This window comes from Anopheles marshallii, chromosome 2 (genome assembly GCF_943734725.1).
Source record: "Anopheles marshallii chromosome 2, idAnoMarsDA_429_01, whole genome shotgun sequence".
NCBI classification, from domain to species: Eukaryota; Metazoa; Arthropoda; class Insecta; order Diptera; family Culicidae; genus Anopheles; species Anopheles marshallii.
In genome coordinates, this window is record NC_071326.1 from 48,466,544 (window position 1) to 48,605,709 (window position 139,166).

The following is a 139,166-nucleotide window of genomic DNA, read 5'->3' on the forward strand; positions in this document are numbered from 1 at the left end:
TGCAAAGTAATACTCACCGTTAAGCGTTCAACGGAAATCTTTGGTCGGGCAGCATGATATAAAATGAAAACCACGTTCAATCCTACCCCGAACAAGATGCCCATCTCTAGCGGGAGTGCCAAACAAGCGATGAATGTTCCCAGTCCAGGAATTAAGTCACTCTCTGCAAATACGGTGCAGATTCACATATAGCTTTGCCCGACAACAACTTACCAAATAATATACTCACTTTTGGTTCTCCACATGGGTTTGACTACCTTTACCTCCACCATAAATACAACTGCCGCAATGATAACGGCTGCCAACGACGCCTTCGGAATGTACGAAAAGTATGGCGTGAAGAAGAGCAATGACAACACCACTAGTGCCATAGTGTAAATGTTGCCCATCGGTGTACGCACACCGGAGGCATTGTTGACCGCACTACGACTCAGCGAACCCGTTCCAGGGAATCCTTGCACGAAAGAGTTCGCTATGTTGGCGAGACCAATGGCAATCAGCTCCTGGGTCGCATCTACAGGCTTTCCGTTTGCTGTGAAAGGTACAAGAAAGGCGCATGAAATCGCCACCACGTACTGAGCTACACAAAGCCTGGCAAGCACACTTACAGAACGCTTTGCAGATCGCGATGTTCTCCATCAGCGCAATTAATGGAACAACAATCAGCCCCGAACCAAGGCTGGAAACCATGTCCATGAACGATTCTTCCTGGCCGCTCATGGTTTCGTTACCCGTAAGCGAAAACGGAGGAGCCTTCAACGATGGCAAACCCGGCGGGATGTCCCCGATCAGCTTAAACGGTGCGGCTGCGGACGATTGGAACGTATAGCCAATGGCACCGCACACCACTACGAGCAGCGCGTTTCTGGAGGTTCCAACCAACCACATTATCTTGTTAATAATCCGATGGTTTTTGGACTTTAGCTCGTCATCTGCGGGTCCAATTTTAAGGCCGGCTATAATCTACACAAAAGTCATGTACTAGATGAGTGGATATCGCGGTAAACAAATGCACACGAACCAATACTTACTCTCATGATCAGCAGCACTGCAATGCAGGTGAGCCCTAGGAACGTGTCCCAAACCTGCACGTTGTGAATGTCGTTGAAAATGTTGCGCCAGATTTCGATGAACGTCGTCCCTTTAGCCGTAATACCGAGCACATCCTTCACCTGGGACGTGACGATAATCAACGACACCGCCGAGGTAAATCCGGACGAAACCGGACCGGACACAAAGTCGACCAGAAATCCGAGCCCAAGAATTCCCATCATAAGTTCAACCACGCCCGAAAGGAAGCAGAGCAGTATGGCTTTGCCCACGTTCCCACCGGCCGTTTGGAAGGTAAGCAGCGAGGCAATGGCGGTCGGACCCATCGGCACATCCTTACAGCTACCGAACACAATGTACACGATACAGCCGAGGAACGATCCGTAAAGTCCGTACTGTACGATAGCAAAAAGAAAGCAGAGGTAAAAAGAGTGATAAGACATTCGAACGTTCCTTATATCGGTAGTGCCATCTGGTGGTGCTTCACGCAACCCATACCTACCGCTGCGGGAACCCCAGCAATACCGGCGTAGGCAAGCGCTTGTGGTATTACCGTCAGGCCGACGGTTATTCCCGCCACTAAATCCCCGACCGCATCCGTGGAGTTATACCTGCAAAGCACGTGGAGAAACAATTGACATAAATAACCAGTTTGTTTTACGACCGCTGGACGCAAGCCCCGGTTTGTTCACGGGATTCACGAAAAGTTTACTTACTGTGGCAGCCACCGTAGGATGGGCAACCGTTTTTTAATCATCTTCTCGGAGAACGCACTTTTAGCCTTACGCTGAAGCCATAGATTAAGTTGTCCCGTTTGATCATCGCCCGTAATCTTTTTTCCCGTATCGGAAACTGTGACGTCGTGGAACAGGAAAGCACGCAATGTAAATTAAACTTATCTGCCACTGTTTGCAGGCAACTTACGAATGAATTCGTTCGAACCACGTAAACCCCCGTGCGGTTCGCCATTGTGCGTCGATATGTCGATCGTTGAGCAGCTGAGCGCTTCGTTGTCGTACGAACCGTCGTTCGGAGCACTGATCGTATGGATCTGGGTCTTCATCCTTACCAGCCGACAGTCGGAGCTGTTGTCACCTGCAACGTAAATCGAAATCGTTGTAGCTAATCGGCATGGAGCAAAGTACGTACGCGCGCCGCGAGCTACCGACGAATGAAACGTTTGCCGACAGGCGGAGCGACTTTTATTGCAGCGCCATACGGGCCCGGCACGGTTACAAATACGCAAACACGATTGCGGAGGATACGAATTCGTTAGGCAAATTTCCGCTACACGTACGCTTTGCTAACCATCTGGGGTGATTTTTAAGGCTTTTCCAAATCCCACTTCCACAATCGATCTTCCACCTCGATCACAACAACACTGCCCTGTTTATTTTTTACTGCAACAATAGGTGTTTTTTTGTCGTTTGATTGTTCACACCTGGATTTTGGGTGCGGAATTTTACAATCCAAGTGTCACCATTTCGCTACCCTCTCAAGGTAACAAGGATTCACTGATAGGACCATCACGTTTTTCCTCGCGCAAACAACAACAGTAATGTAACTGTTTGCTCTGCTTTGAATTTGCTGTTAATCTTCGTCATTCAATCAAACGCGGTACGATGGATGTGTTTTGGCACCCGGAGTACAGCTTGCTTCGAATGAAGATTTCAACAAGCCATTACGCTTACAGCGGTGGATAAAGTGGCAAAATGTGAATAGTAACGCACCGTTATGCGTTATCGGGACCAACAAACGACTTCACGCACAGTTGACTTCACTAATTTCAGGGGGGGGATAATACTAATTTGTGACCATTGTTACTGACACTTAGCAACCTACCGTGAAACATGCTAACACGTTAACAAAACAAGTTTTTCACACCCGCCGCGGGCACACTGCGGTCCGTTTTGGGTTCGGGTGGATTAAGAATGACGCACGTACAACGGAAATTTCACACCCGCTTTGGAAAAGCGGGGAGTTCAATTTCGATCCGAAATTCGCGATGATGCGGCAGCAATAATTGGCTGGTTCGGTGAAGTAAAAATTACATAGATTTTCAATTTAATCGCTGCCAAAGTAACGGCCGGTGGATGGTACGCACAGCTGACGTAAATACGCGACACGTTCACACACGTGATTCATTTAGTGCTGTTCTCGCGCTCTCGATTTCTGCCCTTCCGCAAAGGCAGTGAAAACGGTTGTGAATGTTAAGATCGCCCGGTTGGCAGCTTAAATCCCGGGCGGCCATTTTTTTCCACGCTCAAAATCCCGCTGAATCACGTCATACTCTAGAGCAGGGTTCTCCAGACTACGGCCAGCGGGCCACATGCGGCCCTACGAGAACCTCCAGTGCGGCCCGCGACGCTATCGCTATTGTTACCATTTTAATGAAAATCTCCAATTTAGGAAACGTTGTAATATTTTTTAACTGTTCAAATATTAATTACTGTAATAGTTTTTATTTATTCAACAAGAATGGCCAGGCCGTATTGCTTAATTACTGTAATAGTTAGACGCATTTAATACTAAAAAATGTGAAAAAATCACCTCGAGCGCAACGTCTGTGAAAATTACCCGCAAGATACAGGGTTTTGCAACAGATACAATATGACGAGCGTAACTTAATGAATCGCGTAAGTTTATAGGAAAAACGGAGAGATTGATAGTGAAGCACAACACATTTTATTGAATCGCAAACGCTGAATATGGAGTCACGGACACAATTTCTTCTTCTTTTTCTTTATCGGCACAACAACCTCAAGGCTCTACAAGCCATTTTGGGCTTTCTGTGACTTTATTAACCCGTACCTGCATAGTCAGTCCCTGCGTACGGGAAAATTTACAATTTTAGTGCTTCGGGGGCACAATTTAGTGAATGCCAAATTCGACCGGGCTGTTTACGTACCTGCGGGATTCAAGAGTTGAGATATTATATACAAAATTAATGTAGGAAATCTTAAATGAACGATGTACAGAATATCGAATAAAAATTATGTTTAATGATTAATACTTGTGATTAATTCCCAGCTTCATTTTGTAGTTCAACTCTTTAATCCGCTTGTACGTAAACAGGCTGACCGATTTGGCATTCACTAAATTGTGCACGCGATTCCATATCCAACTTTTGCGGTTCAGTAAACTTGTAATGTTGTTTTTAAATATCTAACTTCGGGTCTATCTTATTTGTTTATGCGATTCGGTAAGTTGGATTCGCCATATCGTATCTCATGTAAAACCCTGTAATGTGTAAGTGGGCCCCACGCTATCATAGTTTCAATCAATGCTGCTCACGAGCCGTAGTTTGGAGACCCCTGCTCTAGGGCATACCTACACCAATACTAAAACCCTGCGTTTGTAAGGCTGCTTTTTGCACGCCTTTAATATGTCTTCAACACGAACTTGAACTTCAGTTGGAGCGGTACTTTATTGGTGTCAATTAGCAAAAATCTTCAAATTTGATCATAATAAACATCTTGAAAATATCTACTTTAGGCGCTTTAAGCAAAGAAAAACGGCTAAAACGAATATTTGCACAAAAATTTTGCACTGCTGCCACATTAATCTAATAGAAATTGAGAAAATAAAATTCACTACACAAACATGAAGCGGAAAATTCCGCCGGCCTCTCATCGTTGTGATCGTTTCGTGAGATAGTTGATAAGGCTAACCTTCTATTATCAATTGCCCCAGACAAGCATGAAGCATATCTTGCGTTGAAAGCCTTCTACCATTACGGACGATCACATACTGTTAATCCAATCGCGGTGATTTTGTTTCCCACGGATGAAACTGCCAAGCGATCTTTTTTTGATCGCCTTGCATTGCCTGATGCGAATCAGTGGAACCACACGATTATTCTCTATCGATTGTAGTTGCACGATAACTACACGATATTTATCACATTTTTCATAATTCTCATCAGTGTGTGACCTTCGAAATGTCTGCTTTAAAGCTTGCTCAGCAACAAAAACAAAACAATGACCGGTTTCGAACGTAATTGATCGTGTTTAATTCCTGCACAAACACGAAACCAAAACAAATGGTTTTTTTTACAAATTGGATGAAGACTACACTGTATTCGTGCCGTAATCATTGGGGTGGCCGATAAAATCGAAACCAAACAATGCTTTCTAACTCGCACCAGGCGGCTCCATTGCTATGACGTCGAAAAAGTGCGTATTTTTCGCGAATGTCCTCAATGGTGCCTGATTTGTGATCGCCTACCACTACACTCGACATCACATTTGGGCTTGGGTAGGCACCTTTGCAGTTGATCATCATCGAAAGGACATTTGTAAGCTCTGCTGTTTGGCCTTGAGTCACTTCCATCTCAGCAAACCATTGTCACCACACTGCACCAATCGAACATGTCCCATCAACGTCCACCCGCGCGACATACATCCAGCTTTATGACTTTATCTTTTGTTGTGCAGTGAATGAGCGTGCCTGGCCACGCACGTTGAAGTGACGTTTCGCGTACACTTTCTTGCCTCTTCATTGATCTTCCGATCGCGGGGTTTATCCGAAAACTGTCGGAAACATCCAGTTCGTTCCAGTTTCTACCCGTCCGTACCCGGGCCTTCGTTACGATGACACGCGAGTCAAACATACATTTTTCATTCTGCCCGCACGATGACCCTTCGCCGAAACAGAACCGGTTTCCCTAACCACCACCCTACATGAGACCGCAACTTCCTGGTTGCTCTTGACCGTTAAGCTTGTTCGCTATGAGAGCAGCAGAAAAAGTGGAGAGAAAAAAGATAACAACAGCGACACCCTTTTCGGATGAACTTCGCATCGGCTACACATTGGTCCCAAAGATGCACGCAACCTGCGTTAGCGAGCAGGCACATTTGTTGTCGCGTGCACATTAGCAAACTGGCCAACCATTTGATACACATTTTATGCAAATCGAATACGAACCGGACACGCTTCCATCATTCGATCATGATCGTGACCGGACCTAACCGAACCCGTGCAGTGGATGTACGAGGGGCGGGAAAAGGGATTAGCCAGGCAGGGTGGACGTGGCTGGATAATGTTGACGCGCTGTCGCAAGCCGTGGAAACTCCCGCCGACCAGCCAACACGGTCCAGCCCATAAATCAATACTACGCCACAATAATGGAGTACCGATCGTGTTTGCACTTTACAGACAATAAAGGCAAGCGTCTGGCAGCAGGCGGGTGGCGAAAGAATGATTTGCATATCGCTGCCCTTCCGCTTCCCATCTCGTGTGCGTCTCGCCGCCCACATTGCGTTATACACGTGGGAACAACTCTATTTCTTGCATCTGCCGCAAACCGATATGGTCCCGCACGACCACGGGGCACGAAACGTTCAGAGGAAATTCTGCAGTGGACGGGTGCGAAAATCTCTCAAGGGTAAGAATGTCCGGGAATGACCACTCCTTCGAGTTACAACACTTCCATCAATCCAGGGCACGGTTGGTGAGTTTCATTGTTACGGGTGGGTGGCCCCATTCATTCCGGATCAAATTGATTATTTATGGTTGCTTACTGGACACACACTAGGAACTCTTATTTTTATTTAATCTCAACCTCATGACCAGTTCTAGGGCAAGGTAAACGCGTCAATTCCCACAGGGCCTGGATAAAGCGGAAGCCGACCGAAAGGATGATTGCACGTGCATTCACTTCCCTTTGGTTGTGAGTGACACACGTGTCAGCTAGAAATACGATTTTCGACTCTTCTAGAGGAATCACTGTTAATGCTTCACTCTCTCGAAAGAGTCGACTCTCGACTTCGATGCAATTAGAGAGTCTATTTTAACGCTAATAAACTCGAGAGTACAAACAGTGATGGATATAAAGAGTCGACTCTTGGTCTAACAATTATTCTGATAAAAGTTCTGATGAATAATGAAAGTCTTCGTTTCTGCCAATACAATTCCAGAGTCTATTCTAACACTAATAAACTCGATTCTCCCATCTTGTGATGTTATTAGCTGTACTGTTTTCGCTAATATGTAGAGAACGACACGAAACGAGAATATATATAGCAACAAAGAAAGTGACTTGCGCAGCTGATATTCTCGCCTGAAAATATTATCTCATAAAGTGAACGCGAAGGTATCAGAACAGCTACTGTCGTTCTTCTTTACTAGCGGAGAATAGTAGAGAATCGTTGGCATCACTCGACTCTCTGAAGAGTCGCAAATAGAAAATATGAAGAATCGATTGGTTCGTTCTTTTGAAAGAATTACTCTCCAGTCCCAGCTATGTTCTGCATGCCATTGTGAAACCCGACCTCAGGCCAACAAAAATACAGAGATATTTTTAACCAAAACTACTATCAAATGACCTTCTAACTAGGAAGTAACAGTATTTTTCAGTAACAGTATTCAAATCAAGCCAAGCTGCAGAAACCCAACAGTAACGGCTTGCATACCCTAATGCGATTCCAATGCTATAAACTTTTAACGGCCCCCAAGCGATATACCACGTAAGATCTCACAGTTCCAGTTTTTTTTTTTTGTTTGTCTATTTCGAAATTATACCAGCTACATTCATAACAAACGATCCCCAAAAGTTGTTTGCAAAAATCTTGACCGTTATACCGGTCCGATGCGTCGCCGGACACTCTCCCGTCAAGGTTCTTCCGGGCGACGCTGGTATGCTATAATCGTTCAACCGTGTCAACCGGAAGCCCAATAACGGCGCAGAAAAAATTGCGAACTTTTCCGCTACGGATTGTTTATCTTAGTATGCGTTCTTTTTATTGTGTTTGCTTCTTTTTACATGTCTGAGCCCATTTGCATCACATGTCACCGAGACGTTCCGTCCGTAGTGTCAAGATAAAAAAGGCTACCAGGCGATGGGCGATGCTACAGCGTTTGTGGAAATGATCGCTTTTGCCAGTTCCGTTACAACGCTAAAGGAAACACGACTGAGTCGATGATGTATGGAGCATAAGGTGATGTAGTAGCCGCTTTGCGTACGCTTCCAACTTAGCGCTGAAGCCATTGTACACGCGAAGGTTAGCGTCGGGGCGATTTACGCACAGCCCAGAATGGTAAAAAAAAAACGTGGCTGCCACGCAATGCATCAGTTAATCGTGAACTGCCTCGTGGAGCACACGGGATGCGCTTGCTGGCATCACTGTATGCGAGTTGGTTTGTTGTTCATATTCGCAGCGTTTTGTTTTGATTTTGAACCATTGGCTTGACATTGTTAAAGCAGCTCAGCTATGCGCCTGATGGGGTAGTTTTCAACGCCAGCCAACAATCCGACCTGATGCTGACCTTTGTAACGTCTGTCGGCAATGCAACACACTGACACTCCGATGTTGATTTCGCTCAACAACGCACCGCTGTCCGGTGGTGGCGTTAGGGGGATGCTTTATGGCTGCTTCGCCTTTTGGCAATCGAACTCCCCGCAGCGTACACCGGCGCCCGGTTCAGTTGATGAATATAATTATGCTTAATGTGTGAATACAGCGTATCAAGCCCGAGCCCGTCTGCGTTTGGAAGTGCTTTGCCATGCGTCTGCATGTAAGGATTCTTGTGCGGCCTAATGGTGAGCCTGCAACCAACCGGTCGGGCACGCTCATCGAATCGTTCAATTAAAAATACGTCCATAAGAACGGCTAACCGTGATGCAATCCGCGAGCTTTAACACATTTTGATACACACCATTTGCAATCGCACCGGATTGATGCCAATTATTGGGAGGTATAAATTGTTTATGCACCAGTTGTTGGAAAATCGATCTTGCTTGGAATGCATCTGCGAAGTTGAAGGCTTGCCGGGCTGCCATTCACCACTGACCAAACAGGGGGTAGCAAAAAAAAAAAAAAGCGCACTACTAACTACCAATGATGTAGATCGTAAGGAAATGACGTCTGTCTAAATTGGGACGCACTGAGCGCCGTGGACGACGACCATGCTGCCGTAGCCATATTACACCGACTTCCACGCCGATCATGTAACTGATCACGATAACGTACACGCTTATACAACGATCACCTTTCAGTGTGCGTGTACAGTTTTAGCGTTAGATCTCGGGATATCGTAAGAAGCATGATCTGGTGCCAAACACTTACAAAACGGAACATCCAAACTCGCAGATTAACTCTCTCAGTATGGCGCATCTTGTTATGAGTAGAAAAACCCCCATTCGGCTAGTCACTGAACCTGACCATGGAGCTTAAGCGAACAGGTTTATTTGTTCAACGTCAGCGGTCCATCGCACACGTACCACTAGTTACAACTAGTTCCAGCTGGTACATGTCCAGTGTCTGGTCAAAAATTTACATAGAGAAAACTCCCATAGTGATAAACACTAGAATTACCAGACCAGTTTTGTTGGCTGAGATACTTTCTTCTGAATACGGTGGAGCGCCGATTATCCGGGTGCCATTAAAATGGGTATCTGATTATCCGTGCAGCTCGGAAATGATTCTAAATTCTAAAACAAATTTGACATATTCCGGACCACAACATTTGCGGAAAAATTGAAAGACCCAATTTTATATAATAAAATCAGCACATATTCTTAAAGAAAACAACTTTTTTTTTTGCAACAGTAAAATACACAGGAAAAATAAATTGTACTCTAAAAAATCCCTATATATGATGCATTGTACGCTAATTTTATCATAAAAGGAGACGAGCCTATTATACGGTTTATCCGATTATTCGGAGTCCCGATTGGGTAATCGGGGCTCGACTCTTTTCTTTCTCGAGTATAATTTATTTTTAGTCTTGTCTCGAGCCTTTTCTCGAGTTACGCGAATAATGCGTACCAGAGAAATTCGCGTAATTAAAATTCCCCTTATAATATCGTTTATATTTAGTATTCAGTGGTCGATTTCTACTTCTTACGAAGCACATTATATATTGAAATCTTTACGATTACTTCCACAATTAGAATAAATTTTTACCAAAATTAATGTTTTTATTATTAAAATGTAACATATTTTGCAAAAAATTTAAAATTTGACAAATAAAAAAAATATTTTCACGTACAAAATTACACGAACTGTGAAAAATTTTGCGATTTGCGTATCTCGAATGCGCGTAACTCGTGAAATGACTGTACATCAATTTTTGTGATTAAACTATTCTACCGTAGTGGATGCATAATTTTTATACCACTAACTCGAGAAATATGAAAACATAACCGATCTCTTGTTTATAAAGTTATTAATGATGAAAAAACGCCGAACTTTCCTGATTAGTTGCAACGATTTCACTTCGGTTCCCTGGGATTATATTCCCTCACCAAATTATGCTTGACGGTCGTCTGTTTCACTTCATTGCTTTTGATTCATTTAACCCACAAACATCCAATAGAAAACATAAACGAGGATTATCACGAACAAACTTATGACACATGCGAAACGGTCGCCGCATGCTTCCCAGCTGATTAAGATTAGTGGGCGGTGATGGTGACACGTGTTTTGAGCTGTGGAAACCCGTTCTCATTAAGCACCGCATGGTTCACACTTCCTTCCGTCCGGAAGCCAGTCGTGCATTGCACCGCCGACCGCTTCGGCTTACCATACGGTAACGGTAATTAATTATCAGATACCGGATAATAGACGGTTTCGCTGGTCGGACGCAGGCATCGTCTCCATCAATACTAATGATTGTGTCGTTTGGAGTTTAATTTTGAATTCATTTTATGAAGCTTCGGAACGAGTGCGTCTGAATCCATTGCGATCACGCTACTTTGTTGTAATGTGCATGCATCTTTTAGTTGAAAAATAGATATTACAAGATTCTGAATTGCAAAACAAACCCCCGGGAAGCTTTGGCGAATTCCGAGCTTACAGTGTTGTTTAAAAGCTCAATTATTAGCAAACGGTTTAACATTCTTCATTCGAAGGAAAACAATCATGCAGCCATTAGCAGCTGTACAATAGAACCGATTGTTTATGTATGCTGTGTGCAATGAGTTTTTGTTTGTTTGTTTGCTGCCGTAACTTTCCCGTGCCAGCTGTGCAGTTCCTGAGTCCAGTGACGGGTTTCACGTTCCTGTCACAAGGCATCTGGACTGGCGGTGCAATAATCGTACGTATGGCAGCGATAAATCCAATGGCAAACAACAATGCAAACAGTATTGCAAAGCTGTTTCAAACATTCCAACTGCATGAGTCATCAAACAATTCTATGAAAAATGTGGAAAATTAGGTAAGTGTCGTGTGGTGAGGTGGTACCATGCTGTTCACCTTCAACTAGATTTGTTCAGTTCATTTGTCCAAAGCAAGATAATTCGCAGTATATCTTGCATCTTACTCGGTACGATCAATGCCCCCGGGTGCGGTTCGCACCAGATCATCAGGTGCCCACTTCGAATGAGCGATAATCCTGCTTTTATAGCATTTTTAACGTTTCTGCTTTGAGTGGTAAAACATTAAAGTTAATAAAGTACCGACTCACAGAACACCCCCAGTTTGGGCTCAAATTCCAACTTAGACCAGAATTGAACGGGGTTATTTTTATTCAACAAGGACGGCCAGGCCGTATTGCTTACAATTAAAGGGTAGCTTAATTTTGAACAGGATTACCCTTATGTACAGAATTTGATTATTAGGATATAGATGTAATGCAAGCTACAAATAACGTTAGGCAACTTACTAGCCCACTCAACACTGTCAAAGGTTATATATAACGCCAGCCAAACCAAGTAAGCCCAGTTTTAGCAACGCCATTCAAACTTCCTTCAATGTTATTTACACCTAAATTAAATACTAATAGTGGAGTTATTTCCCCAAAACTACCGGGGAAAAAAGATTGTACTGGAATACCGTCAACTGCCCAACCTGACATTACGCGAGAAACTAGTTTGAAGGGAATTTCCCACTGACCGCAAACTTGGCGTAAAGTTGGTTTTAGCAAAACCACTCTGGTGAGTTTATTTTTCGCTTCACTAGCCACAAACGTACAGAACCCGCAGTACCCGCAACCTGTTAACACGTGGATTCCCCAATTTTAAACGGTCCGCTGGAACCGGTACACTGCTAGCAAACCCAATGCGGTTATTTGTTTGCTAATGACATTTGAATGGTTATTCTTATCCAATTCGATCGTAATCGGATTGTGCGTTTATTAATAAAAAATTATAATCTTCTCCTTTCAAAAAGGTTCAATCGCAAACATCGCAGACGCAGAAAATGGATTTTTTCTGCACTTCAACGTAGAACCTTCCGAAAATAACTTGAAATATTTGAGATATCGCACGGGCAGAAACGGTGTTGTAGAAACGGTTGTGTATTGGACGGTTTTACGCGATAGAACCGGTCCAAAATCCCATCAAGACCAATGTCTCGTAGGCAAGGACTAACTTGTCAGCTACGTAGTTCAGTAAGTCTAGTAAGCCAGAAATGGCAGACATGACCAAGTAGTAGGTCCTTACGCAGCAAGGACCCAAGAAGCAGACTTGATATACAGTCAATACCCGAGTTACGCGGTGCTCGACTTACGCGGATTCGGAGATTAGCGGATTTTATAAATTTGACATTTCACAGAGTTTTGTATGCAGAATATTTAAAGTAATCTAAAAAATGCGGTACATGTCATTATCATACAAATAATTACTTTACAACATTTTATCGTAATTCTTGAAATAAACGTATAAATTTCAATTTTGAATGTGTTTCGTAACGTGGGAATACATATTTGATCCTTTAATACGACATTTTAACGATATGTTAGAAGAAACTCTACGATCTACGATCTACGATCCGATATTCGCGGATTCTGGAACGCATTAACCGCGTATTTCGAGTAGTGACTGGACAGGTGCGTTCAATTGATGCCGAAGAGACTTTAATAATCATACAGGCAACACGATCATCTAGGACTGACAAGAATTACCTGATAAAACCAGTCTTGTCATTAATCTTAAATCGTACTAAATGTAGGTCCAAAATTAGACAAAAAAATACCATTTCCTTGATAGATCACGAACGTGATCGTTTCATTCATAGCAAAAACGGTTGCGTGTAAATTATCATTTAATGTAGGAGTTGATCGTTGTTTGTATGTTTGTTTACACTTCCATTTACCGGTAGGAACCGGTAAAGACTGGCTTCACGTTTCAAAACAGCAATCAAAAACAGCGGCAAAAGCGACACAACAACAAAAAAAACTCCTAACAATAAAACAAGATAAACTGCCTTTCAAATGCATCGAATGTGTGTGAATCGCCCACCATCTTCGTCATGTTTGAAAGGTGTGTGTGCGTGCGTTTGTGTGTGTATGGAGTGGAAATTTGCGTAGCCATTAACGGTTGGGCCATCAAATCATGCCCATCAGGCCACCACGTTACCGACCGGCCTGGTAACGCTTTAACGATGCGGTACCGTAGCCGATGGTCAACGAACCGTACAGGCCGTAAAATGCCGGCAACGCAACGAAGTCTAGCCCAAAAGAGTTTGGGAACAAAAACAGCACGTGACGAAAGGGAATCCTCCTTTACAATCTGCCAACCGAAGCCGTCGTGTTAGTTCGCGAACTTTCAGTTTTACAATCTGTCTCGGTCAGATTTGGGGTTTTCTTTTGCGCCTTACCCATGTTTGGTGACTCAGCCCAAAAAATCGACCGCAACGAGACAACGAGGGTACGACAAGCGTGATTCTTGTACTAACTTCAAAAGCACTGCATCACACTCTTGTTTGTTAAACGTCTACCGTACCCAAAATTGGTCGTTAAATGGCGTCATTAAAATATAATAATGGCGCAACAATAAAATGACCATCACACGAGAACGGGCCCGTATTCGATCATTGAACGGGAACGTATCGGTTGCACTTCGGCAAAATGCAACCCCGCTGACCCTCATATGGTGGGCCGATACGGCCCTTACCTTGTACTCGGTGTAGCCTCGCCGCTAGCTAAGCCAGAGCCGGTGTATTTAGCGGCGCATCTGACGGCTGGCGGTGAGTAGAAATTGTTTGGGAAAGTAATTACGGCGCGCCAAGACGTCGAAGGTCAAGCGTGTAATAACAGCTGGCCAGGTGGATAGGTGGCCGCAGCTACCGGTCGCAACACCCATCCTTCGAAACATCTCCGCCCCGAAGAGATCACGGTTGGAAATCGCACCAGGGAGAAATGAACGGTTGCGCCACACGTGACCCCCGGCCCACGGATTCGCGCGCACATTCGAAAGTTGTGCAAAAGCTGCTGACACATTGATTGAATGAAGAAAAAAAAAATCATCTTTCCTTTCATGAAGGGTTTCTCCTACCACCTGAAACACCCTGATCATGCACGTTTGCATTGGTGTAGTCATTCAATTCTATTGTTTTCGTTTTCTCTGCCTCTCACAATCCGCGAGCACTAAGAATGCGAGAATCACACTTCAAGATGCAGTTTTTGTTCCCCCGTATGCCACAGTAGTATGCAGAAGGCTAGGTGCTCGCTATCTTGTCCTCACTCACTCGCAACCTTGTCCTGGCTCCCTGAAATCGTTCCGCTTCCCACCAACGCACAAATCCCCCATCAGGGACACTGCAAACAAAACCATCCATGCAATGTTCGATCATATCCGATCGGAAAACACACTGGTTTGGCCAGGAAGTAACGAAATTCCAAATACCAGCATGATTAGCAGGGCTCCAACGTACAGAAATGCAACGTCAGGGTTCCGATCGGACCAAACGCGGCTGAGTTGTAACGTGATGGATGGTATCATTAAACAAAAACCACAACACATCGTGTAATCTAACCCATCATTTTATACGCCGCCGTGTCTGGCACGCTGCCTCTGCTTCGTTCTGGTTTTTTATTTCTATTTTTCCATGCCAATCAAACAATCCAACCACTAACCAGTTTGTTGCAACTGGATTTTTCGTTCGTCCAAACCAGCTAGGTGTGGGGGAATCCCTTCGCAACCGGGCCGGGAATTATGATGATGTCGTCAGGCACGTTGGATGCAAATGATTGGCCATGTGTGGGTTGGATTATTGAATCACAATTTAATGGAAAACTATAATTAGCATCTGCGGTTGCGGCAATGTTTCAGATTTTATTCAATTCGTTTTGTATTCTTATATAAGTCATAAATATTTAAAAATGCCCATTGAACCCTGATAATTGATACATTCCATAATCTATTCACACGCTGAACATTTGTGAAAGAGTGTTGAAGACTATAAAAATTGAATGAAATTTAACATTAACACATTCTAACGGGAACTACAACCTAATGATGCAATTCGAAGTGGGCAACCAAAGTGTACTATAATACTATTAACACACAAACACCTTGCAATGGTTCCTCTGTGTCAATTATTGACGCCAACGCCATTATTGATGGCGAAGAGAAAACCTTGAATCTAGAGATTTGTACCACAAGTTCATGGTCTCATTGTTCAACGTTTTTTTTTTTTTTTGCAACGCTAGCTTCAAGCTGTTCATTTGTTTATTATGTTTTGTTTGGCGCTTGCAGGGTTTAACAAGCAACTATGCCATGCATACTTCGCCAGTCTTGAAACATATTTCGTTTCCAATTAAGTGTTTCCTCCCGTACAAAACATACAAAACATACTGCGATACAGCCCGAAATCCCAGTGAAAAAACTGAAGCAATCGTCGCGAAAATCATATCGAGCCAGCGGATTTACATTTTGAGCCGCTAGATTCCCAACACTGGTGAATCTGGTTCAGATTTATGAATGTGAAAGAATCTTTGAACAAAAAAATATCTATTTTAAAATCCCTATTGCAAAGATTCATGAGTTCTCAAAGATACCTCGCCCTCCCCCCTTCATCAGTTACCAAAAATGTCGAAGGCCTTAAGGGTCCCGATCCGTCACTGCTCTGTGGATTTATTAATATTTTGGGTGTCGATTCCTGACTTAAATGACTCTTCACTGAAGATTTTTGTAAATGAATGTTCTCAAAAGATTCGTGCTGTTATTTCTTTTTAAAGAAATATTACAATGTGATTTTTTATCGGATTACCGATAAGTGAAGCAGATTGACAATTTTATTTTAATTATGATTCAATAGAAGGAATAAATAATTTATCAATCATTTATAAGATGCGTGGTTTAGCGCTAATGCTGCTTTAGTTTTCGTAATCATTCCCGTAACCAGATCAATCTCTACGATAAATATGTCTATGATTCATATTCTGCTCACATTGTGTCCTCCTAATCGGCCTATAAAGCGAATATTCAAGAATAAATCCGGAATTTAACCAATGTCGTAAATTTTGCATTTCAAGGTGCGGTTTACATTCGACACTACACCATCCCATTCACGATGACACAGATTTTAAATCCAATGCTTCCCGCGCTGGATCGTTAAGCAATCGAACGCTGCTTTTAACGCAAAATCTTCGTTGTGATTCGTAAGTCGATCGCAACAAACGGTGTAGCCAAATTCGTTGCTAAATGTGTGATTTGCAAGCAAAAAAAAAAGGTACCTCCTACGACTACCGACTCCGGTCCGGGATTAAGGGTACATTTCCGCAGACCGGGGAACGTCGTCCGTTTTTAGCTAGAAAGCCTTAACGGGAAAAAGCCCAAAGCACACCAGCCGTGACGCTGAACGCATTTGATTCACGCAACCAACGACAAGCATTAGTAATGACGGACGATTTACGATAGTACAATTTGCCACAACTATCCAAATTCCATTCTGCCACACACCGGATGGAACGGCCAGTAGTCGGTGCTGGTAAAAAAAAACATACAGTGGAACAAATAGGTGATCCAGCAGTCTTTCGAAAATAAACAAATCAAACAAAAACAAACGAACGTGTGTGCCGTGGCCTACATCACCCACTCAGGAAACGCGTTTTCTTCTGTTTCGGTACAATGTTTATCACCGCATGTTGTGTATAAACCGTGATAACCGTGCGTGCCCACACGCGGAACGCACCTTTTCACTTTCCGACACCTAACACGCACCTAACGCTCCCGTAAATTTACACTTTCAACCGAAGAATGAATGTTGCTCGCTCTTCCGTCCGGTAAATACAGATGGCAACAATTCGGCAATGCTTACTGTCAAACGATCGATGCTAATGTGTTGTGTGGGTGTGCGGGTGTGTATAGGATCTTTTCTTATCAGACAAACGCATACATCTACGCGTACTTTCTACACTCACTTCGCGGGAAATCAGGTTGCCAGGATTCCGAATCAAGCAAAAATGTTGCCTTTTGCACAAAAAGTTATGCACACGTGTTATGCAGGAACAGCAAATTTGTCTCTCAGCTACCACCACTGCTGAAGGCCACCATAAACTATCAGCAGTCGAAACACTGCACTGTTCCACGGCAAAAAGCGAGGAAATCAACGAAAAGCACAACAACAAACCACCAGCTGTAGGCCTTCGCAGTTCACAACACTTCTGGTACTAGTCAACCGGTCGGCCGGTGTGAAAGCGCGTTGCGTGCGGCACTATCGCGATCTTATAAACAACTGAACGGCTCAGCCAGTGCGCGCCCGATCGTCGTCCAGGTGTGTACTGCGTTTTCGCCTATGAATTTTCCAACCTTGCACTACCGCTGCAGGCCTCCGTTTGAGGCACCGAGGCGACTGCTTACGGCGATAAACCTTCACCGAACGATCGCGGACGCACGATCGGTTGGCGTTCGTGGCGCTGCACCTGACACTAACATCAGTACAAAATGGGCTTTCCTTCCGAAATGTATACCTCTGTTACAAGATTACATGATCTTACTAGGTTAAATTTTCATTGATTTTCATTTTTTCACCGGTTATGAAATGAACTTAAAATATGTGCTTTCGCATCCGACCCGTGTTTGCGTTCGTTTTTGTACTATTGAGACAAAAACCTTTAAAAAGGTTTTGCTTGAAAAATTCCCTTCCTTGAGGATACTCATGAATTATTTGTTTTTTGTTACAAAATTATAGGGTTAGAAAAAAATACGAATTATATGTATTGTTACATTAAAATATGCAATACGAAGCATTTCTGAGAAGTAAAATAGTGTATGCAAATTTGTCCACTTGTGTTTCTTCCTTCACTTCACTTCCTTCTGCAGGTCAGCAATTTCGGTAGTCAGCAGTTTCTGACGAATTTCGAACGATCGTTCGAGGTGGCGCGTGCGACACAGTTGTCGCCAAAAAACAAAACCATAACGATCAAATTCATTTGGAATTTCCGTGTACCGGAAGTTTGGTAGACCTTCCGATGCGTGTGTGCTTGTTTGAGACATGGCGAAACCTATCGGCGAATTATGCGAAACGCAGACATTCCTCTGGCGCCACGTGCAGGATGACAACGGGTGAAGTGAACGGAAGTAGCAGCGCTACGTGGCTGTTGGTGAACAAATTAAATCAACTCATAGCTCACACGACGCTGTCAGAGATGGTAAAATGCACGTGCTGCTCAACTGTGCCTTGACTAAGCAAATAGTGTTAATTTTCAACTGATATTGCAATGTAAGCCAGCAGAAAAGGCGTTTGTTTTCGTCCCGGGTACAGATATCACCCGACAAGAATTTTAACGATCGATCGATTCATCTTTGATCAGATCACGCACCACGCTTGCATCCGAAAGTAATTAGATCACGTTAGAATGGAAAGGTGTTTAATTACATTCAGCTTTGCACAGGTGGTAATGGTAACTGGGCAACGATGGGTTTTGATGGCAAATGCGGTAGAGAACGTTGGGTTCCATTTCCGGATTTTGGAAATAATAATCAACTGAAATTGCCCGATAGCAATGACTTCGAACACAACTTTTAATAAAATTCTATTGATGTGGATGTGCTAATTGCACGATAATATTCACAACAGTCCCATTGAATGTGTTATTACACGATATTATAGGAGATGTAACACTTTCGGATCAACATATCGTATGAACAGCGAATCACCGTATCGGACAAGAACAACAACCACATTGTGAAGCTTCAACCAAGAGTTGTGTTAAGAATTCCCACCAACAGATGGCAGTAAACTTTTAACCATTCCACGTATGTTGGTTTTGAGGGAGGCTACGAACAGCAAACAAATGCAAGGGACTCGATCTCACCATTCAAATATCTCAACTAAAAATTGTTTTGTTACAGGGCCAAATTGATTTAGATTGAAGATCCAATGAATGGCTCCTCGTGCCTTATTTGTTCCACCTGCAATGATGCTCAGAAGCTCTTGACCGTTTTATTCGAAAGGTTTTGCGAAATTGTGTGATAATGGATCATATCACAACGTTCCTATCGACAAGTGCTATTATTTCCAGTATCAAATGGTTTTGTGCTGCTGCGCGCAACTGTCAAAATGGCTTGTCACTAATTCACAACAAAAACGGCCAAGCACCAACCTTCTTTTCAGCCACTTGTTATTGTTACACAATTCTGACAACTGTGTTCACGCTGTAATTGTAGTGAAATAGCGCATAAAACAGATAGGTAAGTGATTTAATATTTGTACTCAACAATCCTGTTGTCTTTCATAGCTTTCTCCTTCTTTCAGACAAAATGTCGAAAGCAGCAGGGCGGTTAAAAACTATGAAGAAAACGTTCGACAAAATCAATCATACCAGCAAGCTGCGAACAAACATCCCTGCCGGAATGGCAGTCGCCGGTCCGCCCCTTGGGCCTATGCTGGGTCAGCGAGGTATTAACATAGCTGCATTTTGCAAAGATTTCAACGAACGGACAAAGGACATTAAAGAAGGAATTCCTCTACCGTGCCGTGTTGCGGTCACGTCTGACCGGGCGTATGAGCTGACGATACATTCACCTCCTGCGACGTTCCTGTTGAAACAAGCCGCCGGAATTCAACGTGGTGCGATGAACCCAGGGAAAGAAATTGCTGGAAAGATCACGCGCAAGCATTTGTACGAAATCGCGAAGATCAAACTACAAGATCCGCCAAACGCTCTCCTCACGATGGAGCATATGTGCAAAGCTCTTGTAGGGATTGCTCGTACGTGTGGAATCGAAATAGTTAACGAGCTAGATCCCACGGAGTACAAAGAATTTCTCGAGAATCGAAGACAAGTTGTAGAAGATCAGCGCAAGGAACTTCAAGAAAAACGAGAAGCGCGCATGTTACGTGTTGGATAGACGGATCACTTTATGTTTATTAAACAGTAGAATAAACGGTACTACGTAGAGAAATCTAGCTTTTTTCTATCCTTGGCAGAAACTTTCTTTCTCCTTTTATCAATATGTTTAGCAAGGCTTCCATCATCTTTAAGCTTATCGTACTGCTCAACCAAGGCACGTGCCTGCTTGGTGCTCTTGCGTTCATAAAACGGTCGTTTGCCTTCCTGCACGGCAAGACGAGCCTGTTGTTTCTCATGCAACTTGTTTTTATCAAGCGCTTTTTGTTTCGCATACTCCCGTATCTGGTTCTCTGTTCGCTGAATCAAAAACTTCAACCCTTCCGTTTCTTCCTGATCGGTCGCACCTTCCAGTTTTTTCTTCAATTTCATTAACTCGCTGGAACGCAGATCGTTTATGAAGCTGTAATTGTTGCGAAACTGGCGACCACTGAAATATCCTTGGCGAGGATCGAAACGTGGATCCCGTGGTCGTGAAACGGAAGTATTTTTCCCTACTTTACCCATTCCCAAGGCTGGAACCTTCCTTTTCGCCGACACCTCCTCTGGACCACTGTCGTCGTCAGATTCAGCGTCTGATGTATGCTTAGACCTTTTCGCTGGTTTTGGCTTCAACGTTGGATTTTGTTTTCTTTCCTTAGTTTTGCCAAATATGGCTTCGTTGTACACACGCGAACCAAGCTTCTTCTGCAACAGCAACAAATCTTCAAAAGGCATTTCTTTATATTCATCATCTGCAAGTTTTGGCTGGAAAACGAAAAACAATCGCATTATTTGCTCAAACTTCAAAGAAGTCACAATTAGTGATGAATTACCACATCATCGTCGCTGCTATTTGCCTCGTCAGAAGAAGACTCTGTGCCTTCATCTTCCACGGAATATTTACTATCAGAATTGCTTTCAGATGAATCCATTACTTTTTAGAGGAAACACTCGTTTACTTCACAAACAATTCCCTTTATCTTTTTTCTCCTTTTACGAAAAACGTGTTGTCAACATTACCTGACGTTTACTTGACACTTGGATAAAATCCTAATATTAAGGACAATTTACACTGGTTTCAAAGTTTCTCCAATTTTACACCAGCTTACTAAGCTGAGCTTAGCAGCGAGCACATATTTTACACACACTGAATTATTAAAATTGCCCCAAAATTTAATGATTTTTGAAGCCGACATATCATTAACCCAATTGAAAGGCTGTGACATACCTGAAAACATACCTGAACACGCCTACATGCGGTAGATGTTCTTGTACCACAATCTCGCTGCTATTCCGTTGGCTGCTGCTCCTGTGTAACTGACACTATAGCTAAAATGACAGTTCTTATGAAACCCCTGTACACCAACAGCAACAACAAACGGCATTCTTTGTTTCGGTCACGGGCGTGAATTGTATCATCGTTCTCCCTTGTGTGTCTATCTGTAGAAGGCACACGCGGAACCATCTGCAAGGGATGACTTCTTGTAGTGATTTATTTTCCAAAGCCAACTAGTAGTGCTTATTCGTAGCTCCAAAGGTTAGTCCCTTCAGGTGTGTAGCCATTACCGTCGTAATTTCGTTTCCAGCTTCGATAGATGGTTGTGCTGTAGCACCCGTGCGTATGTTATGTGCGTCAGTGCGTGTGTGTAGTGTTGTTTTGTGGATTGCGTTCCGAATATTGTGCGCCAACTGTTTTACTCGACCCGGGATACGGTTGCCTGCTGTACAAAATTAGTATCTTATCGTTATGGTGAGCAGTGCTTACGTACAAGTTAGCGTAGAAGTTCACAGTGTGTTGTGTAGTGGCACGAAAGTTAAGTAAGTTTGCCCACACTTACATGGGTATCGTGCAGATGAGTTTGTGTCCTGATTTCTTCAACATTATCTGCCTCCGCTATAGATCTAGTGTCATTCGTTACCTTCTTTCGTCTATCAAGTAGAAGCGCGCCACGGAAATATAAGCAAAACCAATCCGTGGCACATACTCGTTCGTGTGACCGATGGTTCGAAATAAATACACATTAACCACCGCTGGCAAGTCGCCCAGTAAGAAATCTCGCACCGGTAGCATCAGCAAGCAACACGACGCCAGCGACGACGGCGAGACCGGCAATCTGGACAGCGGAAGTGCAAGCGGAGGTCCTGTAGGAGGCGGAACCGATTCGAGCGCCAAACGATGTGACGGCAGTTCGGTGCATAAGCAAAACCTTTACATCATTTCGTTTCCCGTTATCTTTGTGTTCAACGTTCTGCGTTCGCTATTGTATCAGTTGTTTATCGTTTTTCGTTACGTTTACAACTTTACTACCAAAGTTGTGTACAAACCGGTGAAGAAGGAGTGTGGTCTTGAAATCGTCATAAATACCGATCACACCCACCATCATCACCACCATCACCGTCACAGTAGCCACAGCATCCACGGTTCTGCTTCGCAGCAACAGCAGCTTCAGCAGCTTCAGCAACAGCAGCAGCAACAACAACATCAGTACAGTCTGCTACAGCAAGAACAACAACAAGGCGTAACAGATTCAAACCTGCAAGCAGGACACCCATTGCAATCGTCGCAAAGTGGCGTATTGGTCCACAGTGAAGGTCGCGAAATGTCAATCCAGCGATCGGCAAGCGGAAGTCAAGTTGGTCCCGGAGATCCGTTGTTGGCTAAGCAGAAGCACCATCATCGCCGAGCTTTCGAATACATTTCAAAGGCGCTTAAAATTGATGAAGACAATGAAGGTGAGCAACCAGACAATAGTACATTCGTCATTAGAATAAGTGTATGATTTATTTTGTTTTATATTTTTAAGCTGTAAATGTTAAGTTTGTTGCTTCCAGTTACGGTTCAATTAAGTTCACTTTAACTTCAATGTTCAAAGCAATGCTGAAAATGAGCAACAAATGTAAAAATTGGTGTCCTTCAAACGCTCCACAAATGGCAATAATCAAGCAGTATCCTTTCTTTGCCCTTATGTGGATTTGCTTGGCAAATATTTACCGTTTTGTCGCAGTTTGAGGTTGTCAATGTTTTACCATTTATTTTTACCATTTCGCTGCAAATGTCATCCGAGTCATCAAAAGCAATGGTCCAGTTTTTGCAACTATATATTTTAGCATTCGGGTCTGTAAGTTATGTCTGGTTTTATAGCTTCATTCCCTGAAGCGAAACTGTCTTTGTCGTGCGACGAACGTTACCGTAAACTTGGTAGGAAAAGAAACACCTCCTATTGGTCATCAAACCTGAAGGAATGACGGAAAAATTTTTCTTTGAGCCTTGAAGAGTGTGATTAATCTTATGTTCCCTGCGCTCGACAAGGACTAGGTAGCTTTTAGAATCCTGTTTTTTTTTCAAGAGCTATGGAAACTTTTCCTCCCTAGAAGAAAGTTGGAATGATGCCTTTTGTCGTCTGGCACACCGAACAAAGTAGTGCTCCCGTTCCTGGATTACAGAAGGAGCGCAATGGAAGGAGAAGAAAGTTTCAATTCAACTTGCAAGGCACGTAGACACCGGGAAAAATGTGTCTTCTACGTCTCTCTGCACCTTGAACTTCTTTGGCTAGTTTTCATTGCACTTTTCGGTGCAGATTAAACAGCACAGCGCAACACAAACATCATTGCATGCAACTGGGGTTGGAGCTCTAGCACTGTGTGTTATGGCTTCGTGAACAACGCTGCACAACTTTTGCTTCCATTATTGTTAGCTAAAATGCGAGCTGGTAAGTAATTGAATGTCTTACTTTTGCTTGCCATCCGGCACATAATTTTGAGTGTCCATTGCGAAAAATTATAAAAAGGTGACGGTATAAATGATCAGACTGGTGGCATGTAAGGTAATATTAATGTGGACGGTAAATGTTACACGAATTACCTTTTGGTTGTTTGCCGAGGTCGTTCACTTTAGACCTTGTATGGCGTCATTTTCTATGTTGATTGTTCTTTAACCCTGAGACGATGACTCAACGTTACGACTGGTCACCAAATCTCCCTCACCTTTTAGCAAAATTCTTATTAAGGACTACAATACATCACCTCTAACCATATCATTTGCGAGCAAATCATTCTGTAGAAGGAGAAATTGGCCGCACGATGCACGAGAGCACGATTGACGTATCCTTGTACTTTTCTTGTTTTTTCTTCTAGTACTGTTTAACCATTATGCGATAGTTACACGCAATAGGCGTTTTTTTTGTTTTGCACTTGTTCACAGAAATGCATGTCAAAGTCACTGGACACCCAACACGCGTTATAACCAAGGAGAGGTCTATCGGAACACGGGCGCACCGGATTGTATCCTTGCCCTATCCCAATATTAACGTACCGGATCCGCCATTCTGTTTTACGGTGGTAAAGGGTTCAATTTAAATGGCACAAATAGAAGGAAAAACAAGTAGGACATAAAAAAATCAATACATCCAGACGAATACCGATGAAAAATTAATCTTGTTACTTGAGGTGGTGGCGTGACACGATGAGTTATTGCCGTTGCGTTTGAGAATTTATTTGAAAATAATGATTTTATGTTGCATTTTGTATTGGGTTAATGTAAAAAAAGTCATATCGTATCAATTTTATTATTTTTGTACAGACAGTCCCCCAGATACGCGGAACCGGAGATACGCGGTTTTAGGAAATCTGACAGCTGAGTTAATTTACAGCACAAAATCTTAGCAAAAAGGCGAAAAATAGGTCGAAAATACCTTCCTTTGTCATATAAAAACTTTTTTTTTAAACATATTTAAATGTTTTCGAAAAATCGTCTGATTTGATAAATAAATTAAGCGCAGAGAAGGAAGCCAACTCTGTAATTTAGAAGTATAAACGATGCTACTGCCGGATTCGACTTCACGGAAATTCCAGAAAATTCGGAAATTCGAGATACGCGGATTTTTTTCCGGGTTATAGCGGTCCGCTATAATAGCGTATATCGGGGACTGCCAATACTTGGTCGCAACTGTCATGTAAGACCTTGCTGCGGAGATGCAATCGGCAAGTGATCTGCCGCACGACATTCGCTGTATTATACTGAATGCTGGCTCGAAACTCTATGAGGAAGACATCAAACGACAAATCTTAAATTGTTACAAAACCTCAATTTTTCAATTTCCAAAATTTGTTAATGCCATATTTAAAAAATGCTAAAGATATCATTCCCTCTGCCATATAAATCAATTAAAATGTAAATAGTCGATCGACAGAGTGCCCGTTTCAATTGAATCAGAAATTCCCTTTTACTGAGTTTTATCGAATAAAATAAATTTTCGATTACCACCACAGCGTGCCTTGTTGGGAATCACCGATATAAATAAACCATGTCGGAACAGTGGATTGAAACAGATTCTAAACAAAAAAAGGAATTTTCTCACGTGGATAGGCTGGAATAGGAAGAGTTCATTGCACCTTCTGTTTGCTTCTATAGGCCGTGCTTTACGCTTCAACGGGTGGAAGTTTGCACCTCAACATTCACACCCTACGTGCCACATTGTACTACCCGCGGAAGTAACATATTGCAACAACGATTGGATAAAGAATATTATAGACATGAACGTTCATCAAACCTCCCCCCGTGTGCAGGTGTTGTTCAATCGTATTGTAATCAGATAAACTACCGGTTGAGTGCACCGTAAATGCAACGTTGCACCACAGGCAGTGTAGAGAAACAAGGCGAACGAATAAATTCTAGTGCTTCACGTTGTATTGCTGGTCAATCTGCGCGTTGATCAAATTTTAAATCGATACCCTTTTATATTCCGGTTCCGGGCGATTCGCTTAACAGCTCATCACTTCAGATGCTATATCCGTTTTCCGACGGTTTAGTATCCTTGTCGTGTGGGGCTCCTATTATGTGTTACCGTAAAGTCTTTACGGTATGGTTTCCGGTACGGTATGGTATATCTTGTTTAACTAAAAAAACCTCATAACCGCACCACCTGAAGTGGCTGGAAAGAAATGAGCCACACAAACGGTTAAACGCACCACACGCGCCTAACCTCAATAACGCCTTTTACCATTATGGGGCTCCAGGCGGTCCAAGGCATTTGTCGGTATTATAATCGATACAGTTTCAAACCTCTATTGCCACTGTCCGGCAAGCAGCACCAACAACGTTGCGACAAAACGTGGTACCACTTTGCGAAAAAAAAAGTGACAGAAAGTGTGAGAAGAACGAAATTATCGTACCAAATGGTAACACGCGGTTGAAAGACTGGCCAGCGCGAAAAGGATGGGGACCGGTAGCACACACCAATGGGTGACATATCGTAACGGCAAGATGAACGAAGGATTTGATTTTTTATTAAAATTCGCACTGCTGTTATGTTGCATCATGTAAACTGACCTTTAAACAAAGAAAAAAAACTGTTTTTTATCAACCGGGTGGTTTAAATCTAGAACATTTAGGTTGTCATATCAAAAAACAAACTCATAAATTACCTTGCTTCAACTCCACTGCAACGGTGGCATTAACTTCCCCCCCCCCCTCCCCCCCTCCCCCCCCCCCCAATACAAGAACTATCAACGAAAGGTTTTACATGCTAATCGATTTGCCAAAGCCCACGTCTTGTAAGTTTTATCAATTTCTGTGCAAACAAAACTCATGCGGGTGGTTTCATGCTCAACCCTGCCTGTGTACACGCGTACATATGTTTTCGTGTTTCTATGGTGGCCCGTTTTCACCTGAACCAAAGCATCAGGAATGAACTAAGTGAGGAAAAAACCTCCAAGAGCACGATGTTCGTTGTCCTGTGTGTGCCGTAGACGTGCATTGAATGCAAAATGTTCAGCCCCTCGATGGAAAATATTTTCCCTGACAGCCCATGTATGCTAGAATGGTAGAAAGTGCTCCTTATGCTCTTCATGTAGTGGTACAGCGCAAAGCGCTGACCGCTTCCTGGCAGTCTCTCTTACACCTGTGCCGTACATGAGCAGTCCTTCAAGCAGCTGTGGGGATAAGAGTGTGGTGACATCCATCGAAGGGCAAAGAACCGTCGCGACAGGTTTAATGGGGCTTGTGTATAAAAATGGAGCTTTCAATCGCCATGTTCCGTTCGTGTTCTCACACACAATAGTTCACAATAATTATACATGCCTAGCCACGCAACATGAGTTTTGCACGATCCCTTCGTGGTTTCGATTCCGGGCAGCTACAATTTCACCTGTACGTCCGCAACAACCCGTGCGGTTGCCCTGTTTTAATACTCCATCCCGATAAGTGTGACAAGGTTAGCAAGGATGTCCTATTAGCTCAAGTGCAACCCATGCGTGTACAAAAGGCAAAAAGGGTCTGCACAGTGGTGCTAGCAGATAAATATAGTATCTTCACCGTATTAATCAAAGTTCCACCGTTTTGGCACAATGGCAATGATCTTTTCGTCATTCGCACCAATAAAGCAATAAACCTTCGCATTTATGCCATTTTGTCTGTCCATTTTGTAGATTGTTTGATTGTATAATAACTTATTGAAACATACATACAGTACTGGACAAAACAAATCATACGCGCACGATAAAAATCCTTTTTGGGTGGTATTTTCTTTGTTTCTTAGATTAATGCATTGTTTAATACTAAAAAATTATATTATTTCCATAATGTTGAAATTATCATAAATATTATTATTTAAGAGAAAAATAATAAAAATATCATTATATGCTTACAAGAAGTAATTGCAATATAAATTTGGTTTTTGGACAAAATAAATTGATCCCAACTAACTTCACTTCTTCACATTATTGCTCGATTAAAGAGCAAAAGCTTTTCTTAAGATTATTTTGATGTAAGTATAACAATGGAGGAATTATTAAGCATGGAAGGAGAAGGAATAGTAAAAGCGTATGAAATATTTTGTCCAGTACTGTAACATGTTTTATCAACTAGAACAATGTTCTCATCATATCTAGCCTGTTGGCAAGTCTAGCAAAAGCAAGCTTGCTGTATCATGTTCGATCAAGAATGAAGCGCCAACTGCTCAATTGCGTTGGTGTGGACGCAACAACTTGAATCCAGCCCCAGACATCAACTTTCCATTTTGAGAAGTATCGTTCGCTTCTCGACTGTTTCTCCTATCCACCAGTGGCATTGACTCATGCGTATGTTTACTTGCAATTTACATTATTTTTAACGGCCAATTTGCCACCATCCTATCCGCAGCGGTGCGAACTGTACAAACTTGATTTCTTTTATGTTCGCTTGCCCGATTCGTTCCCATTAACTTGAATGTCGCAAAAATCATCTAAAGCTCTTTTGCCCCAGGCTACCCCTAATTCAACATATCAGCTGGAGGTGAGCATGATTTCGATTCTGCGCATAATTCAGCCATCCTTGTCCGTATCTGCCCCCCTATGGTCCTGCGTACAGTATCCGTGCTGGTTATGAGGCAAACATGAAAGCAAACAAAAAACCAAGAAAGTAACGTCCAGCTGGATGACGACCACCCCCGAGCATACGGCCGTGGAAGCTTCAGGAAGGTTTAATTGTTTGATTATCATTATTGCGCAAGTAAACACTACATGATGCTGCTAAAAATTTGCAAAATTCATACACTCTGTGACACACCAAACTGGAATGTTTTACACGATACATGCACGTTGGTCATGGGGACCTATCGGAACATGCTTGCATGCAATGTTTAATATCCGGAACAAATGAATTTGAATTCAATTTAGCATGCCGAAGAGTTTAATGGATGTGCCCACGCTTAAGCAAACAAAATTCTTCCCAATGTTTTTTTTTTTTTGTATATCTTCGGCACTGCTGCACTGCAATATGCCCGGCCCAGGGCATTCTCAAACTGGCGATACTGATCAATCAATAAATTTTCGATCCAACAGTAGGTAGGTTGCCGGAATGACCGGCTCTTTTCGACCAGCACGGCTGGGTACGTTATGCACAGGCAGAATACCGCAATAGGTTAAACACTGTGCCCCGTTACACATTTCTTCGTCCGCGTGCACGCCAACCACACGTTCCCCCTTGTTGTGGCGAGTAGCGGCGGGACTTACAATGCGGCATTAAAAGAATCCTTGTTGGATGTCCAATTCGCTTCGTAGGTGGTGTAACGCTGCTGGTTGCGAATGGAATCGTGGACTGGTTGGAGAGTTTTTTTTTTATTGTATCATTTCTTTCTGGTCTGGTCTTACGGATCTGCCTGCACCAAGGTTTGCAGCATAAGAGGGTGCGGGAAAGTTTTTCAAATGCTGAGGATGGCTGCATGATGTTTCGAGGTTGAAGCATATTCTACCAAAAATTGCAGAATACAGGGTTGCGAATCATATTAGGAAAGATTTCAACCGTTTGCACCGGAACTTCGCACTTCATTGGGGGATATTTTCAGTCGATTAAGAGAAATTTTGCAATCATAAAGGAGAAATGTGCAAACATACAGGGGAATTTTGCCAAAAACGCTCTGAAGAGCAATCTGTCACTTGTTATCATTCGTTTTTGGTTGCATTGTCATCGGTTTGTTTCAATTTCGGCCAGTTTTTACTGCATCAATTTGTCTTCCAGTCAGTGAAATAATTGTTAGTTAGTTAAACGGCATCGCCCATGCAAATTATTGAAGAACTACTTTGATAGTTCATAACACAGAGAGAATAGCAATTTCTAAGGTCTTGGTGACAGCTCTTCCACTTGCTTTTGTAAGATAACAGGCCAGGTGAAACAAAGTTCTTTGTAACTGATACTGTAGAACATCTTCAGAACCAAGGTACACGAACCCGATTTGAGTAATCGGTCATAAATTTGCAAACAGTCATAAATAAGCTCGGATTTTCCATGTAAGTCTTACGTTTTTTCCTGTTGGTGATTTTTGTTTAAGGTTTGGTGTTTAGCAATGCAGAATCCTTTACCTTGCTTACCTTCAAACATTAAACAAAAAAATCATCATTTTTCGAATTCGAATGCAGGTGGAGTTTCTAGTGTAAAAAAGAAGACTGTGGGAATCTATTCGTCAATAGTCTTCTAGTCTTGTGATTTTGTCGCCGAAATTTAAAGAAACTGAAGACAATGCTACCAAAAACGAATGATAACAATTGACAAAATGCTCTTCAGAGCGTTTTTGGCAAAATTCCACTATATGTTTGCACATGTCCCCTTTATTTCATCGGCTGAACAGATCCCCCAATGAATGGCAAAATTCCCCCAAACGGTTCAAATCTTCCCGTATAAGATTCGAAAAGCTGTAATACAGGATGTTTGGAATCGCGTTATGGAGGTATAATAGCTATGCAAATATATTTTATGTCCACTATTAAATGGAAAAGTTAATCGACATTAAGATTTATCACCTTTACTAGACGTACCACCTTTGCACTAAAAATTCTTAAACGGAATTATTGGAAAGGTGAATATGGCCGATGAGACACGGTCGATGGTATGGCGGTTTAAAACTCACTCTATCCTGAGGCTTTCTCGCAGCAATGGTGGTGACTTGTATTCGCTAGGGAATGTACCGTTTAGATCCGCTTCCAACAAAACTGCACCAAGTGCCAACTCCATCCGCAAGCCGACGGTGCTGTCGCTCACAACGACGTGCCGACAAATTGTCAGCACCTTTTCTCCATTATCTCTATCCTTGGGCGGGCAGCATCCTTTCGCTCATGCATGCATGATGGATGTGTGGCCATGTGCAGGTATGATGGTAAAACATTTTCGCCACTCTTCAAAGCTCTTTACACGTTGACGTAAAAATACACTTGACACATTTCTGGTGTTGAAGAACGGCATGTTACCTGGCATGGTGTTATGTGTATCCCTGTATGCAATCAATCTTAGTTACTATCAACGGAGATAGTAATGTTTATAGAATTAGTCTGTTGCTAAACTAACTTAATGTATTTGCAATTAGTGTTGGGCAAAGTAACTCTATTTGCATGAGCTGAGTGAACCGTTCGCGCTCTGCAAGGGGAGCTGTGAGCGCGTGGGTCAAACCCAAACGAACGCGTTAGCGCGTTAAGTCTATCGCTGAAACAAACTCGTTAATATTTGTACAAATAAGCGGGTTGAACGTCAAACTAAATCTTTTTTTAAATGTAATAAGCTTTGCAATGCTAGCGAAATCTAGCGAAAAGAGCGAAATCATCGCCACATCATCTGAATCCGTGTGATGCTCTATGGAAATCGCCTTGCACGGGTTTGACACGGCGTTGAAAGGATTAAAGCTATAAATGATATAATAAATGTTGTCACCTAAAATCGTTGGCCATCTTATTGCTTCGACTGTATATTGTGTCTCCAAATCTACTTAACCAAGAGCAGTGAAAAACCAAGCAGAAACTGGTGTGCATTTCATACACGAGTGTTACAGTTTAGGATCAGTTATTAGTTAATTGAAGCTGCTTTTCCATATTGTTTGCAAGTGATGTTGATCCTTACTAAATCGATGGCATCCGATCAAAAAGATCACTTCGATCTTGAGGATATTTCATTACATACTATTGATCTTTAGCAATAATACAGTGTTTTTACCCTTTTAGCGCTGTTTTTGGAACCAATTATTTCATTAATTCAACAGAAAACAAATATAAAATTAACATTCTAATTCCTTCGAGTGCGGCAGGGGGTCCCTCTATGAATGAAGATTTGACTATGACTGAAGATCATTTGACGAGTAATTTAACGTTCATGTCTACGTATGTAAATAATTAAGAAACAAATAAGTAAATAAACAAATAGATATTTAAAAATTGCCCAAGGATGAAACTGGCCCTGAAACCTGAAACCTGAAACAACATCCATTTGATTAATACCCGAATACCTGAAACAACATCCATTTGATAAAATTTAACCTCAAAAACGGCACCTTTCCGTCGAGTGTGGGTTATCCTTCGCCGGAGGACAGTATTCGCAACCACGAACCATTTTTGCATTCGATTTTGGCCTGCTTTCTGCTCGTAATGCAAATTTAATAGTGTATCGATACTCGTCTCTGGATGGTTCTGGATGCAGTTGGTGCATGTGGGTGTTATATGTCAAAACAGCCGGTTCGGTGGTTTCTTCCAAAAACATACCGCATGTTCTGGTGGCTCGTTGTGGCTTTCTTGTGTTCGTTTCACTTGCATTTTAGAAGATGCCGGAAGAACAGGAACGACATAATTGAAAATAAAGTGGTTGTGAAATGTTTTACCACATTGCGGATCGTTGGTGCAAATATAGAACAATCACCTACCACGAGCAACAGTTGAAACTGTAAAGGCTTTGTTTTATGCTGAAACTTAATTGAAGCTTTTGTCAAATTTATATACAAACCAACGTTATGATAATCCTCACTTAATCTTCAATTCGTTGTTCTTGTAGATCAAAAGGAACTGGCCATCGAACTGTACCGGAAAGGCATTCTCGAGTTGGAGCGTGGCATTGCCGTAGAATGCTGGGGTGGACGTGGTGAGGTTTGGGAGCGAGCACAGCGGCTGCACGATAAAATGCAAACCAACCTCTCAATGGCACGCGACCGTTTGCAGTTCCTGGGTATGTATGCAACATTATGCAGTGAAGCTTCCACCAAAGCTACCACACTCGTTCCATGTACAATAGACTGTGAACTGTTGCATTTCCTACCTTATGTGCTATGTGATGTAGATCTTCCCATTATTGCGCACCATTAGTGTAAGCTGGATCTTTTATTTGAATTGCTAAAGCGTGTTGCGTTTATTTGCATGAATTGGTTTGTGTCCGTTTTTTTTTTGTTTCTACCTTTTGCTGTTGGTTTCTGCATGCATTGGTTTTAAGTTATCAATCCGGCTATTTCTCTTATTTTATCCTTCCCATTCCTCCTCTCCTGCCAGAACTTATGTTGGAAGCCAAACGACTTGAGTTGACCGAAAGCAAACAAAACGAGCAAAATTGCAAGCACCACCACTCCCCTGTACGCCGTCAAAACACGTTCACACTTAGTACGGAAGATGAAAGATGGGACAGTACCGTACTCCATTATCCATCCTCCATATCCACCGCACCCAGTGGACCATCACCAGCGTCCACGTTGTCCTCGTCGCCCTCGAAAAACGTTACCGGCAGGGAGCAAACACACGAACGAAAATTTAAACTGCCAATGTTTGTACCATATAGCCTGAATGTGACCGGCAGTCCCAAAAAGCCCACCGTGCGGGAAGCTTCTTATCGCGACCAAAAATCAAAGCCATACAATGCGGAGAACAAGATCGTATCGTTTAATGAAAATAGTGCCACTTTGCTTCATCCCTCCTCTCCTACTGCGGTAACGTCGAAAGGGACGTCAAGGACGACGGCGACACCGTCGACGATTGTGCCTTCACATACATTGACCACTAAACAAACCACCAACGAAGGTAAGCGCCACCACACCACCAACACAAAGGCAAAGCCAATTGAAGAGACAATGCATGCACCACCCGCACCAATCATCTGTGGGTTGTGTTAGGTGCTAGAAATCGGTAGCTTACTCGTGCGCCATTCAGATACAACGGAAAAAAGCATTTTATACATACGTTCGGAGGATAACGAGGCTGAACATCAAGATTCACTAGAGCATATTAATTTCGCAACTTCAACGACGATAACAACGGCAGCAGCGCAATGCCGATAAACAAGCACTCTTAGCGATGTGTTGGGCATCATTATCATAAAGTGCCGTTCGGGCACTCAGGCATTTCATTTCAAGAAGTCGTTACACGATCCTACAAGAACAAAGCAGATACAAAAAGGGTCTACTTTATTTTTTCTCTATCTACCTTCCCATTAAAAATATGTTTTTAATAAATAGTTTTAATAAGATCATTCAAACACTTGTTTAAGTTAATAATTAGCTAAGATTATTCAAATACTGCGTACTTCGCGACATGTGTTTCCAACACTAAGTGCATGTTGGAAACACATGACGCACAATTTTATTCCTTTTTTTTAATTTCCATGGTTTTTATATATTAGTCGCATGACATATTTATTGAGTGGTTGCATTGTATGCTAATTTAAAACCAAACAGTAGAAATCCTTTCCTCAATGTCATCCTGAATACAACGTAATAATTTCCTAAACCGCACACAGTGCAAACGGATATTTTGATTTCCGTTTTGTAATTACACACCTTACCAACATCCTGCTGTTTGTCCCCCGTTGGATTAGTAGCATTTTAACGCACCGCCAGACCCCCCACCTCCACCCCTTGGCAGGCTTTTATCTGATACCTTGTTCCTCATCAACTTATCACATCGTTATGTCTTTTTTTCTTTCCTTCCATCACTATGCTGGACTGTGCTGTCGCTTTGAATTTTCGTCACCCCGTCTTTATGGACGGCAGCATCCGGCCGGAAATTAACCGTCGGCTACAAGCGTCCCGGTAATCTGGGAGTGATGAATAAATCGCAAACCCTGCCACGCAGCATGGGCGGCTCCCGTACGACCCCGACCGGCGGCGGTGTGGGTAGTATTGCTTGTGGTCTGGGGAATGGAGCAACCTACGGTAGCAACACCGCTGGCGGTGGTGCAGGCATGCCAAAAATTGTGCCAAAACCGGCAGCAACGCCCCCTGCCATCAGGCGCCAGTTTTCGGTACGTACACGGGGACTGAACACGGTGTTGTCTAGCTTAAAACGTTCCTGCTTTGAATATCCTTTTCTCTCTACTATTACAGATACCTGGAAGCTCGCCAGTACGGAAAGCAAGCAACGGTTATGGCAGCAAGAATACGCCACCTCCACGTTCCAAAACTCCACTCGCCGGTCAGCAACAACCCCAACAGCAACCACAAATTTCCGTCAAGGGCGTTGAACCGAAGCTTGTACAAATCATCATGGACGAGATTGTGGAGGGCGGTGCTAAGGTTCAGTGGCAAGATATTGCGGGCCAGGAGGTAGCGAAACAAGCACTGCAGGAGATGGTTATTCTGCCCTCGGTGCGGCCAGAACTCTTCACTGGGCTGCGTACGCCTGCCAAAGGGCTACTGCTGTTCGGACCCCCGGGCAACGGGAAAACGTTACTTGCTCGAGCCGTCGCCACCGAATGCTCCGCTACGTTCTTCAGCATCTCGGCCGCAACCCTAACGAGCAAGTACGTTGGCGATGGTGAAAAGCTTGTTCGTGCACTGTTTGCCGTAGCACGTGAACTACAGCCGTCGATTATCTTTATCGACGAGGTCGACTCGGTACTGTCGGAGCGTAGCAGCAACGAGCATGAGGCTACGCGCCGGCTAAAGACCGAATTTTTGGTACAGTTCGACGGTCTGCCCGCCAACTCAGAGGCGGACAAAATAGTAGTAATGGCCGCGACCAATCGTCCCCAAGAGCTAGATGAGGCTGCTCTGCGTCGGTTTCCGAAGCGCGTGTACGTTACACTTCCCGATCGCGACACACGTGATCTGTTGCTCAGACGATTGCTGCAGAAGCAAGGCAGTCCGCTAAGTGATGCCGATTTGGCACATTTAGCACAGCTTACCGACGGTTACTCAGGATCGGATTTGACAGCACTGGCACGAGATGCTGCTCTGGAACCAATTCGAGGTATTATTAGCATCGGAACAATAGGGCAAACAGCAACATTACCGCAAAACATTACATTCTATTTCACTTACTTTGTAGAGCTTAACGTGGAGGAGGTTAAAAATATGGATCCTACCAAGCTACGCAGCATCCGGGAGAGTGATTTCCATAACTCGCTCAAACGCATTCGACGTTCCGTGGCACCGCAAAGTTTAGCTGCGTATGAGAAGTGGTTACAGGACTTTGGTGATGTTACACTCTAAAACGCAGTACAACAACATAAAAAAAAAACAGATCACCTCGCTGCTGCTATCATCACCGACCAGTCGTATGCACAAATCGTTGCAAATATCTGTGCAACTGCATCGCTTAGGGCAACACGAAAAGATTCGCAGATGAGGAGCAAGTCGCAACCAACCGCAACAACGGCTTTTAGATTTCTTTCTTCTACAAAACGACACCTAGGCTGGTCCATTGTTTCAGACACGTGATTGAAGCGGACCTTTACTTCACATATAGTGCTACTCGTATGATGGAAAGATAGGTCCGAATTAAAAGCCGATTTCGTTGTTATTGTTGTGTTCTATTCTTTGGTTGTGAATAGTCGAAATAATAAGCAAAACAGCAGACTATTAGACATAACGTGTGTATTATATAAAAGCTATTTTCGCTTCATAGAAATTTCGTTATCCAGATGCATTGGACCATGTTGCTTAACGCATAGTTTAGTTATTCGAATGTACAATTCTGTCTATATATGGTTAAGGATAAACGTTACATTCAACCAACAAACACTGGACAGCTGCTCGGAATGCGCAAAAATCGGAATTTATCATGAGTTTTTTTCGTTGCTGCTAGAAAAATATCATTGAGGGAGGGAGTACGTATCAACGAGAGAGAGAGAGATAGGCATGCTTAATTTATGTCGTCAACAACGCTATAAGAATTGTACGGACTTTGTAACTCCCGATACGTACCAGCCGGATGCCATAAGCTCTTGCAAATTCATAGCATTCGACAAGCGCATATGCCGTAGAAAAAAATGCCATTGTGAAAATGTGGAAAAGGGAAAAATATAAAATAAAAGACGTAAAATAGAAAAAAAGCATCCTTACTTATCGCATAATAGTATGATGTTGTGTATGTATATGTGGAAATAGTCTCTTTTGGTACGAACGGCAATGTTGAGCGGAATATGTGATTCCGTGAATAAGTTTTTTAATTTTTTTATTTGGCTAATCCAGCATTATCACCGTAAATCATTAGTCTACTACATGCTTTGAAAGTAAGAATGAGGCTATATCAGTGAAAGTGTGTATTTGCGTTTGCCTTTCGATAGTACCGATTTTTTTTGCGGTATTTGTTTACCGTTTGTGAGATACCCTACAGCGTATGTAGTGCGAACCAATTGATTGTATTTGCTGTGCACAAAATTAGAAGAAAACTTTTTATTTTTGTTTTAGATTCAACCTATTCTGTTGCGTTTCGATGGCTTGACAATGGACGTGCGGTTTGATTAACATAAAAAAGAAGCATTTTTTACACTACGTTTTAATGTGAAACAGTTGCCTTGAAATTCAACCGAATCCCAAATATTCGGTAAAATCAAAACAAACAACAAATAACGAAACAAAATCAAACCAATCGCATTTCACTCATAAAATCTATTTCAACAATGGATTAGCGGAGATCATGACGAGTATTAATCATTACAACTGCATCAACTTTCGACCGCTAGAGCTTCCGTAAGACATAGCTGAAACATAATAATTACCCAGAAAGAATCATTGAATAAAAAACGCCATACACGCCAAAGCAAATGCCTCAAGCAATCACGTAAAATTGTCGATATTAGCTACATAACCGGCAAGGAGTACAGGAACGTCTTAACCCAAAACAAAAACCAATGATGAGATGCGAATTTTAACATAAAACATTGCTACTCATCTACACACACTTTCAATACATAAGATAGATGTGGATGGACTAAGAGATAAACGAAGTATTTGTACAAAACCCAAACTAAACATCACGCATGCACACCGTTGCACGCTGGAGAAGCATGTTATGGCAAAAATGGCTTTTAGTTTAATGGTTAATCTCCCCCCCCCCCCCCCCCCCCCCCCCCCTTGGCTGGCATATTCAACTCATTCATGATTAGGTTGTAGGCGAGAGTATTGGAAGTTCGTGGGTATTTTTGTTTCATTTCTATTAAAAAAATATCGGCTCATTCCATCCAATAGACGTATCCGGATAATAAAACGTAGCGCTTAATGTAGACTTTTCGCGTGAATTTTGTTACCTTCTGCCTCTACGCATTGCTAGTTAATATGGTAGGCTCGGAAGCAAAATGTTTCTGATGAGCATCCATCACGCAACAAAACGAAGACGATCGGAACATTTTTCTTAGCAAATCATTCGAATAACAGTTCTGCTCTAGTAGCAACTCATTTTAGCAATTTAGCTTTACAGAAAGAGAAACCGAAATGAGTTAGGATGCGAAAATTGATGAACCTTTGATAAAAACACACACAAAGGTAGCACACTTACAAATTTACTCAACACTGATTAGATTTCATAAGAGCGAAACAAAAGAAGAAACATGAACGATGGAGAATCAAATCACACCGTCAGCAAATAAAAATAATCCGTAACAATTAAACAATGTTGTGTTTTTTTTTTCGTTCAGCCATGTTCTTTCCTTGTTATGCAAATAAAAATTTTCACTTTTATTGTTTTTATCCATTTTCTTCCTGATTCATCTTTCTCCCCGTCAGTTTATTACTTCTTTCTCTGTTCACTAGCTCTCTCATTTCTTATTTCATTTTTAAAATAACTATATAATTGATTCGTCCGTCGTCGTTTTTTTTTTGTTGTTTTTGTTTAAGTTTTCAATTTTGTTTTGCATTTTTGTATATCACACATTTCTCTCATTTGCGCAAACCTTCCATACTTATATTCTATGAGCCTTAACCTATGTTTTTTACCTAACTCTATTTTTTCTCTAATCGCCTTAGCCTTTCTTGTCTTGCTTTCTTTCCCCTAGTGCAAGGGGACTTTCTTCCCACAAGTGCCTCTAAAGACGGTAACAGGCTCAGACGTTAACAGTAGTAGTTTTGTGTGTTTTCGTTGTACCTGTCCCATCGCTACATCAGCATGCAACGCTAGTCCCTGTGTCGTAACACTTTACCATCTCTCTTTTCCCAGCAAAGACCTAAAACCACTAGCACCTTCCAACGGACATGCCAGGGTTCGCTTTCTATTCATTTACCACGCTTGATCGTGACAGAAGATAATTTTTTACACTCTTTGCTATCTTCACTTTTTTCATGTCTTTTTTTTTCTTCCATCCATCTGTGCTATCTTACTTTTCTATAGTTTACCACTTACAGTTAAGTTACACTATAGTTTTTTTCTTAAATAATAATTCACTCATTCTCAATCTCGTTGCTTTCGGTTGCATTGTGAGAGTTCTGCAATTTGCTTTGCACAATTTGTTTGTTGCTGCAATTCGAATGTACTCTTTTTGCTATTGTGTTGCTTATGTTTTGCGCAGTTCCCGTTTCTCACACAAATTACTTCTAGTTCATTACGGAAAATAGTAATTCTTAAATAATTGGCTTCTCTTCTTCTATGCGCGTTCCTCAAATGTTACAATGCTCAACCCATTTTCACCCACCTTAACCTTAGTTTTGTTGTGTGATAGTAACTTACTCACTAAGACAGCGCTTAAAGGCTAGCTTTCTTAAAGAACTATCTTCCCGCCTTCCCGATACCTTATTTATCAAAACACACCGGCCTTGCAATAGCACGTTTCTGATCTAGGTCTAGCGTACTCTTTGCCGTTATACATCCAGCACGCGGGCTCCTTTCGATGATGTCGTTTTGTGTATTCTTTAACCGAAAGTTAGATCGGCTGGACGCTGTGAAACAACAGCTGTTCACAAACCTAAGCCATGCTGTGATTTTAAATTATGCAACGGTTTCTCCCAAAAATGTCTAACTGTATTCCTCGAACAGGATGGCTCCACCGTAGCACACATCTTTTTTGCTCCGTTTAATTAAACTGCCACTAACGAGATACATCAGGAGGCAGTTTATAATAAGCCTGCTAGCCCTACAGCACACGAGCCTTTCAGTCGAGAGAATTACCATGTCTACTTAGGACAAAGGAAACACTGTATTAAAAAAAGGATGTTTTCGAGAGAAATAAAAACCCTAACTGCTATTCTCCGTTCTCCGTTGTTTTAGCGTTCAATTTCATATGAATTTTATTTCTCTAATAACACATTCCCTCAGGCCTTACTAAAGACAAAAATAAAACGACTTATATTCTTGTACACTGGAGCATTTGGCCACTGCTGCTTTTACATTCAGGTTTTATTTCTTTGTGTTGTTGTTTTTTTATCGTTTTAAACTCACACACGCACGCACACACAGCATACACACACATGCACTTATGCACAACCACGCAAACACCCAGGATCCCTTTTATTTGCACACAATTGTTCTCCCCATGAGTGCCCCATGGTATGGATGGAAGATTGTGGATCTTCTTTTCCTGGTCTGTTTTATTTCGTTTTTTGCAGCCATTCGATTCGCGAACTCTCCGCTTCCGGATGCTTTCATAGTTCACGCGATGTACAAACATTCAAGCCCGTCCTATCATACATATTCGCTTTAAGTTTCAGTTTTCGCAAGTCTTTTTTTACCAACAATCGAAACAAAACGAACGATTCGAACGAGTGAGAGATGAGTCGGTCACCGTTGAATCTTTTTATCCAGACATATTGCTCTCGTTTTGCGGAGCTATTCGTCGTTAGTTTTCCTCGTTCCGGGACAACCAAACAGTTTAGACAAAAGGTAACATAAGAAACAAACCGAAAACCTCATAACGTTCCTTTCCTGAGATGCTACTGTGCGGGAGGAAATGTTGTACAAATTGGTATTTGGCGCCCATTCTTAATTAGCCACAATTAGTTTCTTCTCGAACATTCCTTATTGAACTATCGCACCCTATATGCTATCTGCCTATACGTACATACCAGTTGCAATTAATTCATTCACCGTGTTTTAATAGTAGCTGTTTTTCTTTGCTTTCTTTGCTCCTGCGAACGGCCATATTTATCGCACACATTTATATTACTAAAATTTGAATCAAACCTCTACTGCAATCTGTCTCTTTCAACTCACTCTGTCTTCAATTCACCAAATATTCTCTAACAGAATCTATGCGTACGAGTTCTTCTCGTCGATGAATCATGCACAGCTTTGTTTTATCTAATAACTTACACTCGACGCGCGCATAAACTTACGTACAATAGTAATTTCATTTGTTATCCTTGCGTGTACTAACCAACTTAGCGATGTTTTTCATTCTGTCCTCAATCTTTCAATTTATCTAACCTTTCCCATGTGCTCTTTACTAGCGAAGGAGATATTTTTCTCTTTTAGTTGTGCGTTAATTGGTATAATAAATATATCACCACCATTCTGCTCTTGGATATTTTCGATTCCATCTTACACATTACGAGAAACATGCCAAATTCTTTATGCATCCTTTTACCAGCTCTGTGAATTGTTATAGCGGCAACACATCACAAACACCCGTAACATCATCATCGTCATCGCCTTGGCCCGAGTGGTTTTGCATCAGTTTTACGCGCCAAAATCTTCCAAAACCATCGCTACTCTTTCGTGTGTATTGGTACACAGATCGCACAATGTTCTTTTTTTTCCGATTCACATGCAAACATGGATGTGTCCTCATTTGTTACCTTTCGTTTCTCGTCATAGTGCTGCTCTAGGTGCAAATGGTAGTGCATTTCGTTCATATTTAATGTCTTATCCCTCTTTCTGTATATGAATATGTCGTCCAACATTACCATCGCGTTGTTGTTGCCAGTGCCGGAAACAAAATAAAGAGTATGAAGATAAAAATATCTTTACACGATTTAATTCGGTACCGTTTTAAAGAGCATTTAAACATCCTTCCGTACAATAGCAACAAGTTATAGTTCCCCTTGCTCCTTAGGTGCGTTTGTGCCTGTTCCGAAAACATGTCCATTGATAGGAATTTTTTGAAAATCAAATGGGTTGATGCGCTACGAAATAACAAAATTTAAACAGGGGGAGAAGTTGTTATCCTTTTCCATAGCACACGGTATTGAATCGTAGTTCCTTTCGTATGCAAAAAAGGAGCGAGACGAAGAAATCTGGTCTTAAGCCGCGCCTTTTTTTTCTTGATCAAAAACGAGTCGAAAAAGCGAAACATACAAAAAGTAAAAGAAATGATCCCTGTTTTTTCTTATTTTCAAGTGTAAACAACCCTCTTCAAAACGTTCATTACCCAAACACTCTGTAATCCATCTCTTTTTCTAATAACTGGTTTTCCTTCCGCATGTTTAGCTGAACAGGAACATTTTGTTTCACTAAGAGTTTTAACATTATATCCAATCAATCAGTCTTCTGCGGATGATCTGTCACGAAACTGATAAAAAAACTAACCAAATATCGTTGAAGACATGCACATTGTTAAATGTACAAGTGAAACAATGGATAAACGGATGCAGCAACAAAACCAAACACATGTTATCTATACAGAGACCAGAAATGTGTGTTTCGCTTTCAGGTTCTGTTCGAGTTCACAAATAAACGCCAGCTTGCACTACAGTGCGACAGGGAGTAAAGAAAAAGAGGTTGACCAATTTTTATGCATTACATGAATGTTTTCTACCTCAGAACATAATGTATATTCTGTTAATAACCGCTTATAAATCGTGCCGCATGGCGAGAAAAGTTTATAGCACAATAAACCTTGCCCTCGCTAAGGAAAAAAAAACAACTTATCATCAGAAAGAAATTGATTGTTTTTTTACCCTTACTTTTATGCACAATTATTTCTGCACCTTTATACGGGTGAGTCTTCTTTTAGTGGACTATGTCCGTCACTTGCACCATTTGTTGTACATAAGCTGCTGGCACGCACAGTATCGTCTTTTTGTTGTACACTCATAGCACTATCGCCAACACCTGCTATGCTTTCATTTGTTTCTGTGCTCGTTATCTTTACATGCTCTGTTAAGCGAATTTTCGCGGGCTTTGTCACCGATGGATCGTATTCATCGTCAGTAAAGTTTAGCTTGTGTTTTAGCAAAGTTCGGCTGGTATATAGTCGGGAGGTAACGCTAGAATTCTCTTCGTCATTATTTGTACAAACATCTGCGGTCGCGTCTTCTGGAATGAGAGAACATGAAGCATGCTCAATGTTCATTGTGGCTGTTATTTCCATACTCCTGTCTGCTACTGTAGTTGCAGCAAATCCAGCATTTGTAATAATGCTAGCGTGCGGAAGATCACCATCACTGTTTCCACTGTTGCTGATATAGGGTTCATTGCTTAGAGTTTTTGTAATCATCGGCATCAACATTGTTGACATTGGCGATATAACACCACCACCGACCTTCGACGATGATGAGGACGGAGATAGATCATCGGCAGTGGACCGATGGGAAAAGTTAATCATACCAATGGTATCGCTATGGTTACTACTATTACTACTACTACTGGTGGACGATGTCGATAGTAACATTACTGAGGATACTGGTGAGGCTAGAGTTGCGATCGCACTGGTCGCCCCAACGGTAGCAGCTAATGTGCACACTGTCATGTCCGTTCCGTCGTCATTGGAAGGAACTAAGATTGATGGAATGCTGCTCGTGGCAGTAGTACAGGTTTCGATGGTCGTTACCGTACAAGTTCTTATTGCTGCCGATGATTGCTTAGTTGCGGATGGAACTATACTCTCACGGATATTCGTTTGCGTTTTGCTCAACTGTTGCTTTTTCGTCCTAAAGGCGTGTATTGGCAGGAATGATGTCATTGGAGCTGCGCTCGCTAATGTCGACGTCTGGTAGTGATGTTGATGACGATATGGACGCTGCTGTTGGGCAGCAGTTGCTGCCGCTGCAGCGATAGCCACTGCTATCGCATTCGCCGTTGTCATATGATGAGTAGAAGACTGTTGCGACTGGTATGTCGTGGGATTTAACGGAAGACGTTGATGACGATTACTGCCACCTAAAAGCATAGCGCCACCTCCATCGCTTACACCGTTCGAATGAGCAACCATTAGCTGGGACGATGAAACCACCGTTGCCGAGGGCTGCCGTTGAATAGCTTTGTTGTTCAGTGTAGCTGCGGCCGCGGCAACCATTGCTGCAACAGTCGATGTGTTTTTGGTGGAATTATTGTTCCCAAGCAGTAGAGACGCTCCCACGCTGTTTGATGCAGCAGCAGACGAGGCGGACAGGTTGTCAATCGAATTCGTAGGTAACAAAGCTCCTGACCCAACACCAGGAACAGGAAGATTTGGCATTAAGCAAAAATTGTTTTTGTTGTTATTGCCCGTTATTGCTGAAGGAGGCGGCGATACAATGTTTAAGAGACTGTTGTTAAAACTTTTCATATTACTGATACTAGCGTGATTCTTAGTGCTGTTGTTATTGGTGCTTGGTTTTATGCCGGTGTTGACGTTGTTGCTGGTAGTGTAGTTTTTCAATAGTTCTCATTGCGTTTGGAACTGTGGCATCGTTGCATACATCACGGGCTGCTGTGATGATGCTGCAGCCGCGGCAGCAGCAGCTGCTGCTGCACCGTTCGTTGCTACCGTTGGGACTGCTTGCATGCCCCATGATGCTGCCATGTTGGGTTGCATCATACGATAACCTACAACAAAAAGAAAAACGTGTTAACTCAACAATCTATGTAAATTAAAGCCTATCAGCTGTTTGTTTCTGTTACTCAAATAAATTTAAAAAATGTGCATACAAAAAGTTTAATTTGAAGCAATTATCTGTTCTTCCTTTACGCAATCGTATTGGATAATAAACCCTTAACTATATATCTCTACTACACTTATAAAGACTCTTAGCACTTGAATACTGTGTAAGTACTCACTGTACCGGTACACGTATAAATGATAATCTAGCAACCAGCTTAGGGCAGTACTTTAACAGTACAACAATGCTTTTCGTCGCAGTTTTTAATCAATTGTTCTACACAATAACAATTTTAGGAGTATTTATTCTTCTTTATCGGATCACCAACCTAAAGAGGTCTAAAGCCCTGCCATTTCTGGCTTTTTGTGACTTTATTTACCCGTAGCTGGATAGTCACTACCATTATACCACCGGTATTTTAGGAGAATAGTTTGTTAAAAACAATCTGTTGGTGATAATTGCACTTGTATCCGAGCTTTGGTCAATAATCTTAAATTCACAATATTAAGCATTGTTTACTTACCTGCAGTTCCAGTTTGTTGGGGAGCTGCTGGTGCGTATGCTGTTGGGTACGTATAATACCCCTGTTGCATGTATTGTGTCTGTATTTGTGGGTATCCTCCCTAAAATCAAACAACAAAGTTGCATGTTTGCAGTAATTTAAACAAAATCGGTTTACCGACTTATAGTATATGTTACTTACTGGGAACCAGTATGCCATTTGACCGTATGCGGCCGCAGAATAAGGATACTGGGCTCCTGCTGCAGCCGCCGCTGCCGTGGCCTGAGTGAGCTGCGGGTTGGCACTGTGCTGCTGAGCAACAGCGGCAGCAGCTGCCGCAGCGGCCGCAGCATTAGACTGCATCGGCTGCAATGGGCTGACGATGCCGTTCATATTCATTCCAATCATACCGGAGGCAGCAGCCGCAGCCGCAATCGCGGACGCATTCATTCCGTTGCTATTCACGTCACCACCATTCTCCTTACCCCAGTAACATTTGACTGGAAATCCCTGCACCTCACTGTTGTGTGTACCTTCGATGGCACGCGCTGCTGACTCTTTGTTCGCAAAGCGAATAAACGCGAAACCTTTGTCTTTGAACACTCGAGTGTCGTTAATGTGGCCAAATTGGATGAAATGCTTATGAATCAGATCGTCCGTGATCGCATTTTGCGGGAACCCTCCGCAATAGACGGTCGTATTGGTTGGGCTGGTATTGTTGTAGATTTCCTCAAACCCTGGCGTTTTTCCACTTTTAATTCCTGTTGAAGTGTTAAAAGAATTAATGTGGAGCAAAAACTTGCATGCATTAATAAAAATCACTGTTTATACAATGATGTTATTGTCAACGAAAAGAATTACCTTTAGAGTTTTCTCTAGGTGCCGGTGGCTTCCGAGTCGACCAGTTCGTTCTGATGGAGCGCGATCCAAGCCACTGGCCGTTCATCATCGCGATAGCGTTTTCCGCCTCGGCTTTTTTCACAAACGAAACGAATGCGTACCCCCTCGACTTGAGCGTTTGTGGGTCCCGCACAATGCGGCAATTCGAAATTTCTCCAAAAGGCGCGAATGCCTCGCGCAGCGTTTCGGTGTCAATTTCCGGGCTGAGATCGCCCACGAAAATGTGATGATGTTGGCTCGTATCCGTTTTCGGCTGATTACCGGCGCTCGTTGCCCAATTAACCCGTATTTCCTTCTTCAGGAACATTCGTTTGTTCATGGCAGCCAATGCTGTCTGGGCCGACTGATGATTATCGTACTCGATGAAAGCGAAAGGATCGATCGTTCCTTCGCGTATAATTTTACAACTCTTAACTGTGCCCATCTGACTGAAAAGTGTGCATAGCAGCTCCTCCGTTACCGTGGTGTCGAGGCTGCCCACGTACAGCGTCTTCGGGTACGAATCTTCTGTCATTTTGCTAGCTTTCTATACAGCGTCCACACAGCCCACTTTGATATCTATTAAAATTAATCTGTAAATCTACAGTCGTGTTCACAGTCTCCGTTATTTTCAGTTTGTTTAACTTTTTTTTTATAAATTTACAGATTTTGCCCTGAATTCGTTTTTGCCTGGTCTGTCCAACGAAACTAAGCACTCAATGTGGTTTTTTATCGGCGTAGTTTGCTGCCTACTTCGAACCACTAATACCATGCACGATAAGTCCTAAACAGGTCGTTTGTTCTCCTTCCACGCACTAAAACACAAACACACACGCGCGATTACGTGTATGCGAGCAAGCGCGCGTAGTTTGTGGCTGACTCTGCAGCCTGCTGGGATACCTCTGCCAATTCTATGGGGATGAGAGCGTCAGGAGAGACTAAAGATTTCACAAAACACACCTTTTCCTATCGCGGCGTAATTTTTTTAGTGCACACATACGCTGCTTGGTTTCATTCGCTGACAATTTACACTGCCTCTTTTTTGCCGGCCAGTCCACACTGCGGCTTTTCTCGCGGAAGTTCTACCTTCTGAACGCCAGTGCGAATGACTAGGTCATCCAATATCACTTGATTTTATGAATACACGCTCCTTCAGCACACCACAGACATCCTTTACGTGAGTCCTTACAGCCTAGCGGCCAATTCACGGTTATACCTATTATTTCGCGAAATATTCCCGCTTAGCTAGCACTTTGAAAACGTTATACCAGATTTACTTTTTTGTAGAACCCTAGAAGAAAATCTAGAATCAAGAAGAATATACAAAACGTATTTAACGCCATCAAATCTGTATCATTGCGATTGTCACCTCATCCATCCGAAATCTCTCACACACGCACACATCTGTTGTATACGCCGCTTTCGCTATTCTTTACCACTTTCTGTCCTATACTTTTCTCTTACCTCTCTCACACACACACACACACACTACGGCAAAAGCTTTTACCTTCAACATTCAATCTGCACCGCACTCTTCAGCACGGCGCTCGTTCAAACAACCACAACACCACACCACCACTACCACACCATAGGCACACTCTGTTGAGCACAAAGCCCCGAATGCTCCCTATTTTCACCTCAAATCAAATTTATATCATTTTACTACAAAGAGTTCGTTAGGCGTGCAAATGTTTTATCACGGATGTAGTTTGCAATGCTCATTAATTCACAATTTACAAGAATTTAACCGATCCACTAGAATGAACCTAGGGTATATTGGATCAGCTTTCGCCCGGTTCAAGCTGCAGCTACTACCAATTGACCAACCACCACCGTCGGCTCCTTTCTTTTTTCCAGCACACCAAAGAACAAACACGTACCACCGCCAAAAACTTTTGAATTGCAGCTCCAGCTCCACCTTTGGGGCAAGCTATTCGTACGCTTTTGTTGTGTACTTCGTCAGCGGTTCTAGTTCCACTTTCCCGTAGCCAAATACACAGCTTCTTTCTGTACGGCGGATAAAATGAAATATTCACTTTAACCGGACGGTCCGTTCTCGTTTTCTCCTAGTCTTCTTGCTTCTACACTTTGCATCGCTTCTTCTTGTTATAAAATTTGGTTTCATACGCTTATGTTGGCAACATTGCTGAGCCCAGTGAAAAAGAAAAGCATATTCTGCGATACGACAATAATGAAATTCGTAAGCTATAATTTCGCCAAATGTTTGGTTAATATACGTAAAATATCGCCTATTTAACCTATTCAATGATTCAATTTCATTATGCTAAGGACTCTGCTACGATTCAAAAGGTTTGATTCGCAAATAACAAAATTAACTAAGTTCAAGAAATACATGACAGGCTATACACGAAAGAGATTTTCCCAAATGCACAGTGGAACCAAATCATTTTCTCCCTTTAACATTTTTAAATGTTTTCATAAAAGATGAGAGAATAATTACAATTACGTAATTCTTTTTTACAGTTTATCTTAGAAAAGTTAAACATGTTCAAATGTTCATTTTATTTCCATTTTTTTCCTTTTATTTTATTTTCGTATTCCTGCAATGATTATTCCGTTTCTTGGACAATGCGAAACAAGAAAAAAACCATACGTCAATAAGACGTAAGACGGCTTGAGTATACGGGAAAACGATACAACATGAACGGGAAAGATATATCGTCTGCAACAAACGTTTCGTGAAACGTTTTATGCGTAATGAAGTCAGTCATCGTCATCGTTCAATCTCGATAAAAAAACAGCTGCTCTCAGTCTTTGGTTGTTTACACTGCTAATATAGCAAAAATAATATGTGTAAAAACATAACCAACATCTCGCCATAACTTGGAAATTCGCGTAACTCGACACTCAACAAAACTATGCCCAGAACACAGGCTCGAGAAAGTCGGTGTTGTTGTGTATCTAGAATCTGTTTTTGTGTTCGGTTGACAAATAGGAAAAAGAAAGTTAGCAATTGGTCAGGCGCTTGGTTTCCTATAAGCGGATAACTTTCCCAAAAACAAAAAAAAACGAATAGCGGCCTACAACAGTGCAGTAGTGAATGGGATAACAATTGATATGTGAATTGTAAACAAACATTAGTATAGCGGAACCATAACTGTATTGGCGTACTCGTTTCCGTCTCGCATGTAAGTAAGGACTGTAGTAACATGTTCTTACAATCGTTGCCTTAAACACCAGCTCTTACATACTTCGGAACCGATCTGGCGAGGACGATTGTTTGGATGGAACAATAAGGCCTGTTAATTAAAACAAGTCCCTCCACTTACGACTATCTCCATCGATCGGGAAAGCGACCGTAGAGCTGTTTGCTGCCTATGGCTGCTTCTGCTGACGCTCAAAGTAATTGCCGTCGTACGGCCATCATCACGTCCATCGTCATCGATCCAGGAGTTCGAAAAAGAGGCACTCATTGCCAAAGAAGGAAACGCTGGAGTAAAACTTCATCCGGAGCGCGATAGGGTAGCGTACAGAACACCATCAGTGGCATCATTATGGATGGACCGAAGGAAGCGGACGATGAAGACCGGGTACATCCGCGGGTCATTATTCATATCGATATGGACTATTTTTATGCTCAAGTAGAGGAAGTACTGAATCCCTCCCTTAAGGATAAGCCGTTCGCAGTAAAGCAACGTTTTTGTGTAGTAACCTCGAACTACATCGCACGGCAGCAGGGCATCAAGAAGCTGCAGCCTGTGAAGGAAGCTCTTGCCATGTGCCCAGAGTTGGTGTTGATCAATGGGGAAGATATTACCAAGTATAAGGAAATGTCGGTACGTATAAACGAAATCATGCATCGGTTTACGACACACGTCGAAAAACTCGGGCTGGATGAGAATTACCTGGACGTAACGGAATTAATTGCCGAGCGGCTCGAACAACTGGAAGCGACGGGTGGTAGCGCAGAGCATTCGCATCTTAACTATGTCGAGGGACTCATCCATCCTCCGCCGGATAGAAGCGAATGCGCCGAGGTGGCGCCATTTCGGGAAACTGATCGGGATCTTTTCCGGCGATGTTGCCACTGTGGCTGTGATCGAAGACTTATACTGGCAACACACCTAGCGAAAGAGATACGTGACAGCATATACAAGGAGCTGGGGCTGCGCTGTTGTGCCGGAATTGCGCATAATAAGCTGTTGGCAAAGCTGGTTGGTGCAGTTAACAAACAGAACAAGCAAACGGTTCTGCTTCCCACAAAAGGGAGCATATTCGTTGCATCGCTTGGTTCGGTTCGTAGTCTTACCGGGATAGGAGAAAAAACAGCCCAAACTTTGGCAGACTGCTGTGGTATAAGCACCGTCACAGATCTGCAATACGTTGAGTTGGGCAAGCTTACTAAACACCTGGGCTACGAACAGGCAGTAAGATTGAAGCAAATTGCGTTCGGTCGAGACGATACAGCCGTGAAGCAAACGGGTAAACCGAAATCAGTCGGTCTAGAAGATTCGTGCCCATCCATATCGGTGCGGGCGGATGCGGAAGAAAAGTTTCGCCATCTGCTCGTGCGGCTGGTGAAAAACATCGCTGAAGATGGTCGGGTGCCGATCGCTATAAAGGTAACCGTTCGCAAGTATGATGTAGCGAAGCGAACCACACACCGCGAATCGAAACAAGACAAACTGCTTCCCTCGATGTTTCGACATGCTAACGGGCGGCTGATATTGGCGGACGGTGCACAAGATAAAATTCTCGGCATCGTCATGAGAGTATTCGAGCGGATGGTTGATCTGCGCCAACCGTTCAACATCACGCTACTGGGGCTGTCATTCTTCAAGTTTCAAGAGCGGCGGATCGGTAGCAAATCGATCGCTAATTTTCTAATAAAAAAGTCCGACATCGAGGTCCAGTCCATAACCAATCTTAGCAACGAGTCGATCACGCTCAGCGATATCAGCTTTTGCTCGAACAAGTCATCGCTTTCGGCAATGGACTGTGAACCATGCTGTTCCTCGGATGCAGGCTCGATCGCGTCTCAATCCGGATCGGAATCAGACGTGGAACCATCGCCAAAAAAGTCTCGTCGAGTTGTGTTGTGCTGTGTCCCAGGTACACAGGAACGACGATACGGGAACAACAGTGAACCGGACGAAACCACACTAAGCAAGCTGCGAGTAGCCGATCTACGATTGAATTCCAAAGAGTATGATCAGGACCATCCTTCCACGGCTGTGTCGCCCGGTTCCCCGATGGATGTTTCCACACAAACCGGACCATCGAAAATGTCGTCATTCTTCCGAGAGCGTATAGCCACAACGTCCGATCAACTCCCAAGCCGATCCACACCGGTGTGCATTAGATCGTACGACAACATGGCAGGCGGTAGCAGTAAAATGGAAGTTACTGTTTCACCTTCGTCGAACGACATTCCCCGCCGCGACCGTGTCGGAAGCGGAAGGGACCAAACGCAGAGTAAAAATCATAGCAAAAGTACAAACCTCCTGCCGCCCAACGTGGACCCGGAAGTGTTTCATGCGCTGCCGGATGACGTTCAACAGGAGCTACTTAGTAACTGGCGTAGGGCGAATGGCGGTACGGTAGCCAGCAGTAGTGCAGGATTAGGCCCTAGTAAAGCAAACTCCAACCCAGGCAGTGCGAGCTCAAGCAGTACTCACAACAATTCCACCACTAACAATAGTAGTAGTAATAACAATAATAGTACTCCAGCAAATGCTGCCGCATCCGGTAAGGGTAGCACTAAAAATACTTTACATCGCTACTTCGTTAAAAACACGTAGCATACGTTATCTCCAGCATCTTCAGAGTATTTCATATTTTCGCTTACGTTTTTTTTTTATACACTCCAACGTCCCGAACAGCATATGTGGCAGCTTTTCTGGGGTCAGATGTTTTTTTTTCGTGCAGCCCATGCAGTTGATTTTCGGCAATGCGCTCTCTATTTCCTTTCACACTAAAAGCACGGAAGTGCTAAGTTTTAGATCCTCTCTAACGAATAGTAGTGAAGAATTATTGTTAATTTCGTGTTCGTTTTCTGTTTTGCGTGATGATTTTTGGAACAAGCTTTGAAATTTTAGGATTTGTTTTACTGTTGAGTTTTGTATACCTCCTCGTGCATTTTTGTCCTCTTTGTCTTACGGCAACAAGAAACCCGCGATAAAACACTAGCTGGTTTATAAATTCTATATTAATGTTCAGTTTCTTCTATGGCTCTGAACAGGTCCAACAGCGTCTTGTACATACTTACTAAAACCACAAACATTTCACCGTCTGATAGCCGGTAGGTTAACGCAGCGGTTGCTTTTTTCGTCATCAATCATTTACAAAAATCATTCCCGCCTGAGAGAAAGAGAGTGAGGAAGAAGAAAAAGCATCAACATGTTTAATAGTAAACAAAAAAGCTATAACAATTTGTTAAACAAAATTTCCTGCTGAATCTATCTTCTTTTCATCCGAAAAACTATGCGCCCAACTTCTTACCGTTGCCTCAATACTGTACTGCATCGGGCACAGATGGGGAAAGTCTTATCGTCCTGCTTCGAAACTAGATATCTACGACAGCGCTGACATAGCGGGTTGTCCGATTTTTCGACGGTTACTGCAAATCGATTTTCACTGGTGGCTGCTTTACGGAGCGCTACAGAACCGACCTGTAGCAATTCACATAGTTCTGTCGTGGTTTCACGTTTATTTAAGCTTGGATGCAGCATCGATAGGAGGGCAAGATCGGTATCGTTACATTCTACCACGACTTCCAGTAACCAGGTGTTCACGTTCAGTTGTGCCTGCTGATAAACAACATGACGCAGATCGAGAGCACACTCAACTGCGTGCACGGACTCTGAAGCAGCAGGCAGAGCAACATTGGTCGTGTTTAGCTTTGCTTTGTAGAAATGATCTTTCTCTGTAACAAACAAAATGAAATGTTAATCACTTTAATCAGAACTACTATAGAAGTGAGGGTATTTTCAGTTTACCATAAAATGTCCAACTTTCTTCTACCAGAAATGGAACGATCGGCCATAGTACTTTGGATAGAACCCGGTAAGTATAATCGAGAATCGCTTTCAGACTATTGTGTTCTTCTGCTGTGCCACAGTACAGTCGATCCTTAATCACATGCAGATATAACCCAGACAGTGTAGAATGACAGAAGTTGAGAATTATTGCTGTCGATTTGTTATGCTGGTACGCATCGTACAATTCAAACACGTTTCGATGAAAAACTTGCAATTGTTGTAAATAGAAATGGTCTACGTGATGCAGCATTTCCTGCTGTACGGTTTCTTGTATCCTTCCATACGCACCATCCGGTGCTACTACTCCGAGCAAAAATTTCAATATACCCCGCAGCTTTTGTATATTCTCGGCAGACGTGCCAAGCAGCTTGTGGCTTACAGGAATGGACGTATTTTGAGTGGCGTGTGCACAAACCCACCAGCGCAATGCATCGCAACCGTACTGCTGGGCAATTTGCTTCGGACAAATTACATTGCCAAGTGATTTGGACATTTTCATACCATTTTCATCTACAGCGAATCCGTGAACAAAAATGGCTTTGTACGGAGCTTTCCCACGAGCGGCCACGCTGGTAAGCAGAGATGATTGGAACCAACCGGTGAACTGATCTACACCTTCGAGATATAAGTCTGCAACACGATCTTGGCCTAACACTGACAACCACGATACCCCGGAATCGAACCATATATCAAGAATGTCCGTCCCTTTTTCTAACCTGTCGTGGCTTGTACCGATTTGTGCCAGAAGTTCCATCGGCACCAGCTCTTCCACAGAAGCAGTCCACCAGAAATCTATCGTAGACTCTTTTTTCAGACGATCTTCAATAAGAGCAAGCAACGATTTGCTTACAATCGGTTCCTTTGTTACGGTATCATATAACACTGGAATCGGTACGCCCCATGCACGCTGACGCGAAATACACCAATATGGTCGTTTTCTAAGCTGTCCTTCAATCACTTTTTTGCTTACTTCCGAGGAAGTGGGAGGATAGATTTCGACCATATTAATCTCTTCCAAAGCCCGTTGCTTCAGTCGATTTGTATCGATGAACCACTGATCGCTGGCACGTAACATAACCGGTTGCTTTGTGCGCCAATCGATAGGGTAAGAGTGTACAATAGTGCTCAGTTTCAAGATTGCATCTGTTAACGCCTCTGTCACCAATTTGTTTCCCTCGGTAAGAGCATATTTCCCCTGCAGAAACTTAGGTGCACGTTTATTGTAGCAACCACTTTCGTCGATGAGATTCTCAATGGTTATTTGTTTCTCAAGGCATACTAGAAAATCTTCAGGTCCATGAGCTGGAGCAGTGTGTACCAGACCGGTTCCTTTTTCCGCTTTGACATGCGATGCTGGTAAAAATGGCAATATTCTCTGCTGGTGCAATGGATGATGGTATTTCAAAGATTGCAGCTCTGTCCCCGGTATGGTTTGAAGCACCGAAAGTGAAATTTCCAACTGTGCACCTAAGTAATCTATCAAGTCTTTTCCAACTAGCAATATCTCACCAGCTGACGATTGCACTAAGCTGTAGTCCAGCGCTGGATTGTAGCACACTGCCTGATTGGCTGGTAAAGTCCAGGGAGTGGTAGTCCATACCACAGCGTACACTTGTTTACCTGCAAGTCGGTGCTGCTCTATGGTAGGACAACTAGCACAATCATTTTCTAAAGCTAGTTTTAAGTACAACGATGGGCTTTGATGTGTCTCATCGTACTCTAGTTCTGCCTCTGCTAAAGCTGACTGTGATGAGGGAGACCAGTAGACGGGTTTTAAATCGCGATAAATAAGCTTTGCTTCGTACAACTCGTTAAACAACCGCAGTTGTGCGCTAATATAAGATGGATCCAGCGATCGATAGTATCCGTGATCGGCATTCCAGGCCCCCGTCACGCCCCAGGATTCGAATCCATTTTTCTGTTTTGCGATTGTTTCCAAAGCAAATCTGCGTGCAGTATTACGAATTTCATAGGCCGTTTTGTGACCTTTGTCCGCAACTTTACGCTTCTTGCGATTGAATGATTCCATTGCTTTCAATTCTATTGGCAATCCATGACAATCCCAACCCGGGATATAGTGCACTCGTGTACCGCTGATAATTTTATGCTTTAGTATAAGATCCTTCAAGATTTTGTTCACCGCATGACCCATGTGCAGATCGCCGTTGGCGTATGGTGGTCCATCGTGCAGGATGAATTCGTTCTCCGCGGGCAGAGCGGCCCGATTCCAGCTGTACAGTTCACTCAAACAGTTCTGAAATGCAAATGCTACCATCAGTGCATTACAACTTATTTCATAATCTTCCGTGCAAACACTTTGTTGCTAACGTAAGCATACTACCTTGCGCAGCTGTTCCTCAACTTCGGCTCGTTTTTCCACACTCAATCGGGCCGGAAACTTCGTTCTCGGTAAATTGATAGTGCTGGTATATTTGACCTCTGTTTTTGGGACACTTTTCGTGGTAAAATAACGTACCGTCGCTCCCCATCTAATAACCGAACCGTACCTCATTGGCAACATTTTGCACACTCGGAATTGTGCTGAATACGCTATGCAGTGGAGTGATTATGCCCCTCACTTCTAATGTCATCAAATGCATCTGTCAGTACGAAATGTGCGTGCTGTTAGCGACAACGAATCTCGGAATCAAAACATAAGCGGCATTTTGTACACAGAGAACACACTGTTCAATCGAACTAAAAATGTCGAAAGAGTCTGACACCGGGAACGGTAAGCTGAAAGTTCTCGCGCTGCATGGTTACCGCCAAAATGCGGACACATTTAAAGCCAAGCTAGGATCGTTTCGCAAGTTCTTGAACAAGTATGTCGAGTTTGTGTTTATATCAGCACCTCACACTGCAGCACCCCTTGAAGCCGGGGGCGAACTCGATCCAAACCAACGGAGCTGGTGGTTCAACAAGGAAGACCGAACATTTAAGGGCACTAATCAAGGTGGGCCGGCATACGGTTTTGATGAAAGCTTGAGGCATGTGGAGAAGACCTGGCAAACGGAGGGTTGCCAGGGATTGTTGGGCTTTTCGCAAGGTGCCTGCTTTGTCGGATTACTCTGTGATTTGAGTGCAAGAGGGATGACAACTATGAAACCACAATTCGCAGTTCTTGCGTCCGGCTTTCGATCCGGAAGTTTAGTGCATTTGAACTATTACGAAAACAAGATACAGGTTCCGTCACTTCAAATTTTCGGAGAGACTGATGAAATCATCACAAAAGGTAATAACAGTTCCATAAGAATCGAAGGCAGGCTACTTAGCTATGTTTTAACACGATCATGTATTCTTGCAGATATGAGTGAATCTTTAGCGGAAACCTTCCTTGACCCTGAAGTCGTAACTCATGCGGGAGGGCACTACTTTCCTGCGCAAGCAGCACTGAAGGAAACTTATGTGGAATTTTTCCGCGACCAATTGCAACAACACCTTGAAGCCAAAGAACTGCTGAACGCAACGGAAGCGAACAGTTTCCACATTGAGGAACGTGCAGAAATGGAAGTACCGCATGAACACAGCGAAAGCGATTCGGATTCCGATTAATAAAACACCACACGAACTGAATTAAAAGTTTGACTCCAGTAAGTTGCATAGAATTCTCCCTAACTTCTTCATTTCATTTCCATAATTTAATTACTCAAAACCATACGAATAAAATTACCCAAAAAAGGAAATAAGGTGAAGATATACTATCCCTGTGTGTGTATAGCATTTCCGTGGCAGCCGGACCCGAAAGAAGTGATACATTAGAAGACGTCTTTAATAGCACGTATTAACGCATCCGCGATTGCAATAAATCATAAAATCTCAGTGTGATTGGTTAACAACAGTGTATTGCAGATTTTTCGTTCTTTGTTAGTAGAGGGCACGACGAAAGAATACAACCGTGCGGCTCTTTGTCTGCAATGGACAAGATCACAATTGGTTTTAACTATGGGGCAAAACACGTCTTTCGTAACCTGATAGCTGGCCAATTTCGATCGACGATCTCCAATTGCGTAGACATGTCTTAAGGGGTCTATGGGTTAGCCTTAGATTGGTAAATGTTGCTATAAGAATCGAGTAATTTCATGTGCGGGGATGCCACAGATTTCTTCTGGTGTGTAAGTAATGAATGTAAACGTAAATGTGTTACAGCGAGAACAAGAGCTGATTTGCGCATTAAGAAGCACTGTGCGGGTTTAGCGGTCACAAAGCTGTAGTTTATAGGTATTAGATATTGGTGCGGGAAAGAGAGAAAGACATAGTAATAATGAACGAAATAAAAAACCCAATCTCTAGCTTTGGCCTCTTAGGCGAGTTGATCTTGGCCATTTGCGGTGTCCTGGTTTTTCATCACATCGGGTAGATCTGGAGGCAACGAATAGGGTGTCAGCTCAAGCGATTCGAAATCGCCACTTTCGCGTATTGCTAAACCAAGCTGGGCGGGACATTGCGCTTTCGCTGTTACTACTGTGATCCCACAATCCTGCAATGTTTTATCGTCATCCATTAGCATGTTGTCTTTGTTATATAGTCGTTGATCACGGGGAGGCACTTTGAGTATTCCTTCAATCATTTTCTTGAGCTCGTACACCGGCGTCGTCTCTTTGGCATCGGTGAAAATCGTCGTCTTCTTCCTCCGGATCATCATAAATACATCCTGCAAGGCAAGAAAAGCTACTGTTACTGGTGGTATTACTTTCGATTGATAATCCCTCGCTTCTAACGTTTTACGATAAGCAATAGAGGGGTGTTGTAGGTATGCACGCGGAGCGTATGTTAGTTAAGTGTTAAAGGGGGAAATCTCCCTCGGATGACATGGCGCCGGTATATATACACAAGTCCGCGATAGAAAACGGTGACGAACGGATCGTCCAAAGTTCATCGATTTGCCCCTTTGGTAAAGCTCCATCATGCGTTTGCTGCTTACGCGATCTTATCAGTGACGGAGCTTCTTGCTGGAAGGGAACCGTGTTTGATTCCCGTTTTCGAAGATTGCTCCTGTTTGATTCACTTGGTCAAATTATATACCTTCAGACTACTTAAATCATTTCCGAGTCGGTGGAACGTGAAGACGCGAGTGCAGCATGAATAGTCAAAAATTAAAAACGCCGTCGGCTGTGACACTTACCATTTTGTCAAAGCAATTCACCACTGCTGTTGCGCTGATCCTGCGACGATTGTCCCTCTCTCTGTCTCTGTCTTGCACACTATGTCCTTTGATGCACAAACCTCTGCACACCACTTTAACGTAGGAGTTCCCTTTAGGAAAACTTGTGTTTCTCTATAAACTGGCCAACAAGTATTTTCATCAACTACGTCCTTCGTCACACTGCCTCGGTGCCAAAGACTTACTGCCTGTTACTGCACCTGCCGTTTGCTGATTAGCGCCCAAAAAATCAATCCTGAAACAAAACGTCATACACATGAATAATCATTATTCGGCAGTTAAATGAAACGCGTAGAATCTTTGTTATTCAACTATCTATAGACAATACGCGGTCTTACTGTATTAAATGCCTACAATTTCTAGTGCAAACCTTTGGAAAATAGATATAATTTACCAGCTCCGCTCCGACTGAATCGTCTGGTGCTTCTTTTATTTTTCTTTTCTCTCTCTCTCCCGATCTCGCTCTGCGCCTGTTGTCAGTTTGACAAATCGGCAATCACATTGCATATACAGGTAGTACTTGCATTACGCATTATTTTGTTTCTTTTTTCACATTGAATGTATTATTTTCTTACCATATGTAGTGTAATGATTCTTGAAGTTTCCTAAATAGGCGTAACTTCATTAGTTGCACCATTTGTTAACAGAGCCATTACCATTTTTCAAACGGTTTAATTCGTTTTTAGGTTTAGTTTGTGCATATGAAAAACTTAAACTTTGAAAAGCTGTTGCGCAGTAGAAGGAGTTCAATACTAAAAAATAAGAGCAGTTTTTATTTTAAAAAAATGTACATTTCCCACAAGCTCCTATGAATGGTACTGATTGGTGCTGCCGTCTGTAAATTCACATAGAGCTCGCTCGTTGTTCAATGAGACGTCAAACAATTTCGTTTTCGTCTTCTCTTTCGTTCTCGCGCTTTTAGCTCTACACGAGATGAATGGAGGGAGCGAATAAGAAACGGAAGATCATTCGTCTGAGGTAAACGTTTCATGAAACGTTTGTTCAGTTCTTATCCGTCAGGCATTTCCAACCTCGAGTTCTGCGTAAGTGGTTGGCTGGTAAAGTTCGTATTCAAGATAATTGTGGTGTAAATTTGGGGTTGAATCGCACATTCGAACTAAAATTACAAACGTGCTCAGCGCCCACAGAAATATTTCGGTTTAAACTAGCCCTAGCGCCGTTTTGTTGTAGAAAACGCAGAGCACTTATTGATTTTTTGTTGTCTTTGCTGTCGCTATCGGCCATTCATTCGTCGGGATTTTTTTGAGAAGTTTTTGTGTATAGTTTATCGCTAGTAATAACAAAACCTTTTCGGTCGGTGCAAATATATATCGCGTAATACATTTTCTAGAAATTCGTTTCACAAAATACATGTTGAAAGCGTAAAACTGAACCGAACAGGTCACATGACCCACGGTTCCGAATCTGCTGGCGCTTATTGCGTTTGTGAGATAAACGTCCGAAGCCTTCGCTGATCAGCTGACCTTTTTATAGTGGTGCAGCAAGGAATGTAGCGAGGTATGAAATAATTCTGATTATTTTACCATTTCAGCAGAACATCCCCGGAAGCCAGCAGAAAAAGGGAATCGACACAGCCCGTCACGAGAGAACGAGATAGAAAATGTCGAATCTAAAGAAAATCAGCGATGAGGACCGCGAGTCCAAATTCGGATACGTTTTCGCCGTATCTGGTCCTGGTGAGTTTAAGTTTATATACCTACGGAAATTAAGGTGCTGCATCTGCACATTTTCCATAAACCGATAGAAGAATTACATTTTTCGTAGTTCCCTGTGGAAGGACTGAAGAAATTTTCCTCTCTTCATCTGTCATTGGAAGATGTCGCTGGTGGCTAGCAGTCACATGACGTGTGAAATGGTATTGTGCTTGTGTTGATTACATTGCTTCCATTGTGTGCGTGTTACGAATCGGTTCATGTGATCTGTTTGAGTTGGACGTATAGAATTCGGTTGTTTATTCATGTTTTGCAAAATAATTGTAAAACAAATGATGAATCGGGAATTACATGAAAGCTTGTGACTTCTTCCATGTGTTCGCGGTTTTTTGATATCACATGGTATTAAAATTATTATGTAACTTTGCTTATTTGTGGCTTTTGAAACTGGTCAGATGATGAAGGTGGGAGGTGTATTTGAACGCCATGTGATGTGATGAACACCTAGTCTTGCGTCCCGATACAATATAAATTTTTGTAGTAAAAGAAGATGTTTATCTACATACACAGTCAAATAATTGTTGGAAGTATGACGAATATTGATGTGTATTGTGTATTGCTTGTATATTTCATAATATTGACCATTGACCAATGCTGTTATGCAGTGTTTCGATGATGTATGATTTGATGAATATATTTTTCCCTGTTTCAGTCGTGACGGCGGAACGTATGTCCGGTTCCGCTATGTACGAGCTGGTGCGTGTCGGATACTACGAGCTGGTCGGTGAGATTATTCGTCTGGAAGGTGACATGGCAACCATCCAGGTATACGAGGAAACGTCCGGTGTAACTGTCGGCGATCCTGTGCTGCGTACCGGCAAGCCATTATCTGTGGAGCTTGGTCCAGGTATATCGTTAACGAAGTCAATAAGTTGAACATAGCAATCATTCTAATGACACCAAATTCCCACAGGTATCATGGGTAGCATCTTTGACGGTATTCAGCGTCCGTTGAAGGATATCAATGAAATGACGAGCTCGATCTACATTCCGAAGGGTATCAACGTACCGTGCTTGTCCCGTACGCAGAGCTGGAGTTTCAATCCGCTTAACGTGAAGGCTGGCTCTCACATTACCGGCGGTGACCTGTACGGTATTGTGCACGAGAACACACTCGTCAAGCACAAGCTGTTGGTGCCACCGCGCGCCAAGGGTACCGTCAAGTACATTGCCCCGTCCGGCAACTATACCGTTGATGATGTGATCCTCGAGACCGAATTCGATGGTGAAATCAACAAATTCACCATGTTGCAGGTGTGGCCTGTGCGTCAGCCGCGTCCAGTGACGGAAAAGCTGCCAGCCAACCATCCGCTGCTAACCGGACAGCGTGTGCTGGATTCATTGTTCCCTTGCGTCCAGGGCGGTACGACCGCTATTCCCGGTGCTTTCGGTTGCGGAAAAACTGTCATCTCACAGTCGCTGTCGAAGTACTCCAACTCGGACGTTATCGTGTACGTCGGTTGCGGTGAGCGTGGTAACGAGATGTCTGAGGTATTGCGAGATTTCCCCGAGCTTTCGGTTGAGATTGATGGCGTGACAGAGTCGATCATGAAGCGTACTGCGCTGGTAGCCAACACCTCCAACATGCCTGTCGCGGCCCGTGAAGCTTCCATCTATACCGGTATCACGCTGTCGGAGTACTTCCGTGATATGGGTTACAACGTCTCTATGATGGCCGATTCCACCTCTCGTTGGGCTGAGGCTTTGCGAGAAATTTCGGGTCGTCTTGCTGAGATGCCGGCCGATTCCGGTTATCCCGCCTACCTTGGTGCTCGTTTGGCTTCCTTCTACGAGCGTGCCGGTCGCGTCAAGTGTCTTGGCAATCCGGAGCGCGAAGGTTCCGTTTCGATTGTCGGTGCCGTATCACCACCCGGTGGTGATTTCTCCGATCCCGTCACCTCTGCCACACTGGGTATTGTACAAGTGTTCTGGGGTTTGGACAAGAAATTGGCCCAGCGTAAGCACTTCCCATCGATTAACTGGTTGATTTCCTACAGGTAAGCAAGAGTAACGTAATCACCATGCACACTAGCACGTGTAATTATAATTTTTTGTTTTCCTCCTCCTTCTCCTTCAACCAGCAAGTACATGCGCGCTTTGGAAGATTTCTACGATAAAAACTTCCCAGAGTTTGTACCAATGCGTACCAAGGTGAAGGAGATTCTGCAGGAGGAAGAAGATCTGTCCGAAATTGTGCAGCTGGTCGGTAAGGCGTCGTTGGCCGAAACCGATAAGATCACTCTCGAGGTCGCCAAGTTGTTGAAGGACGATTTCCTACAACAGAATTCGTACTCTGCTTACGATCGCTTCTGTCCGTTCTATAAGACCGTTGGTATGCTGAAGAACATGATCGGATTCTACGATATGGCACGCCATGCAGTGGAGACGACTGCACAGTCAGAAAACAAAATCACATGGAACGTCATTCGTGACTCGATGGGCAACATTCTGTATCAGCTATCGTCGATGAAGTTCAAGGTAGGACGCAAGTAATGTGACAACCGTGTAAAAGTTTTTAAAAATTTCTCAACTCTCTGTGCCCTTTTGTAGGACCCAGTAAAAGACGGCGAACCAAAAATCAAGGCCGATTTCGACCAGCTGTACGAAGACATGCAGCAGGCATTCCGCAATCTAGAAGATTAAATGGTATACCTCCACGTGTAAGAGCGGAGCAGAGTGTGCCAGCCGTCGGATAAAGATGTACTATTATGATAAGTTTCCTTTACCGTGTTGCCAGCCACGACGAGCATCCTTTGGGGAGAGGACCGCTGTGGTGGCTGTGTGACGACTAGTAAAATGCAACACATGAGACGTTATACATACATAAATGGCATACATGCTACGACTTATGTACACAAGCACAGATCCATGCAACAAGTATTCCACAGCGATAAATGTAGAGATAAATCCTTAGATCAGATGCGGGCACGCGCAAGAAAACATTTTAAAAATAACATCAAACGGGGATAATTGCAAGCGTGTGCCCTCATCGTTGCCCGAGGGTGTCGTAGGAGTGAATTTTAATTTGTTTCTAACAACTTGTATCTTGTTAAAAATCGCGGAACAAATGCAATCCTGAAGTTCATCCAACATCGTCCACTTAAAAGATATTGTCATCGACTACATCTATTCTCTCTAGTTCTGTTGATTGCTAAGTGCAAAACAGTGTTCGCAAAAACGTGGTCAATAGTGCGATTCTATGCGAATGCACATAAAAAGGGGTATGCAATCAGTCAACATGTGGCATAACTTAACGCTAGCAGAACTGGAGAGAGTAGAGAAACAGCAGGAAAATGATCGAGGGATGCAATGTCGTAAAACGTACAATAAGGAGAGCCGGCTTATTTGTTATGATACTATATATATTATATATTTTTTTGTTGTTGCTCAGATAAATTTCCTGTAGAAAAAGCGAACCATGTAGCGGTGGATTAGTCGCTAAAAACAAGTATATATAAATATAAATGAATAGTCCTTCTAAGTATATTTGAAACAAAGATAATCCTTTACAATCGGAGTATGTAAATGGAATGTTGGAGTTGTAACAGCTCGCTTTCATGTGGTTCGGACTATGTGGAAAAGTGTGAACAATTGGAGAAAAAACTTAAACAAAGATCAAACGTTCGAAAATTACACATGCAGAGGTATTTTATTTTTTCATAATTTAAATTTCTTAATGCTTTGATCGCACGAGAATCGACGTAAGACGTTTCATTTAGTCTATTTCAACTGCTATTGCCGTTTATATTTTATTCATATTTGATCTTATATTATTTCTATACACATAGTGTCGTTAATGTTCCCTTTTTTGCCCATAGATCATGTGAACGCTAAGGGATGCGCTGATTATCTTTCATTTTACTTATATTATGTTTCTTATCATCATATACCACATGCATCCGTTGCAGTATGAATCAGTTGTTTGTTTTATCGTTAAAGATTTACTGTTGTCTAATTATGTGTGTTTTTAATCACTGCTTATCACTGGTATGAACAGTGGGTTTTGAAGAGAACGTTTGCTAGGGCTTTGTTAAATCAATTTTCCCAGCGGCTATTTTGCAACAGATAAGTTTAGCTCAAAATGAACTGTTCCACTCGAAGCACACCTGGGAGTACGAACAAACGCAACTATTTGTTTGGTGCATGGTGTTGTGTGTTTTCTTTTTCGCTCTTGTAAATGTCTTTATAAATACGGTAGATCGTCCAGAAAGGATCACCGAATACAAAACACAATGTAGACGTGCGGTATGCAATGTACCCGCTAACCCATTCGGAAGATGAATAATAACGTAATAAAGCGAAACGGTCGGAAATTTGCATTCCAAGAAGAAAAGTGTTACTTGCCTGTTATTGTGTAAATATTTTTGGTCATCCTTTTTTGTCATCATTACACTTATCGTTAAGCAAATGTGGTCAATTTATGGGTGTCCAACGGGGTTGAGGTGTAAAATGATAAAACCGTACAGCGTTGCGTAAACAAATTAGTTTAAATTTATTCATTTTAACAACACTAGCGTATCCAACGTATATGTACAGACTGCATCTATATTCACAAGCACTGAGCAGTAGTCAGCATTCATTGTTCGAGCAAATTGACTACATTAAAGTAGAGATTATTTTTAGCTATGTCTATTGGCCGTTTGCCTTGTAAGTTGCGTATGCTTCGATCAGCATCGGCCTCCAGCAACATTTGGACCAGCTGCAAATTGTTCTGTTCCACTGCGTAGTGAAGTGGTGTATCTCCTCGACTATCCTTCAGGTCTACGATGTCCGTAACCGTACAACGGCTCAGCAGCATCCGCACGATACGTAATCTGCGTTCGCGTGTTGCCAAATGCAGCGCCGTCGCACCGGACTTGAGCCGAATGGTAGGATTGACCTTGTGCTCCAGCAACACACGAACCATTTCCACGTTTCCGTGCACTGCAGCTACGTGCAAGGCGGTGTAGCCTTCTCCATTGACGGCATTCAGATCGACACGTACCTTGTCAGGTACCGATACCCCCGTAGGCGGTTTTGCCGACAGTCCGAAAGGTTTTCTAAAAAGATTGTAAAATTCGGACGATCGCCTTACACACCGGTTACAAGTGCACAGTGGGTGACACAGCTTGTCATCCGTGGGATAGCCATTCAGTTGAGCTGGGTGGTTGCGATGGTTTCGTTCCGATGGGTTCCGGGACGAATCTTCTTCCAGTCCCAGATAGACACAGGCCAGCTTTGTGTCCTGGGCAGCAATTGCTTCCAGCGCCTTTTCGACCCGTTTCATCTCCTCTATCGTACGCTGTTCGCGGATCTCTTCCGGTGCATTGTCGTTAGAGTAGTTGAAATCTTCTGCGAAATAGATTGTAGTCTGAGGTATTGGAGCAAACTTTGTGTTCGACTGGCCACGACCGTTCGCATTGCGGCGTTGATCGTGCAGTGCATCGACGAGCAGTTTCGTAATGCGGACGTTGTGCGCGTTGCGCACCGGAGTGGCGCCCAGCTTGTTCATAACATCGACCCGCGCCGCGTACTCTAGCAACGTTTCGACGATATCTAAAAAGCCCCACTTTGCTGCATAATGTAGCGGCGTGTGCCCCAGCTCGGTGGCCGCGTTCACATCGACGTAGATGCGCATATGCTCGGAAAAGTACAGCAACGCCTTGACGCATCCGCTGTGGCCATTTAGGCACGCTAAATGGAGGGATGTGTGTGCATCGTTGCTGGTACTGTTAATGTTTATTCCGGCATGAAGCAGCAGTAACAGCAGATTCTGATGACCGTTCGCTGCGGCGTAGTGCAGCGCGGTCCAGTTCTTCGCGTCGACTGCATTCACGTTCGGCTGGAGGGACAGTATGAGCGTCAGGAGCTTCGCATTACCAAGAATAGCCGCGAGATGTATCGCGGCCTGACCGTGCTGATTTTGGTCGTCGATCGAGGGCAGATAGTAATATCCGGCCTCGGTTGGAACGTTCCACAGCAGTGCCTGATTGTTGGTGACATCCTGCAGTAGCTCCACAACCCTTGCTTCGTCGTCGTTACGCATCAGCGTGAGCAGATAGTTGAGAAAGTCGTCCGCATTACGGAATTCCATGTCGGACGTAACGGAGCCGGCGTCTGTCTGAATCGACCTGGGCTCGAGATTAATGCCAAGCCGCTGCGTGCGGGTAATGCTACCGCAGCTAATGTACACGATAGCCGCTTCCAGGGTCGCAATCAGAAACCCGTGCTCGCCCGTCTCGATGCGCTGCTCCCGGAACACGTTGTTGAACTGAAACTCCTTCAGAAACGTTATCGTCATTATCCAGTGCGTCAGTCCCGATTTTAGAATGAGAAAAATGAACAACGGCACCAAATGGTCCGTGGTGAGCGTGTACCGTTTGCCTAATCCTCCCTTGACCAGTACTTCCATCACCTTCTGCAAACAACCGATCTTGTCTATCACTGTACGCGCGTCTTCGATCTTGACCAGTTCCTTTTTTGCCAGCGGGATCAGTTCACCGTACCGTTGCGCTACCTCAAACTCCGTACAGTGCACATCGCCCAAGTTGCGCAGCGTCTTGTTAAACGCTTCCGCCTGCTCCGATCGGCACACGTCGATCACGTTCTTTACGTGATCGTACAGCTTGTCCATCACGTACGTCTCGATGGCAACTTTAACGTTACCGCGCAGCAGCATATCCCGCTGGCAGCGATCTTTCAGCTTACGGTTCTGCAGTATCAAATCAAGACACTCGACGTAGATCATTTTCACCGCGGCTTTCTGCTCGTCGAACTGCCACTTTGGGAAGTCACCGTTCGCACGGACAAACTGCTGCACCTTCCCATCCATGCGGCCGAATATATCCTTCTTCTTGGCGGCTGTCCGGATGAACTCGACCGACTCGGTGAGACTGCCGATGCCGAGGAAACGTCCAAGCGAAAAGTCATCCTCCGCGTACACACCGTACTTCTTCATGTCGTGCAGCGGTCGCTCGATGCACCACACTTTGTACTTCAGCCCTTCCCGGTAGAAAATTTCCTCAAACAGAATGCGCACACGTACATCGCCGAATGTGAGCGCCCGCTCGTCCAGCTTCAGTTGCAGGAAGTTCAGGTTGAAGAAGTGCGTCTCCGGTAGCTCCTCGTTCGGGACCAGTATGTGCGCGAGCGCAAACTCCTGATCGACAAGGCACTGTTCGCTGAAGGAACCGAACCGGGGTACGCAAACTATCCATCCCTCGACGGTGGCCGTCTCCAGGATGCTGTAATGATCGTTCAACAGCCGCTGGTAGTAACCGTTGGCCGAAATGTCTTCGTCGTAGTTCTGCAAATCCATCGTAGTTGAAATCATTTACGCTGAATCCCCGAACGTTGCTCAAGACATTCACTCTGTTCGCGCTACGAATGTACGGATTGGTGAAACCGTTTCACCCGTGGTTTCACTCTCTGCCCACACGCGCACGGTTATACGCAATTACTCGAAACGACCCCGAGCAAATGGTGTTACTCGTTGGAAAACCACACTGTCCGTATCATCAGTTCTGATGCCTGAAAGCATATTCCACTGTTGCAACATGGCATCCAAACACTACGACTGTGGACGGTGGACGGTATATTCCGAAAGCCACAGATAAGGTCAGTAGTTTTTCACGTCAAGCACTCCGATGAACCGAAAGCAGCTTGTAAGGTATCCCTTAAACCTAACACGGCTCAAATATATCGAGGCTGATTGATCTTTCCGTATTGTCACAACCTGGATTCTTCGCCAACACTTTCCATTCTCTTGTTTTTTTTTATTGTTACAGCCACAAACTCACTAGCGTTGATACACGGGCAGACAGTACAGTAACCAAACTCTTGGGATGGTCTTCGTATAACCTTCGCTGTAAAACTGTGAAACGAAAATGCGGCAGCGTAGAGCAACTGGTTCACCGTCTCGAGTTTACACCCTCACACCCTCCCACCACGGGAATTCGTTTCACCGCCGTGCCGTCGCTGTGGTCGTCACCAACTTCGGGGCCGCTGTGGGGCTTCACTTGCAGCGACTTATAAAACCGTGTCCAAACATCGACGACAACACCAGAAGTGAACACGCACGGTTCAGCGCACAACCCACTCTGTGGCCATTCGCAGCGAACCGCAGCAAAACCGCTTGGCGACTGCTGGCACTGTACACAGTACAGACCCCGTGCGATGCTTTGTCCACCACCGTAAGTACCGACTATAGTTTGTTTGTTTTTTGTTACGGTCGTCTGAAAGTTGAATAATTTCTTGAGTAAGATCATGAATGTGGCTGCTGATTATGAATCACGGAATGCCCGATCGCCCGTATGTATTTCATTACTAAAAGAAATAAGAGGAAAAGAGAAAAAAGAGACAGAGAGCGAAATCACGAAATACAATAAGGTAAGAGAGAGAAAGAAATTGAGCCTCACACAATCCATTTCCAGTGTTTCCTAAAGAACAGTGATCTTCACACCAACACCCCCAGCACGGAACGACGTTTCAGATATATACAACAAGACGAATACAGATAATCTCCACACGATTTCGCAGTACACGACAGTCTTTTTGGTCGTTCATAGATAATCAGTGGAGTCAGTGGAACTCAGTCAGTGGAACGCAATTAAATAGTTTCAACATTGAATTTATTCATTTTCTTATCACCCAATATTCAATTGTATTAGTTCATAGGTTTCCTGCTTATCCAAGCGTTTACTATATATTTTGAATGTTTGTCAATTCTATTTATTTATTTGTTGCGAAAAACGTTAAGGTTTTTATTCCGGAAGAGTTTCCTCTACCTTACGGTGGGAGGTGTTAGCTCCGTATGAAAGAACATGTCCTGATTTTTTTTTGTTAACTTAAAAATAATATATACTATATAATCAACTATTCATAACTAAATTATTATAAAGTAAATTTCATATGTGTGAATATATACAAAGGGTAAGAACTGCGTAGTGGATAATGGGATATATCAGGAAAAGTGGAAGGTGTAGAGAGCGAATAAACTATTCGTCAAAGGTTTTGAATGACCTGTGCCGGAGATGCCAGACATGATACACGTAGACGTTCAAGGTCTTGCCTGATTCTGTCTGCGATTAGCGTATAGAATAAACGGTAAGCTTATTAATCCTTTAGATAGAAGATAGTATGAAAGATTCATGTTCAGCCACCAAAGCATGCATATATTTTCTTTTTTATAGTTTTAAGGGACTTTCAATTCTAGAGGAATTCTCTCGTCTCTGGCCTATCTATTTTTCTGCTCAAAAACGAATTGCCATCTCTGCTTAAATGCACTAATAAATGCAAAAAAATCCAAAGAGAGTGAAAAATTGAAATTGCATCGCAGGAATTGTATCGTGTGAACGTACTTACAGAAACTGAATTTCTCCTTGTTTGCATACGCAGAAGGTTACAGCGGCGCTTGATATATGGGTTATGGCATAATTCATACACTTTTCCCTACTAAACAGCTTTTTCGGACCACCCACACGGCGGAGCCCTTGGCGGCCGCCTACTCCTTCCACCGTCATATCGGCCACTGTCCCTTCTACATGTTTATGTTCAACTCTTCAATACGAAATATAAACGATATTTTTAAGACAATTTTTATACGAGAAATATACGAGGATATACGGGAAAACTAGAGAAAAAAAAACTCCTATGCTATACTATACGTCATTTTTATAGAAAATTGAGAATGCTTTGAGTAGCGCTGACCATTAGTAGTGAACGTATTCAATGTGCGTTAGTGCAATCGATGCAACGATGAGCATTGCGTGCGCGATAAGCGACTGAATTCACGGTCGTGTCAAGGGTGTCTTCTACAAACGTTCTACTCGGAGAAGTTTAATGCATTTTATCTATTCTGTATGTCCAATTTTTGGAAGCAATTTTTCAAACGAAAGCGAGAAGCTTGATTGTATGCTTATCGCTCATCACATTGTTAATTAATCTTGCTGGGTTTGGTTTGATGTTTGTTCAAGCCAGTTGATTAGGTTGAGTTGACTTCGTATCTCCTTCGCCAGAACGCCCTAATTAATTGACGTCATAATGAGCAACCATATGTGACATTTTGTTTGAAGCGTTTAATTTTACTCTGTTGGTTGCGCTATTTACCACTTTTCTCATTTAATGGATAGTTTTATCCTAAAATATGCTCCAAGGTTACATAGTGTTATTGTTTACGGTTCGCCAGCTTCGGTATTACATTCTATTCCACCATCACGTTCATTCAATTAAGCGCATGTACGGAGTTGATTGTTTAATGCTTGCGTACTATCACTAATACAACCGTCTACTAAAGCGACCAAACACTTCGCTAGGCAGTAGCACGGCGAATCTAGCTGACGCATTTTCATATTAATTTGGTGCGCAACTAAACGCCCGAAGTGTGCACTAAGACGACGATCTAAATTTATGGAATGCATCGAATGAAATAGGAAGGTTTTGATGGAGAGTTTGACATGTTTGTAGTAAGTTTTAAATTAATTTTTAAAATTAATTCATTGAAAGAGTACGAAATATGCGCCTGATTTCTTATCGAAATCGGTGCACCAAAATGATGTTCGGCTCATTTTGAAACATTTGCTTTCGCTTGTTTCCAAATATTCATTGCAGTTGAATATGGATCATCACGACGGAAAAAAATAAATCGTTGCGGAGATTATTTAATTTCAGCAATAATCATCCCAATCCAGTATTAGCATAATGATCATAGATAATGATAAAAATTAAAAACCATGGCTTATGATCGTATCATGATCGCTAGCCACCATCAACGAGTTAAACAGAGGTGAGTTTCATGTTATGGCTCAATGTTTTAAATTCTGTAGAAACTGTAGAAAGGGTATCTTTTCATATTTGGATGGGTTCGCTTGTAAACCGCTCGAGCTTGTCCAGGAAGCAATGGTTGGTTCGTGGGTTTCGCTGCTTTTCACAATGTACCGCTACTGGCACTGCAGTATCCGCAAGCGGGTTGTTTGTTTGTGGCCTTTTTGCAGCATAGTACAGAAATGGCATAGTGCGCGACTTCCGAAAACATTCTCGTGCAGCAGGTCTGATGTCCAACCGAGCTGTACGGCGGGTCACTTGCTAATCGTTTGTCTGAAGATCACCATCAATTGTCCATCATGCTACTGGCGGTAGCACTGCTTTTATCGGTAAGCCACAATTCTGACTAGTGAACCAGAACCAGATCATTAAACAAAAAGTCGGCAACTTATTGTTTGAAGCTTTCTCTCGAACCGGTCGTCTAATCAGTTCGAAAGGATGTTAGGGCCAAAGTGTCATCAACACACGTGTAGGATTATTCTCGCTAGATTGCCAGAATGTCAATGTGATAGACGGAACTGTTCGATTGCATAACGAAGCGCGTGATAATTCAGTCCAGAATCGTGTCATAATCAAGTGCTTCTTTTCCTTCCCTTGTCTTGCCGGTGCCCAATTATTTTTTTTTTCCGCGTGCGCAGACTTTGGTGGCGCGATTGGACGGGAGGTTTTTGGAAATCGGCAAACAACCACCCGGAACCGTTGCGATTGTGCCGAATGATGACGATGGCGAAAGTGTGCTGCTCGCTCCATTATTTGATGATCTGCAAGAACTCGACCGCGAAAAAGGCAAGTGAAACTGCACGGACGCCAAAGTCCGTGAAGCAGTGATAATGTCTAATCTTGGGATTTTCTTCTCATTTGCCTCGGCTCCGTTTTGCCACGACAACGATTGATGATACGCAGCTAGTGAGATGATTTCGGTAAAGCTGTTAAACCAGTACCACGCGAAAACGTTCGATGTCGCGGATCAGCTGAACGGTAACGACATGATGCTCGATGATGCCCGTCCGTTATCAACGGAACTGGACCATGAAGCGGTGAACCATTTACAAGCACATGGCAATCACTTCGGGGGACCTTTTGTACATTCATCTCCAATGGATATGAATGTGATCGACATGAAGGAAAACGGTATAGAGCAAGATTTTGCCCCAACAGAAACGATCCTTGACGAGCGTTTGCTGGAAGGTTGGATACCTTCCGACAGCAACGTGGTACCATCGAGTGCGAACCATTTGCCACCGAGTAGCACCGTTGCTGCACGTGAAAATAAGGCCAATTTGATGGCGGCTACTACTGCTACTACCACTACCATGACAACTACTAGCACAACCACAAGAATGACCACCGTGCGTAAAGTACAGCGCAAAACACGCCGGTTACAGTCGGTCAGCAGTTCGAGTAGTCCGCGTCCACCAAGTAGTACACAGCGTGCACCTCCGAGCGGAGTGATGGCAGCAACGACAACTACGTCCACAAGCCAACGGCCACCAGTTCCCAAGATAGACATTAAAAAGCTAAATCTGGATCATCTTGAAAATGACCTGCTATCCTTTTCCACACTGGTCCCTCCGCAGGCTTTGGCGCTCGCGTCCGTTTCCTCGTCCGCTCGCTTGCTTCCGAGAAGTATAAAACCCGAGGAAGCAGTTCCCACTTGCGGCTGTCAGCACAAGAAGCGATCGCTCTCGAAGAATCTGTACTCATCCGAGGATCCTGTGGACGATTATGACTACTACGATGACTACGACTATAATGAGGTGCAGAAGCGGCCCAGATCGCTTGCTGATCGGCCAATGCTATTCCCGGCCATGTCACGCCTGCTAGCTGTTGGTTCCAGCGAAGTGCAGGAGAGTAGCATTGAACGTGCGGAAAAAGTCCATGGCACACTGGAAAGGCTAATGGGCATCGTGACCATCTTTTCGCATGTTGATGATTTTATTCAGCGGAAAACGAAACAATCGATACGACGGTTGGCTCGTCTGTACGAAAGCGAGGAGTCGGATTAGGGTTGCGGACCAACAACGATAGATTGTTTGCTGGTGATTATCCGTTTATACGACATGGTTACCTGATGTGAAACTGTGGCGATTGGCAAGAAGGTTTGTTAATGTAATAATCTTGTAAATATAATTATCTAGATGCGTTTCAAAGTTCGTTCGCTGAAATAAAAGCACGCTGTCAACATACGCTGTTACGTGTGCTGGCATAGCACCGATATGATTCTTCACGTTTAATGTTACAAAGTGTTTGACTACGTTTAAGACTTATTTGCTTCATTCCATCATTGCGCTGTAAACTTGAAACCGTTCGTACAATGTACGTACGCAGCACGGCAACGACGTATGTGAAGCAGCAATTTACACATTTATGCGCCATTGTTCAGCTGATGCTTCACTTTGACACCGGAACAGCTGCGTCAGGGTAGAATTTCAAAAAGACATGACTAACACACTTTAAATTCCACCAGCGTCATCTTCCACCGGTAGAGATAGTGAGCACGATAACGCCCAGGGCGATAATCGTCGATACCTGAAGTGTATCTTTTGACCTAGCCAAATGAGCTAGTCAAATGAGCTGACCGGTTTTGTTCCGATGGCACACTAACCGGAAGACCATTTGTTTGGAGCAGAGCGGAACATGAACAACTGTGTTAGCTGAGTGATAACTCACGTTTGATAGCTTATCGCATGTCGGTGAGGGCTATGATTATGTTTCGGAAGAGAAGTAGCTTCAGTTCGGATCGGGTGCCGAATTTCAATACGCATCAAGTAATACATAATGCGTCAGAGTCGTGAGTGGTCGGGGAGATGCATTGCTCTAGTACAATTTCAACAATTGGATTGCTAAAGTTTCTTTTCTTTTGGCACCCTTTTCAGCATCGGCGTCAAAGAATGAATCTTGTTTTTAGCGTTAACGAAAGCGATGCGTTTCAACCTTGCCCACAAGTGATTACACGATCAGCCATATCAGCTGTTCTGCATATCACACATAGGTATCCGGCTCATGGAAACCCATCAGCCGTGAGGTACGATTGCCAACATGAAAACGCTTGGAAAACATGTAGAATAGGTTGTTTTTTTTTTTAATGTTTTATTTAACAATTTGTACCTTGCCTGAATTGAACCGTAACTGCGCTTTATTGCTTCTGCTTCAACTCGTTCGCTGTCTTGGTGAAGATTTCGAACGTAGAATCGTACAACATTTTCAATGCCTTCTGCATCTCCTCGGATTGCACGCGCGTGTCAGCCTTCAGTTTTTCGACCGTCTTCTGCGCTTCCGCCACTAGGGACTCTACGTTGGTCTGCACCTGCTGCTGATACTCCTTTGCCTTTTGTGCAACCTCCGGGTTCTGTTCCGACAAAGTGGCTGTAGTTTGGTCCAGCTTGACTTTCAGATCCTTCACGATCGGTTCGAAGATGTCCGAGTGCTTTTTCACCTCCTCGTCTAGCACACCCTGTACTGACCGGAGCCGTTCCACGTACTGGTTGGTGTTTTGTTGGATCGTCTGGACTACCTCTTCGTTCGATTGGAATCCAAGCGACTTCAAGACGTTTTGTTGGGTTTCTTGGAACGCAACTTCAATCTTGTCCTTGATGCCCATGATGGTTTGGAAGAAGTTGGGTTCCTCAGCGGGGGCCGCTTGGACGTCACGGCGAACGAAGGCGAAGCTTCCCTGTTAGGATGAAATGATACGCTTAGCGACGTTATACGCGTACACCGTACAGCTATCTGTGACCGGTGCATACAGTATACACACCTGAATTACACACAGGGTCAGAATGATGCACACAAGCTTAGCCATTTTTGCACAGTATTGTTTGTGACGTCTGACGAAGGATCACTGGTCGAGCGAGGGTTGCGTTTGAGCAGAGCAGATCCTAACTAGCAACTGAAGCAACGAACCGCGTAGTTGAACGATTTTATACGCCCCACCACACACTGTCGATTTTGTGCCGCTGTGGGTGTTTACTCTCCGTGTATGCGTATTTGTTGACCGTTCGGTGCGCTTCGAACACACGGAAACGGAAAGCAGCATGGAAAGATTCTCGACATTATCATTTGTCTATTGATTTCTCCCTGCAAAGGTACGTTCCAAAGTGCATCGCTTAGGAGTGAATTGTTTGGGTAGTCATTCTGCAACAACACATATACTAACACGAAAAAAAAAAAAACAAAACAAAGATTCAGTTGGATGCTAGACATCACATACTGTGCTGTAAATAACATTTCTATTCGTTAAATTTATGTTTCACCAAATGCAACACGAAAACACTGCAAGTTGAGCTAAAGCACGAAAGCGCAACCCCACCTTATCGCTTTATTTGTACTTCCAATTATCACAAAAAAGGCTCGGGCTTAATAATCTTAAGCTAGAGGTATGATGTTTGGTGTTAGTTGAATGAAAGAATCGGCTCAATGTATATGTGTGTCTCAGATTCTATGTTTGCCTAAAAATCTGCTAGTGTCGCTCCGGTTTATTATGCTAAACCCATCTGTACAGTGCGATATATTGAAACGTACGGTAATTTATATTCGAGTCATGCAAGCGTTGAGTAAATGAATCAATTACTCTCGTGTACCAGGAGGCTTGGCACTCTAAGTCAACAGTGACAATAAAAAATACAAGGTCTACTAATTAAAAAAAAACTACTATGTTTAACAAACACATTAAAAACTCAACCGTTAGGTAGTTTTATAAAGTTTCTAATTTGCATAGAAGAATGATAGATTTCCAATATTACATTCATTATAATCATTTCGATTTTTCAAATATTTATGGTGATATTTTTTGAAGTTATAACAACATTTCAATAACCCATTAACAGTAATAAAGCTTGGCCGTTTTTCAAGATAAAAAAATAGTAGAACTTAGCTTACTCTACAACTCTGTTCCATCCACCCCTACTAGCCAGTGGTGTCAAACTCAAAACAGCTTGCATGATAGCATTGCATACTATATTGCGGCATTCAATGTTGTTGTTTAAAATATTAAAGAGACTTTGAAACATGAGAGTTTCTTTCGTCTCTGAACTGCGGCATTCAATGAAACATGTAGGGAATTTTAATCGATTGCGATGTTATGCTGGGTAGTGATTATATCCTGCCAAAGGCTCACTACAAATAGTACTAATTTAAACTAATAGGCTAAATTTGTTTTAACTAATAGTCTAAATTTAATTGAATATGCCATTTTTTTTAAAACTTTAAAAAATTTAAATTTAAATGGTGGTAAAAAATTTAAATAAAAAAACGGTTAATTTTTTTGTCAAATTATCAAAAAGTAGCGTAGCACTCCAACATTTACTATATGTTTAAAAAAAAGTAAAGTAAAAGCAGAACGAATGTCACGACAATTTTGACGATCTGATGGAATATCGTGATTTTAATGAAGCTCCAAATAATGACATTGAACAAGGGATAGTTCAACCTAAAATAAGACTAGTGAAATCATTATATGGCGGAATATTAATAGAAATACGAATACAACTATAATCTGTATAAACTAAATAACTACTTCCAAACATTTTTCCAAACTTTATTTTTGCTAAACATCTATTGCATTAGAACGGTACGCAGTTACTGCTCATAGTCAAAGCATTTCTCTTATTTTATTTTACTTTGTTCTTTTAGTAGAGTTGATGTTGTGATGCTAACATCGATACATTCTGATGCGGTGTTCTTCAATTAACCACTTCCTTCACTTTCTGCTGGATCGTCTCACCGAGCTCACTTGTTTTCGTCTTCAATAACTCGCCCATTTCACCAAGTTTGCTGAAGAATGTCTGAAATGTTGTAAAGTAAAAAACAAAGGACAATAATTTGGATGAAGTTTATTATTATTATTATTATTATTACTAATAATATGTATGATGTTTGCCTCCTGGCCTCCTTACAATCATTATAATCTACACTAACCCTAAACTTTTAAAAATTAAAATAGTGAGGGTATTACGAATACGAAGGCTGTACCATCACTTACATCAACATTTTCCTTGGTGAATGTATCGGAGATTGTCTTTTTAATGGAGGCTACTCCCTCCTCCACGGCGTCACGACGTAGACGAGCGGCAAGGGTGAACTGTTGTGGTGATTTGAAAGAAAATAACATGTAAATTAGTTTTACAAAAAGGCGATAAGCAATTTATTTGATATAATTAATGAGATCTACGGCCCAACGCCGTACTATCAACCACATATGGCCTAAAGAGTATACAATATTCATAAGGAATAACCTCCTTGACTCATGCCGGGCTTTAAGAGCAATTGATGGTGTACAAAGTACCTGCGATCCGTTATAATAAATTAAATATTGAGTTCCCAATGATGGGAGATTGACAAAAAAGGTTAACAAAAGCAGAGTACTGTCACAACTGTTCAGAGATTACGTGTCTCGATCAAGCTTATTTTTTTTATTGACTACAATTACATTGCATAAAACACGTGATCACAGATTTGAAAACCAACACGATTATTTGCACAACAGTGCCATATAGATAGTTTGATTGCAATATGCGCCTTATTAAATCACCTGAATGATGCAGAAGATCACAAGAAACAGCAGTCCTAGCTTGGCCATGTTGCACGGAAGTGTGTTTTAGATGTTTATTGTCACACGCACAAAAATTCACCAATTTCAAATAGAAATGAACGAATAAAACCTTCACCGAGCAGCAACTGTGCTTGCGTTCCGACACAGGCGAGCTAATAATCACGAATGTTAAAAGTCGTCGCACTTGAACTGATATTTTATTTACTTGACGATGTTGCGGGCTGTGAGTGTATAGATGATGATGGTGGAGACGATCGTAGGCATTATTTACTGGTCAGAGCTACGATGTGCGGCTGTGTCGATGCGAGTGTGCATGTATTTCCCGCTATTTGGTCCGAATCCATTCTCGCTTATCAGTCTACCAAGCACATCTACACATCGATAGAACCTCCGTAAACAAGCAACACGATCGCGGTTGGAGCGGTGTACGAAGGTACTTCCGATTGATAGGCTACGACGTCAGATGAATTAAGCGGAATTTTGATTAAAGGAGAAATTTAAACATTCTTATGGCAAAAAACGAGCAGCGAATTGCAATTGCTGATAAATTAAATCATTCATTGTTCAAAAAAGACTTTCAACTAGCGTTGGGCAAAAAAGTCGATCAGTTGATTGAAATAGTAGTTCAGTGTGTAGGGTAATGTGTTCATTGCCCGCATTAACAGTCATTCTAGTACAATTTATCCTCCGCCTTGCTCGATCTACTGCCCACCCTGCAGAGAGTGTCCGGTGGCGTTCGTGTATAAGGTATAGCTTTATTTCAATTGGAATTCAATGTCAACTACAGCACATTGTCGGTTCGCATTGCCCCTCGATCCGGTTTGTAGGTACCTTTTTGTATGCCCATTTCCCAGCGTGTGTTGTTTCGTCCCATCAGCAAAATTGATCCATTAGGCCGGTTGCTCGTCTTCCTCGTCGTCATATGTCGATCGAACGCTTTCCCGCTGTTCCCGGGCACGTTGCACTTTCTGGCGCGCTTGTGTTTCGAGCACTTGCAGCACGCCCAGAACCATATCGTAAAACCGCTTAGAACTTGTTATCCGTCGTAGCGAATGGCCCTTTCGCGGGTAAAATTCTTCCTCCTCATCGCCAAACTGATCGACAGGCGACGGAGCTCCCACAGTTACTGCTTCGCCCGATTCCAGCGACAGTGCCAGCAACGGTTTTTCCTCCCGCCCACCGAATAATGCACTCCCAAACAATGGTGGTAGCTATGAATGAAAAGAAAGAAAAAAAAAGACCACAATAAAAAAAATGGACATTCGAGTTGGACAGTGTCGCGATTCGACATCATGCCACCAATATCAAATTACGTAAAAAAAGCAAACCCCAATCGCCGAATGAACGCGATGAGCAATGACCATGACTATTGACTTAATGCGTATTAGACATGAACCCGAACCGCGCGAACTCAACGACACACACCAAAAGCGAAGCAAAAGTTAACGGCTTCAACACACATTCTACGCCAAGCTGGGCGGAGATAATGTGTTGCAATCGGTACGAATTTTGTAACTTTTTCGATGGCCTATTCAAGCATGTAAAGCTGTGACAACCTTCAGTTTAGCGGTAAGCCGAAGTTTAGCTGTTCGTAAACAAACCGGAGATGGTCCGCGAGATACGTTATCCTCATGCTGTACCGGAAGCGTTTGGGATTGCTCTTGCCGCCTTGACCGTTTCTTGGGAACAATCTGTATGCTGTCTAGAATGCGGAGCACTATCTCTAGCAAGGGTGATTTTTTCGCACTGCTAGATGCTGCAGTCGTGCTCCCGAACGTTTTGGTAGCCGCAACAGGCGCTCTTTTCACTGCACGGTACTTAACGTGTGAACATCAGAATTGGATAGTAGTAAGTCTGTTCCTGTACTCGTAAACTTCAAACCAATACTTACGCATTGCACTAATTCGAGATGTAAAACCGCACAGCAAAATACGATCACTAAGCGCAGATCCATTTCAAACTACCGGCGAACAATATTGATAGCAGATCGAACAGCAGGTCACTCGCAACGACACAATACCCTTTACCAAGGGACTGATGTTTGGCTGTCCAACGGGTGGTTCTAACTAACCACTCGGTGTGTGCACTGTGCTAACATTTGCAGAAAACTCCCACAAATGACCCTCCGCATGCAAAACACGGTGTGCAGCCGACTGCTAGTACATGGCGTCGGATTCGTGAAAGTCACCGTGCAATCATGCGAATAGTCTACAATGTACCGTTTTGCAAGAAACATCTTTTGGTTGCAAATTGATCGACAGCATATGATTAAATTTGGACAAAATACGGTCATGGGTAGACAATCATTGGATAAGGGTGTATATGTTTACGTACGTACTTTAACACATTTATCATGTTCGCAGTACACTAAAGTACGTTGCACATATGCACTATTTCAATGCATCACACTAGAACAGGGGTCTCAAAACTTTTCAACCCGCGGGCCGTATTGGTTGAAACAATGATAGCGGGGGTTCCACATACATATTACAGGGTTTAACATTACACGTACAAGCGGATTCAATAGTTGAACTACAAAATGAAATTGAAGGTTAATCATAAGTATTTATCATCATTAAACATAATTTTTAATCGATATTTTGCACATCCTTTGTTTAAGATTTCATACATTGATTTTGTATATTATATCTCAACTCTTGAACCCGGCAGGTACTTAAACAGTCCAACCGGATTCAAAATTCACTAAATTGTGCCCGCGACTCCATATTCTGCTTTTGCGATTCAGTAAAATGTGTTTCACTATCAATCTCCCCATTTATCTTGTAAGCTTACGCGGTTCATTAAGTTGGGTTCGTCATATTTTATCTATTGTAAAACCCTGTTTCTTCCGGGTAATTTAGAGAGATGTTGAGCTCAAGATGTTTTAATTTTTTTCGAAATTTCTAGTATTAAATTTTATTAACTATTACAATAATAAATATTTGAACAGTTAAAAAATATTACAACTTTTTTAAATTACACGTCACGGGCTGCACTGAAGACTCCGCATGCGACCCGCGGGCCTTAGTTTGGAGACCCGTACACTAGAGAATAATTTTGGCTGAAACTGTAGGTTCCAGGTTCCCCTTTTCTACGCTTCCACTTCTGGTGTACATTTTTAAATGTTTATGTGGCATTTTCCACTCGTCATCTTTTTCGGAGCTTCGGCCGTACGTGAGCTGTGAGCGCTTAAATAGTGAAAGTCACGTAAAATAGTACCTACTGCATGTTGTCCCAACAACATGAAATAACACTGTTTTGTCCAAACGCCGCAGTGGCCCGTAGTCGGCCTGACCTTCTGCTTTGATGTTTATGTGCTTTTGATGAAGGACTATGTACCGTAACAGAACAACAGTCGGCTTCACCACCATGAACAATTAAACTCGGTGCAGAGGCAGTCTTCTTCCAGTGCCAGACCGAACGATGAACGGACTCGTGGAAGTTGTTGTATTTGTTTCCGTGCTAGTTGCAGGACCGCTAATGCGGAAGGTATGTATGCGTATGTTGTATTCAGTTGGGATTAGGTGAAAAGATGGTTAAATACTAAATTTCCTCATAACAGGTAGATGGTGAAGACAATTTCTTTGAGCATGCGGAATCATCACAACACGTTATGCACATACGGAAGCTCTCCGATAGTGACAAATTGAGGATCGAATTGGAACCGGTATGGTTTCATTTGGAGTCGACCGAAAAACACTCCCCAAGTGAAAGCCAGCAAGTCAAACGGCAGGCAGACTTGAGACGCCCCTTTCAAGTGTATTCCAACAGGGAAGAATTCTCACGCAATCAGCAAAGAAGGGATTCGCGTTCAGACGACTCTACCAACGATAATGCGGACTCCTTCCTGAAAGATTTCTGGCAGGTCGATCGACCCAACAAATTTCCTACGCGCGAGATAACAAAACAGTCCACTTCAATAGAGCAACAGCTGGAAAACACCAACTTGCCGAGTTGCTTTCGAAAGTACTTGCACGAAATGTATGATCGCAACAGCAAAAGCGTCCGCCAGTTGATGCGCTGTTTGGCACAGCAGTCGGATGAGAGTTGTCTGGCCGACGCTGACCGTACACAGTACTTTCAGTCACCGTATTTCGACAGTGAAGAGGACGGCTATTACACCAAGGATAAGCGCGTACGAAGGATGCCCGAACGGAAGTTGGAACGGAAGCGAAAATACAATGAACCGTACGAAATGTCGCAGGAAGACCCGTCGGTGGAAGAGTTAAAGTTTGAGCAGCTGTTTATCCGCTCGGACAGCGACACTGGTGGACAGATTTTTGAACCACTTAAAGAGAACAACGCTTCACAGAGTGATGACAGTGACGAAAGCTCTTCATCAAGCGATACCCGCAAATGCAATGCTGACACTAAGTCGCGAGACTCTGAGTCGCATGAATCGGAACAACGTTTGTATACGCATAATGGCCGGTTGCGGCCGGTTGCATACCGGAGATTGCCCCAAAAGTATAACACACGCAGCCGAAAGCAATCAAACTCGGACGAATCGGGACAACACAGTAGCGGGGAGGAAAATGGGGAATCTTATGAGCAATATTGAGGTAAATAAAATACGAGATGATTTGAAAGCATTTGTACCTTGTGTTGTATAATAGAATTGTCAAATTAATAAATTTATTATTTTTTTATTTAATACAATTATAACGGTTCTTTACCATGTTAGATCTTGTATTATTATAAAACTTATCTTTATTACAAATACTTAGTTACAAGACTAATGAATAACATTCCTTAGTGCGATACACAACTTGACGGCTAGGCTGCTAGGTGAGAACAACGTACATTCTCCCTGACCCTGGAACGCATCACTAGTTGACCGATCCTTGCCCCGTAGGAGCGGCACTCACTTCTTCGGGTCAAGGGATAGGCAACTCCGATTACGTATACAACAAGTCGTATTATCTGGTTTATTATTTAGTTACTTATTTATTTAGTTACAGGGAAGTATATTGAATAAGAGTAGCTTGTCATAGAGGATACTAGCGAATACGTTCTCAATTGGCTCATTACAATATAACCATGTTTTGTTAGTTACTTTATATTTTCATAAGCATTTATCATGAATTGTCAAGTTCTAAGCTGTCGAGGCTGTCTGTGTCGTTGAGTCGGTAATAAGTATTCCAGAATGTCCTCTAGCGTTTATTCTCCTGTTGGTAGTAGTGCTATTCTGGTCCGTCAGGATAGTTGTTAGATGATCAGTGGCTGTCAGCTAGCAGTGTATATACAAACAAGAAAATATGAACAGAATTATATTATTTAGAGAATTTAACCTATAATACACTAAAATCTATAACTCCTAAGCAGTACCACATGGGAGAATGTTTCTACGTTCTTTTCCGTAACCGGTTCCTTCGATGATCCGCATTCGGATCCGTTTTCTGTTCAATTTTTCTTCCGATCACGCGCAGACCTTTGGACGCAATCCGATTCAATTTTGGTGGCTTATATTCACCTTCGATCGGTTCAATGTCATACTTTTGCAAACCATCACCTTGATCGATCACGGTACGCGTACCATACTTTAAGGGTAGGGTAAAGTTTTTCTTGTGCTTTTGCTGATAAATGTCATAAAAAAGCACGGTCAAATTACCGATTACATCGTTCGTTGTCGGACTGTACTCCTCCCTTGGAAGGGCATCTAAATGTTTCTTGATCTGCTCATACGTTATTGGATTCGAGGCGTCACCAACGTACACCGCAGGCTCAATTTCAATTTTCGACATCCTGGGAGCAGCTACTGTCTCGCTTGCTTCCGCTTTGACAGGAGTGGCTTGATTCGATGGCATGCAATGACAAACGAATCCTCCATGCCGATCAGTACCAAAGCCTAAATCATACTCTTTACGCTTCGATCGAGGTGCGTTTGGTAGTCGTCGTAAAAATCTATTTCTGGTCCGGAAGTTCGACCTCTCGGGCAAGTGTGTATGATAAAAGAATTCCCGTGGGTTAGTCTCACAGAGACTAAAGGTAAATTTGTCATCTCTCAATGGGTCCAAAATACTGCGCCTTAGCCTCGAAATTTCATTATGTCGACCACTATCGTTCGCAAACGTTTCAGATGCTGAGCTATTGAAATGGTTAGCGTTTGCCTTATTTAGCACATACCGTCTGTTATGGCAGTCGCACTGACATGCTGTAATGTAAAAAAAAACGTTCACAATTATATTATTCCGATTCGAGTTCGCTGAAATGGTACAAGTCCTAGCTTACCACGAACGGGATGATCCGCATATGCCTGTAGCTTCACCTTCGAACACCGGTGCTTCTTTTTCGGTTCCAACACCTCAAAATCGTAAGTTTCATAGCTATCATCTTCACAGCAGCACGGTTTGTCAACGTCATAATGATAATGGTAGGATCTAAGCGGGAACAGGAATTGAAAGTAAAATCACTTGCTTGCTTCGCTTGGTTCACTCGTTTCGCAGATATTCTTCACGTTTTACAACTTACTTTCTGCAACCGCGCTCTGGCAGCACCTCAACTGCTGCATCTAGCCGATCGTAGGTTTCTTTATGGCAATCCGTAAACTTTTCCACATCGTAGTGGTAGTTGCGAAGTTTCCGACAATCTGGATCTTTTGGGGCTTCCACGTCAAAGTGATGTCTACAGCCAGGACACTCGTTGCAGCACTTTTCATGTGGATATCCATCCCTACTGTGGCAGGATCTTCGTGGCAGGGCGCTACCCAGCTGTACCACGATACAGATCAACACAATCAGACTAAGCGCGATCCAAGGGAAGAACTTCATCTTTTCACTCGGCAAGAGCACTGGAAGCTGACCAACTGTTACTGGAATGCTTTATAACCTTTCCTCACCCAAAACCCAATGCACATTTCGGGAAACAAAGTCTAGATAAAGATTGGGTCATTTTTCAACAAACAGCAAACATACCCTTTCTGTGGGTATAGCATTTGCCTGTAGTAGAACGGTTATGGGGCATGAGTTACGTAAAATGCCTCCGGAAAGGTCACGTAGGGAAACTGTTGAGCTTATACCATTACTGCTGAGTGGCATTACACCACACCACAATACAATGGAGCACACCAGTCGGTCTGTTTATTCGTTGTGCTCAGCATGTTTTAACACGTTTTTCCCCGTAGAAAGGATTATGTCCCGATAAGCATTTCTGTATATACGTAGTGTAGTGGAATTATACACTAGACGCGTTCGCGCCGGTTCAACATACTGACGATATTAACAAATGCTTGAGGAAGATAAACGTTTTGCATGGCGTGAGCACAATTGTATACGAAGATGTTACGTGTGTTTTTTAGTTCAGCATCTAACTAAGCAAAAACAAAGTTGTTACTAAGCAAATGTCTATTTTATAATGTTTTCTTCAACATTTTAACATTTTCCTTCTATGATTCATACAGGCAAAACATCTTTTTTTTTTGTTTTCATATCGACAAAACATCGAATATAGTTTTAAAAAAAAATTCTTTCTTGGCTCAAACATGCGTTATGGGCTTTGGCATGCCTTACCATATGGATGGCTGAATTATTTACAGTCGTATAGTCGTAAATACGCGTGCGGGCATGATTTGTTTAAGATTTGAACCAAGACCGACCTCATTGTTGGCTCGTGCTTTAACGAATACATTGTGTTATCAGCGCTTACTTTTAAATCCAAAACCAAAAACGGAGTCCTATCAAAATCTTTTCCATCGGCAATACAAAATTTGCACACAAAATTCAAATTTTTACGGGCATCCTACGGGACGTTAAAAAACGGCAAACAAATGTATAGGCACTTCGACTAAACGGGGGGTTAGGAGAGAGGCCTTGCAAGAAACCTTAAACCGCTTCCGTTCGTGCAACGAACGGTGACCAAAGTAATGCGAATTGTAACAACTTGATAATAGAACAATTCGAGACAGGCTCTTCAACCTCAGCATTACCAATGTACATAGTCCGCACCTTCGAAGCACCGATGACGAAAAAGACAGCTTCTATACGCAGTACGACCGCTATCCACAACACGACGTCAATATTGTCAATGTGAGACAGGAGGAGACTTATAAAACTACTAGAGTTTTTAAACAAACTTATAAACGATAAAAGTTTCAGGACCTCCATCAAGCATACGAAAATCTGCAGTACCTTCTACCCGCACGTACTTTATTCCGGTTATACCTCGTGATCACCACCAGTGGCGGATCAATCCACTTGGAGGCCCTGGGCGGAATGATAGTTGTGGCCCGTATTTAAAAAAAAAAGTTTCCGGAGGGGGGCCTTATTAAATTAAAAAAAAAATACTGACCGGAGGGAAAGATGATCGAAAAGGGGAAGTGCTGCGAGGCTTCGATATCCGATGTAAGGTTTTCACCCGTTCTCTTCGCGGATGAAATTGATATTGATCGGACGTATATACGGCGATGTGCGAAGCGTACAATCGACTAAAGCACGATGCCACAAGGATTGGATAGCATCAAAGACGAAGTACTTGATTGCTGGAGGCTCTGACTATGACGGTATCTGCCTGGGGAGCAGGGTATTAGGTGACGGCACCGATCTAGAGGTAGTAGAGGACTTTTGGTGCAATCGTAACTTCGGAAATCAACCGAAGCAGTCGAAGCAGGGAATTCCGAAAGCTCATTGTTATGGGCATTTGGCTTACTATGGGCTCTACAAGCTCCTACGATCCAAACTGCGCTCGAAATATAGTACATATCGCACTCTGCTACGTCTGGTAGTCTTTTATGGCCATAAGTCTTGAACGATTTTGGCGAAGGACGCCAACGCTCTTATCATTAAACGATGGGTTGCGGAATATTTGTGTTGGTATTGGAAGAACATCAAGCAGAAACACCAGCCGTGCAACATACAAACCAGTTGATAGGAATTAATAATACTGACGCGAAAGAAGTAAATGTAAGCAATCTTTTATTTTCTTGCTACTATGTACAAACATGTACGCAACGACGATGAGCAAAACCTAGGTCTATACTAGTATATCACAACTGAGACCACCTTCATTCATGGTAGCGTACTATACCACAAGCGCAGGCTCTGGATCATCGGATGAGCGAGTTTTGCGGAAATACTTTTTCGCAAATGGACAATCATATTCCTCGCTCTCGGGCTCGTAGCTTTCCATATGCGAGGGGCAGTCACATGTCTTCTTCTGTTTCGAACACTTCGAGCAGTGCTTCGTTGGCTGTTCAGGAGAAAAATCCTCTTCCGTGCTTTCATCTTCTTCAGTGCTGGATCGATCCTGACAACGATCGCACACCGGTGCATCCTGCTTTACTACGTTGAACTTTGGTTCCTTATTTTCAACCTTGCCATAACAGATGTCGAAATAGTTCTGATGCTTCGGATTACACGGTGCTCCCTCTTCTTCTTCCGACGAACAAATGCGACAGTTAAAACGCTTACGCTTGTGTGGCTTGAGTTCCAGCACATGCATGTTGGCTTTGTACATCCGTTCCTCCGGGATACCTTCGTGCTTGGGTACGGGTGCAGGCTTCGCAGGCTGATGATGCATATACAAACCGGCTTCAGGAACATTGTTCATTTTTGCGTACTCCTGCGCCAGCTGATAACTTATTAAATCGGCAGGATATTTACTGTATACAAATATATACATCATTTAAACAAAAACATTTAGATTTGACCCAAGGTGTTTAAGATATTATTCACTGTTTTGATTACCGTTTCGGTTGGTCTGGATGTTGTTCAAAGCCGCATTCACATGATCTGGACTTTGCAAACTTAGGCTCAACATGATCCGGAGCTAATGGTCGAATGCGATATTCCTGCTCACACGAACAAACATCCGGCTTCGGTTTAAACTCAAGTGGCTTAGTGACATTGCATTTTTTCTTCTTATAAAACGGGAACGGTTGGGGTTGTGGACCACGGACAATTTTCAATTGACATTCGCATTCGTTGCGATTACACTTGTTGCACTTTGCTTCGACCGTAGCCAATGCAACTAGGACAAACACTAGCGCCAAAACGATCCTCATGATATTGCTAAATGAGTAAACTACCTTCTATCACAAAACTGTGCTGAACTTGACCGTCAAAACGACTGACGGAAACAACAGGCTAAGGGGACATTTTATACCTTTGTCCAATCGTTGCCCTGTTGTCACTGTCTCGAACTATGAACGTGGTGGCGGTCGATTGTTATGCCGCCAGAGACTATCCAAGGTCACATGCCGGTGCACTTGCTGGTGGTATATACTGTCACCTGGCAGAAAGCACAGACGACGTGCCTCGGCATGATTCCAACGGCTACCCTATGGTACTGCTGCCGTTACATCAAATGTCGTATATTTGGCTTCCAGTCAACAGCAAAGTAAAATGTTTATAGTTGATGTTTTCAAGCACGAAGTTACAGCGAACTATTCGTAGGTTATACATACATACCGGAACAAGTTTTCATTCTGTTACCACTTTAATCAATTTAACCTAAACGCAACGACTAAAAACGTTCATTTGAATGCGTTTTTTTTTTCAGGTCAGGTCAGCAACATTAAATCTCAATCAACGTTGTCTAAAATAGAACTTTTTTAATTATATTTTTTTCCAAAAACATCCATGAAAGGAAATGAAGAATTTAAAGGGTCTAATAGATCAACCAAAAAGCATACAGTACCGGCCAAGCCTTCGTATAAACTATAAGCCCGGTCGGGTGCAAGTAGCTGTTCTGCAAATAGAGTCGAATTTAAAAATTCGGCAAATTTTGCAGCACGATACAAATAGCATTTTTCTCCCGTCAAACGATACATTAACAAGAAAGCATAACCGTTCCCTGCCACTCCATGGCAAATTCCTGGTCCTTTACGGAGTAAACCTTGGCGCCAGATTGTGTCAGAGCATCTTCGGCAGCATTGTAGATACTTTTCTTCCTTGAATGTAAGAAATGCTTTAGCGAAAAGATAAATCGCTCCAGCACAGCCATGACACCAGTGTACAAGCATTCTATTCGAATCAAGTCGTGTTGGAAAGTTCCCATTGTTGCTTTGCAGTGTTAGTATGTAATCGATAGTGCTTTTTATATCCGAAAGGTCAGATGTTGGAACGCAAAATTTACCATTAGCATCTCGTTCGAACCAAGGCGATTCGAGGAGAGCGTGCAAAATCGCACAAATTCCATGGGCAGCACCCAGATATGTTTTTTCGTTATATTCATACATTAACGGCGCTGCAATTTGTAGCGCGGCTGCTATGCGCCGTCCACGGTTCATTAAAACTTGAGCGATTGTGGTAATCATCTCGTTTTTGATCGGTTTCGATGCAATTGTCTGGTTTAACCAGTATGCCCCATGCAAGAAACCCGCCCTGCCAACCAGAACTTCATCCGCATCGTATCCGGAGGTACTGGAGCAAGCTGGGTATCCTTTTAAAAACATTTTCACATCGTTTTCCATGTCTGTTATGTTTTTTAGATCATGAGAAATCACTGCAGACACGGCCGCGATCCCAGAATCTCCACAAAGAAAAGCCACGTATTCTTTGCTGGATTGTTTTTTCCTCAAAGTTTGCCGTTTAGCTTCGCCGATGTATTTCGTTGCAAGTTCCAAACAAGGATACATATCTCTAGTTTCGCTCGATAAACTCAGTTTCCAGAACATGAAAGCAATACCTACAATGATTGTGAGAAGTTTTATTACTGCTAACATTTCTTCGAGGCCTTCTAATTTTACCTGCAATGCCAACATAGATATCCTTGCGCATCTTTATGTTCGTGTGACTCTGAATTATTCCCACGTAATTTTTAATAAGCTCAACTATACTAGCACGTGGTACCAACTGATGTTGATCTGCGCCATGCACTTTTTCATCGTAGTCAGCATGAGGATTAGAAAAAAATCGATCAGACATTTTAACGCAGCTCAAGTTCCAGGGAAATACCCGTAAAATACGAAATTTTGAGATGACGCGAATTGCAAACAATTGTAAACAATCGGAAGGTAAACAAACCATTTTGACAGTACTAAACTGGCAACACTTCCACATTTGACAGTTTCATTGCTGAATGACGGATATAAATATTTACATTCCACCACATTCATCTTGCAAAAAGTATTTTACGTAGGTCTAACATTGGCATTGCGCTGTGAAATTTGTGAAACATTCCGAGCTGAAAGTATTCCATCGGTGGAAGCACAATGTCTTGGTTTCAAGATCTAGCTGGCAAAGCAGAAAACATACTTACGAAAATAGATCAGAATGCCGCGACTGTACTACAAACCCAACCAGGGTCTGGTGATGTGGAAGGTGTTCCATTACTGGAGGTCAGTGTCATGACAAACGAAGTTGCTTCGCAGCAAGTATCCAAAACGAGGCTTGTGCCGAAAAGTTCATTGGTCAACAAAAAGTTGCCCAAAGGAATGATACGTTCCGGTTCTAATGCGTCGTATGAAAAAAACCAAGAACCAGAAGCTGAAACACAATCCCTGAAATCCGAAAAGCAAAACATTTCCGGATCCTCGTCCAGGCGTAGTTCGCTGAACTCAAAGAAGGAGGGAACCGTCATTGATATGAGTGAGCTAGTAGCTAAGAAATTAACCTACACTGAGCGTGAACAGAATTATTCGATCGAAAGGGAGTTAGCTGCGATCAAAATTGTTCTCGCGGAAATTAAGGCCGAACGCGATGAATTGAAAAGCGAGCTTGATACGGCACTATCTCAACAACTGATCAATGGAGAAACAGAAAGCAAACTATTGGAGCTTGAGGTGCTGTGTCAGAATTTAACGGAAGAGAAAAACATTTTAGCTGGCAAGCTGCTCAGCATTGAGGAAGCAAACGGTAAATACGTCAAATCCATTTCCGAGCTTGAATCAACGATTGCGAAACACATACAGTGCGAGCAGGAACTAAATGGGAAGTTAGAGACGGCGAAACTGGAAACAGAGAATGCTATGGCCGAATTGCAACAATATCGTATTCGTGCCCATGCAACGTTACAATTGAAAGAGAAAACTATTGAACAGTTAAAGGAACAAATGCATAGTGGAAGCGCTGATGGTAGTATCAGCACAAACGATGTAAAATTTAGTAACGCGGAACAGATATTTCAGATTGAACTGGAGCAAACAAGGCAAGAGAAAGCAAACCTTTTGGAGGAACTAAACAATCTTAACGAACGCATGAAGCAACGTGAAGCACAGTGGATGAGCAATGAAGAAAAGTTACGGGCAACTGTACAAGGATTAGAACAGAATGTTCAGCGGTTTCAGCAACAAGTTTCATTCGAGACGGATAAATTTAAATTGCTAGAGGATGATTTCGCAACAAAGCAGAAAGAACTAGTATCCGCCAGGGAAGAGCTAATAAAGCAACGGACAAGCTTCACATTACGGTTACATGAAAGGTATGTTCATCAAGAGGTTTCCTTGTGTGAAGAATTAGTAACTTTATTGTGTTATTTCAGGGAATCGGAGAACAACAAGCTTCGGAAGAAAATACACACTCGACCAGTTAGTCCACTAAATGATCACGAAGATCGACTAGCTTCACTGACACAATCATTAGTTCAAAAGCAAACAGCATTAGAGACGGTTACGGCTGAAAGGAATGCTCTTCGTATACAACTGGAAAAATTGGAAGTATGTCTCTATCATATTACGATACAAACATAAGTTAAAACAAATCTACTTGACTTCCTTCTAGAACCAGTACCGAAGCACTGCATCTCAAGTGAGGCAACAGCGTGCGGTTTATTTAAACAGTAATGTGACTGATGATGGTAAATATTGTTTAACGAGACCCTAGCCTTACAATGCGCAAAATAAATATTTCAAACTGTTTTTTCGTTTTTCAGCCAAATCACAGGTTCCAAACTTCATGTTAGAAACACCTTTTGATAATAACGTGGCGCGAAGGATGAAGCGGGCATATTCCTCGCTCGATTCCATTGGCATACGGTTGGGTGTGTTTCTGCGCCGTTACCCATTGATTCGTATACTTGTGATAGTCTACGTCGCTGTTCTGCATTTGTGGGTCATGTTCGTGCTTTTGTCCTCTACGCCTACGTAGGATTAGTGTGTAATCGTATCTGTGTATTTTAAGAGTAAAATTGAAATACATTTATATTCAAGTTGCATCGAATACAGCCTAATTTGCCAGTAGTATAGAAATTTTTGTTGCGAAGTAAATGTTGAAAACCTGCATTCTGCATATTCTTTTGAAATTTTGTTTGCTGTGGTGTAATTGGTTACACCACAGGTTTGTACCCGACGTGTGGTGTAAACATCAGCAGTCAAATGTCATTCGTCGCTCCCGAAACGTAAACAACAACAAATCGTGTAATTGCGATCAATTTCTGGTGAAAATTGGGGATGGATTTCGATAGCCCTGATTGTGTGGAAAAGGATTTTCCTGGCTTGTATGCCTCAGATGCGAGCGGAAAAAGCAAAAAAGATGATAAAGATTGTGCGTATCCTGCTTGTGTGAAGTGTTGTGTCCGCAAGTGTGGGAGCTGTAGGAAAAGCTAATAGTTTGGCTTATTTGTTTCTTCTATCTACATTCAACAGTTAGTGACGCTGATCCGGAAAAGGTCAGCAAAAAGGAGCTGCTAATAGGCCGCAGAAAGGATAAGAAGGAAAAGAAAACGGCTTACGCCACCCTGGAGGGAGAAAGCTCACCGGAAGAGGAGCTCGAAACAAAGTAAGCCTGTAGCCACCTCGCAGGCTGTGCTGGCAGTGCATGTGCATTCGTCACAATTGCGCCGCTCAGTCGCACTTGCATTCAGTGCTGAAAAACCTGTGTCCTATTGGTATGTACCGTGAGCATGTGGAGTAAATCAATATTTTTCTTTGGCAGGAGTCCTTCGAAGACTAAAAAGTCCAAAACATTCAAGTTCCCATCAAAGAGCAAAGAAAAGAGAGAAAAATCGCGTGAGAAGGACAAGGAAAAGCCCGACACATTGAAGCAGGAGGAAAGCACCAAGGCACCGGAGAAAAGCGAAAAAGAAAAGGAAAAGAAAAAAGATAAGGATAAAAAGGAAAAGGATAAAAAGGATAAATCGAAAGACAAAAAGGACAAAAAGCTGAAACAGGGAAGTGCCAGCGAGGAGGTACTGGAGCTGGGCGATGCGCAGCCCATCTTTGGCGTGTCACTTGGTTTGGCAACCGAACGTAGTCGTTGTCACGACGGTGTGAATCTGCCGCTGGTTGTACGCGATTGTATCGATTATCTGCAGGAACATGGTCTACAGAGTGAACAGATCTATAAGGTGGAGGCTGTCAAAACAAAGCTACAGCAGCTGAAACGCACCTACAACAACCGTGAAGGATCGTGCATCGGTGAAATGGACGTACCGATTGCCTGCGGACTGCTGAAGATGTTTTTGCGCGAGCTTCCGGAACCGATACTTACCACGGATTTGTCCTCTCGATTTGAAGAAGTCGCTTCACACTCGCAAGTCTCGCAGCAGGAGCAGGAACTCGTCTGCCTGGTCGAACAGTTACCGAGCTGCAATAGAACGCTTCTTTCGTGGATGTTTATACATGTGGATGCTGTGACACAGAATGAGGATTTTACAAAAATGAATGCGCAGAACATAGCGATGCTGCTCAGCCCGACCTTTCAAATGTCGCACCGCTTGTTCGTAGCGATACTGTGCCATTGCAGCACTCTGTTCGCTGACACAAGCTTACATAAGTAAGTATCAAGCAAGATAGTTGCTCTCGTCTGACTGCCAGTGCGTCGCTAGATAAAAGGTGTATCTTTGTAACATAGTTCAAACAATTCAAGATAAGCAGAAATTACAGTGCGTTTCACTTGCAGCGAGCGTTAGCAAGCGAAACTCTTCTTCAGAAACTCTATCCCATTAGTTTAGCCAAGAACGTGTTACTTTCTAACATGTTTAAAAAAACTAGAGTAAAACTGCTTTCAAGCTTCTTTCTAAAGTACGATACGTTACTTTTATATCGAGTAAACAGTGCGTTCTAATAAACATTCTAACCTCTTGCAGATATGTTCCCCCGTTGACGGCATCAAGCCCAAATTTACCAGAAACGCCAGATGAAATATCGGTGGAGCTAAGGAAACAAGAAAGTCTACTAGCTCAAATTCATGCCGAAATGAATGCTGGATTTGTTACGAAGAAGCGCGAAGAGCAACTTTGGGAAGTACAGCGTATTATTACACAACTGAAGGTAGGCGTTTGTTTCGAAGCGTTCTGCTATGGTCGTATGGTAAACACCTGTGCCAACAAATAACCAATTCTTACTCACTGTCTCACCTCTATTGCAGCGTAAATTGCGATCATTTGAAAAAAAGTCTGATTGCGTACAGAAGAGTCTCGACGATACGGTCGATGGAGATATTTCAATTGATTTAAATTTACAAAAATCGAAACTTTCGTGTTCGGATGATGAATCTTCCATTAAAACTGTAACGGCTATTTCAACCGAGTCGGCAACAAATACGGAAGCCAAAAACACACCACAAGAAACATCGGACGAAACAGGACCACCAGAACGGAAAGCTTCCATCACGGAATCTCCTGATACGGCCATGGTTAAACCGGATGGTTTAGGTGTGCCTCAATCGGCGTCGGAAGCAACCGCAGTAAGTGACAAGGTCACCGTCACCGATAATGGGTTCTTGCTGCTGCCGCAGAACCATCCGGAATATCTTACACTCATACGGTTGCAACTTGAAAACCAAGAGCTGGTAAACTGGAAAGCCCAGTTGCAGGCTCGAATTCAATCGGAGAGGGACGAGATAGTGCAAATGAAGAAACTGCTCGTAGTAGATGGTAGCATGACCTCGTCCGTCGGTGTCGATACATCGATAATGGCCAGCGAAGAGCATGAGAAACTGATGGCTCATTACATGAAGGAAAATACCCTGCTCGAACAGAAGCGTCAGATGCTGGCAAAGGAAATATTCGAAGAAAATAAGAATCTGATACAGATGCAAGTAGAGTTGGCTTTAAATCGGTACAGAATATAAGAAAGGCCTGATAAATCCTGGCCTGGGAAGAATAAGTTTTATTAGCTCTTTCTGTATTAATATAAAAAAATTAACTAAATTGCTAATTAAAATGCAATAAAATGCATCTAGCAAACAATTGTTTGGTAATGGAAAATGTGTGTGACATGTTTGGAACATTCAGTGTATGCATTATACCAAACAGCATTGCTACAGATCAATCAAATAGTAGGTGTGTTATTCAGTGTATTGTTTTCAAACCGACGAAGGCAATTAGTAATGCAATTTTTAAATGCCTGAACTAATCGTAAATAAAATTCACTAGTTGGAAATAAAAACAAAACGCATTGATGCTCGTCCAATTTGTTTGCACGCTGTTCTACGATAGTGAGTGCATTGGTGGCGTAGGAATCTGCCGTTTTGCAAGGTGCAAAATGGTGTGAGTGTATGTGAAGTTTAAATCATCATCCATACCATATTACCATCGGAGTAGCACGCATGCATGTGCCTTCTCCTGATTTCGGGAGAGTGGCCAACGGTATCGCTTACGAATGATGTAGATGCATGGTGCATTGGGAAGGGAAAAATATGCGCGCGCACAAAATAAAAATTGTGCTTCAAGTGGATGTGTGAACGAGAGATAAATAAAAACCTTCGAGAGTGATATTTCGGTAGAAAATGTATATTTTTTCACTCTAATTTCTTTGACGAAAACATACAGTGCATGTAACGAAAATTGCAGCGATAGCGAGTTGCAACATCATGGTATTATTGTAAATGAATATAATACTAGGTAAAAACGGTATAGATTATTTATGTTTTGAAGAAAACTTTACGTAGATTTAAAATTATTTACACTATTTGTGTATGTAGATGTGATTTGTGAATAAAAAAAACTACATGTGTGTATACTTCTTATCCAAAATAGATAAAAAAACACAAATGCCCACCAAGGATGCTTATGTTAAATATTTTAAATGAGTTAATTCACGAACGTTAGGTGTGATGTGGATGTTGTTGGAGGAATTACGGGAAATCAGCGGAAAACGCATTAGTTTTTTTTTTTTTCGAATGCATGAGGGTGAATTTCGAACACACAACAAACATCGTACAAGGATATTGTGTCGAACAAATCGTGCGTACCTTAGCACTTTTCGTCCCTTTTCAGAAGCAAACCCCTGAATCTTTGGATCGGTTGCATCTTTCTGCAAAATGCATTGAAATGCATGAGGATCACGCCAGGCGTCAAATGCCAAAAGGATGATGCACAAAGAGAACAAGATTCAAATATCCTTTTGCCGAAGGCGGTCGTCGAGTCGAGTGTGTCTACCGGAAAGGACGAAAGAAAAGGGAAAACCGAGCGCACACAGCTACAAAACCGCATATACCCGAACGGTGGGTGGAAAACAAACACGCAGTGGAACTGGCAAATCGGAAAGAGAAAACGTGCTCGCTTCTCTGCGCTGCTTCGCCGCTGTCATGCATTGATCGTTGTCGTCGTCGCACTCTGGTAGCGCGGGTGCGTTTGTGTTTCTCTCCATCTGCCAGGACGAACGCAGGGACAGTGCCGTTTGATGTCTCCGTCCCGTTTGCGCCAACGCGTGTTCGTGCTTCATTGCCATGTGTCCGGCGCGCGCTTCTGGGCCGTATAGCGCGTGTAGAGTTGAACGGGGATGGGGGGGTCTCTTATGCGGGGATGGCTGATGTTGGTTGCGAACTCGGTCGTTCGAGACCGTCTTTGGTTCAGTCTGTAAAAAAGTCGCGTCCGAAGCGGTAGCCTCCGGAACGGCGCGTGTAGCCCGGCTACCCAGGAACACAACACGCACACGCACACAGACACACGAGACGGGGTTTTTTGTTTGGAGTAAAATAAGCAACAACAACAACAACAAAAAAGTAACCAGAAATCGTTTCTGCAAGTTTTCAATGCGCGCGTGATCCGCTGTGCCCGGACGATAGTCGGACACGATAGATGTGACGAAATGATTAGTTAGGTGTTTTATCGTTGGTGAAGTTTGCCGTAAGTTTGTTGCTCGTTTGGCCATAGTTTCAGCTACAGGCCATAGTTTAGTGGTAAGGACATCGCAGTGCAGACAGGAAAGTACACAGATCCTTACATTTCGCTCAAAACGGATCACTCCGGTGTTTGCTTGAATTGGAAAGACTTGAAGTTTCAAAGCGTTGTAATGTCCCACGGATTTTTTTAAACGTGTGCTAACGGTGTTCGACGTGTACCCCATCAAGCGATCATGTTCCGAACGGGGAAGGTGAACGAATACACACCTTGAGGAACAGTTTTTAATATCGTCCTTGAATGTGGAAGTTCGTTTTTTTTGTGAAATTGTGGCGTGATTAAAGTTTCAGCCCTGTTCCTGCCTCTGTTGTTCCTTTTTTGCAGCTTTACACTGACGATACGTTCCACACCGTAACTATAGCTTTTTTTTGATTTATGGTACCCTGCTTTTGTTTGGTGAATTCGAGCATGTTCTACAACTCCAAACCACGACAAACCCCTCACAGGGCGCGTACTTTTTATTTCGTCAAATATCTCTTCCCATCCGTGTTTTGAGTTCCCGAGGCAGGTTCGTTTATTTCTTGTTTTGAGTTTTTCTCATCCCCAATCTATGCACGTTCCGGCATAAAATTATACGTTTTCGTAAAGTCATAAATATCGATTCAACAGAAACTATAAATTGGAAGAAACAAAAAAAAACCCTTTTTTGCCATTTTTATGTGGGTAAAAACTTTTGTCTTGTCTTTTTTGGTTTAGAATTTTTTTAATTAAAAGTGGCAACTTTAGTTTGCGGAGCTGTCCTAAGTTTCCATGCAAGGAATAACATTATTCGTTATATGTTTGTAGATTTATATTGCATCCGTGGGTTATCTGTTAAATGTATGGAGTAAAAAAAAATACTCGTAAACACAACTCACAAACATGATCGAACGGCAGTTATTTTCTTTTGTTTCTGTTTAACTGTTGCAAGTGTATCTACCATGAATCTATCTCACTGTAATAGCAACAAGTTAAGAGCAAAATAGTAAGAGAAAAATATATTGTGATAAAGAAAAAGTGTGTAACAAAAGAGCAAAAGAGTGGTGTAAACATCGACCATAATTTCTATACAACTACCTCACTGCACAGTACCCCTCTACATACAGTACAATCCGGATGTCGTTGGGCGAGCTTCATAGAAATAATAAAAAACGTATAAACTAAGGTAAGTTTAGAATCTGTGAATGTGGTCAAATGCATTAGAGCAATGGCTACATTTTCCGCATTTCCCATTTCAATCATTGTATGGCATGGTACATCGCTAATTCCGTCAATACTCCCAAGGAAGCATTGAAGGTTGATGAACCGGCTCCAGAAAAGTTAGTGCTCTCTTACGAACCGAAGACCAAAGATTCGTTTTGTTTTCAACAAGGAAATGTGAGAAGTTCCTCCCCATGTAATATGTTGAACCAAGGGTAACATTTTTCGGCCACTCCTGTTATTTCTCTGGACGGAAGGGTCTTTGTCAATGTTCTTCCACAGGGTTAATTAGTGAACACAGCGCAGCAGCAGGTTCTATAAAGTCGGAAAAGAAAAAGGGAAAACACGGGGATAAGGCCATTGAACTTTATAATAAACTTTACGGGTAGTGTGCACTATTTACATCAGCCCGTGAGGGGGTTTAAATTGCCCTAGCGTACTGACCATTGACTGACCATTGACAAATTAAACTGGTGCGAAATGCCGTCTATGTAACAAAACGTAAAAGCTAGTCTTGGCGGTAAAACACAACTCAAAATATGCCTGACCTTGGATCGAAGATCGAACATATTCGCAGTCTTCAGTACGCATTACTTTTCTATTGAGCTTCGGATAAATCAAGTTCGCACAACTGATGAGCTGCATTATGGGAAAATATACCTTCAGAAGCTCGAAAAAATATTTATCAATCTACCTCAATGCTTGGATTTTGAAGTATTTTTATGAAAAAGTACGTACATTTTACAACATGTGAAAACATACACTGACGTTGCTTTCCTGTGAATGGAGAGCATAAAGAAATAAAAACAAGATAAGAAACTCTTTCTAAGGAAAGCAAATGGTATAGAGAACATCTTAGAAAATCATTGCAATCAGTTAACGAGATTTTATAAAATTCTGGGTCTGCAAAAAATTTAACTTAGCAAATATGCTTCGCACATCACCTAAAATTGAGTTTACATAAGTTTAGGACGTAACATCATTGTAAAAATATGAAAAAATCACACTTATTATAAATGACTAATAATTTCAAACCTGAAAAATTTCGACAGATGACTTTACAGATGGATAAGTAATTAACTAATAGGGACCAATTTGATCATTTGATCATTTTCTTTTCTCAACACTTTTCTCCTAATTGATGTTGGGGCACGTGCTTGAGTACTAACCGCCGAATATAATTATTACAACATCAAGTGACTTCTTCACTAAAAACACCTGTCGCGTTGATCGAAGCAATCCTTATATTGTACGTATCTAGTCGCTGGCATGCTGGTTGGAGGAGAAGGCTAAGCAACAATCGCCTTACTCACATACGTCGCTGAGTCGTACCATCGGTATGCAACCATAGTAAAGGAATATCGCCCCAAAAGTATGTTTCACTCCCTACTTGTGTGAGAACAATTGAGTGTTCGCTACTACGAGCAGCTCTGTCAGTTGCACGATAACTGAGATTATAGATCATGTAATTGGTTAGACTCACCTGGGTGGAATAGGACGTTCCAGTTTTTCCAATAATGTTTACAGTTTTTCAATCTGTTTCATTGTGATGGAGTGTCAGTGTTGATAAGTGCGCTTGGTGTTGATGAACGGTCGTGGGCGATTTAAAGGATATTCTTTCCCGGCACTAGGCGCAAAACTGCTATGTTAAACTGTAGAGCAACATAATACCAAAAACGTTACATAGCGTCATGTCTTACTAAGCGCTTAATCAACATAAGTTAGCGATCGAGCTGAAGCGATTAGTTATTTAACTACGTGAACAGAATTTAATCCTAGCAATGCCGTTAATGATACACGTCAAATAAAGAAATAAAGACGTCTTTATTTCTCTAAGACGATGAGATATTTAAAAATGGAAAACTGTTTAAACTTTCCACTCAAAATACCTGTCGCGAAGAACAAAGCTTGGACTATATAGAACCTATATAGTTCCAGTCCTCACATATGGCTCTGAGACATGGACTTTGTCCAAAACTGACGACTCCTGGACCGCAAAGCGGTTATAGCGCCGGATAAGTAAGTAAGTAAACTTTTTCAATATAGAGACAATTTTCAACATGCTAACTGAACGTAATCGATCTCGAAATATGAACAAACGAATGTATCGTCTACATTTAACATCATTCGTTGGCAATCGTCGAAGATGGAACATTTTTACCGCCCCAAAACCAGTTCCAGCTGATGCAATTCCATTTCCTGTGGTCTGCCTGTGTCCTGGTCAGCAAAAAAACGGCTATCAATGTATGTAGCGTTGCGCAATTTTTGGTATGCCCGTAACAACCATTCCCCCTTTGGCAGAAAATCCTGCAGGCTTCCTTTCTGCCTGTCGCTACATTTGCCTTCGTTGAAGTGTGCCAACCATGACTATACCAGCACGGCAAACTCTTATCAATATTTCTGATCAGATCATCAATAAATAAATATTAATAATTTTCCTCCAATTTATTTTTTGTGAAATTAGGAAATAGAAAAGCCTGCACCGTAGCGAATGTAACGGTCCCTGTACTATGGGAAAAAAGGGGAAGACAGCGGTACGCAATTCAGGTCCTATTTGCGTTCCTGTGTCCGATGTCGAGTGTCGGAAGGTGGCAGTGGCAGTGGCAGAGGAAAACACGGGAAGGAGATGGCTGGCGGATATTTGTTTGCCTATTTTTGGCCCTATGTATGTGGCGTGCTCGTATGTGAGCATAAAGACGGTTTTATTTCATCGCTTGCCCTACCGCTGCAGTTACCGCTGCTCCGTGGGCACCTTCACTTTTATCCTTATATCATCACCTTGAAGAGCTTCTTCAAGCAGCTGGCTTGTCTTGCGGCTGTCCACACCGATTCGACTGGTTCTGGCAGCTCCATTTGCCTCCTTGGAATAGAAAGATACAGTCGAACGACAAGGACCTGTGTCACTTTTAACAGCGGTCCGTGGTAACGATTGTACGAGTACGCTTTTCCTTGCACCTCTTTTTCGCCACCCTATCTTAGAGGGAACAAGTGCCGATGGAAGATGATGATGATGATGATGATGTATGCTCGATTGTGTCCTCGTGTGGGTTTCGATAAAAAAAAACAACTACAACCAACTGCCCGTTGGCGGTGACGGTAGCTTTTCATACTGTTATTGTGCGCGCCCGCTGCTGGGGTGGATTATGTGCGCCTAACTAGATATTGAGAGTGGCGAATGGCCTTCGATAGATAGGCGCCCCTCGAGCAGGTTGACCACCCTGCTTACCCATCAGCCTACTTGTTCGTCACACCGCCTATGCTGCATCACCGGCCGGGGGAAGCAAGATAAAGGCATAACTGGTAAGACGAAAAAAACCCCACTAATAATAATACCTCCCACGTTCATGCATGGCCAGGAGTTTCGGAAAATTTTTCACAACAGGAAATTTATCCATCCGTCTACTCTTCTGCGAACCGACCAAGTTCGAGTTACAAGTTCCGTGTGTGTACATGTAGACGTTACACAACCCCGAGCTGATACGGGAGACAGCATAGTACGAGAAAAAGAAACTATGAAGAGCAAGACAGGGAGCCAGCGGGTGGAAATAGGGGCGAGGCGGTTGGCTAGCATTCGCATCAGAAGCAGAAGTCCGAGCATAAAAAAGCCACTGCCAACGATTGGACAGCAATCGCAGGGAAAATGTATCAAATCGCCATGTCATTGAATAAATGAGAAGAAAATTACATTGAAATCAGAAAGAATTGACATGATGAAAGTGGTTTGGGATACAGGAAAGACACACTCACGCGGAACTGAAACGCGAAGAAGCGCAAGCGGCAGATGATACAGATCTGAAGTGTCTCTTTTCGTAACTCGGTGAATCCCTCGGTCTCGGTCCCTCGGATAGAGCAATGGACGAATGTAACCAAATTGAAACATGTCCCCAAACACCCGTGATCGGAATTGCATCAATGAAAAGCTATTTGTAGAACATTTCGAACGATTCGGTAGTTTATAACAATCATTCTTCAAAGTCGGAATACGATGGTGGCATTGAATTGATGAATTGTCGTGAATGAATCGTTCCAAACAGTCCTTCTATTGCTGCTGCTGGTATTTATGGTCAGTGTGTGATAATACTCGATAGGACCCAAACTGTTGGAAAACCAAACCATTGAAAGTTTGAACCTGTACTTGGACTTTTTACAGTCTCTTGTATTGTTCCGATCAATTTTTTTAAGCTCATGTATTCATCTTAACTCACCTGGTCCTGTCGTTCTTTTTCCTTTTTATTCTTGACATTTCCCACAAATGAGCCTGCAAAAATGGCTCAACATGTTATCTACACGAAAACTATCATATCTAATTACCGAACGTCGTCTTTCTGCATAAAAAGTCGCTGTGCGTATGGCTGCCTGTGAAGCGGCACAAACAAGCGACAATAATTTTCCAGGAACGTACAAAAATATGAGTTAAAGTCATCGGTAAGCCATCGGTGATTTTGTACCAGGAACAGTGCCCCTGGTGCAACAAACTGTTGTTAACGCATTGGTCACTATGGTGCGAGGAGGGATTTCCGAGGAACAAGCTACATATATTCTTAAAATCGACTTAGATGGTATGAAATGCCCTGTCAAATGTGTGAGCTACTCAGAGATTAACTCCTTGGTGCTTTCCCTTGTCTAAATTCGTACAAACCTATCAGTTTTTTTTCTGTTATTTATAATATGGAAGTACACAATTACACACGCTCTGTTTTGTTACTGCTGTTTTCTACATTTATAAAATATATAAGGAAGCCTTAAGAATAATGCCGAATAATACGGAACTGAACTGTAGATGAAAACAGATCGATATGTAGTAGTGGATTAGATGACCTCATATCTGCTTTATAACAAAAAAAATCTAAAGAAAATTGTTACAAAAACTTATGAAGTCTTACTATAGTTCAAGCAGAAAAAAACAGAGCAAAAATTTTGTTTTGTACAAAGTGAGCATTCTTAGAATGGATGCAAACATACAGGAATAAAAAACAAAATAGAAAAAAAGAAAACATTCGCGTAAAATTAATAACGCAATAAAGGAATAATAACAACGCGGCAAAGTATGCTGACGCACACGAGCAAACCAAAACGCGAATCGGTGAAAAAAAAAGAAAATGAAAAGAGAAAACAAAACGAGTGAACAGCGAGAGCGAGCGAGCGAGAGAGAGAGATAGAGAGAGAGAGAGAGAGAGAGAGAGAGAGAGAGAAAGGTGAGATTTGAAGAAAAATTATCTGCCAAAGTCAGTTGGCTACGAGCGAGCGGGAAAAGATCCAACTCTGTGGTGGTCTCGTGGAAAAGCCCCGATGCTTCACTTATCCATCTTCAGGGAAATGTTCACGGTTTTCCTGTGCTGTCCAGTCAATCCGGCTCTAAGATGAATGTCCAAGTTTGTGTGAGTGTATGGGTTCGAAAACAAAAAAAAAGCAACCTTAAGAAGAAACCTCCAGCGAACGAATCGTTGAAAGCGAACGTTTGCCAAAAGGGGGTTGTAGGAGAAAACTCGCGCAAAAGAGCAAAAGAAAAATCCGAGAGTGTTGATCTAGCAGAATCGGAGAAAAGAAGTCCTGTTCAGGTCCTCGTGCGCTGGGGTTTTTCCCGGCGAAATGCTACATGGTGCTGTTGGTCAGTTTATCGCTCTCGCTATCTCGCTTCGATTGACGTACTCTCTTCCTTGTCCCGCGTACCACCTATCGCCGGGAAAAACGGTCAAGGATGCTGGCCGCAAAGAAACCAAAGAAAAAAAACCAACAGAAAAGATGGAGAAGAAACGCCAAAGCTGAGAAATGTAAAAATGAGAAAAGTTTTTACTTTCGATTTTCATCCCCCCACACATGCTAGGCCTGAGTTTCCTGCACACGTACACAAAGCTGTGTATATGTTGGATTGCTAGAGGAACGCAGTGGGGAACAGTGGTGTGTCCAGTCACTGAGGGGGAGGGAGGGCGTGTGTGAGGGAAGTGGTAGAAAATAAAATAAAAACTGATCTAAGGATGCGTGTGTATGCGTATGCCTTAGCGATTGTGAGTATTCGTCTGTGCGTACCGTCCGGCACTGGTGTGTGATGTAATGGCCGTTTTCCATCCATCGTCCATCCGGTGGGTCATTTGGAACATGGCGGGCAGTGGCCGGCATGCGACGAAAGACGAAATGCTCTTGGTTTGCCAACTTGCTGTGTGTGTGCGTATGTAAGAGTGAGTCAGCAAATCTGATCGTCATCTGGTGAGAAAAAGAGCCTCACATCACTCACACTGATGGCATATTGGTGATTGGCGTGAGGTGGAGAAAGGAGCGCAAAGCGAAGAGGAGGAGGAAGTGGGGGAGCAGGATAGGTGAAGCGGTAGTGAGGATGCAATGATGAGATTTTTTTCTTCACCCCTCCTCGTGGTGACCGCTTTCCACCGTCTGTTCGAACTTCCTGAACTTCAACGTTTATGCCCAAGTCCTGAATGTCCAATCGAATTTGTTCTCGGGCAGCTCTGTTGTGGCCTCAATTTAAAAGGCGTTGCAATTGTGTATGTGTGTGTATGGATAGGGGGTGATTTTTTTTTTGCTTTTGAAAAGAAAACTCATTCGTCCCATCCACAGGGGTTGCGTTAAATGGGAAGGAAATTGTAAGAAACATTTGCAAGGGAAAAAGATACCGAAAAAGAAAATCTGAAAAAGATACGAAAAAAAAAGGAAAACTCGCTCATTGACGATTGAAATGTTGGAGTTGCATGCACTGGTATCCTAGGCAGGGGAGCCGTATACGAACGAAACAAGATGAGTTATGAGTGTGTCCTTCCCTTTTCTAGTTGCGTTTGTCCTCTCTTTCTAATTTTCCTTTTCACTGTGCTACCCCTCTGTTTTGTCGAGAAAACATGCCTTCTAGCTTTTACTCTTATGCGCTTACCTCTTCTCGCGCAAAGTGCTGGCGAAAATTTTCCTGCGCGTCGTCTGTGGATAGAAATTTGTAAGTTTTTTTTTATTTCGCTTCTTCTTCGTTGCTGTTGCTTTCGCGAACGTGCTCACGCCATTTCCTCCCGGAGAGGAAGCTATTTGTTGCCGTAAAATGGGGATGAGTGTGTCCTTGTCCATGCATGTGTACATACTTTCACTTCACTATGACGCCCTCCCTTCCCGTCCCGACCGCTTCCAGCCGCTGTTCAACCATTCCCTGTTGCTTTCCCACTCGCGCTCGTACCGTTCGCGTTTATGGTTTCGGGCTCCCCGATCGAAACATGAGTTTGGTCAGTTCAAATCGGTGGAACAGGAGGAGGATTTTCACTTTCACTTTCGCTTTTGGGAAAAGGCAAAAAAAAAACTTATTTTTTCCTTGCTCCCGAATCCGTCACGAGACCGTTCCCCTACACCCCCATTGCCAGCCATGCCCGTCGCTTTGTGTGTATGTGTGTGTCTACCGATTGTGGCTGTATGTACTTTGAGCGGGTAGCAAGCATTTTTATATGGATCCTTTGCACGCGTGTGCGATGTTAGCCGATGTTGGGTGGTGTGGTGGGTGGTTGGCGTTTGCAACTTTTATGTGTTTCTCGGTTAGTAGCATTTTTACCTAGTGACCATTGGTCCGAAAATACCCATTTGGCATGAGATAATTCTCAACTAAATGTGCAAAAAGTGGATACATAGACGATTTTTACCAACCGAGTATTGTTTGCTGTTACATGTTTCGCTCAAATTGCGTCCTAACCGCATCCGTTGCCAGAAACTAGTGGAGTTGCCGACCATCCCTTCCCTCCCATCCGTGTTATGGATTTGCGTCTTGTCAGCAGAGATTTAACCAATAAAGACTTTAAAGCCAATGTCTTCATATCGGGTCGATTTTAAAGCTGTTTACACTTGCCAAGTGGAGGGAACATTGACTCAGGGTCACGTTAAAGTTTTCTTCTTCCAGTGAACAGCTTCCGGAACGCCACGGATACTAGGGACGGATTTCCCACCGACACAGATGCCAAACATTAAAGCGATGGTTGATTTTACGACGCGTATACAGTCTGGGCAAAATTTTAAAGATCACCAGTTGCGCATACGCACTGTGGTTTGGTGGCACTGCGTTGTTACTTTCACTCCATCGGATGGTACGTGGGGATTTGGCAAATTTGGGTAGGCTTTAAAGTTTGGCAGCACCTCGAGCGGGACGAGAGTGACTTTAAGCTTTTCTGTTCGGTGTCCGGCGATGTTCGATTGAAAGATTCTAACAAAACCTTATGATCTTTCCCGTATGTGTTCTGGCAAGTTTTACTATGGTTAAGACTTTTTATAACAAAATCTTCGCACTTAATCGATACAAATAATTTTCAAACGCTTGCTTCGTCGTTTGCGTTAAAATATACGTCATTAAAAATCATAACTTTCCCCTCGCGGAAAATTACACAGCCCCATAGCAAACACCCGAACTAGCCATGCTCCGATGGTGATAGAAAATCACCAATCACGTGCCATACATTAAACAGGGTACATCGTCAACCCCAAAACCGCTGGCACCACATTTTTCGTTTGTAGCGCTTTTCCATCAATTTTATTTTGAAGTTATGACCGTCTGGAGAACTTTTATAATACCCTTCAAAGTGCCAGTGAGACAATAGTGCTTGAATGTGGATGGAAATCGTTCGGCGAAAGGGTGTGGGGTGTTTAATTTCCCCTAACAACCCTCCCACCTTAACGCCTTCCATTCAATTCATCGCATTGCTTCGGTGCTAAAAAAAGTAGTGAACGATCGATAAACTTAATTTAAATAAATCCAAGCATTTCGTTTCGCTCCCAAAGGGTTTGTTTTGGGCGACTACATGCTACGTACGGGCTGTGACCATCACCCTGCTATACCTTTAACACTGTCACGCTTATTTGCGGATAAGCGACCAGTGTGGAAAGCAGCAATCTTAAAACAGAACTCTAAAACAGCAACTAATCATAAAAACTAAATCTAAACTACTGCGCGACGAATGGTCAGGTAAAATAATGCTTTCCCCCCGAAGCCGTAGGTTAAGGGCTTGGGATTGTGTTTTCCGGTCAACCAACCCATACCGCCCGTTCTTTCCGTTCCTCGGACCGTTCCCGGGAGGACGGAACGGAACCGTACGGGGACCTTTGCTTGGAGTGAACGACGACGACGCTTACAACGGAATCGCGTGCTCACAATTATTACGCCCCTAATGCTTCCATGGTTCTTTAAAACCGAAATAGCGTTTAGGTTATTTTTCATTTATGATATTTTCATTGCGCCCACCTGCGGGGGGCGGATACCCGTCCCTGAAGCCTTGCCCTGGGCATGATTGCCGGACAGTGTTGCCGCTCGACAGTGACGACGATTAGGTTGATGATTATGGTTACGACGATTTTAGGGTGGAGCTCACGGTGAAAAACTGCGCGGTTCTTTGGTCGTCTCTGGTGCTCGCGTAGTGTCCGAGGGATAAAGGGTACATTATCATTCCTTTTACATTTTTGTTGCTATTGTAGCTGGCAGTCGTTCTGTTTGTTTCGCAAGGGGCCGTAGAACATCCTCCTGTCATTATGAGAATCCTGCTCGGTAGGGTAGTGTCTGACCGAGTGACCGCTGATGATCGTTAGCATCAGGACGGCATTAGAAGCATGGGTCACTGGGCTGATTGTAATTTTCCAACGAAAAGTAAAAATGCCACCACGATGGATCTCTTTTTTTCGTCCAACCAACTTCAGCAGGAAAGGGCTTTAAAGGACAACATACCCACTGCTGGATGTTCGTGGCAAACATTCTTACTTTTCATAATCAGATTAAATTGAACCTTTGTTTTTTCGTGTTCCTGTTACCATTTCACCGGCTTTAATCAGGGAAAGTGCGTTGAACGGTCTTTTACTCTTGCCTCATTCAACATTGCAAGGGCCATTCATGCCAAGCCTTTGAGGATTTCTTACTTGGGGAATTTTATTATCACTTTTGCAGATAATTTTTGCTCGAAGAAATATATATTAAGCTCAACAGTGTGTGTATTCATCTTTCCTGCTTACTGGAAAAGTAAACGAATCTAACCGCTTTTGAGCATTTTATATTATTTATATGTACACTAATCCGATCCCTTCCTGCAAAACTTCTGCGGCCACCTTTTGTCATCTGATCTGTCTTATCACTGGACACCATTTCGTGCCGAAATGTGTGCTCTTTCGGACGTGTTGCTAATCCAACGTATGATCCTGACCGGCTACCAATTCCATTACCTTCCATCGTTTGCAATATGGCCCAGCACACCGTACATCTGCTGGGTGGAAAAATGAAATCAATCAATACTTTATTACGTTACGTCACCGATGGCTACCACTTTCCCGTACAAACATCGGGTAAGTACCCGAAAAGTATGACCAATCCCATAAGATGCAGGGCTTTTGACTTATATGCTTCTGCAGCGCGCAACTGGAAGAACATGAAGAAATATTGGAGAAATTACATTGCATTACATTCGGTTGCTTTTGTATGCCTTTGCAATTGCTATTTTGCTTCTACTTTTTTCAATTTTCATCTCACGCAGCTCCGACCTCTCGGGGCATTTTCTTCATTCATTTTGGCTCGTATGCGTTCTTATCGATATTGTACTAGGTGTACAAGAAAGTTCTAGTGTTTTCTTTTCTTTAAAATTTAAGTTTTAGTGCGATAAAATAGGGGTTTATAGTGTGATAGTGTGATGTGATAAGGTTATATTCAAAGTATTCCATCAAGGTATTCAACAAAAACTATCATATTTATCTTTATTTTATAACATAAATAATGGTTTATATATCAAAACAAACTCTTCTCTTTTCGTACCAAATTTTAATTCACTCGACCAAAAAGAAGTGATAAGTTCTTCATTTATCAAAACATATGGTAATTGAATGGTGTGGTAGATTTTCCCATTCATTCTTCAAATAACTCCATTCGGAAACAGCGCCTTGTTGGTACCACCGTATACAGAGCACAATATTCTGGAAGTTAACATTTCTTTTTACTTTCGATGGAAGGTTACTCACCGTGAATGGTTTTTGAATTTGTATTTAGAGTTATCAAACATTTAGTTTCTTAAGATTCCTGGACTAAATAACAGGGCACAGCGAATTTTCTTCGCTTCTTTATATTAAATAATAGAAAGAAAGTTTCTAAAACACGTTCATAAGGCTAAAAAATTGTCAGATTTCGCTCGAAAAAATATATTATCTTAATAAGCTTAATATGTATCTTTCATTTAAATTTTTCGTACTCAAAAGCTTCTTTTATGCACATCTCACTCGTTCCAAAAAGCTCTCTTTACGTGTAACTGCCTAATCCAAGAAAACTAGAAAGTTTCTAAGAATATGCTGCTTCTAGGCGTGTATGTGCTTCCTCCCCCAAAAAAAGGCCCTCAATACTTCATCTCCACCAATACACGGTACCAGTACCGTTGAGGCGTAATTGTGTTGGATGGTCGCTCTTGGTTTGCAGCTTGTTGCAAAATAATTTTGCTAATCTGATCACGTATCGATATAAGGTTCATTACTATGTTTCTGATTTTTTATTTCTCTGTCAGCCTCCGAGCCCTGAAGTAGACGTTCAATAGATGTGGCTGCTCCGAGTTGCTAGGGTTACGCTTTCCGGCTGAGTGCATGACAAGGCCACGGTGTTCATCCATTTTCCTATTTTTGTTATTCACATATAAGAGCACTGCCGGTGGGTAGCGCGGAGCTAGCGAGGGTTGAGGGTTGAGATGGCAAAGGGGTTTGCTTGACGCAATCTATAAACTGTACATATTGAATTCTTCAGCACATAATCCCCAGGTAGAGCTAGTACGGCAAGGGTAGGCGATGATGATTTTTTATTCGCAATCCCAATGCAGCGGAAATGCAAGGGGCTCTGGGATTGGGAAATCGGAAAAGTGCGGAACAGAAGTGGTGAGTTGTGTGTGAACGCTGTAATACGTCCGGGATGTATGGGATGCGTTCCATACGACCGATACGACATTACGACAGATAGGGTTTTGTGCAACGGTGTTCTATGGACTACGATCGTCCGGCAAATCGATGTGTGCGAAATTTTTGCCTGACAGTACTGCTCTACCAGCAAGTCCTGCAGGTTCTTTGTCCTGCAACGACAAACTGGGGCTCCAGTTTCCGTCAGCGAAATCCAATCAACACACACCCCGGCCGAAAGCTAAAATGTATGATAAATAAGGCGCTCGCAAACACAAACAAAATGGTACACACACAGTGCCGATGAGCGATGGCAAATCGGGGTGAAGGGTGGGCGAATATTTTGCTTGAATTTCCTATGTACAATAAATATAATATTTTTAATTAATTATAACTCCGCACATGTGTGCGTGCGAGGTGCGATGCTGCGCGTGGCCTCCGAAAGTTGTGTGTTGGCGTTATGTCTTTATGTGCGTCGGGCCCCGGGGGTCTGGGCTCCGATCGTCTTTGAACGGCCGGGTAGTTGTTGCAACCAGGAACGGGAAACGAGCGACGTACCGGAACGCCTGGCGGAAGACAGAAAGGGCGATTTTTCTCGTTTCTTATCATGTGTGGGGTGTTGGCGTGACGTGTGAATGGTTTGCTTGTTGGTGTGTGCCGCTGGAAAGTTGTGCTTCTTTCACGTCTTGCTCTGAGTGTTTTTTTCCTTGGACGTTTTTGGCAAATGAGTGAGTGTTTCATATTTCGGTGGATGTATAAATTCTCCGCACCGCAGGCTGCTGTTAATGTTTATGTTTTGCGTTCCGACATGTCCTGTCCTGTTCTTTAGGTTTTTCCTACTTTCCTCTCTTATTTATAACCTCTCATTTTCTCGTTCTCTCCCTCTCTCTCTATGATATTTTCTCTCTCCACTTATCATTTTTTTCAGATTACTTGAGTTTTTCTATACCTCAGTATATATTTCTCTCTTAAACTTTTCACCCATTTTTCCTCATTTCGATAGGTTGTTATATTATTAATTTTCAACATAAAGTCGCTTTCATCACCTTTCACTGTAAGATACCAATTCCTGCTTCGTTTCTTGAAACCCGGTGATGGTTTTAGCTTCTTCTTTCATTACAATTATTAGAATATGTGTTCCTCTTCTAATTTCCGGGAATGGTTGGTAAAATGTAGGAGAAAAAACCACTACCAAACCTACGACCTTACTGCCAGCCATGTTCAGTAGTTCGCCGAATGAAACAAGTTCCATCTCTATGCCACTCAGCATAGCGATCGTATGGTGTCTTTGCTGTCAACTTACTTAAAGTGTGTCCTTGTTGTCTTTTCAATTTAATATAAAATCGTTTTTCCCAAATTTCGCACAAAAATATTAAATATTACAAAATATTAAAGCCTTGGATTAGGGGACATTTGTACCATTTGCATATGTGTGCATACAGAAAGCTTTGGGTGAATTGAATATTGCATCGGTACTCTATTTCTTACGTAAGCCAAATATGGCATGTACTTCTTCTTTATCGGCACGACAACCTCAAAAGATCTAGGCCCTTGCCATGCGGTCCGGATGGGATTTTGACCCAGTCCCGTCCTGTGAAAACCGACGCCGCTACCGATACACAATTGGGACGTCCAATATATAATGTACACGACATCTACATCTTGCCAAATATTATAACTTTCAATAGTTGAAAAATTTCTTTTCGCTGCAAATGTGAAATGAATCGCAGTTACGTTGTCAGTTGCCATAACCATTCCATATGATTAATATCGATTCCGAAGTGCTTGTTAAATAAAGATTACTTTATTTTTATAAATTCCCGAGGACCCTCGAATATTCAGTTCATCTAAATTTCACTACAGTATTGAACTAAATAGAGTGTTAGAGTTGAATAAGGGGACCGAACTAGCAATATTATCACCCTTGATTATATTCCTTTAATAGGTCGAGCTATCGAGCGATTTAAAATATGTGTAAAATAAACCAGTGGGAAGCTCGACGCGTACGTATTCCAACTGGACCGAATGTAATAATTTTACTGTCGCACAACAGAAGGGTGGGAGAGATTCGAATAATTTTACGATTGATCTCTTTGCATAGAAATGGCTTCATCAGATTTGGCCTGACGTATCTCTTCCACAGTGAAAGTCTACCCGCTCTGGACGCGTTCGGCTGTATGAAATCGCCAACCGCCCTACGTTTACCAACGCGACGCTAGAACACTTCCGTTGGGTTGTTTTGATCGTTTGTGAACTCATTACATTCAACCCACCGATAGCGGGGCAAAGCGATGCCAGGCCAAGCAATCGTGCTTACCACTTCATCATCAACACCGCCTCCGTACGAAGACAAACGCGTTGTTTGCGTGACTGAAGTCCTGGCGCTTTGGATGGCTTAGGTTCGTTCGGTAGCCATAGCTCGCTTTGTTGCTTCTTTACGTTTCTTTTTGTTGCTGTTGGGGCGTTGCTGTCTGTTCTGTGGCATCAGGACAGGTAAACAGGCCGGTACGTGGCTTGGTAAACGGCGCCCAACCGGCAAGCATTGGTTGCATAGGCGAAGTAAAAATTAAGTTTATGACTATTTAATTTTTCATACGACCTGCTTAAACACTCTCTACTTTATGTTCGTCGAGCATCGTTTTTCGCCAGTTCATTAAGGAAGCATGTTAGAGATAATTATTAAAAATGGGTAATTACAAAAAAACTCTTGGAAGATACGTTCTTGTAACGGTTATTTTTTAAGTTGTTATGTTTTCAGCTATAAGCTTTAATTTTTCCATAAAAGAGTAGGAGCATGAAATAAATCAGTAAACTTCATTGTAAAAGTCTTTTAACCTTTTCTTCTAGCGGCAGATGGCCATATGGGTCATCTTCATTAAGAAATCCAACAGCTTTTGCTCTCTGTAAGCTTTTTGCTGCAAATAGAAAGTAAAAATTAATCCAACTTTTCCCTTTTCGTACGACCGGCGACCATTGGGACCGATGTTCTTATCTTACGTCAACCCATCCCAATACGATAGCGATGAGAGTTGCCTTCCTCGCCGGTATCCTGCCCGAGCCAGTGTCATCCTCCGTACGCCAACAGTGGTCAGCACCGTTCTATCCTTTCACCTATCCGTGTTTGGAATAGCGGGGAAATATCCACAATAAAACCAGCCCGCTTCCGTGCAAAGCTCACCCATTCACAGGGCGAGAGCGGAGAAGGAACGATCGAAAAGATGCCACAGAACGTTCAGGTGAAGGAGCGAAATGGTTGCTGCTGGCGTACATTAAATTAATATTTATGTAATTTCTTATTAGGCTCTTATGTGTTTAGCTTAATGTGCGCCGTACACATTTAAGGAAGCATAAAAATGAATGTGAGCTGTCTAATGCAAATCAGTTGTGTGTTGGTGTTATCGGTCAGCTCTTGGGAGCGTGTATGTGCGCTACTCGAAATTTTCCCGGCTGCTTTCGCTCAGAAAGTTTTTACATTTTCCTTCCCTGCTGCTAGCTACTCTTGCTAACGAAACTATTTTCCACGAGTGTGGTGATATACTGCAGGAACATTTGGTGGAGGACTTAACTTAAATTAACTCACTGCTTAATCTGTACGTATGAATTGAGCAATGAAAGTTGGGATTTATAATTAAACCGCGATTGTAATACCCTAAAAATACATTCAAACAGAGGTTTATATTTTATGATCGCAAAAAATAGTAAATGTTTGTTTTGTAAAATTACCAGACAAGAAGATATTATTTTGTTCATTTTTTCAGAAAAATATTTACAATACATTATCTCGTACATCTTCTATGATTAGCTCTTAGCATTAGCTCTAGTAGCGCTCCTAAGTTGGAAGGCTTTACATGAAACCCCACTTAAACACGATTCTTCTTCAGGAGAGCGAAGAATTTTATCGATTCGAAAAATTGTGCCCATTTTGATGATACGCCAATGCACAAAAAAGTAGATAACAGCTATTGTTTACAAAATTATGTTTTCTTACTAATTGCGAATCGTTCGTCTGCTTCTTTATCGGCATGTTATTATGTACATATTCGTAAAGAACACATCATTTTGACACAGAGAAGGACTCAATGGTTCATTTTTGCGGAATTACTTTTTGAGAGAAGTTTGAAGAGAAAGTTTAGAAATTTAACGTTCAATTCAATCCATTTAAAACAATATATAAGTCTGATGATTAAAATAATCCTTTCTCAGTTGTTTTCGTTAAAAAAAATGTTTACATTTTTCGTAAACTGAAAATATGGCCAAACCTGGTGCATTTATCGCGCCTGGGTTAGCTACTTTCTTTAGGAAAACATCGAATCTTTCTTTCCTAGACTTAACTTGGTTTGTCATTTATATGGGGAGCCGTAAGTTGATAATCTTGGAAACGTCAAAACGCATACAAAAAACTGGCTTACAGTGTGATTACGGTCACTGTTTTCGTTTGCATCGCTCTCCATGTCATATTATTTATTAATGTGGTTTCATACAAAATAAGTCATAAATTTATGCGAAAATCTTACTAATGTAACATACGTAACTGAGGGGGAACCTGACGTGCGCGTTTGGCATGTAAAGATATGAAATAATGAATCAGATAAAGGCACACAAGGTTGCCGATAATCGTGTGCAATTTTTGTGTCTATGACAATGATGAGCCTAAGATAGTAGACATTTTCATAAATAGACATTTTCATACATAAATTATGCCAAAACCTCTCGTCGAACCGATCGCTCGAATGCGAACTATCCGTACGATTTTGGGGCTGGGGTAGGAATTAACCAGGAGACAGATTTATTTCCTCCAGTGTTCGACGCACGCTTTGTCTCATTCATCTTCGCGGCTTTGAGTATAATTCCAGCACCGCCAATCTGTTTCATTTATCTTCTTTTTTCAACTATAATTCATCATACGAATGTTCATGCTTTTCACGAACTCTGTATCACTGCAAGAGGAGTATCATCGTTATGCGTGATCGTGGTGAAAAACGTTGATAGCACGTTGGTGGCACACGATGGAATTGAACAACAAGAAGAAATACGAACGGAATGCATCTTTTAGATTTGGTAGGAATGCTTTTTTGTAGCTCATTTTATGATAAGGGCGTTTGCCCAAGGGATATTTTAATTCATATGTTGTTGTTTTATAGCAATTAATCAATTCAAAACGGTATATGCGGTACTCTCTGTATTATGAAATGTTTCTTAAATGGTACGATATTGAAACACGTTGAAAGTTAAAAGTATGACTATATAATGTACAATATTGAGTGTTATTATAAACAAACAGACAGAACTGACCTAGCAGTGTCGATACGGTAAAATGATCATTTTTTTATAATTTATTTGTGTATAAATTATGCCGCACATTGTACATTGTGTCCAAAATGAAAAAGTTTCTCTAAGCTGAAGTACCACGTGTTTCTTTATATGCGGTGTGTTGCTTCGTAAGACATCAAATAGCTGTTTCGTTCGCTATCATCACTCCCACAGCCATAAAAAAGCAACTCACCCTTCCAGATATTTTCCGGCGTAGCGTACATAACGCTATCAAATACATAAAATCAAGCGGGGAGAAATTATTTTAAAATGCTCTCGAATGATGCAACCTGTTGCGATATCTCCGGTCCCTTCACGTCGTAACGCTAACAAACTCATGTAAAACAAACGAGATTGAGGACACGGTTGTAGAAAAGAACAGGACAGCAGCATTCAAGAATACGCGGGACACACGATGCCGGTTTAGTTGGCAAAGAGCAAGCTGGCGAAAGCGATTATTTGAAGTTGAAGAAAGTCACGAAGGCACAAACCGGTGGGATGCTGAAGTGGGCAAATGATGGGAGGTGAATGAAAATTTTGCCAACATCCTTCGCCAGGACAGCGGCTGGATCCGAGGGATGCGGGAACCGTTTCTGTTGACTTTAGACCTTCCGGGCGTTTTATTTCACTTTTTTAAGTTTTGATGGCGGCGGCGGTAACGGCGATCGGGGAGTTTATTATGTTTTGGCAGGGCGATGTGGGCGAACAGGCGCAACAGAACGCTGGCGCAACGGTTGGGATTGGTTGGAGATGGGTTTATTGTTGTTTGATGTCGTCGCCCGGCTGTTGGGCTGCCGTTGTCGATGAGATTGTAAAATCTGGGTGGGATGAAATTTCAAGGACAAGGTCGCCAGACTTAAAAAAGGGGTTTCGGTGCCATCGACCGGTGAACCGTGGTGAACGGTATCGGAATAGAAATGCCGTCGTTGTTTGACCTAATTTACAGTGGTGGTATGTTTGGAGACGGTAGTATAGTGATGCATTACCTTCGCACCTCATGGATGCTGTACCTTTGGTTTTGAGTAGATTAATAATTTGGGTCATTGATCTGTGACTATCTGCAATGTACAAAGGAAGATAAATGAAAATATCTTTGATTCTTAAAATTAATGCAGTACAATCACGAAGAAAATCATGTTCATATTACACAGACTAAAGTTGTAACTGTTTTATTACATTTCCCCTATAGTTAATCAAAAGTAAAAGTTATTCTTAGGCAATAAAAATTGCGCAATAAATTATAAAGCCAGACCAACCGAAAAGTGGGACAGGAAAACCATACCGTTCGAACAGTTTTCTCTCCCACCAGGAAAGAAAACCCCTCCTGAAATAAGTTGCACATGACTGACGCATCTGAAGGTTAGATATTTAGGTGTACGCCTGCGTCTTTACTTTCGATGTACAGCGAGCGCATTTATGTTGAAACCATCGAACGAAGGCTAGCATTTTCCGTTAACTTCAATCGGCAACATCTACGAAAACCGGCTATGGTATGCGTGGAAAATTAAAAACTCACTCACCAACACCATCGAACGGTTGGCGTTACTACGAGCTTTCACTTTCATTCCACCCATCATCATCCTAGACTGGCCTTGCCTCTGTCTTGCGATCGTGTTTGTTCGTTTGTAGGGAACGTTTTCTCCTTCGTCCTAACCACTGAGTGACTTTCACTTTTCCATTATGCACTCGGAAAAGTCTGAGTGGTACGGAAAGTGAAAGCCACATAAACCGCACCACACAGGACGTTGGACGGACAACCAAACAAAAACAAACCGGCGTCCGGGCGGTGTTTTGGCTTCCCTGAAATGCAGTCGTTGGAAAATGAGATACTTCTCTCCCCTGCTTACATAGGCACGAAGAGAGAGAGAGGCGTTTGAGTGGATTTGAATGTGAGCTACGCGCCTTGCTCTGAAGCGGGGAAATGCGGATTTCCCCTGTGCGGGGACTTTATTCGCAGGAGAAAATGTTGCAACTTTTAAATGCGAGTGTGACAAAGAAGGGTGACGCGAATCGGCAAGTAGCATGTACATAGACGGGCCTGCGTTCACAAGAAACATGTCTTAAAATTATTTAGCTAAATGACGCATGTTATGCTTGAAATGGTTAAATAGTTGAAAACCATGAATCATAAACAGCCTGTTCAAATAATGTGATAGAAAATGTTTCATAAAGCGATAAGAACATTCCAAAAATGTATTATTTTATTTAATACAAATTTTTATTAGATACATAACTGCAAAAAAGAATTAAAATGACTATCAACAACTATAAACTTCTATCGCCATAATACATAATTTTAAATCGTTCACATAACTGAAAATGTTGCAATTTTTTGGCAAGATTAAGAAACACAGACAGTACTGTGCGAAAACGCGAGATGTGTTAACAAAAGCCTGCACTTGCTTGTAGTAGTTGGTCCACTTCACACACGCAACTGCCACATACATCACACATCGATTCGGAGGTTAGGAGTAACATTTATGTACGCGCGTACACGTGTGCGCGCCTTCTTTTCGCTCGTTATCGTCGCTACTGCCCACATGGATCCCACTGCCCGATGCCACCTTTGATGCTGGAAGACATGTTGGTATGGTGTTGTGGTGATGTTACCTACATTACGGTTTGACCGAAGTGAGATATTTCGGCCAACCCTGACAACCGCCGATCTGGGACGGTAGAGAGCACAGAGAATAGCCGAAGGCAACGATTTCCTGGAAAATTTTACCCACTGTTGTCTTCAGCTTACTTCCCCATTTTCTCCTTTACCGTATTTTTCAGAATGGTTTGGTGCGTTGGGCAGTTGGGAGATTGGGTAAGGAAAATTAGAAGCAACTCGAATGTACATCGGTAAGGATGAGGCGGAGAATTGGGCTGCCAAGGGGTTTTGATTCAGCGATGTAGAAGTGCGAGGACTGAAGTCACTTATTAAAGTTTTCCCTCATGTCTTTTTCTTTTTCCTACCACTTGAATTCCCATCTTGCACACGTGTGCGAGAGCGCACACAGCTAGTGACAGAGTGCAGACACTGCTAAAGGAGGGACTTTAACAACGCACAAACCACATGTGAGCACGAGCGAAACGGCTATTGAAGGAAAATGCTCTGTTCTAGTTTCCGATTTGAGTTTCCCATTTGTTTTTTTTTCTTCCTTCCTTGTCGCCCATTGCCGGTTCGATACGAAAGGATGCGTGCGTATGTGCTGTGACGCTGAATGTGAGGAAGTGCGACCAGTGAAAATGACTTTGGTCGATGGATGTGGACGGGCCCGATCAATTGAACGGGAATGAGCAAGTCATAAAAGGCAAAGCGGCATGAAGACAGCATGGCCATTAGGTGGCGCGCGGGCTGGGTGGTTATGTATGCCACGATTGTGTATCTATGCCAACTGCAAACATTGGCTTGTCTGGCGGCTGGACGCACTATTTGTTTATTTGCTCGCTGTAGCTGTGTGGAGCACGCATAATGAATTATTTGAAAAAGACTGAGCCAACAAAAAAAAAGCAAAAATACTGTAGGCTTCGAAGCTGGACGTAGAAGTGTTGTTTTTTTCGTCGAGGGAGTTTGCTTTTTGTTCGGTTGGAACGTTCAATGCGTAGGTGAAAAATTAGTTCACGCATTTGAACTGGAAGGTGGCTGCATAAAGAAGGCGTTGTGGTCTATGAGCGAGAAGCAAGATAAATTGCAATGCTTAAATTATACAGTTTGTTCCAAATATGAGTCACAGGGCACAGAAATGTTCTTCTTTCAATTGTTGTTATGCTTATGGTCAATGTACCAAACACTGTGAAGTACATTTCAAGAACAAAAGTTTCCCTATAATTTTGACTAAACTACCGATGAAGATGGTTCTCAAATAGTTGTACTAGATGTTTAACTCTTCACACTATCCACATGGTTCCATATTTGCCAATGAACACAAAATATCTTATTAAAACTTCTAACTCATAAAAACAGGCTTCTATTAACTATCAGGACACATCTTACAAACTCATTTTAGCATTGTATATTAAGAATTAAAATATCAAATCAAATATCAAATTACATTAAGTCCGTCGAAACATGCATGAAATTGTAACATTGTAAAAAAATGCATTAAATTGTAATTCTAACACAAAAAGTAAGCAGTACTGCAGTATCGACAGTCGCATCAGTAGCACAGTAGACGGTTTTAAACATGTTGAAATACAGATGTCCTTGCAGGTTCTCATCATGAGGTTCAATACTCAATGTCAAGACGTCAAGACGGATCCTCATCCTAGATGAAATTTGACCTATAATTTTCGGTATACTACACCAAAAAGCGAAGTACAAAACTATGCTGAGTGTAACCTCAATTGTGATATCTCTCAAAGGGAACTAACTTACATAGTATCCACTATGTCAGAATTAAGAAAATCTGCAAGGATCTAACAACAAAGGCACTGAAAAGCTTTATGTTCTTATTGTGCTCTTATGTGCTGGATCGTACCTATCAGGTGGGAAATGGGTCCGATCTTTCGTACACGTTTGTCACACACCAGTACGTCTGGGGTACCATAGTGTAGCAACTTAGTGCCTTTGTTTTCTGATACGTTAATGACCTTTCAGCGATCCTGCCTGTGTCCGTTCTGTCTATTTTATAAGCACTATTTAAAATGTTTGTGTTGACCACTTAGACAAACTATGACTGAGTTTGTTAATTTCCTTCATTATAGACACAACAGGATTCCCGTGACTTTATTTACCCGTAGTTGGATAGTCAGTCCTAAGCACGGAGGATTGGACCGGATGAAATTTTGGTCCGGTCCGTTCGTGTGAAAACCGGCGCCGCTACCATCATGCAACCGGGCCGCACATAATTTGTTAGTAATTATGAATATAATATTCAAATATAGCAAACTATGATTAAACAATAGAAATTATTGAGTGCATAATAATCGATTTGATGTTCGATTTTTTCTTACCTAATTTTTAAATCAAAGAATGGTTTCAATAGTACCACACGTACACTGAAGCTTGCATTCCTAATCGGTTTGAATTATTTCTGTTGGTTTCCCTTCCAAGGACGTATATCATTAAAACCTTCACTGTAGAATACATTTTTAGCAGCTCTCAATCTCATACCCCAAAACCAGCATGAAGTTAATGAATCCGACTACGGATAACCATTGCGCCATTGCTCTCGAAAGCACCGAGTTCGAATAAAAACAATGCATATTCATTTGGAAGCCACCGGTATACCCTTACCTGTTTAGTGAAAAGTACCCCGGGTGCTTAAGGGTGATTTTCCTCATTTTCCTCTCTTTTTTGTTTTGCTTTTCTCCTCAAAGAAACACCATTGCGTTCGCATTGGTTCTCGCTAGTCCTCCGTTTTAACGGCCTCGGCATTTTGAGAATTTAGGTAACGTGTGTGTCAGTGTACACTCTGTGGAGGTGTTGAAAACCAGGCGTTCGAGGTGGTACATAATTGTTGAGGATGGAACAACTCAGAGCAGCTAGCGCATGTGAAGGTAACTAAAACCCTGTCGGCGAAGGCTTCTGGTGCGGTTATGAAAGTAAAGCACTTCGTAAACAGCAAGAGAATGTCGTAATAAAATTAGTCGAAATTGGTGACCGACCACCGAGCGCGCAGTGGTGGCGCAATTTCTAGAATGGAACTTAATTTTTAGTGACCGCTGAATACGGGTGGTTTAGCTGACCACCGGACACGCAGCAGTAGCGGTGCGGTTTTTTAGCTAGAAGAGAGACGAAGACTGTCGTAAAATTAACCACCTCCGGCCGGGACGCTAGAGGTGGTCATTGGCAGATTATCAGGTGAAGTCGGCCGACCTTTATTGTGCAGGTTAAAAAAGATATGAAAATTTCACGAATAGAAAAAGAAAATTGGTGCACGGAAATAGGACGATAACGTTTGTAAGACAGCACAGAATAAGAGGAAATTGAAGGTGACATTAAAATTCGGCATCAATCGGCAAGTAAGTAGGGACCGAACAGTATAATATTTTCTATGTTACCAAACATGTACATTCGATCATGAATCGTTCATATTGAAACAATAGTCGTGGCTGCGACAGTAATATTAGTAGCATAGCGAATGCCAACGGACCGTTTGGAGCGTAAAGAATATGTTAGGATGGCATGTTTAACTTCACTTGTTCTTTTTTTAATGGCAGCTTAAGACGATCCAAATGCGGTAAAAAATTACTGTCCAAAGTGAGCCAACGACAAGCGTTTTGGTACGATAGTTGAAGAACAGAAACAGTGGTACATGAACATGATTATGACTACTGTGTGTGTGTGTGTGTAAGTGTATGTGCGTTTTTTTATATGGAGCTATTTTTATTTAAATTTGATAGTTTCCTTCCATAACTATCAATTTATTCAAACGACTGAATGGCAAAGAGGTACCGCGTTTCCCCATCTTAAGTTCATTGTTTGGCTATGAAGTAAATAGAGAAGCAACGCAGAGAGAGAGAAAAAAATCGTAGCCATAATGAATGCATTAAAATATAACTTTATTATTATTGCGTCCTGTAGAGCTGTTTGTTCAGACCTTCAAAGGCTTTCGGTTTTCAACTGTGCCGAAATACAACGCTGGCCCAGGAGGAAACCGGAGGATTGGCGTTTGTCAATTGTTTTGTTTATGTCCGAATGGTCGCATACTGGGGCCTCCGGTTTTCCTTCCCTTGGTTTTCACGTGCCGTGCAATGGAATTGATTTTATTTTACAGAGTTTTTTTTACACCCTTGATTTTGTTTTTGCTGTGGAATTCACATTGTGTTCATTGAATAGGTAAATGGTATATAAAAAAAGCGAACGAACCAAAAAAGCTCTATGGTTTTCATAGCCTGATCTACTTTTTTTTATTCTTGGCTCTTCCCACACCCCAATACGCCGCATTGAAGGGTAATAAATATTTATATTTCACTAGTACACATAGCGTCTGCCTGGTAAAGAAACCAGTTTGTACAATTTCGTCGTTCCCAAATGCGCCAGAATGGCCCGGCCCCTACTGGCGAGAGAAGGAAGCTCATGCGGAGAAGGGGTTTGTAAATGTCCTTCAAACCGTTCCGTAATGTCTCCCGGAACCGCCGGCACATGCCCGTGTGCCGTGTCGTCACGTCCGACCGGTGGATTATCCTTAGTTGAAATCCAATAAATTTCGGCACATGCGATCCGGTGCCGGTACCGTACCGCTGCCACGAGAATAGTTCGCGAATGTCAACGGAAATTTACGTTCGTCTTGCACTTTCAGTGTCCTTGTTGTAAAGCACCTTCGCAACGAAACGTCCCCGGTGGGTGGGGAAAACTTTTTGAATTCTTAATAATTCCTTCACGTACAACTGATATAGGCGCGGGCTCGTATGTCAGCAACACGCGTGCGATGAGACGTGCTTAGGAGATTTTTTTTGTTTAAGAAATTCTTGTAGGTCTTCATTGCACGTAGTCGTTTTCCGCAGAATGCAGAAGACCGATGACCGTGTGTTCCAGATTTTCCCCCGCGGGGTTTCAAACCATGGAGAGGATTAGCATCTGGTCAATGGACATTGCACCATTTACAAACCGCGGGTGCCACGGGTTATTACACTACAGAGGGTGTTAAATACCGCAATAAGACAGAAAATGAGCGCAAGCTTTGTTTTCCGATGACGTTACGAAATCCACTAATTGAAAAGCTGGTATTGATTTTCCTTCGCCGCTTTCGGTACATAACGCACCGGTTAGCGCCTTTTGCTGATAGAGTATTCAGATATTGCCGTGTTTTATTACATTTGTTTTGTACCCGTTACGACTCATCGGGGTTTTGTCGATGTAAACTGAATGCTTTTTTTGTAAATGGTCTGTATCCGCACTCATTGTTCACTAATTTTAGATAGTTATGAGTTTCGTTAACCCTTTTTTTTTTTATTCAATAAGAACGGCCAGGCCGTATTGCTATTTCGTTAACCCTTGATAGAAAACAAAATATGCCGTTCGTCGCTTATTGCGGTACATGTCTCCTTATGAATGTTAGCTTGACATAGAGTGACTTATAGCTTCGTTACATGTTCGTGTTGTCCGATATGATCGATCTTGCATCTATAACATATCTTTTCATTTGAAGAAAATCTTTAGTGCCAAACAAAAGTACTGTGCTGTAGACATACTTGGACAAGAAGAGATTTGTTTTATGAAAATGTCAGTTGCGAGATCAGTTGCTTTTAACCATCTTCCAGAAGGAGAGACTTAAAGTTTTAGTAGAAAATTACATTTTGAATGATTGAGTGCGAGCTTAATCGAAACCTTAATCAGAGCATAAAATCCAAACACTTCGATGTCAACAAGGAGTGACTTTAGCTATGGTTTTGGCCGGTTGGCGTATAATCTCTGAATGCTTATTAAACATAGGATGGATCTATAGTACTTCAAATAGTGAAAAAGCACCTTTTCTCGAGTGTAATCTGTCATTTCAGCTAACTATTTTACATCGTTGGTCGATGTTTTTCATCGTTGTTAATACTGTTTCTATTATTTTACTGCATACATTATTTTAAATATAAAAAGGCCGAAGAACAAAGTATTGCTAGTCACACATCATTAAATTATGAATGAAAAAGTACGACTGATTATTATTACTTCAACTTCACAGAAAGAAAAACCCTATGTTCAATTCTTTCTATTCACCGTTACCCAAGCTAATACTGGTGGTGACCAAATAATTCAAAGGACCCGGAGCGCAACAAAACGAAGCACCAAATTAACATAAATGGAACGGAGAGTCCCAAAAAATTGAATACACTTTCCAATCAATCAGTGCAATAGGGGTGCATTGGAAAAGTGCGCGATCCCAGCATGGTCCGTTCCCATTTGCAACCGTAAAGCATAATCCGGAATCCTGAGCACGGGCGATGAAGGAAAAATTAAAGCAATGCAGTGCTTGGTTGGTCCCTTCACCACACGCCGCTAGCCGGATGACCGACCAATGTATGCATATGTGGCAGCAGTGGCCCGTTGTCCTGTGTTGTCCCTACCGTCGTCGTCTTTATGTACGCTCTCATTATTCGATATGACACGCGTCCCTAATGTGCGTCGATCGCTGCTGTTGCACTTGGGCTTGCCTTTGTGTGATGTGCAGGCAACCAGCAGCGGTAACGGTAGCAGCAACTGCATCCCTGCCGCAACGTATCAAGAGCAACGGGTACACGGACCCATATTCGCACAGAGATTTTAATGGGATTTCTCTATTTTTTCACCCAAAAATCGCGTTTATTTTTGGAAAAAATAAGGGAGAGGGAAAGGCATTAAAGATGCGTTTTTGTATTTTTTTTGTGTTGTTTTCCCAAAAATCTCCTCACAAACGATACAACAAATGCTGGCAGCAAGGTACGCATTGGTTGGTGGACAGGAAAGGGATAGGTAGAATGTGGCGTTACTATTTTTTGGAATCCAATATTGTGCTTTTTCACAGAAATTCTTCAGTATCCAACGGGACAGCGTATGTGACGGAGGGCAGTGTACGGAATGTCGTTTGCTAGTTGGAGAATTTTTCATTTTGCAAGTTTACGTACGGTTCTACTTGTGTGTGGTGCTGAGGTTTTAAATTTAGTTTGATTAATCGTTCAACCATATGTAAGTGAGAAAGCTGGAAGTGAAACTATTTTAATAATTATACAACATAGTGTAAATACTCCATAAGATGATAGACGATATTCTTGAGGGATTGCAGTAGTATTTTTTTACTAGGAGCTCTTCACACTAAATTGTTAAACGGTGACAGTTCCCAAAAAAACAGACATTTAACTTTCCAATGAAAACTCTGTTTACGGAGAAAAAAACATGTTTTGAACGGGATCCGTGCCGCTTTCGGATGGGAAGCAACGACGGAAGTTTCGTTTTATGTGTTTCCGTTTTATGAGTGGTTTTGATAGTTTGTTTTTGTGTGATTTTTTCTTCGGCATATTCACGAAAAAAAATGTTTTGATATACTAGCAAAGTAAACAAGCGCATTGCAATTTACTGAAAAAGAATGTTCGACGACGGACATTCCTTCTCTTCTGCCAAAATTTGTAGCCCCGGTAATGTGGAAGATGGAAAGTGAAACGTTCAACTCCCATTTCTCATTCGACAATCGTGATAGAATCCAGACTGTGTACTCTTTTTTATCGGTATAACTGCAGCCCACCCGCTCGTGTCCATTTCGTCCCGTCAAACAAATGCGGCGGACAAATATGTAGATTGTGAACAAATCGTCTCCATTTTTTGTTTTCGTGTCTGGTCGTCTAAACTTCCCATCTACCCAACACAAAGACGGTTGGGGGAGTAAATAGATGGGCGCCACAAGATGTGATGTGAACCGTTACGCAGGCACCACTTTGATGGTATGCAGTGTTTTTAAATTCAGGAAATGTGTATTTTTTTTATTAACATTATTCCTTCAGACTGAAGAACACAAAACAACACCGTTTAGCCAGCGACCGATGGAAATTTGGCATGGGAAGCAACAAAACTGCACGGACGGGATGAAATGCCTGTTTTATATTCCTTGCGAAGTTTTATATCACTTTGTAAAACTGTTTTTCTTTGACGTGTTTTTTTCTGGCTTTCCTCATGTTCAGTTTAGTCCATTTCCCAATTTTTCCACCGGAAGGTTGGTGATCTTCTTTAAATCGAATATTCTATTGCTTATGTTGCCGTGAGGGTGAGTTTTCCGACAGACTGACGCCGATAAAGTGGTGAAGAATATAATGTATCTTTGCAACGGGAAATATTGAAAAAAAAAGAATTATCTAAAGCCATTTCTAACATCAATTAATAACATACTCAAGGTGATTCCAATGTAAAAACAATTTTTTTTCTATTTTCCCCTAATTACCTACCAATTAAATTGGTAAAATTAAACAAACAATCCATTAAAATTCGTAATGAGCGGTAAACTTCTCCAACACATAGAGTTAAGGTCTAGAGAGCCAAGTGAAGAACAATAATAAATTAAATTTGTCAAACAAAAAACAAACAATAAAGTTGTATTAGTACTACCAATTCAAACAATAATTCAGATAATATTGTAGACTTTGTTTTAAACGATTACAGCTGTGGCGGGAATGTATGCAGATGATTTAAATATTAATCTTGGAAATTCGCTCCCCGTCTGGCCATTTCAGCTTTGTATTCGTTCACCTGGTACAATAATCCCGGCAGCACATTGCTTTGCACTGCCCATGGTCAGAAAATGGTATAAAACAAACATGCCGTAGGGGTTGGGATTTAAAATTCGCATCCCTTATTCTTTCACGCACTTCTTTTCAATGAGATGTCATTATCCTGTTGGATTTGGGATGGTTCATCCCTGCCTGACCGCCATTCTTTGTGAAGGTTTATTTAAAAGCTCTGAGTCACTCCACCATTTGTCGAATAGTACACAAGTCAAGGCAACATTATTATGATTCGGCGATATAGCACTATAATATTCATCGGTTTAGAACATTATGTTATTCCTCTCGTTGGGTTCAAGGACCTTCTTTTCAAGGGGCATTTAACATGTGGGAGAGTTGTGAGGATATTTATTTTCTGTAAAGTATGGACTTTTTAAGGTGATATGTTGACACGAGCGTAAATTATACAAATTGTTTGTGTATCTTTTTTTTTGTATACATCGGCAGTAACATACATGCATTCTACAATCACAAATCGTCATACTTCCCTAGGAAGCATGCATGCTTCGAATGGTTTGCTCATTAATCGCCACCCATCATACAACTCAGAATAGTGAAAACAAAATTTAACTAATGACGATAATGACACACACCATAAGGGTGCCGTCTCGCCGTCGTACTGATGACGAAACACCGTGTAACAATAGCTACACCCGTTTTGTGTGTGCATATGGTAATGCCATATTTTAAATATGTACGATAACGAAGGCAAAAGCTGAGGGAGAGAGCATTTTTTTGTCGACAATCATATATTAATCGGAACGCTTAGGGTAGGTGGCTGTGTTTTCGTACCATATAGTATATTCCAGACGGGTTTTAAGGACGATTCGAGTAATGGCTGTTTGACTGTACTGGCTTTATGCTTTTCTAATATTAACACTCGACATGTTTTCGTTAATCATTTCATTTTTTCCTCCATTTGTGGCTGGTGCCTTCTTAATGTCAGCGTACCGGTGACTAATAGCCAACCACCGGCTCCCTATGCTCTTCCATCGATTGGAAGGGTGGCGTACGAGCCACGATAAGGAAAGGTAGCACCTTTTTTCACTCTGACCGAAAACTTTTTCTACCATTTGACGTGCGCCAAACAACTTTCAAACATTTTTCAGCCACATGCTTTCTGATTACAACCGCATTATCGTAGAGCCGTGTGCAGGTGCAGAAGCGGAAAAACAAACCGAGCCAGTCGGCCACACGGCGGGTTTCAGCTGGCTTCCGCTATCAGTTTGCCTGCGTGAGCCGAAATAAAATCGAAAAATGTGTTTATCTTTCCCGCGCATTCTTCCTCAGCGTGCGCCTCACATCCGCTAACTGCGGTAATATAGTACGGGCAGGCAAGTCGAACTGTTTTCATTGTTATTTTCTAACCGCTGCGTGAAAACCGATGGGGAAACACTTTTATTTTGGCACCTTTCGGTTGTTTCGATTATCGAGCAGAAGGTTCCTGATCGATCGATTCATAGGAGTGGTTGTAAATTTGCTATAATTATGACGCAGTTGCATACATTCCGTAAGCTAAAACAGATGTTGACTATCTTTTTTTGTTTCATATTCCCCGTTAATCGATATACATCATATCATGAGGTCCTTTCTTGAAATGGTTGTTTTCACTAAACTATCGTTATTGCTAAACTAAATTCACTGTAAATAATGCAACGATTGTGCTAATCGATCCCATTACACCTTTACTTCCTGTCTTCCTGCAGTGATCACCAATCACAATGGCTGCCTCAGTCTATGCAACACCACCACCCGATCTAAGTGGCGAAGAAGCTGTTCTGAGTGATGCGTCGAATTCTTCGCAAACCAATAGCTCTCACAGTTCCACGTTGAAAGCTTCCAAGCGCACGCTCTCATCATCGTTCCTGAATGCAGCAACAACTCAAAGTAGTACGTTGACTACTACCTCACAACTCAGCTCCGACTCGCTACCAGATTTGTCGAAGAAGCGCCGTAAGCAATCGATGCCGATTCGATTTTCTGCCAACGGTACGGCTATTGAAATACCAACGACCACGAGTACAGACACGGTTGTTGATATCGATGAACGTTCCCTGGACGGTGCTCGTGGAAATGATCACGATGACGCAGCCGAAGTAGATCAGGAGCGAGCTGAAACCGATAGCTCACCAAACCCCACCAGTCCGGCAATGGAAAATGGCGACGACGAGGGAGCAGCATTGTTGGAAGAGCAACAGAACAACTTTCAAAAGATATTCCTGTCGAACCTTAGTCAATTACAGCAAAAACACCTACAGTTGCAGCACCAGAACTCTGAAGGGTTTCTGAGTTTGGCCAATCCGGGTACTACACTTCCCGAGAACTTTCTGACCTCTAAACTGAACAGTTTCATTGCTTTGAGCAGCGCCCGAGCTGATCGTGAATCGTCCTCCCTTCCCAGAAGTGACGATGAGCAAGAAGGGAACGAAGATCGTCCGCTATCGATCCCCGAGGAGTCAGAGAGAAGAGATAAAAGTCGTGAGCAGTCTCCTGTCACCAAAAATGTTACATCTACCGAAGATGTCCTGAAACCACGCGAAACCGACCCTGAAGGTAACACACTACCGTTGTCGGGATCGACGACTAATCCTGTGACGAAAAGTGATGAAAAGATAGCCGAACATCAATCTACTGCGAGTAGTCCACCTAAGATTTCACTCAAGAAAGAACTCATGATGGACCCGGAATGGGATGGCGAAATTCGTAGTAACTTTCCGAAGGCGGATGATTGGATATCAATCGCCGGACTGTCCTTCCCATTCCCACCCGAAGCTGCCGCGGCCCTGTCCGCCTCAGGGTATCTACCTCAATTACCACTGCTGGGAGTACCCACGGTGTCCGCTTTTGGCACATCCGGTGACGGGAACAGTCGCCCTGGAGTACCTCCGTTGCGTATTTTCAATCCGGAAGCCTACTGCGATCTGTGCAACAAGGAGTTTTGCAACAAGTACTTCTTAAAGACGCATAAAGCGAACAAACATGGTATCTACGAACCAGCCCCAGGCAATGGAAGTTCGGAAGCCACGAATTCTGCGCTGTCTGCCATGAGCAACCCCTTCAACTCGATTCATCAGCTGTCGCAGGTGTTTCAGATGCAGCAACAGCAACACTCTGGCGTCCCTATCTCCAGTGAACAAATAGAAAAACTCTCTAGTCATCACACCGCTGCGGCTGATGCAGAACGTATGCAGCCTCAAACGATGTTGCATTCTCAACCACAATCCATTGCTGGCAGCCAGCAAAATCAAGCAAACGCCGGGAAGAACATGCAACAGTTACCGATGCGTTCGGCTCATTCACCTAAGGTTTCCGTGACACCTAATCAAATACAACCCACCGTCTTTTGCGATATTTGTTTCAAAAAGTTCAGCAGCCTCAGCGCAATGCGCAAACATCGCAGCAAAGCACACGAGCTATCAAACAGTAATCATCAGATGCAACAACAGCAGCAGCAACAACTACACCAGCATCAACAACAGCAGCAACAACAACTGCAACAGCAACTACAACAGCATCTGCAACAACAGTATCACCAGCAAATGCAGACACAACAGCAGCATGCGAAGCTCGCTGCCAACAGGCAAGAAGCAGCTGAATCCGGGTTAGATTCATCATCGGGCATTACGGGTGCTGGAGGTCCGTTGCAGCTTCCCGACGGTTTCCGAGAGGACTACACGATTGAGCAGGAGGATGCCACATTTACACCGCAACCACGCAAGCTATCGCCACACTCGATGCAGGCAGCCAAGGAGGCGAACTTCTCAGCGGACAAGCTGCGTCGTCTCGGTGTGGTCAACCCGGAGGCATTCTGTGAGATTTGTTGCAAGGAGTACTGTAACAAATACTTCCTGCGCACCCACAAACTTAAACGTCACGGTATCCTGCCGTCACCGGATGAGCTGAAGGACGACGGTCGTCAGCCGTGGGCACCGTTCCTACAAACGAGCCCACTGAATCTGATAATGGGTGGTACCGCGGCGGATGTGATGAGCGCACAGATGGCTCTGCAAGCGGCTTCACCTTCCTCGCTAAGAAAGCTAATGACAACAGACGAGTTGAGCAGTGATCAGGTTGCAATCGAAGGTGCTAAAGGAGTCGAAATCAAGCGTGAACAGTCTCCCCCGGCCAAGATGGACAATGGAGGTGCTGATTCGGATGATCAGCAACAATCGGATGGTGGAATACCAGGCCCAAGCAATGGCGATGATGGTGCTCGCGACGCTGCTAGCGATGAAGACGCCGAGGCGATCAGTGTCGACTTGCAGAAGTTACAATCGATGATCATGCAACTGAACGATCTAAACAGTATCCAACACCAGCGTAAGGTGAGTTGCGGTGTGTGCGGTAAGGATCTGGCTAACCAGTATCTGCTACATGCGCATATGATACAGGAACATGGTTCACTGGGCATGGACAACAACAACGGCCCAAAAGGATCACGTGCTACGACTCCGAACGATATGCCTGAAACGTGTAAGCACTGCGATAAAGAGTTCGCCAACGTGTACATGCTGAAGCAACATCTTGTCGAGATGCATGGAGGAATGACGGGTATGTCTAGCCCCAAACGCGAGGGATTTGTCACTCCGGAACGCCCAACAACTGTTCCATCGGGTGTTGGAAACGGTGTAACAGGTAGTGGCGGGCCAGGCAGCATCCCAATGCCACCCGGTGCTCCTGGATACGGCGAACGTAAGCCAAGCTACTCGATGACTCCAACCAGCAGTTATTGCGAGATTTGCAACAAGGAACTGTGCAACAAGTACTTCATGAAGACGCACATGCAGCGTATGCATGGCATTGAGATTGAAAACGGTGCCCAGATAGGTGGAGTCGTCTGCAACATATGCAACAAAGAGCTCTGCAGCAAATATTTCCTACGTGTGCACAAGCACAACACACACGGCATCGTGGAGGAAGGTGCACCACTGCCACAACCCCGTCAAAACGGGTCATCAGCAATCGCCGGCGTCAATGAGATGGGAGCTGGAGAGACTAGTGATGGTAGTTCCTTCCCGGGCGGTGACCTTAAACCGGGAGAGGTTAGCGATCTTAGCAATCGTTACTACTCACACTTCACCGAGGTGTGTCCGCTGTGCAGTCGGCGATTCCGCAGCGCCAAGTGGTTACGGGCGCATCTTCTGAGCGATCATGGGAAGGTAGGCGTCGAAAAGCTCAAGGATATCGAGCAGAAGCTTGGCACGAACGTTCAAAACGGAGGCGGTTTGCTGGGAAACGGTGCCAATTCAGGAGGTGGCAGTGGAAATAGCCGGAGCAAATCAAACAGTCCATCGCTGAAGGTACCGAATGGGTTGAACGATGGCAAGTACGGTTCCAAGTCACCGTTCGGGGGTTTGAGCCCAGCCGAGGCAGCCAAGTATCTTCCGAAAGGTGCCGCCATTCCGACACTGTTCGGAACGGATCAACCTCCCTCTCCAATGGGTGGCCTAAAAGGCTACCAATGTTCGTACTGCTCGTTTGCTACCCCACTTTTGCCGCTGCTGTTTATACATGAGCGATCGCATTCCAGCTTGACTATCGTGCAGCAGCAATTACTCCAGCAACAGCAACATCACCAGCAGGAGGAAGCTCAAGCAGCGGCTGCAGCCGCTGCAGCAGCAGCCCTCGGAACAGCACCGTTCGTTCCGTTGCTCAAATCCGAATCGGCCGTCTCGTTGGCGAAAGACCAATCTGCCAACCAGCTCATGCCTGGCACTTCGTCTGAGACGCCCTCGTCAACGCCGGCATCCACGCCTGTTCCATCCTTGTCGCAAGAGGCGCTCAATCTGCTCCACCAGACACGATCCCAGAGCCCCGAACGGGCGGGATCACCGCGGGATCCGGACCCACCAACCGCAAACACGAAACCTACCTCGCCAAAGCCCGCCTCTCCACCGTCGGCAACCGGCAGTGAACCAACTGCGATGCTATCCGAGGTGGCAAACATTACCCAACGCCCGGCAGTGTACGCGTTGCCCCAACAGAGTGGTCCACTGATGATGCAATCTTTCCTGATTGAGGAGTCGCTCGGCGCCGGTGCTGGGGGTCGCACACGCAAAGACTCCACCGACAAATCGGAAGGGCCGTTAGGCCAGGATCACAGGTTCGTACCAGCTGTTGTTTTCTTACCTGTTAAAGAGCGTATCCTCACGCCGATGACAATATCGTTCAATCTGAGTCCCGCCTAGGGAGAACTCAGGATAAACTGGAGCTTACGAGCCCCGATCTCGAGCAGGCTCGTCTAGTCAAATTTTCCGAGCGTGCAGACTGCACTGAGCAGTTGCTGAAATGGATGACATGAAATCAAAAAGAATCGCAAAGAAAATCCGCAAATACGTACGTAAAACTTATCCCTTAAAGAAACCAAACCACAACTAACCTATCGCAAATGTATGATTATGAAAGCTAGTGAATGTAAAACGTAAATTTAATGTAGAATTCTTACCAGCGGGATTACGATGCCTGTCTGGTAAACTATCGATTGGCACGAAAGTAGCAGAAAGCAAGCAACCATTGCTTCATTTTGAAAGACGCTTGTAGAGAAATTCACACACAGTTTAAAGAGAGTGGGCATCAATCGTAACCTTCTACCTCAGGGTAACATCCAATGCGGTTTTGGATACAAAAACAAAACGGATAGCTAAGTCCGAGATAAAACCAACCTACTGCACACTAGCCAATAGACATTGGCATTTTCATTTGGATTAAAGCGCAAGACTGAATTAAAGAGAGTAAACTACAAACTGCAAAGAATATTTAAAGTCTCTGTGCCATCTATGAATGTTTGGAAGGATTCTTTTAACCTGTACTGTGTAAAGCTTTTTACCAAACGCTCCTTTTTGTCCGACGATAATTGCTCTAAACTACTGTTAAATAAGGCGAAACGTAGCACCAAACCCAAATACCACAGTGGAAGTAATAGGTGGCTTAATTGCAATTGCAAACATGAGCGTATGGAGGAGGCATGCAAGAAATCTGTGGAAATTGACGAAACAAAGATGCAATGCTCTAGGTGTCGACAACTAATCCATGCAAAATAAGGCAAAATAATCAAAAAGTAAACCGTAGTGTAGTGCATTCGGGAGGCGAGAAGATTTGATGGCTTGAAGGTGTAGCTTTCGAAGAGCAGGATGGTTCATTGGGCGACGATAATGGAAAAGGCTAACTTCTTCGTGTGATGTTCTAACAAAGTTCCTATTATGAGTAAAACTGAAACAATGACAAAATGTTGTATTTCTTCGGGTATGATAGATTTTTTTAAGGGAAAAGTCTTATTATGGATGGTGGTCACACGCCGATTGCTGCGTCACAAAAGGAAATTATTGAGGAAAATCGAAGGTCTATATAGAGGTGCGAAGGTGGATGCTGCGTTCAGTTTGATGAACGAAAGATAGATTTCGATCATTGGCAAGCGCAAACATTGTATCATGCGAGGGAGCGAAATTTTAAAATTTTTATGTTTTAGTTCCGTAAATCGCTTACTATTATTTGAGGTCTCAGTTTGTATGAGAGTAGTGAAAACTAAAAAGAATGACAAACTGCAAACTAACCAAACAGTGTGATTTTCCGGCAAGATTAATGAGGAAAGGAAAATCATAAACGTTACCTCTCACTCAGGGTATTCGATGGTACAATGCAAACCAAGCACACATTTACTCTAAACTAAGCACAGCGCATACGCAGGATATGCTGTGCACAACTATTCAGGGATGGCAAGGTATTAACAGGCACCTAAAAATAAACAACCCCATAGCAAAAGCTAACCGAAAGTTACCACACAGTCGATCCTGATAAGTACAAGAGATGCTATTTTAAAGTGAAAATCGTTAAAAAGATGCCATCGGATTGCGGATGGGGATCCGTTCCCTGGTTGATATTTTGTAAGCGAACATTGGAAACACAATGTTTGCCCACTTCCTCCTTCAGTACGTAATATCGTAATGTACAACAGATTCAAAAGCTAGTCAAAAACCAAACCAAAGGGCTATTAAATCATTAAACAAAATCTACCATTTAGAGCATATATATATATATATACATACATACATACACACATATATTCTAGCGTAATTACAAAAACAAAATCCTAAGCTACGTAGTACGCTGTACCCCCTGTTTTACTGCAACTTCCCCAATCCCATTGCAAAGAAGTTACCAATGAGGCTCGTTTGACTTTTTATCATTCAGAGCATCGGCTAGTTTGGGTAATCGATCCCAATCGTTTACCAATATCGGTGGTACAGTACGATGGAGTGTGTCATGCATGAGAAACCGTACAGTAGAATAGGTACGATCCTTAGGATAAACTCGTTGTAAATAATATAGGTACGCTTACTTTTTAGACGTGTTTCCGTTCGATGTCCAGTGTCACTATGCTCCCCTGATGATATGCGCCCTATTAGTTGGTTCAGAACTTGTTTTGTTTATAGTGTCGTATTCGGTAGAGCGTAATTGCTGTATGTCGGATGAACCCTTTGTAGCTTACTAGCGCTAGAAAGCCTCAAAAGAGGTAAGAAGTAAAAATCACTCCAAATTACCTAAACAGGAGAAGACGGTTACAACATCATCCTTATATAGTAGATTGCAAAAGGTATAAGGTTTTACAATGATAAAAATCAAACCAATGGAGAAGGATAGACGAGAGTTACAAATACCCCTCACATTCCCTTTGCACTTGTTCCGTTTGATTGCGGTTTTCCTGGTTACCCCGGTTAGTTGCGGAAACTCGCAAAGCGATTCTGCACACTTCAATACCACTAGCTGACACCGTGATATCGGCACTGAGTGTTGTAATGAAACTAGAACCGGATATAACATTGGATTGGATTGATTTAGTTTGGAAGCAAGCGATCAGCCAAGAAGTGGAGGATCAGTCTAGTATCAAAGTGTAGACATGATTTTCTTCGAACAACGTTTTGTTGCATCAAGCATCAGAAAGAAACGGAGATAGAAAGCGAAAGGGAAGGAGCGATAACAGGCTTTGATTGCGTAACATGTTGATAATACCACGTTTCCTGCAATTGCTATAAAACAAAAAAACTAAAACAACAATGGAACTGTATAATGCTGTGTGCCTTTTTTGTAGCAATTGCGGATAACGGATCAATAAGCGTGTACATGCTTGACAAGGAAGAACCAAAAAGCATGCAAAGTGAAACCAAAAGAAGTGAGCGAAGATGAAAACTGGCATCAAATGACGTAACTGTGGGAACGTAAACCCCCCAAACTAAAGTAGGATGTTCGAAGCGTTGTTTGATTGTAAGGATTAATTATTAATATTTCATATATTTGTAATATATAATTTCGGGTGATATATGAAGTGTTGTAATTAACTGCAAGAGCCTACGGTTGACAAACAAACGGATCAATGCGGAATCGTAACAACGGAGTGCAAACAATAATGATAATAAAACAATTACATGTGTAGAGAACTGTTGCAATGTAATAACGATCACAACTAATCGAACCCTGATCACTACACCACCATCTGGCTAAGAAAGATATGAAGAAATGATGTTTCATTGGAGAGAATTACATGGAAGCAACAAATGGCCACCAAGGAGTCATCCAGCTTAGGCGCATGGGCAAAAGATGAGCTTCACAATAGATAACAAATCTTGCGATCGAAAGTCATCTACATCGTTTAATAATGAATGAGAATGCTGTAAATCGTCCCATTTAAGTTCATCCTTTACGGGCTAGCTGTACCAATCTCTGGCTGCTATAACGCTGACACTAATTTCAAACAGGTAGATTAAATAGTAGAATGTGTAACATTTGATTGAACGTTATTAGCTTGTTGCGACCCCATGATGGCGGAATATGTATCATCGTCCTTGTTTTCGGATAATATTTTCCATGTTACAACACATTATCATCGGCGAATCCGAATAAAAGTGATGTCTGCGACTCACCAGCTTAACACGTCAATAGCCTTACGCTTCTGTCTTCGCTCAATCTGACTAGACCTTGCCAAGTGGAAACCACGTCAGGACGAAGCAGTTTTGCATACTTGATTTAATTAAATCATTTGTAACGGCACATAATCGCCAGTTTTACATGTTTTATCCTTACGTGCTGGGTGAAAGTGTGCGTGTGGAAAGCACACACACACATAGGGATAACTCGATTGGTGTTTAATGAAGTTCTTCTAGGTAGGTAGGAAAGTTTAAGTCTTCAGACTTTTTACGCTTTGTGTTAACACCCTATGTTTCGCACGGTAGAACTGCGCCACCTTTTGTAGGGTAAGCAAAACCCTACAAAACACAACTCGAAACAGTGGACAGCTAGCATTCATGTTGAAAGCAAACATCGCAAAGCAGAGATCCTTTCTTTTAGTTTAGTCTCTTTTTCTCCACTGCTGTGGCCAACGGATTTGAGGATGGTGAATTCATTCGTTATGGTTTCTGTATTTTACATGGAAATGAGGTGATTATTAGGAGAACTTCTAGCATTCTTCCTTGCCCGTCTGTTGCTAGCAGGGTTTTGAAAGCGTAAAGGAGAGTTGTTATGGGTCATTTTCCAACAAATGACTTTTGCTCCGATTACTAATCCACTTGTTTTATCAGAATATTTTCATTCTAGGACAATCGAAGTGGAAAATCGAAAATCAGTGTTTCGATAAGTTATCCAATTATAATGTATTGTTTTATCGATTGGAATCGTTTTTTGCTATCGCAGATGTGGTTTTCTTTTTTAAGTACGAAGCAGCATCAGTGTGGGATTTTTGGAATTAAAGAATAATCATAGAACCCCTGCCACATAATGATACCATAAGGCATGTCATGCTAAATGAAATGTACAATAATTTTCCAAACATTAATATCAAAATTCATAATTTTCAATGTTTTGCCCTCGTTTGAGGTAAATTTTAAAGAAAAAACTTTGAGTTTTTTTGATCTAACCCCTTTTGATCTAACCCCTCAACTACAATCACCAACAGCAAACACTTTTTGTGCAGAACCAAGCTGCAAAACTAACAAACAATTCTTATCAAAAAGTAAAACACCCTCTCGTCGGTGTGATAAGCCCAATGACTTCGTTTTTCTATACGAGTTCGAAAAACGGAAAGGAAAACGAATGCCAATGGAATGGCGGCTAACAGTGGACGATTGTGTAGGTGTCGCAACCGAGTTGGGAAATAAATTATTTATCGATTTTATTTTTTGTTTCATGCACTATCCTGTTTATTTTTTCCTTCCCTTCCAAACAGACTCAAGCGTTCATTATGCTATCTCAAAGTCATTATCGAAGCCTGAACTTTTTATTTCGATTTTTCCCCATAATATCTACCGAAAAACCACTATCGCTGGGAAAACAAAAAAATAACACAGTGGCGGGGTGAAGAGCAAGATAGAGCGAGCGAGTAAAAAGGTACAAAACCCTGCCCAATATCTGTCGAAGTCACGACTGATACACCATTTCAGTCATCGTCAACATCACCATTATCATTGTGCTGTAGCGGGTTTGGAAAGGAAGTCGCCGGAACACATAAAGCCCCACACGGGCAACCCGAGTTTCCGAGCTACGGGCCGGACAGCAGTCTGGCCGGATTAATATATCGTGCCGAAGTTCTGCGGACGGTTCTGTAAACTGGCCAATCCATTTACGGGACGGTGGGAAGGGATCATATAAATTTGATTAAATTTATGTATGTGCAGTTAATGACCACTGCTTTGGGCGTATGTTCGCGCCATTGCCCCGGGATTGGTGGGTTATATGTATTGTTTTACGTCTCTTCGAAGTGTATTGTTTGGGGCAGCATATGGTTTCTTAAATGTACGACTGTGTGGTGTTTGGTTGTCTTATCGTTTGATGTATCCACTTCAATTTTTATTGTCCGGAGGAAGACATTTTTGACGCCGTCATGTTTGAAATCTTCGTTCCCATCTATCACATCGAAACAATATGGGCACATTGTGGTACAAAAATATCTTTATTTGTGTATATCGTAAACATTTATGCTCATTATAGTTTCATCACAAATTATTCATTTGCGATTATGTACTTTATGTTTCATTATTTTCGAAACGAAATTATTGTAGTACAGAAAGATTCACCAAAGGTACTACCATTGGGATTCGTATTACAGACACCTTAAAATTTCGGACATTCTTCACGTATTAGCTGGACAGGTTCATACCCACCTGTATACCTTTTACCCACTTTTTCCATATTATTATAAGGAAATTCTCATTCTTTTCTCAAATTAGCAAGTTATGCTCGATTAAACCGAGATGGGCTGAGGTGTGATCAGTTTTAATTAGCATAGCCTTACGTACAAAGCATCTTTTTGCGTAAGTGTCCGTAATTCGAACCAAAACAGTATATCCCTGGTGAATAGGTAGTATAAACGCCAAAGGACAATATCCATATTTTATACATTTCGCTTGCTTATACCTATAAACAAACCGTATGGTATGTCCTTTAGCACAGTACAATGTTCCTGTTGAATATTCCAAAAATTTGAAATCATTCAAATCTCTAAAAATTGATGGTGGTAAATCGAAAGAACCGTTATCGGAAACCAATGAATCGCAATTTTTTTTCGAACTTATCTTTGGATCCATGTGGTGCGTTGAACTAAGAAAAATAATAATGGTGAAGCACAGGACCCCTGCTTTGCATTCAAAATAATGCAACGTGTCCCTTCGCCGGTTGCAGTTTGTACAATTTGGACATTTTTCCCTTTGCGAACCAATTCTTTCATCACGGGTCCGGTCCTTATTTTGTGGTCCTACAAAACTATGCAACAATTTCAGAAAACCGTTGAACGAATTGCTGCCTCCGATGGCCAGTGGGACAACAATATAGGAGCGCCACTTTGCTTTGTTACGTTTACTTTTCACTCTCATTCCTGCCGATCCTTCTATGTATTGAGGATATTTTTTCTTGTTATCGATGATTTCAATTCTACCTTCAACTGCAGTTTCACTACACGCTTTCTGTCAGCAGCGAACTAGTTCCACATTGTGTAAATCTCCTATTGTCGAGGGGTTTTTCATATTTTTTTCTCCCAGCGTAACCAAAGGCATAAATTATAATTATTCCATGCTCCGACACATGCAAAAGCAATCCGATTGTATCGATGAACTATTGGACCGGGGAAGTAAGGGAATACTTTTCCCGATTTTGAAATTAACTATGAATCAAAATTTGCATCATCTTGTGAGGGGAGATTTTTGTCTAACAGGAACGTTAGGGTGCAATTTAGATGAGCAAATTCCACGCAACGCATCGTGCGAGAAGACGTGCAATTTTGTGAAACGAACTGATTTTGTGTCATTTCTTTTGTATCTTGTTACTTTCTCGTGTAATTACACGATTTTTATTTCACAATTTTTACACAATTTACACAATTTTTATTTCAAACTGGTTTTAAGATAGACTTTCAAATAAAAATTCGCCATTCTTAATCATCAAAACAAATAGCGAGGTACAATTTTCACGATCAGTCAGCGATTGGTACAGTAGCGAAGAGGGTGAAACAAACAAAAATAGGACAACGTACAAAATTGGCTCGATTTGCAACGACTTGCCTAGTTATTTTATGTTTTGTTTTTGCTCTGTCATACACATGGAGTGAAATGCAAAACCTTTCCAACTATGTCAATCTTTTTGTGCATGTTTAATTTGGCTAGGGGCGCCTACAGGCTAACAGAACAACAAACCAACACGGGTGCGGATGACGGCGAAAAAGCACACGGTCATGTAACGGTCGGTGGTCTAAAAATTACGACATTCGATAC

The 139,166-nt window shown here is 42.5% G+C and overlaps 22 protein-coding genes across 22 annotated transcripts in view; 10 read left to right on the forward strand and 12 right to left on the reverse strand.

Moving 5' to 3' along the window:
- Window positions 1–2,902, reverse strand: part of LOC128718069 (sodium-independent sulfate anion transporter) — a 3,322-nt gene extending 420 nt beyond the window's left edge. The window contains exons 1-8 of the mRNA XM_053811743.1: window positions 2,893–2,902; window positions 1,975–2,145; window positions 1,767–1,902; window positions 1,553–1,661; window positions 1,032–1,445; window positions 609–963; window positions 230–532; window positions 18–163 (exon numbers count right to left, since the gene is read on the reverse strand). Of these exons, the coding sequence (XP_053667718.1) occupies window positions 18–163; window positions 230–532; window positions 609–963; window positions 1,032–1,445; window positions 1,553–1,661; window positions 1,767–1,902; window positions 1,975–2,145; window positions 2,893–2,902 (1,644 nt within the window). The remainder of the gene's footprint in view (window positions 1–17; window positions 164–229; window positions 533–608; window positions 964–1,031; window positions 1,446–1,552; window positions 1,662–1,766; window positions 1,903–1,974; window positions 2,146–2,892) is intronic.
- Window positions 2,903–19,477: 16,575 nt separating this feature from the next.
- On the forward strand, window positions 19,478–20,068 carry LOC128707481 (39S ribosomal protein L11, mitochondrial). The gene has a single exon (XM_053802434.1). The coding sequence runs from the start codon at window positions 19,478–19,480 to the stop codon at window positions 20,066–20,068; it is 591 nt and encodes a 196-aa protein (XP_053658409.1).
- Window positions 20,069–20,109: 41 nt separating this feature from the next.
- Window positions 20,110–20,981, reverse strand: LOC128708798 (ribosomal RNA processing protein 36 homolog). Its single transcript, XM_053803779.1, has 2 exons — window positions 20,883–20,981; window positions 20,110–20,814 (listed from the first exon to the last, which is right to left on the reverse strand). The coding sequence occupies exons 1-2, from the start codon at window positions 20,979–20,981 to the stop codon at window positions 20,110–20,112; spliced, it is 804 nt and encodes a 267-aa protein (XP_053659754.1).
- Window positions 20,982–22,049: 1,068 nt separating this feature from the next.
- Window positions 22,050–35,747, forward strand: LOC128719378 (spastin). The gene is made up of 7 exons (XM_053813003.1): window positions 22,050–22,416; window positions 22,513–22,782; window positions 32,330–32,500; window positions 34,308–34,433; window positions 34,497–34,558; window positions 34,692–35,505; window positions 35,584–35,747. Exons 1-7 carry the CDS (start codon window positions 22,050–22,052, stop codon window positions 35,745–35,747), a joined length of 1,974 nt encoding a protein of 657 aa, XP_053668978.1.
- Window positions 35,748–42,633: 6,886 nt separating this feature from the next.
- Window positions 42,634–43,699, reverse strand: LOC128718070 (uncharacterized). Its single transcript, XM_053811744.1, has 2 exons — window positions 42,791–43,699; window positions 42,634–42,720 (listed from the first exon to the last, which is right to left on the reverse strand). The coding sequence occupies exons 1-2, from the start codon at window positions 43,697–43,699 to the stop codon at window positions 42,634–42,636; spliced, it is 996 nt and encodes a 331-aa protein (XP_053667719.1).
- Window positions 43,700–44,050: 351 nt separating this feature from the next.
- On the reverse strand, window positions 44,051–46,180 carry LOC128710441 (nucleolysin TIAR). Its single transcript, XM_053805494.1, has 4 exons — window positions 45,628–46,180; window positions 44,968–45,527; window positions 44,788–44,887; window positions 44,051–44,211 (listed from the first exon to the last, which is right to left on the reverse strand). Exons 1-4 carry the CDS (start codon window positions 46,178–46,180, stop codon window positions 44,051–44,053), a joined length of 1,374 nt encoding a protein of 457 aa, XP_053661469.1.
- Window positions 46,181–49,160: 2,980 nt separating this feature from the next.
- Window positions 49,161–51,407, forward strand: LOC128709042 (DNA polymerase iota). The gene has a single exon (XM_053804027.1). It carries the CDS (start codon window positions 49,161–49,163, stop codon window positions 51,405–51,407), a length of 2,247 nt encoding a protein of 748 aa, XP_053660002.1.
- Window positions 51,408–52,103: 696 nt separating this feature from the next.
- On the reverse strand, window positions 52,104–55,167 carry LOC128707800 (isoleucine--tRNA ligase, mitochondrial). Its single transcript, XM_053802756.1, has 3 exons — window positions 54,988–55,167; window positions 52,605–54,900; window positions 52,104–52,531 (listed from the first exon to the last, which is right to left on the reverse strand). Exons 1-3 carry the CDS (start codon window positions 55,165–55,167, stop codon window positions 52,104–52,106), a joined length of 2,904 nt encoding a protein of 967 aa, XP_053658731.1.
- A 182-nt stretch (window positions 55,168–55,349) lies between these two features.
- LOC128719822 (esterase AGAP003155) lies at window positions 55,350–56,377 on the forward strand. The gene is made up of 2 exons (XM_053813459.1): window positions 55,350–55,878; window positions 55,951–56,377. Exons 1-2 carry the CDS (start codon window positions 55,350–55,352, stop codon window positions 56,196–56,198), a joined length of 777 nt encoding a protein of 258 aa, XP_053669434.1. The 3' UTR covers window positions 56,199–56,377.
- A 555-nt stretch (window positions 56,378–56,932) lies between these two features.
- LOC128706949 (elongin-B) lies at window positions 56,933–57,864 on the reverse strand. Its single transcript, XM_053801893.1, has 2 exons — window positions 57,769–57,864; window positions 56,933–57,297 (listed from the first exon to the last, which is right to left on the reverse strand). Exons 1-2 carry the CDS (start codon window positions 57,769–57,771, stop codon window positions 56,947–56,949), a joined length of 354 nt encoding a protein of 117 aa, XP_053657868.1. The 5' UTR covers window positions 57,772–57,864; the 3' UTR covers window positions 56,933–56,946.
- A 1,564-nt stretch (window positions 57,865–59,428) lies between these two features.
- LOC128719894 (V-type proton ATPase catalytic subunit A) lies at window positions 59,429–62,183 on the forward strand. The gene is made up of 5 exons (XM_053813534.1): window positions 59,429–59,504; window positions 60,193–60,387; window positions 60,454–61,537; window positions 61,622–62,018; window positions 62,091–62,183. Exons 1-5 carry the CDS (start codon window positions 59,429–59,431, stop codon window positions 62,181–62,183), a joined length of 1,845 nt encoding a protein of 614 aa, XP_053669509.1.
- Window positions 62,184–64,116: 1,933 nt separating this feature from the next.
- LOC128706966 (ankyrin repeat domain-containing protein 27-like) lies at window positions 64,117–66,837 on the reverse strand. The gene has a single exon (XM_053801910.1). It carries the CDS (start codon window positions 66,835–66,837, stop codon window positions 64,117–64,119), a length of 2,721 nt encoding a protein of 906 aa, XP_053657885.1.
- A 3,802-nt stretch (window positions 66,838–70,639) lies between these two features.
- Window positions 70,640–72,346, forward strand: LOC128709046 (uncharacterized). The gene is made up of 3 exons (XM_053804030.1): window positions 70,640–70,669; window positions 70,979–71,126; window positions 71,244–72,346. The coding sequence occupies exons 1-3, from the start codon at window positions 70,640–70,642 to the stop codon at window positions 72,344–72,346; spliced, it is 1,281 nt and encodes a 426-aa protein (XP_053660005.1).
- Window positions 72,347–73,476: 1,130 nt separating this feature from the next.
- On the reverse strand, window positions 73,477–74,142 carry LOC128707528 (uncharacterized). Its single transcript, XM_053802483.1, has 2 exons — window positions 74,098–74,142; window positions 73,477–74,013 (listed from the first exon to the last, which is right to left on the reverse strand). The coding sequence occupies exons 1-2, from the start codon at window positions 74,140–74,142 to the stop codon at window positions 73,477–73,479; spliced, it is 582 nt and encodes a 193-aa protein (XP_053658458.1).
- Window positions 74,143–77,780: 3,638 nt separating this feature from the next.
- Window positions 77,781–78,844, reverse strand: LOC128709350 (uncharacterized). The gene is made up of 3 exons (XM_053804348.1): window positions 78,782–78,844; window positions 78,531–78,707; window positions 77,781–78,101 (listed from the first exon to the last, which is right to left on the reverse strand). The coding sequence occupies exons 1-3, from the start codon at window positions 78,842–78,844 to the stop codon at window positions 77,781–77,783; spliced, it is 561 nt and encodes a 186-aa protein (XP_053660323.1).
- A 1,469-nt stretch (window positions 78,845–80,313) lies between these two features.
- Window positions 80,314–81,451, forward strand: LOC128709257 (uncharacterized). Its single transcript, XM_053804245.1, has 2 exons — window positions 80,314–80,379; window positions 80,453–81,451. The coding sequence occupies exons 1-2, from the start codon at window positions 80,314–80,316 to the stop codon at window positions 81,449–81,451; spliced, it is 1,065 nt and encodes a 354-aa protein (XP_053660220.1).
- Window positions 81,452–82,235: 784 nt separating this feature from the next.
- LOC128709007 (uncharacterized) lies at window positions 82,236–83,660 on the reverse strand. The gene is made up of 3 exons (XM_053803991.1): window positions 83,362–83,660; window positions 83,122–83,270; window positions 82,236–83,044 (listed from the first exon to the last, which is right to left on the reverse strand). The coding sequence occupies exons 1-3, from the start codon at window positions 83,658–83,660 to the stop codon at window positions 82,236–82,238; spliced, it is 1,257 nt and encodes a 418-aa protein (XP_053659966.1).
- Window positions 83,661–85,905: 2,245 nt separating this feature from the next.
- On the reverse strand, window positions 85,906–86,887 carry LOC128709103 (uncharacterized). Its single transcript, XM_053804087.1, has 2 exons — window positions 86,571–86,887; window positions 85,906–86,485 (listed from the first exon to the last, which is right to left on the reverse strand). The coding sequence occupies exons 1-2, from the start codon at window positions 86,885–86,887 to the stop codon at window positions 85,906–85,908; spliced, it is 897 nt and encodes a 298-aa protein (XP_053660062.1).
- A 549-nt stretch (window positions 86,888–87,436) lies between these two features.
- On the reverse strand, window positions 87,437–88,751 carry LOC128708410 (lanC-like protein 3 homolog). The gene is made up of 2 exons (XM_053803387.1): window positions 88,574–88,751; window positions 87,437–88,512 (listed from the first exon to the last, which is right to left on the reverse strand). The coding sequence occupies exons 1-2, from the start codon at window positions 88,749–88,751 to the stop codon at window positions 87,437–87,439; spliced, it is 1,254 nt and encodes a 417-aa protein (XP_053659362.1).
- A 287-nt stretch (window positions 88,752–89,038) lies between these two features.
- Window positions 89,039–90,911, forward strand: LOC128707745 (golgin-84). The gene is made up of 4 exons (XM_053802704.1): window positions 89,039–90,246; window positions 90,307–90,481; window positions 90,546–90,621; window positions 90,697–90,911. The coding sequence occupies exons 1-4, from the start codon at window positions 89,039–89,041 to the stop codon at window positions 90,909–90,911; spliced, it is 1,674 nt and encodes a 557-aa protein (XP_053658679.1).
- Window positions 90,912–91,213: 302 nt separating this feature from the next.
- LOC128719165 (ralA-binding protein 1) lies at window positions 91,214–93,836 on the forward strand. The gene is made up of 5 exons (XM_053812787.1): window positions 91,214–91,307; window positions 91,409–91,541; window positions 91,698–92,537; window positions 92,851–93,034; window positions 93,132–93,836. The coding sequence occupies exons 1-5, from the start codon at window positions 91,214–91,216 to the stop codon at window positions 93,834–93,836; spliced, it is 1,956 nt and encodes a 651-aa protein (XP_053668762.1).
- Window positions 93,837–127,139: 33,303 nt separating this feature from the next.
- LOC128707100 (uncharacterized) lies at window positions 127,140–131,606 on the forward strand. The gene has a single exon (XM_053802046.1). It carries the CDS (start codon window positions 127,140–127,142, stop codon window positions 131,604–131,606), a length of 4,467 nt encoding a protein of 1,488 aa, XP_053658021.1.
- The last annotated feature ends 7,560 nt before the right edge of the window (window positions 131,607–139,166 follow it).

Excerpts from the sequence above, each read along its gene's own strand:
- LOC128707481 (XM_053802434.1), top strand. The coding sequence starts at position 19,478 with ATGTCGAAAGCAGCAGGGCGGTTAAAAACTATGAAGAAAACGTTCGAC.
- LOC128708798 (XM_053803779.1), bottom strand. The coding sequence starts at position 20,981 with ATGGATTCATCTGAAAGCAATTCTGATAGTAAATATTCCGTGGAAGAT. Across the intron at positions 20,815-20,882 it reads ATAGCAGCGACGATGATGTG|CCAAAACTTGCAGATGATGA; the intron begins GTAATTCATCAC and ends TTCGTTTTCCAG.
- LOC128719378 (XM_053813003.1), top strand. The coding sequence starts at position 22,050 with ATGGTTCGAAATAAATACACATTAACCACCGCTGGCAAGTCGCCCAGT. Across the intron at positions 32,501-34,307 it reads CGACCGTTTGCAGTTCCTGG|CATCCGGCCGGAAATTAACC; the intron begins GTATGTATGCAA and ends TATGGACGGCAG. Across the intron at positions 34,559-34,691 it reads CCATCAGGCGCCAGTTTTCG|AATACGCCACCTCCACGTTC; the intron begins GTACGTACACGG and ends TATGGCAGCAAG.
- LOC128718070 (XM_053811744.1), bottom strand. The coding sequence starts at position 43,699 with ATGGTTGCCGCGGCCGCAGCTACACTGAACAACAAAGCTATTCAACGG. Across the intron at positions 42,721-42,790 it reads CTGGATTTGCTGCAACTACA|AAGACGCGACCGCAGATGTT; the intron begins GTAGCAGACAGG and ends CTCTCATTCCAG.
- LOC128710441 (XM_053805494.1), bottom strand. The coding sequence starts at position 46,180 with ATGACAGAAGATTCGTACCCGAAGACGCTGTACGTGGGCAGCCTCGAC. Across the intron at positions 45,528-45,627 it reads ACCTAGAGAAAACTCTAAAG|GAATTAAAAGTGGAAAAACG; the intron begins GTAATTCTTTTC and ends ACACTTCAACAG. Across the intron at positions 44,888-44,967 it reads AAATGGCATACTGGTTCCCA|GGAGGATACCCACAAATACA; the intron begins GTAAGTAACATA and ends GTTTGATTTTAG.
- LOC128709042 (XM_053804027.1), top strand. The coding sequence starts at position 49,161 with ATGGATGGACCGAAGGAAGCGGACGATGAAGACCGGGTACATCCGCGG.
- LOC128707800 (XM_053802756.1), bottom strand. The coding sequence starts at position 55,167 with ATGTTGCCAATGAGGTACGGTTCGGTTATTAGATGGGGAGCGACGGTA. Across the intron at positions 54,901-54,987 it reads TTGAGGAACAGCTGCGCAAG|AACTGTTTGAGTGAACTGTA; the intron begins GTAGTATGCTTA and ends TTTGCATTTCAG. Across the intron at positions 52,532-52,604 it reads AGAAAGTTGGACATTTTATG|AGAAAGATCATTTCTACAAA; the intron begins GTAAACTGAAAA and ends TGTTTGTTACAG.
- LOC128719822 (XM_053813459.1), top strand. The coding sequence starts at position 55,350 with ATGTCGAAAGAGTCTGACACCGGGAACGGTAAGCTGAAAGTTCTCGCG. Across the intron at positions 55,879-55,950 it reads TGATGAAATCATCACAAAAG|ATATGAGTGAATCTTTAGCG; the intron begins GTAATAACAGTT and ends GTATTCTTGCAG.
- LOC128719894 (XM_053813534.1), top strand. The coding sequence starts at position 59,429 with ATGTCGAATCTAAAGAAAATCAGCGATGAGGACCGCGAGTCCAAATTC. Across the intron at positions 59,505-60,192 it reads TTTCGCCGTATCTGGTCCTG|TCGTGACGGCGGAACGTATG; the intron begins GTGAGTTTAAGT and ends TCCCTGTTTCAG. Across the intron at positions 61,538-61,621 it reads AACTGGTTGATTTCCTACAG|CAAGTACATGCGCGCTTTGG; the intron begins GTAAGCAAGAGT and ends TCCTTCAACCAG.
- LOC128706966 (XM_053801910.1), bottom strand. The coding sequence starts at position 66,837 with ATGGATTTGCAGAACTACGACGAAGACATTTCGGCCAACGGTTACTAC.
- LOC128709046 (XM_053804030.1), top strand. The coding sequence starts at position 70,640 with ATGCTACTGGCGGTAGCACTGCTTTTATCG. Across the intron at positions 70,670-70,978 it reads CGGTAGCACTGCTTTTATCG|ACTTTGGTGGCGCGATTGGA; the intron begins GTAAGCCACAAT and ends CCGCGTGCGCAG. Across the intron at positions 71,127-71,243 it reads AGAACTCGACCGCGAAAAAG|CTAGTGAGATGATTTCGGTA; the intron begins GCAAGTGAAACT and ends GATGATACGCAG.
- LOC128707528 (XM_053802483.1), bottom strand. The coding sequence starts at position 74,142 with ATGGCTAAGCTTGTGTGCATCATTCTGACCCTGTGTGTAATTCAG. Across the intron at positions 74,014-74,097 it reads TGACCCTGTGTGTAATTCAG|GGAAGCTTCGCCTTCGTTCG; the intron begins GTGTGTATACTG and ends TCATCCTAACAG.
- LOC128709350 (XM_053804348.1), bottom strand. The coding sequence starts at position 78,844 with ATGGATCTGCGCTTAGTGATCGTATTTTGCTGTGCGGTTTTACATCTC. Across the intron at positions 78,708-78,781 it reads ATCTCGAATTAGTGCAATGC|TACCGTGCAGTGAAAAGAGC; the intron begins GTAAGTATTGGT and ends TCACACGTTAAG. Across the intron at positions 78,102-78,530 it reads AGCAATCCCAAACGCTTCCG|CTACCACCATTGTTTGGGAG; the intron begins GTACAGCATGAG and ends TTTCATTCATAG.
- LOC128709257 (XM_053804245.1), top strand. The coding sequence starts at position 80,314 with ATGAACGGACTCGTGGAAGTTGTTGTATTTGTTTCCGTGCTAGTTGCA. Across the intron at positions 80,380-80,452 it reads CAGGACCGCTAATGCGGAAG|GTAGATGGTGAAGACAATTT; the intron begins GTATGTATGCGT and ends TCCTCATAACAG.
- LOC128709007 (XM_053803991.1), bottom strand. The coding sequence starts at position 83,660 with ATGAAGTTCTTCCCTTGGATCGCGCTTAGTCTGATTGTGTTGATCTGT. Across the intron at positions 83,271-83,361 it reads CCAGAGCGCGGTTGCAGAAA|ATCCTACCATTATCATTATG; the intron begins GTAAGTTGTAAA and ends GTTCCCGCTTAG. Across the intron at positions 83,045-83,121 it reads TGCGGATCATCCCGTTCGTG|CATGTCAGTGCGACTGCCAT; the intron begins GTAAGCTAGGAC and ends TTTACATTACAG.
- LOC128709103 (XM_053804087.1), bottom strand. The coding sequence starts at position 86,887 with ATGAGGATCGTTTTGGCGCTAGTGTTTGTCCTAGTTGCATTGGCTACG. Across the intron at positions 86,486-86,570 it reads CATCCAGACCAACCGAAACG|TAAATATCCTGCCGATTTAA; the intron begins GTAATCAAAACA and ends ATTTGTATACAG.
- LOC128708410 (XM_053803387.1), bottom strand. The coding sequence starts at position 88,751 with ATGTCTGATCGATTTTTTTCTAATCCTCATGCTGACTACGATGAAAAA. Across the intron at positions 88,513-88,573 it reads TATCTATGTTGGCATTGCAG|GTATTGCTTTCATGTTCTGG; the intron begins GTAAAATTAGAA and ends CAATCATTGTAG.
- LOC128707745 (XM_053802704.1), top strand. The coding sequence starts at position 89,039 with ATGTCTTGGTTTCAAGATCTAGCTGGCAAAGCAGAAAACATACTTACG. Across the intron at positions 90,482-90,545 it reads TACAACTGGAAAAATTGGAA|AACCAGTACCGAAGCACTGC; the intron begins GTATGTCTCTAT and ends ACTTCCTTCTAG. Across the intron at positions 90,622-90,696 it reads CAGTAATGTGACTGATGATG|CCAAATCACAGGTTCCAAAC; the intron begins GTAAATATTGTT and ends TTCGTTTTTCAG.
- LOC128719165 (XM_053812787.1), top strand. The coding sequence starts at position 91,214 with ATGGATTTCGATAGCCCTGATTGTGTGGAAAAGGATTTTCCTGGCTTG. Across the intron at positions 91,308-91,408 it reads CAAAAAAGATGATAAAGATT|TTAGTGACGCTGATCCGGAA; the intron begins GTGCGTATCCTG and ends TACATTCAACAG. Across the intron at positions 92,538-92,850 it reads GCTGACACAAGCTTACATAA|ATATGTTCCCCCGTTGACGG; the intron begins GTAAGTATCAAG and ends AACCTCTTGCAG.
- LOC128707100 (XM_053802046.1), top strand. The coding sequence starts at position 127,140 with ATGGCTGCCTCAGTCTATGCAACACCACCACCCGATCTAAGTGGCGAA.